This window comes from Hippopotamus amphibius, chromosome 2, assembly GCF_030028045.1.
Source record: "Hippopotamus amphibius kiboko isolate mHipAmp2 chromosome 2, mHipAmp2.hap2, whole genome shotgun sequence".
Lineage (NCBI taxonomy): Eukaryota > Metazoa > Chordata > Mammalia > Artiodactyla > Hippopotamidae > Hippopotamus > Hippopotamus amphibius.
The window spans coordinates 40,193,965-40,338,143 of record NC_080187.1 but is presented as its reverse complement, the minus strand read 5'-3'; the positions used below and the strand labels follow the sequence as shown (position 1 = coordinate 40,338,143).

Here is a 144,179-nt window from a genome sequence, read left to right as displayed (position 1 = left end):
TCTGAAAATCCACAATAGAGGCATGTGAAAGGTCCCAGAAATAAGGGAGATATTTTATTTTTTGTATGGTGCTGCCAGCTAATCTACCAAAAATAAAATTTATTTTTGTGCAAGTATCAAAATGGCAGCGACTGGTAAGATGGTTATTTTGGCTAAGATGAAGAGAGAACTAAACTATGGATTGGTTTGGCGATGCAAAGAGGACACTCTTACACAGTTTTGCACACTCATACACCTATATACATACGGTTGTGTGTGAGTCACAGCAACCTCTATATTAGTACAAAAGTTTTCCAGATGATGCATCCCTATTACCTGAATTTTTAGAATCTCAACTTAGTCCCTGTGCATGGATAGCAATAAATCTACTATAATCTACTGCCCCAAGAGGAGAGGAAAACAAATATTAAAAAAAAGTGCTAAAAAGTGGTTACCTTCTGGGACTTCCCTGGTGGTCCAGTGGCTAAGACTCCATGCTCCCAGTGCAAGGGGACCTGGGTTCAACCCCTGGTCAGGGAACTAGATCCCACATGCCGCAACTAAAGATCCTGCATGCTGCACCTAAAAAAAAGATCCCACATGCCACAATGAATATCCTGCATGCCCACACCCAGCAACGAAGATCCCGTGTGCCACAACTAAGACCCAGTGCTGCCAAATAAATAAATAAATATATTTTTTTTTAAATGTGGTTATTTTCTGAAAAGCAGTTACGGTACAGATATTTTGTCCTCTGGCATCTTAAATGGTTCTCAATTTATTTGGTAAGTGTATTCTTTGTAACAGGAATCCTCTGCCCTCCAGTCATCTTCCTTTCCCCTCTATTTCTGAGACCCACTGGGTCCATAATAGTAAGGCACCAAAATGTAGAGTTTATCTAATGGGCTTAACTTTCTGAAAGATTGGGATCACGAAAACTATTAAAGATATTTAGCTAAGTCACAATTTGAGATGGGTGTATTTTGTAGGATTCTTTTGGGTTCAATGTAATGTAGATCCACATAAAAAGGCTTAACCAAATACCGTGTATTTCTCTTGTAATAAGTCTAGGAGAAGGGCATCCTTTTCCATCTTTTTGTTCTGCCATCTTTAGCATATTGCTTTCATTCTCCTTGCCTCAATATGGCAACTATACCTCCAGGTATCACATCCACATTCTAGACAAGAAGACACAAGTGACAAAGAGGAAAAGGAAATGTCTACACAGGAAAGCAAAACTTTCCTAGATATCTCTAATAGAATTCAGCTTGGGTCTTGCTGGCCAGAATGAAAAGAAAAGCTGCAAGGAAGGTTACATAATTAGCTGTTTTTACTAGACATGTTACCTCAAACAAATCAGGGTTCTAATAGGAAGGATAAGAAAGAGTGGTATAAACATTTAATGCCAAAATTCTAGAATTTCAATTTCAATCCACGGAGAAAATAATTGAGTGTCTCAAAGGAAAGTATAATATCATATTCACTTTTTGCTCTCCAAGTGCTGACACACAGTACATGGCATCCAGCAACTATTTCTTGAGCTCCTATTGTATGCCAGGTGCTATTTTAGGTGTTTGGGATACACCCAGATAAAAATTCTTGTCCCATTAGATCTCACATTCTAGCAGGCAGAGACAGATAATAAACTATATTCACAATAAATAAATAAAGTCTGCAGTCTGTTCAAAGGTGATAAATTCTACAGGAAAAAGTATAGCTGAGTGAAGAGAATTAGAAGAGGAAGGTGGAATAGATGGGTTGCAACAAAAATAACACAAAAATTCTGTACTAATTTTTCCTTTCATTCCTCAGATCTTTAGAATTTCTGGAACACATAGTATGTTTTATCTTGGAAAAGAAAGTTCATTATTTTTTTCAACTCCCATTCTTGAGAGTGCTGAATCCAACTGCTGTTATTTACACAAGAAATGTCAATGACTATGTCACGTAGTATAGTGGGCTAGACATTGCCTCACACAGGGGGAACTGTTTGCAATTTACTTAAAGGGTCTAATTCCATAAGGAAGAAGGAAAATTCTGAGAAAAAAAAAGAGCAATCAACAAAGAGAAAACGCTCTTCTGACCTGGTGCCTTTTGAGTGTCAGAGCAGGGCCTTTCTGGGGAATGTGGCTCTTGAATAGGCATAGTGCAATTGGATCAACTCTCCTTGCTTTAAATTATAAAAATAAGAAACACACACACAGTTACATTCCAATGTAAAAAAAACAAAAACAAAAAAACACCAAAGTCAACATCTCCCAAGGGATTGGGGTTTGATTGATTTTATTTAAAGTCTGGGTGGGTTTCTGACCACTAAATACTTGCTTAATTATCCCAGCAATGAAGAGTGATGCTCTCATTAGCAGGGGTTAGAAGCCCATCTGTGTTCTCTGTCGGTTTTTTGTACAGGATTGTAAACCTGCAAATTGCATGTACAGTTGGGGAGTTGGAAAATTATAATTGCAGCTCTGATACTCATTATCCCATGAACCTGGGTAGAGCAATTTTTTTCCCTGGGCCTTGGCCTATCTGTGCACAATCTGTAGTTAACGGTACTCTACGACAACACACAGTTTCAACACTATCTTATGCTAAGCCAAAAAATCCTGCTTTGTGTACTGCTTATTGGCAAAAAGCAATACTCTCCCAGATCCTGAAGCTGAGGTTATTACAGAGCCCAAAACAACGGCTGCACAATTAGAAAGCAAGAGGAACCTTATCGTTTTAGGATTTGCAAACACAGGAATCACAAAGATGCCACATCCTCTGTCCCTGAAGAAAACTGAAAGTGAACGCTTCTCCCGAAGGCCATGAAACACTGTGAGATGAACGTCACGAACGTCGAGAGAAATGACTGACCCAAAATCATTTGATAGTTACTCTCAGGAGAAGAAAATTCAGATTTTTATGAGTCCTGGAGCTTTTAAAAACATTTTTGTCAGGGAGAAGGAGGTGTTCTTCAGTAAAAGGAATACTTAGTATTTCTTTGGAATGAACAAAAGTCACAACACATTATTAATTTTTTAATGGAAAATATTACAAAAGTCACAAAACATATACCATACTGACGTTTTACCGATACGTCACACCTCCATAATATTTTTTCCCACATTTTTTGTCTGCACCTGTGACCATCTCTTCATACAACAATTTTGAAAAGCATTTTCCAAGGCAGATTTACCATGAAACAGATAAAGTTTCAGCTTCAGGCCCCTCACTCCCATGGGTCCCTTGTAAGGCCCTATACCAATTTTGTATTTTCCTCAATTCTGTTCATGAAAGGAGAAAAATTATGGTGTCTTTATAACAGTGCATGTTGCATTATCGGGTTATATTCCTGAGAGGAAAGAACTTTCATTTACTAGGCTTTAATGAGAACCAAATTTTCTACTAAGAGCTGATGATGAGACATTTTCCATACCAGTTTCTGACTCTATCTGCTTCAACTTTTGTTTTTTCTCCACTACTCATATCCCCATAGTGCTGGGCTATGAAGTGCGTTCATGGTGTGAGATAACTCCTTCCCCACACCTTCATGGCACAACACTAGGTCAAGCAGCCAGCGGGCAGTAGGAGCGTTTCTGGAAGCCATTCCCATAGCAGAACACCCAGGCTAATTGTCCTTCTAATTCTTCTTTTAAACATCCACTATGTACTTCTGGAAGTGACTGTGAAACAAACGTATCTCACTAAACTCTAATTACATGTATGCCCAACTCAACTTCCTCTTAACTGGATCCCCAACACATATGGCCTTTCCAGTGTCACCTTACGCAAGAGAAAGAACAGTGGAAGGGACGTTTGAATGGAAAGGGACAGTGATCTTAAACAATATATTTAAAACGTTTTATTTTGCAAATTTTATACCTATGACCTTGCAGGTAAGTGGCCCTAAAGTTTAATCATCATGCATTTAATGGTAAATCTTCACTGATTCTGAGTCCTAATGGCTCTACACATAGTCTTGTTGTAGGGATGATGACTCAGAGGAAATAGATGGCTATAGAGGTGTACAACATTCTGAGCTTCAGAAACAGCAGTATGGCTCTTCCAGCTCCTTTGAATCTGGAGATGTGAATTCTGGTTTGGATTTCAGAGGACACAAATTATTCCCTCGGTTGTGGTTCACTTATCTATCTACCAAGACACCAAAAAAATACTTATTGAATTCTATCATCATTAAGAGACTCTGCTAAGATGTGTGGCTGACTGAAAAATTAGCCACAGTCCCTACCCTTATAGGACCCACAGTCTAGTGGAGAAGACAAAAAATACTTAATGCAAAGCAGACTGCATTGGAAGAACAAAGGAAATAGAAGTCCAAATTGGAGTCCAAATGGTCAAACTATGGACTTCTTCAACTGAATATTTTGATCACCTCTGATCCTGTTTTACCATCTATAAAATACAGGTGGTAATATTCATCTCACAAGATTAATATAAGGATTAAGGGAGATAAAATTATATAAAATTGCTTAAATATAAGAGTTTCTTTAAATATCACTCCCTAGAAGCAAAAACAACCTTATTCTTTTATGTATCTGCTTCTGTTCTAATGCTCAATAAATCTCTGTTCAAAGTAGAATAATAAATAACAGGGTGAATAAATAAAAAATATAAGAGACGTGAGGACTGCCCAGAGAACATCTGATCTTATCCAAGCCTTGAAGGGTATTTTTGAACACAGTGAAGAGATACCAAGAATGTATCAGACAGCAGTCTTTCAATGACAAGTGGCAGAAACCCAACTCTAATGGTTTCAGCAAAAATGGGGGAAAAGTTGGCTTATGAAACTGAGAAGTCCAGGGGCAAAACTGACTCCCTGTTTCCAGAACCCTGGTATCCAAACAATATTCCTGGAACCAGTCTCTCTCCACTATTCGGCCTGCTTTTCTTCATGTTGGCTTTATTCCCAGGCAGGCTCTGCCCATGTCATGGCAAATGGTCACCTTCAGCTTCAGGTTTACATGAGCCCAAATCTGCAATCTCTGTGGAAGGATTCTCAGATTTGGAATATGCAGATGAGATCACCCATGAAGATGGGTGGAAGGGTGGTATACATACCAGGAGGCATTTCGCCCACCCTGAATCTTAGGAACTCAGAATGGGGAATGGGTGGATCCCTAAAAAAAATCCAGCAGCTAAGCAGGACGGAAGAGACTGCTGTGGAATTCTCCTACAAAGCACATTCAAGGTAGAGAAGAAAATAAGAGCAAAAGCTCAAATGTTTACTGAGTACATACTGCCCTGGTGTCTGGGAGGATACAAAGATGAGGGAAATGTGATTCTGGCCTCAAGTAAGGGAGGTAAGGCAGCTGGAAAAATAAACAACCATAATCCAAGATAGGAAATCTGTAAGGCCCTAAAAAGGTCAGTAGATGCCATTTGTCAGAGAAGGCAGAGATCTCTTTCAGCTCAAATTGGAGACTTTTTAAAAAAGACATGGTGGGATTTCCCTGACAATCCAGTGGCTAAGAATCTGCCTTCCAATGCAGCGGACACGGGTTTGATCCCTGGTCGGGGACCTAAGATCCCACATGCCACAGGGCAAACAGCCTGAGCATCTCAACTAAAGAGAAGCCCATGCACCGCAACAAAAGATCCCGAGTGCCGCAACTAAGACCCGATGCAGCCCAATCAATAAATACACAAATATTTTTTTAAAAAATCCTAGTGTTAAAAAAAAAAGAAAGAAAAAAGACCATGGCACCTGAATTGGACTTCAAAGGAGTTTGTAGGAAAGATGGTGTTCGCAAATCATCCGAAAAATGGAAATATCACAAAATCAGCTCTAGCATCAGCGTTTGGAGCTAAGGAGGCATTTAGAGTTCTGGTACACTCAAACTCCCAGTTATTTCTCAAATCATCTTCATGGTCAAAGATCAGAGTGGAAAAAAGGCTGACAAGAAAGGTTACAGGGTGGTTTGTGTTATGGCAAGAGTTATATTGTCTAGGTTAAAATCCCCATTTTACATTTTAAGTAATTATATATTCTTGTATTTGTTCCGTTATTCATCAGTTTAAGTAGACCTCTTTCTTTGATTGGGGCAAAATTCACATAACATAAAATCAACCACTGTAAAGTATACAATTCAGTGTCACTCAGTACTTTCACAAGGTTGTTCAATCATCACCTCTATCTAGTTCCAAAACATTCTCATTTCCCCAAAATGAAAACCCATCCCCATTACCCCATCCTCCGTATCATCGAGTCCCTGGCAACCACTAATCTACTTTCTATCTCTATGGATCTAACTATTCTGGATATTTCATACAAATGGAATCATATAATATGTAACTTTTTGTGTGTTTTTTTTCACTTAACATAATATTTTCAAAGTTAACTGGACCTAATTTGATATACCTTCCCATATCCTATAATGTGGGACTACATATATATATGGACTCTGTACCTAAGAGCCTAGCAGCTCTCCTGTGATGGGCCTTCTACCACCTAATATCCACTCACCCTGGTAGTCAGTAGACCCCCAGGGGTCATGTCTTAAGAACATTTTTAAGCTCTTCTGTAGTCATAAGCCAGTATTCACCTGATGTATAATGTTTGATAAGTTAGCTGGTTGCATGTTGGGTGCTTGCAGACTCCAGAATATATTCTTTGGCCAGACAGAACCCCTTCTCCAAGGACAAATAGTCAAGGGAAGTTCAAGAAATAGGCAGGAAGCAGGACAGTCGTTCCATTTTCAAACCCCAGATCCTTACCCTTCATCACAGAATTTAAATCTTAAAGAACATCCTTTTTTTTTTTTTTTTTTTTAGATCCTGAAACTGAGGCCCAAGAAGCTTTAAAAAATCACCCAAGATCACACAGGTAGAGCACCGGAGCCCATTTAAAAGCTTAGAAATTCTCAGTCTAAATTCAGTGTGCTCTGATAGAACATAGTGTCCGATATTTTTCTCTCTAGAAGCAAGAACCAAGTGTAAGAAGGCAGCAGATCTTTAAAAACACAAACAAACAACAAAAAAAACAAAACAAAAACCCTCACAATCCTGCAAGGAGCTGAGAGGAATCTCATTTTTTTAATCTGTGCAAATCATGAAAGGAGTAACACTGCAGTTCACAAGGGAAGAGAAGCTGGGTATCAAAATTGAGGTAAGTTTGATCTTAAATTAAAAGCATATGAATGGATGGGCAATGCTTTCTATCATGTATAAATTTGGAGCTACCACTGGAGTTCTCTTTCCCTGTGTGGGGTTTCTCTTTGTAAACATGGCTTATATCTTAAGTGTTTTATAGCAATGACGATCTGTGTCCCACCATCTCATTTTGTTCAAATTTGCTCCCAAGGGCACTGAACATGAATGACCCAGTAATGAGGGAGAGGGTGGGTTTAGGGGACAATGTTTAGGATTCGGAGGCAGTGAAGGCATCTGACTCATTCCAAGCAGCTAAACTGCTGTTCTCCTTCTCCAAAAATATCACTTGTAAATGGGAGCTCAGATCCTTCTAGGTAGAAATGGAAGCCTGTAAATACCATGTCAGGATCTTGATTTTTTTTTTTTGTAACATAAAGTTAATGATGCTTAAAATATGCACAATATGTACCCCTGTGGAACACTGAATTATCTTGATGTCTGAACTTCTGGGGATGGTCTATAAAGAAAATAATTCAGAAGTGAGTGGAAATAGAATTGTAAAACGCAATTAGGAAGGGGGGCGGAGAAGCCCCAGATGTATGCGCAGCAGAACCAAGGGGAAAACAAACCAGGGCCCTGATGCGCTCATCTTTGTTTTTTAATATCATCTTTGAAAGATTCACTTCCTGGATTTTTGCCTGAGAGATTCGTGAGCATTTCCTTGAGACAATTTACATCTTTTTAACTCAGGGAAAAGGTGCTTTCAAAAACAAGCCAACTGGACCGTTTTATCCCTGCAGAGCCACAGCACTCAAACCCTCTGCACCTAAAACAAACAGATAAACCAAAAAACAAAACAAAACAAAACAAAAATTTCTAACTAATATTTAGGCTTTCAAAAGCAAGTTGGCTGCGAGCCTCTCTAGGATAATCATTTGCACCTTCCTTCAGCCACACATAATACAGACTTTATTCAGCAAATAGCAAAGTCGTTTCCTGGCGAGTCAAAGGTCACTTTTTGCTGTATTAATAGCTGCTCTGGGAGGGTCAGTGTTGTGCTATCCTACATTTTTTCCAGGGCCTGGAGATGCAATTTCCTACAATCTGCAGGCAATTTCCCACCAATTTTCTTGGGGAGCTAATAGGCTGTGACAGGAGATGGAGCTAGCAAACAGCAGGCGGCTTCAGAAAAGACAAATTGCATCTCTGCCACCTAACTGGGCAATCTAGATCGACAGAGTTTATAGCTTTGTAGTGTTATTGGGCCCCATGCTAACAGCAAATCATTCACGCTGCTCGCTGAATTTCATATTCCCTGCCTTCTGAATTTGTTATTGCCACATATCACTTTGTAGCACTTTCCCTGGAAATTGCAGTAAAAAAGGGGATCACATATATATTAGTGACTTAAATGTCTCCTAAACTGCTTACCAGAAACTATTAGCATTCAATAATTTCTGTTTACAGAGTTAGGGTTATGCTGGCCATTTTTAAGTGATAGGATAGGAAGGTTGGAAAGAAAAGCCAAAAAAGAATGGGTAACAGGTTGAAACCCTTTGGCAGGCACAGAGAGACTCTTCTTTAGAAAAGGCCCATGCACTCGTGCACAAATGCATTTCAACAAATAATATAAACATTTGTAAAACATGCCCACAGGACTGATTTATGCTTTGCCTAGGTTGTTTTTTTAAAAAGTTAATGGTTTAATATAACAGTGGAAATGCTTTTATAGAATTAAACAGAAACACCCATATTTTAATTTATTTTTTCTTATTACATAAGTCATACAGGTGAAAGAGTTAGAAGAGATAAGTAAGAGAAGGAAATAAGAAATCTGATTAAAGAAACACCTAATCATTGTATCAACTCAAGCATTTTTGTTTTCACTAATTTAATTTACAAAAGACCTACTCTGTTCCAGGCATGGCACAAAAATGAATTAGACACACTCCTGCGGCTGGGGATTTCACAGTCTAGAGGAGGACACAGGCACGCACACAGATAAACTGGAAGACATTGTGCCCCAGCTGTCTGAATGCCACTTTTGAAGAAAGGAGGAACAGACTGCCTGCAAAAGGAAACTGAGGTGAGACGCAGAACAACTCAGCTGCAGTTAAATAGTGCATGTGAATAAACAGCAGAGATTCAAGTCAGCTCTGCTTTCTTCAAGGGGTTCTATTTGAGAGGATCAATATGGAAATAGTAACCAATGTACTCTGTTACTTGCATCTAGAGACCATCACTTGAAAAGGACACAGGGAATCCTTTGGTGGTCCGGCGGTTAGGACCCCACACTCTCACTGCCAAAGGCCCAGGTTCAATTTCTGGTCAGGCAACTAAAACCCCGCAAGCTGTGCGGCACAGCCAAACAAACAAACAAAAAAAGGACACAAACATTAATGTTTTGGACAAAATGGTCTATACTGTAATGATTAAACGGACAGCACCGTCATATGAGGGTAATTATACCCTCATCCTGACATAAGAAGGCTGGAGCGAGCCGTAGAGTTACAGGGGCCCACAGAGCAAAGTGTGTTACGCAGAGTATGTACCAGAGACAAAAGCAGAATTCCTAGCTAATCTTATGAATCTCATTCCTAAATGATAGCTATTGCCAAGAACTTAGACAAGCCAGAAATAGTCTGGGAAAAAGAAAAAAAAAACGACTCCAGGAAGGCTACTCACTAATCACTTCCTAAAGATTAGGAAGCACCTGCTCTTTACAGATTAGTAAAAACCAAAGCAGAGACACCTCCCACTTCTCTGGGCTGGATTAGGCAGCCACTGAAAGGATTGTGTAGTCTCTGCTGTATTTGCCGATGCCTCCAGAAGAAGTAGTGTTACGGTGCTTTCTTCTCCAGGTCATTATCAAACATGTATGCGTGAAGGTAAGCACAAAGATCACTTCCAGTGGAAAAAAGGAATACGTTGTGGTGTGGGATTTCTCGATTCTGGGATTTTCAGAGTTGATTTAAGCAGAACACGGTCTGTGGTTTTTAAGGACAGGCAGGGGAGGTTCACCAATAGAAACTGAAAGGGTTCAAGCATGATCTCTATTCTCGATGATCTCTTCCACTTGCTGGCTGTGAGATCTGAAACTTCATCATCCATATTTGTTCCTATCCCAAAGGCTTGACCATGACCCTTAAAAACTGAGTGTGTTTTTAATCTCAAGGATCCAGAGTAGGCCCATAAAAATCCTCCATATACACTGACTGAGTTGAATAGAATGAAGGATCCCTTAAATAAAATGCAAATAACCTCTTGTATAAACCAGTCATCATCCATGTGTTCCCACCTGAGAAGGTTCCAATTGAATAGGTCTGGGCAAAGGCCCCAACATCTGCATATTAGATTCTCCTGCAGAGCTAGTTTTGAAAGCCCCTGGGATAGTTACGGGGTGAGAAGAGTGGAATGGACCCCAAATGCATATCCACAGCAAATCTCTAAGGACAGCAATGACACACTAGCGAAAAAGCAAGAGAACGGGTCTTCCATTCAAAGCCACACTTTACATCTTATGAGCAATAGGAACCGAACCAAGTGACCTAGTCAGAACTTTCTATTTCCTTATCTGTTGTAGTGCAAGTAGTTGTAAGGGTCACAGGAGGTAATGCTTGTGACACCCACCCCATAATGGCCAGCACTGGCAGAGTACCTCGAAGACGGGAGGCTTAGAAGAAAAGGCAGCTTTTCCTCCTCTTCCTAGGCTGGCAATGGATGTTCTATTCCCTGCTGCCCAAGCCATCCCCAGCACATGAAGTTCAAAGCTTCTCCAAGGTCTCAAGTTTCCACATGGATTCAGCCCTAGCACTGAGTATAGTGTTTTCTCTCCATCCTCCCTCTTCCCTATCTCTGTCATTGCATTGCTCTTGGGCATAAATTTCAAATGGATAAGCCATTACAGAATATTATTGCTCCATGAGTGCATGCCTTCAGTTCCTTCCCAGACATAATGGCTTTTCATCAGATTCTGTACCACTTCTTGTATGCTACATTCACTTCTCTGTTTCCATAAGTATCAGAAAAGTGAACCCTAAAGTTAATACCACTAGAACCAAAAGATACAAAATGGCACCCTGTGGCTTGAAAGAGTCAAAGGGCTTCACTGAACATTTAACTTGCTGCTTTAAGAATTAGGTAAGGAAGAGACTATAGCTCATTAAATTTCTTAGGTAAGTAAGGACTTGTCCAAGGTCACACAGCATTTCGTATATTCCTCAAAGTAAAAAGAAAAATTTATAGAAACATTTTCATGACTTTCAGGGACTTAGATACAAAGTGTTCAGACCCTATGACTTTTCTGGGAATACCCAAGAATTAGAAATGAACTAGGAAAGGTCACTGGTGAGACAAAAAATTCCATCTTTCATTTCTGCTTAACCTTTAATACTAAATGCATAACAGTTACTGAATCTAAGAATATTTAGAAAGAAATGATGTTGAATAAAATTAGTAAGGCTTGCAATTTTTCATAATATGAATAAATGAGATAGGATTAAAAATATTTCCTACTTAAATTAACGCTGTCCAGTGGGAAAGAAAATTAGTTTATGCTTAGTAGAAAGATACATAAAATTTTACTATAATTCAGCCCTAAGGAATTTTTTAATTACCTCAGTAATGAAAAATGTAAAATTACTGTGAGTGCCTGTGCTGGGATCTTTCAACACCCATTCCTCAGCTTTAAACCACTTGTCATTTTAATATCCAGTTTCATAAATATTATATTTCCAAAATGTTTGGACCTTCAGAAGACAGGAGTGAATGCAAGATAACATCTAGCAACAGCTTACACTCAGCGAGAAGGGGATATCCATGGACTGTGCAGACCCAACTAAATTTAAATGCCAGCCAGTCATTTCTTAATCAAGAGCAGTGACAAAAATCACAAATTCCATTGCTGCTCTGTCTTCAGAATTAGGTCCAACAAATCAAAAATAACAACCTTCACTAGTTCGTGTGGTCTGGCAAAGGATTAAGCCAAAAAAAATAAAATATTTTCCCAATCAGCAAATGTTCCTATGAATGGATTGGCCAACAACCCCCAAGTTCATTTCTTTGAATTATATCTTGCATGCAATCCCATTTTTCCAATGATCCATTAGTTAACCAGAAATACTGTACATATTTTAATGGGTTAGGAGACCTTAAGAGAATTGATGCATCTCAAATGCACGCCTCAGGGGACTGTGGTTTATTGCACAGAAGATAATTCTTTCCTGCAAAGGAGCAAGCTTCATTTGAAATTAAGATTTGGAGATCATAAACGGAATCAATTGAGCCAGGAAGTCTTTTGTAATGTATGGCACATGGGAGGCAAGAGTGTTTGCAGGTTACACAGGGAGAGGAAGGCCTAGTGGAGTGACAGAAAACTTTTCCCCTACCTGCATCACTTCAGAGTCTGTAAATAGTATGTTTTGTGAAGGAGACTTAAAAATTTTTCTTGGTCAATGTGCCACACTAAGAAGTTCATGTGAGAGAGAGAGAGAGAGAGACACGGAGGGAGAGAGAAAATAAAATAAGCGTTGGTCGTGTTCCAGAATATCTTGACGCAGTTGACCACAAAATAAGTTATTAGCTTATTGTAAGGGCAGCCAGTTTTTAAGTAATGGAGTAATCCACTGTGGATTGCAGCAAGGAAGTGGGACAAAGGGTGTGAAAGGAACAGATGGATTTGATTTTAAACAAATTAGACCCATGACAAGGGATGTAACAAGTCATTTTTCAGTTTTCCATGCTATGGGGCAACTTCTCTTGTGACCTTTCCAACCTGCTAGCTCATTTTTCCCCTACCAGGAACTCAGGCCTTTCTGGGAGAGCAGCCTTGTGCTTTGCGATTGGAAACTAGTCTCTTGCTTCTACTAAATTAATCGAATGATTAAACCATAGGGGACTGCCACCACAGAATGCTTGATTACTTCATCTCCAAACTATTTGTTCTCTCAGTCTCAGACTCATTCCTGGACACGCTGATAAGAATAAGAACAAATGTTCAGGAGCTGTCACACCTTTGTAACTCTGGATTCTGAGAACAGGAATCTCACTGTGGCATTACCCATCAACATGGCTGCCACCAACCCCAGGCTGATTCATGACCTGGGCCATCTTTGTCCTTTCCACCCTTTCTTTCATCCCATCCCTGCCTCCCTGCCCCAATTTCATGTGTTTAGTGGCTGAAAGCTGCCAAAGGTGACCCCTCTCCGGTGAGACACACCCCTTCCACTGAACTCCCTGGCAGTACCCACCGCCTCCAAATGTCCTGCTGTCTCCTCACCACCTCGGTAAAACTCCCATCTCCCCACTGCCAACGCCAACTAGAGCTTTGAAGGGAAGTCATGAGTGTATATAAATGAATACTTAGAGGTGAATGGCTGACCCCTTTGACCTAAATTATGTCTCCTAACTGACCCTTCCCTCTAGTCCACCTCCATAGAGCTGCGGTCTAAAACAAAAACCTGACCAGGTTCTGCTGGTTCCCTGCCACCCACAGAAAATGTGGAAACCCCCACCCTCACTCCATCTGCAACCCCATCCTACCCAAATACCCACCATTCTGGTCCAGGACAACCCTGCTCCACCCTCTTCCCATCACAAAATCATACTACAATATTTACCTTTCCTCTAAACTTGCTTAATTCAACTTAGAACACCCTTCTTCAGTCACAACCATTTAGCAGAATCTCAGTTCAAAACCCGAGTTCAAGCATCACCTTCTCTGGAAACGTCCCTGATTCACATCCACCCAGCAAAGGTCATGGCTCACTTTTTAGTGTCAAAATCTTACCTCATACCACCTCAAACCAGCCAGAATGGCCATCATTAAAAAATCTACAAATAACAAATCTGGGAGAATGTGTGGAGAAAGGGAACCCTCCTACATGGTTGATGGGAGTGTAAATTGGTGCAACCACTATGGAAAACAGTATGGAAGTTCCTCAAAAAACTGAAAACAGAGCTGCCATACGATCTACCAATCCCACTCCTGGGCATATATCCAGACAAAACTATAATTCAAGAACATGCACACCTATTTTCACAGCAGCTCTATTTACAATAGCCAAAACATGGAAACAACCTAAATGTCCATCGACAAATGAAAGGATAAAGATGTGGTATATATATACAACGGAATACTATTCAGCCATAAAAAAAGAGTGAAATAATGCCATTTGCAGCAACATGGGTGGACCTAGAGATTATTATATAAGCAAAGTCAAAAAGACAAATACCATATGATATCGCTTGTATGTGAAAGCTCAAATATGACACAAATGAACTTATCCATGAAACACAAACACTCATAAAGAATAGACTTGTGATTGCCAAGGGGAAGGGGGGTGGGGGAGGGACGGATTGCAAGTTTCAGATTAGCAGATGCAAACTATTATATATAAAATGGATAAACAACAAGGTCCTACTGTATAACACAGGGAACTACGTTCAAAATTCTGTGATAAACCATAATGAAAAAGAATATGAAAAAGACTATATATGTATAACTAAATCACTGTGCCCTATAGCAGAAATTAACAGAACATTGTACATCAACTACACTTCAATTTAAAAAAAATCTTACTTCATGACAGCAACTCCCAGCAACATTCACTTAATTTCCGCAAATTCAACCCTACGGAACCTGTTCCATTAATCAGCTGTAAAATGTGACTGACATGACACATGTGTAAGTACAGAAAAACAAAATAATCCAGCGGGCGAACATCAGAAAATAGCACGGTAGAAAGAAGCCAACCCAAGGAGGAGGCTCGCAGCTTGTTCCCATTCCCAGAACGCGGGACACAAGGGCTTGTGCCTCGGTCTCCTCCCTCAGTTAGGTGCAAGCAGAAAGGCCCAACGAGACTGAGGTAGAGGAAGCCAACAGGGACCCAGAGGCCATGTCAGCCCCGACAGCCACTGGGTGAAGCGGCGAGAATCACCTGTCTTCCTCTTCTCCTAACACGGCCTCCAGACCCCTCCGCCCTCCACAGAAGTCTGTCTTTGTCAGCCTGGTGCTCGCTTTGGTGGCGATGCAGCATCCAGAAAACGTGTCGCAGGAAGAGGGTGAGAGAAGCGACGGGAACGTAGACGCCATCCGCTTGCTGCTCAGCTCTCGGTGCCTTGTTTCCGCGCGGCGCAGGGGACGGGGGACCGTGCAGGGCAGAAGGGAAGCTACGCGAGGAGCGGGCGGGTCACGGAGGGGGAGGCAAACTGAAAAGGTACAAGAGTTAGGTACAAGGGTTGGATCCAGGAGGTTCTTCAAGATGCGCAGGTGAGAGGCTTTGAGGCTGTTCCGCGGAGAGAAAAATTGGGCAACAGCGGAAGGCGGTTAAGTGTGGCTGCAGATCTCGCGAGAAAGTTAGGGTTGACTTCCTGCAACGTGGTGCTTGCCTCGGGGTGTGGGTGTTGACTGGGAAGGGGCACGAAGGGGCCTTCTGGGGTTCTGGAAATGCTCCGTACCTTAATCTGGGGGCAATATTAGGCTTGCCAGATAAAATATAGGAAACTCAGTTAAATATTTGAGACAGTGAATACCAAAAAAGGTTATTTATCTGAAATTCCTATTTAACTGGCTGTCTTACATTTGTATTTGCTACACCTGGCCACTAAGGTGGTTGTTACATGAGTATAGACCAGTGCTCCTCAATTGGGGGATGATTTTGCCCCAGCAGGCAAATCTGGTGATACTTTTAGCTGGCATGACTTGGATGGATATGCTACTGGTACCTAGACAATAGAGGCCAGGGATGCTACTGAGCATCCTACAGGGCACAGGGCAGCCCCCACAACAAAGAGCCATGCAGCCCAAATCGTGTTCACCTTTGTAACAAGTCAGCAAGCTGACCTTTGCTAATGTATTCTTTTTACTGTATGTATGTCACGATAAATAAATTTATGACAAAATTAAAAAATTATTTACTCTGCAATATTAGAGACCTTAAAATGAGTGAAAATTTGAATTAAATGGGATAGTGCATCTCAACATCAGAAAAAAACCTTCTTTTTTTAACTACATTTTTTCATTGCAATGTGCTTCCCTAAATTTGAGTCCATGAGGAGATTGGGCAATGTGGTGCTCCAGGGTTATTTGAGTTGCATATTTCTGCAACATTTACCTACGATTTCATGGCCATGGCTCCTGGGGCACCCCAGCAAACTCACAGAGATGCCATGAGATATTTTACCTTTTTAAAGGAAACACACAGGTACTCAACAACTGCCAGACATTGTACAAATTACTAGCTTGAGCTCATTTACAATTTTTAACATTAGATCAGAAAAATCACTATGGAACAGGAAATGAAGGGTGACGGTGTTCAATCAGCTTCCAAAATGTGAGAAGTTGTGAAGTTCCCAATTGGGCCACACATCCCATTAGTAAGTGTGGTCATCTAAAAATATTTTTTTCTTTTGACTTATGTGTATTTCTTTAAATAGCTACCAAGTTTATAGGACACAAGTATTATTAAGTTGTTTGAACCTAACTACTTAATAAGTGGAGCTGTTAGATATTTCTTTTGGCCTGTGGTGCTGTGAACAGAGGAAATTTGGGAAGCTCTGCCTGAGAGAACTGAATGGTTATGTAAGTTCAGAGTGTTTATATATTATGTCACACTATTTTAGTTTTTGAAAATGTGTGTCTCTCCTCCTTAAGGAGATCATTTTTGTCTCCCTAAAGACAAGGAATGTTTGCTAAATGACTATTATATGAAGGGGAGAGAATGCCTTTTATTTATTTTTTGAACCACTTTTATTGAGATATGATTGACATTCAAAGAGCCATACATATTTAATGTACACAACTTGATGAGTTTGGAAACCAACAAGACCAGCTATTTTTAAAGAGAGCTTGTTAATCCCAGAATGAAGCTAACATGTTATTTCAGTCAATGGGATAAAATGTGAAAACCCACAAAAAAAGAGAAGAAAAAAGGAAAATTTGGGATCAAAAGATTTGAGGAGCAGGATTTTCTTTCCTCATCTTGACCTGACAATGCAGACGCGGCAGCCTCCTCTGTTCGTGGGAGCAGCTTGGCCTTAGTGTGAGCACAAAGACACAAGATAAAATTCTTGGGCTGAACATTAGAGCAGCTGATGTCACCACATCTCTCATAATCACCAGCGGAAAACAGCCCATTCCTCCACGAGTTAGCATAGAATTCTTCAGTTGGGTTCAAAGCTTTGCCACAGATGTACTTATTTTGTCACCAGCTTCTCACTTAGCAAACAGCAGGAACATCACTGGGCCCCCAAGCCTGGCTAGGTTCAAACTCCCTGGTTTTCCAGGAGGCATCCAGGCCTCTCTGCTTCTGCACAGGGCAATATCCCTATGACCTCTTGCAGTTTTCCACAGTTGTATCATACCCAGTCACTCTCAGGCAAGCACAATTAGTTGCACTGCCTTGTGCCAAGGGAGAAATGCCAAGCTGGTGAGGAAATGAATCAAAATGAATTGAAATTGCCTGCAGAGAACTGATGAGGAAGACTCCAGCTGCAGCAAAAATCAATGAGTGAAAAAAATGGTCTGCCTGAGAAAATCAATGAAACCAAAATGGGCTGACCATAGAGAAGAATTCTCTCATATGCAGGCCATGCCTGACCTCAGATGTGCTCAGCAAATATAGCCCTTGCCCAGCTTGTTGAAGAGAACATGACCTCTCCTCTGCAGCAGTGCTTCTTACACTTCAGTGTACAGATGAGTTACCTGGGGAGCTTGTTAACATGCAGATTCTGATTTAGTAAGTATGCGGTGGGGCCTAAGAATCTATATTTCTAACAAGCTTTCAGGAGATACTGATGCTGCTGGACTACACTTTGCGTAGCAGGCGTCTAGAGGAATGGGGCTTCTCAATGTGCGTGGTCCCTGGACCAGCAGCATCAGCATCATCTGGCAACTTGTTAGAAATGCAGGTTCTTGGACCCCACCCCAGACTGACTGAATCAGAGGCTCTGGGGATAGAAATCTGAGTTTTAACAAGCTCTTCAGGTGATCCTGAGTCACTCTCACGTTTGAGGACCACAAGTATCCTAGATCTAGGCCATGTTTTCATGTAGGTCCCTGACCATCTCAACCATTAAAAACTTCTGGTGGTCAGCAGACCCTAAGATCCATTGCCTTCCTCTGAAATATCTATTTTATGTTGTTAACTTTTCACATGCTCTTATTTGTCTCCTAACTTATATCAAGAGCTATTGTCTTCTGGACTATATCAAGAGCTATGAGGGCAGGGTCATAACTTGCTCAGCTCTGCACCTCCAGCTGCTTTAGCATTGTTTACTATATAGCATGTGATCAATAAGCACTTATTGATAGGCTGATGATCTTATGTGGGTTCATAGTGAAGTCGATTATGGTTAAGTGAGGAGCAGGAATTTAGTTGCTAGGTTGAGCATCCTCTTCAAGTAACTAAAATACAGGTATTTGCATTAATTATCTAATGCTGCATAACAAACCACCCCAGAATTTAGCGGCTTAAACAACAATACTTATTTGTTATCTCTCATTGTTTCTTTGGATCAGGAATCTAGAGCTGGTTTGGCTGGGCAGTTCTGGCTTGGCTTATGGGTCTGTGATGAGGTTGTAGTCAGATATTGGCAGACTGAAGTCAACCAACAGCTGGACTGGGCCGTGAGGATCTGCTTCTAAGATGACTCACTCACATGGCTGGCAAATTAGTGCTGGTCGGTAGAAGAGGCCTCAGTGCTTCTCCACAGGGCTACTTGAGTGACCTCACAACACGGCAGCTGCTTTCCCCCAAAGGAAACCACCCAAGAGGCCAAGGCAGGAAGTCCCATACTGTCACTTTCTTAGTATTCTATTGGCAACACAAGGGCCTGAATACCAGGAGGCAAGGTTAACTGGAGGCCATCTTGGAGGCTGGTTATCACACGTGTATCTTCAGGTTGGCACAGATACTGAGTTTGCTCTCAAGGAGTTCACAGTCTTGGGGGGGACGAAAAGTAGTAAACAAGTTCACAAGAAAAGGACTTAAGACAGAAACACGTGCGTGAAAAAAATAAAACAATAACAGAAGTAGACAAGGTTGGGGGTAACTTTAGGTAATGAGGCCAGGGACTCTCTGAGGTAGTGATATTTGAGCTGAATAATGAGAAGGAACGTCCACGTGGCAACCAGGCAGGGGGAATGGTTTGTGCAAAGGCACGACAGGCATGGCATGTTTCAGAAACAGAAAGAAGGCAAGTGTGTCCGGAAGGTAGTAAAGAAACAGAGAGTGCCAGTGAGGAGAAGGCAGCATCCAGCGAGGCAGGAGGCAATATGTTTGTTGTCTCCAAAGCCAAGAAAAAAGAGTGTTTCTAGGACAGAGTAATCAACTGTTCTAAAAGCTGCTGAGAGCTTGAACAAGAAAAACATAAAGAATTGGCCAATGGATCTGGCAAGGAGAGCACTGGAGACCTTGTCATAAGCAGTTTCCGTGGTGTGTCTGGGATTAAACACCTGATGAGTCTGTTGAACTGAGGCTGGAGATGAAGAAACAGAGGCAACTGGCTTGGAATTATTCTGAAAAGAACTGATTGATAAGAAGACAAATGGGGCAGCACCCCTGAGGGCATGGAGTTAAGGAAACTTTTTTGTTTTGATTTTGGGCTTCCAGTTTGGGGTTTTAGTTTTAAAATGGGAGATAGGACAGCCTACATGAAGTATGCTAAAGGGAATGAGGTGAGCTATAGAAGTCTCTGGAACATAGCAGTCACTCAGTGTATGCATCCTTACTCTTGTGACTGAATTTTCTTTAGACCCAACTAAATCAAGACAGCTAATTTGGCAACTTGGGACATTTTTGTTCCTGGGTTCATTGAGAATTGTAGTACTCTTGTTAGCTCTTATTTAACCCATGAGTAGCTTTTTTAAAAAATTGAACTATAGTTGATTTACAATTTTGTGTTAGATTCAGGTGTACAGCAAAGTGATTCAATTATATGTATATTTTTTCATATTCTTTTCCATTATAGGTTATTACAAGGTATTGAATATAATTCCCTGTGCTATACAGTAAATTCTTATTGTTTATTTTATATATAGTGCTATCTGTTAATCCTATACCATGAGTATCTCTTTAGACTTTAGCGTCTAATTTATAGAGTTTATGAAAGAAATAAAGCCATCTTTTTTCTACATGCAATTTTAAATTCCCACTGATTGAGACTAGTCTCCCTTCTTATAATCTTCTGTTTATTCCTCCTGAGTGTTTGTGACTAAATGGGGCTGTGTGCAGAGACTCAGCCCCAGCTGTGCCCAGCCTAGGGTGTCTCCAGTGATCTCAAAGGGTAGTGAAAATTTTCCTACAGATTATTGAAATAGTCATTTTTTATTTACTTTAATTACATATATATGCCATAAAGGGGGGCTCTTTTTTTTTTCTTGTAACAAATAGCCAGAACTTCCCATTGCTGCCCTGAGGCTCACAGGGAAACGACAAGCCCCCTCCAAGGCTGCGATACTCAGCAGAAGTAGACTCTCTGTTCCCTCATTGTATCTAATGAATATTTTCCTATTCTGTATGTGCCACAGCCTGAAGAAGATTGGTTGGGAAATACAGATTTAAAAACACTGAGTGGGGACTTCCTGGTGGTGCAGTGGTTAAGAACACATCTACCAATGCAGGGGACACGGGTTCGAGCTCTGCCCCAGGAAGATCCTACATGCCATGGAGCAACTAAGCCTGTGCGCCACAACTACTGAGTCTGTGCTCTAGAGCCCACGAGCCACAACTACTGAGCCTATGTGCCACAACTACTGAAGCCCGTGCACCTAGAGCCTATGCTCTGCAACAAGAGAAGCCACCGCAATAAGCCCGTGCACCACAACAAAGAGTAGACCCCACTCGCTGCAACTAGAGAAAGCCCGTGTGCAGCAATGAAGACCCAACACAGCCAAATAAATAAATAAATTTATTTATTTGTTTAAAAAAATAAAAATAAATAAATAAATAAGAAAAATACTGAGTTGGAGTCAAAAGTCAGTCCAGACCTTCTTGCGTTTTTCCTGACTCCTCCTGGATGGGCCCCTGGGTGTCCTCCCAACCTGCATGGTCAGCCCTGCCCTTCTCCCTTGGAGAGTCCTACCCTCTTTCAGCTCAGCACCTTCTATAGGACAGGGTTCTACTTAGGTTTATGGTTACTACCTGGGGAAAGAGGTGAAGGAGGAGACGTCAATAACATCTGCGCTCCACATGTGCACGTAGTTAGTGTCTGTCTCCCCGGTTGCTGCGAGTTAGCATGAACCCTGCTGCAGAGGCAGTTAATTAGAAAGTGAAGCACTCCTAATCAGGAATACATACTCCAGATTCTGTAAATCCTTCAAATAGTATCTGAATCAGAACCAAGTATTCTGTAATTAGCATAGAAATGTTAGGTTTCAGTTTTTCATTGGGAATATAGGTGTTTTCAAGCTATCTTTTTGGCTAGAATGATGACACATGTACCACTGCCCTGTAGGAACAAAGCAATAAGCACAGGAGGGCCTGCAGCCCAGCAGCTTCAGAGCAGCCCCAGTTCCAGAAGACCATGCGGACCTGGGTGGAAGTTGCTTGATCCAACTAGAAGGCTTGCTGACCCCTCCAGGCAGAGTGCTGTTCACAGCGCCTGCAAGGACGCACAACAGGGGCTGCACCAAGCCGAGGGCAGAGGTTGTATGCTTCTGAACATGTCTTCTTACAGAAGCCAGAATATTCAGAGACTAGCTTCCATTTTTAACAGACCACCTGTTTCAGTTACCTGCTGCTGTGCGACAAACCACCCCAAAGGTAGTGAAGCAATGATTCATTAATTTTCAGAATTCTGTTGGTTGGCCATCTGAGCCACTGTTGTGCTCGTCTCATGCAGCTAGGTCGTCTGATGGTTTGCCTGGGACTGGATGTAGGCTTTTCAGATTGGTTTCTTTCACTTAGGAATATGCATTTAAGTTTCATCCATGACTTTTCATGGCTTGATACTTTATTTCTCAGTAGGGCTGAGTAATAGTCCTTTATTTAGATCATTACAGTTTATCTACTGTAGTGTTCTGGGTTTTCCAGGAAAACAGAACTAGTATATACATGCGGAGAGAGAGACAGAGAGACAGAGACAGAGAGATTATATGGAACTGGAGCATGTACTTTTGGAGACTGACAAGTCCCAAGATCTGCAGTCAGCAAGCTGCAAACCCACGAGAGCCGATGGTGTCGTTCCAGCCCAAATCAGAGTTTGAAGGTAGAAGAAGACTGTTCCAGCTTCAAGATAGTCAGAGAAAACATGAAATCTTACTTAGTCTTCTTTTTGTGTTGTTGTTCTATTTGGGTCTTTATGTATTGAATTGGGCTCACCCACATTGGGGAGGGTGATCTACTTTACTTGGTCTACTGATTCACATGGTCATCTCATTTAGAAACACACTCACAGACACAACAGAATAATGTTTAACCAAACATCTGGGCACCCCGGAGCCTAGTTGACATGTAAAATTAACCATCCTAGACAGTCACCTACTGAAAGACATCTTGGTTGCTTCCAAGTTTTGACAAGTGTGAATGAAGCTCCTCTAAACATCTGCATGCAGGCCTTTGTGTGTAGATACGTTCTCAGCTCCTTTGAATAATTACCAAGGAGCGTGATTGCTGGATGGAATGGTAAGTATATATTCAGTTTTGCAAGAAGCTGCCAAACTACCTTCCAAAGTAGCTGTACCGTGTTACATTCCTACCAGAAACAAATGAGAGTTCCTCCATGTCATCACAAATGTTTACACCAATTCTGGTATTTTAAATATTGCAGTACAACATGATTTCTCTTGATCAATGAGATTTTTGGCATCATCTTTAACTTTGAGCCTCAGTCCTCATCTCACCCTAATCCTGGCCCTGGGTGCAGTTTCTTCAGGACAGAAACCATGTCTTATTATTATTTTTAAATAAAATATGGCAAGTAGAGTACTTAGTAAAGTACCTGACATACAGTAAGTACTCAATAAATGTTAACCATAGTGTGATTATGTCCCTCAAGTAGCACCTACCAGAGCTACCTGCACATAGGTAGGTATGTGTTTGTTGAATGAAGTAATGGCTTTTTACACAAGTGAACTATTCTCTTTTCACATATTTTAAAGGCACATTATTATCTGTTTTGTCAGGCTGAGCAAATTTGGTGTTTGGGACCTGTCCATACCTTTATATTCACCTCTAACATTACAAATGGTGCATTTTAAAAAGTCAAATCTAGTGCTTTTAGGTAGCAAATGCTTCCACTGAATCCTGGTTGGAGAAAAGATTTTCTATTCAATCTGGGAAAAAAAAAAAAGCTGGTTTCCTTTGCCTCTCTCGCCATGGAGTGTGATGCAGATACACATGTGCTCTGGGATTCTACTGGTGATTAAAATAACATTAGGATTTAATAAAAAGTGCACCAGGCAGTGTCGCTTACACATGACTACCTGTCTCTGTGGTTTTTTTTTTTTAATTTAAAGTTCAAAAAATAAAGTATAATTCAGTACTGACTTTAGGGTTTGCTCTAATGTTTTTATCAACCCTAGTTTTAGTTGATTGGCATTCATTTCTTCTATGATTTTTCTCACATGCTAGAATTATTGAAATGTGGATCTGAATGACTTGGAGGATTTCAATCACTGGCAAATTATAGAACTGTGATTCCTAAAACTGAAGTAGCTGTAAACCAGAGTCATTCAGAATATAGACAGTGATGACAAGAGAATCTTGTGAAACAGCCTATGGAAACGCCAGGAGAAAAATTTCCCATTCTAACAGGATAGTCACTGATATTTTTGTGACTGTGCCAAGAAGCTATTCCAAAAGTTCTTGCACTTACGCAAGGCAAGATATTTAATAACCTGCTTCTGAACAGCTGTCAATTGCCGACATAAGGAACCGCACACTACACACAATGAAATTTCTGTTTAAATCAAATCAAAGGCTTATTTGTACACATTTCTGTATCTCTGAGCTTGCCTCAAAGAAATCATATGTGCATCAAGGGCTTTAGACAAGCCAGGTGGGATGTCAGCCTCGCCCACTGCACAGTCAGTTTGAGGAAAGAAGAAAAGGAGGAGCAGAGAAAATGCTAAGTTTAATGTTTTTCAGCTTGTGAAAATATTAGCTAACTGGTGATTTATATTCATGTTTCTCTGCCCCCAGGAGGGGGAGAAAGGCCAGCACCAAAATCCATTTCAGCACTTTTCTCTTGTGAGTCATTCAACCAACCAACCAACCAACCAACCAACTCTTCAACACCTCGCCCTCAGAAAATGTGTTGAGTTGTGGCTAACGGGAAGGAAGGCTTCCCTCAGCTGTGGATGCTGAGAGGAACGTGGCTGACAAGGGCAGCGTGGTCTCCGGCGGAGCTTGTTGTAGAGGGATATTGCTATGCAGATGTGTTTTATCAGCCAGGCAGTTTTGTGCTAAAGAATTTAAGTTTATATATTTCGTACTGCCATTAAGAGGTAGCAACTGATATTTACTAAGTGCAAATAATCTATTGAGATTTAAAACTTAAACAGTGAATATCTAATCAATTTAATCTAAATAATGTAAGTCTAATGTTAGTAGAGGATCCCAGAGTAGATGGGATACTGAAGTGTATTTTTATTTTAACAAAAGCCAATTAGAAAGGCAAAAATTCCTACTGTGAGTGATCTAGCATCTCTACACGGCAACAGTGAGGGCTGAAATCACTTTGAAGCACTCTGTTCCTTTTAAAGAGTCCCTTCTGCTACTAATTTTTCCACATTACTAAAAAATAACCATCCCCTGTTGAAATGTTCAGCTGAACTGTGGCCGTGATGAAGCATTTTTAAACAGTATTTCCCTTACCTGTGAGGGATTCAGCTCCACAGATGCTAGGGACAACTCAGAACTTTTCAGTTATTTAGATATGCATATTAAGGTTCCCAACTACTTCATCCTGAGAGTCCACATCTTCTAGAAGGGAAAACCTCTAAAATGGATATGAATTAGTAGACAATATGACCAAATGTTTAGGCAGAGATTAAAAACAACACTAAGATTTACACTCCATGTACTGAAGGTATGAAAAGCCCACATATCCCGAGTGTCAAAATATCTGATAAAATAAATTACAGCCACTCGAAGATAGTCATAATGCTGCTAAGCATCAGTCCAGAAATTAGAAAGACAAACATGGTAGACAAGGTTTGCACATTGACAAAGTGGTGAAGATGGAAAGCAATAGTAATCACCTGGACCATATTCGTGAATTATTATTTGTTTGATAAAAGGTTAGAAGAACAGACATCTTGGCTGGGTGAATTCTATTTTATTCACTCTTCAAATAAAAGTCTTTCCAGCCCAACGATATGTCATGGGATTGTACAAACTGGCATTTGAGAATATCAAAAGGATGCCTGACACCTAGAGAGACACGTGAGTCTTACTGTCAGTTGCTGGCTTTTCTGTTCCTGTTTCCATGGAAATTGACATTAGATAGGCAGGGGGGAAGGGGGAGTTACGGCTTGCGTTATTTCATTATTTCAAATAAGATGTTTGAAACTTTTACCTTCTTTGCACCCATCTGATACTGGTTTCCCTGGTAACGGAATCAGAGATGCCGCCCCCCTCACCCTCACCCCAAAAGCTGAGAGCAGGAACTCTTACTTTACTGATCTCAGAAGATAGCAATGAAGGGGAGAGTCAGGAAGGCTTTAGTTCCTGGGATCAGCCGCAGGAGCAAAAGAAGAAAAGGAATTAGAAGTGACCTGAAACTTCCCAAGGCTTAAAAAAAAACAAAAAAACCAAGGGTTTCTTTAATTCAAAATCTAGTTAGTCAAGTAAAACAAATATACAGGTGATGGTCTGGCAGGGACCTTAAAAACTGCCATCCCACAGGTCTCAACAGCTCCTCTCCCCACGGCTCAGATCGCTTACGCATGCATTTTCTTATACATCATGCTCACTTTTCTTAGAGGGGAAGAAAAGAAAAAGGAAAATTCCAGACTAGGGCTCATTGGGTCATTTTATTCCCATAGATCAATGTTTTCTTATACTGAGTGATTTGCTTTCCAAGGGACTATAGTTGTTTTTAAAAGGATTTTCACTGCAGAGAGTATGTTAAATGGAGAATGTGGTGGCATTAAAATGGCTGTCTGCTTAAAAAAAATAACATACAAGAAACCATAGGGGAAAGAAAAGAGTGGCCATTAAACTACGCTATTAAGAATGGTTGCACTTTACATTCCAAATGTGAAGTTATGTATCGGGGCTATTACAATTGCAGAGTGCTGTGCAGTGGATTCAGTAGAATGGCCATGTAAATTGAAAAGCAAACTAATGTCTCTTCAAGCTCTGGAAACCACAGAAGGAATTTGCTCCCAAGTGGAAAACTCTAGGCAATCAACCAATGAATCACTCACCCAGAGAACAAGAGCTTTGTCTTTCTCATCAACCGTCTCTTACGCAGAAGTGAGATATGGGTCACTTCATACAATATCAGAAAGAAAACCAGAAGGGCATAGGTTTTGGCACGTAGACCTCACTTGAGTGCTGATGGTTTGTATTATAGAAAGGGAAACTGTGTTCCTTTCTTTCATTTTGCCATATAAAACATTCTCATGAAATATTATAACTGAAATGCTTGACAAAAATAAAACTTGATTTGAGATGCTTGTGTTGGGTGGAGGGAACACATTTTACTTTTATGCAAACAAAAAAGCCAACTACAGACATGAAAAATAGGCTTATAATAAATTCACACCCTATGATCTAATAATCCCATACTTGAGGTTATACCAAGGAAATAGTTCAAAAGAAGAAAAAAAGTTGTATATATGGAGCTACTTAATGCAGTAGTGGTTATTAGAGTTAAAATGTGGTAAAAAAACAAAACAAAACAAAACAAAAAACAAAAAAACATGCAACATTGCAGAAGTAGCCTAATAAATGGTGGTGTATCGTTTGATGGAACCAACAAAAAAAACCTGAAGACCACATAGATATAATGGGGGGAAAAGAACTTGTGATAGTTTAATGTGAAGAGCAGAATACTACGGAAGGAAATGAGTGCTGTGCCTACATGTGAATGCACGCAGAAAGAGACTTAAGGGAAACACATCAAAAACAGAAATATTAGGATGGAGAGGTTTGCAGTTTTCTTAAGTTTTACAGCTCTTTCCTTAATGATACAGATCTATATAGATATCTACATATGTAAAATAAGACAGTAATTTGATTTTTGGACCCCCCCGCCTCACTTCTGTAAGTGGCTTTGCATGTTGCCTGTTGCTTACTGCATCTGTTTCAGAGCATACAATAAAGCTGGGTTGTTACACCGGTTACTTCTCTAACTAGACACAGAGTGAGGAAAATAAACAGTATCGTACAGCAAGGGCAACGGCCACATGCATCCAAAAAATGCTGACACCAACAATTAACAGAACAGGTAGAAATGGTGCAAGCCTTATAGCACACTCCTTTCGGGTGAAACGTATAGGATAGCCTTTAAAATTGCAAGAGATATAAGTCACCCAAACTTTAAGGGATATTGAAACGTACATTTTCTTCCTAGAGAGAACTGTCTGAACGATCAGTGTTGCAGGAGATGAACGGTACCCACCCAACCTAACCTATTAAGTTAAAATCCATTCACTGACACTGTCAGCATCTTTTTCAGAGCTGAGAGATGCTATGCAGAGTAGACCTACACCGGTTGCCCGCAGATGGTGTCAGGACCGAAACAAGCCTGTAGCACCCCTATAAGTGCTGCAAAGTAATTCCAATTTCTTTAGAAACTGCCTTTGCAAAAGTTGATACCTGAGTTTGGTTATTCCTAGGGAAAGATGCCAATTCAGAGGGCCCTGGACACAGAGGCCTGACTTTATAAGACCCACGGTTGTGCTTAAACAGACTAACTGGAGCCGCTGACAGTGCCACTTACTGATGTGTGAGCTTTGGCTCACTCTGAGACCACCTCCTCATTGCCCAAGGCATTCACAAATAACAACAAGCAGGTACATGCAGTGGTCAGCCAAACTGAGACTCAAGTGGCAGGCAGCTTCTCAAAGAAAAGCGTGACCAACACCAATTCTCAACATTGTTAAAGTCTCAAAAATTGATAAAAAATTCTTAAAATTTGTTTTAAAAATCTCAAATTTCTTAAAATTGTTCAACTGTTGAATTCTCAAAAAAAAAGGCATCTCATTTAATCCCTTCAACAACCCTGTGAGGTAGGTGTTTTTATTACAATTTGACAGTTGAAGAAAGATGCTGAGGGCCTGAGGAACTTGCCCAAAGCCATGTACATATGAATGTATGTATATGTGTACATATGAATCACTCCTGGGATCCTTACCTGATGCGAGTTGATTCCAAATGCAGCATTCTCCTAACACTGCCCAGTTTGCATCCTCATTACAAGTAGGATATTACTCATGCAACTACAGAAGAACTTTTTATTTTAAACAACACAAATGGTATAGAAGTAGGTTATAGTTCCCTGTTTTTACCTCATTACTAAGGTTTACCATCATTGTGGTTTCTAAATTATCTCACGGCCGGCAAAGAGTAACAATGGAAAATACCTAACAATTATTAAAAACTATTGATTCTTAATATTGAAATTAAAACCCACAAGTTTATACAACAAATCTATCTTGAAGAAATTGGATATCCACTTTAAATGGCTAAAAGAAACTCTCAAGAGTCTATGAAAAGTTTTCTAGGAACTGTTAACAGGACAGATATCTTAAGTATGGGGATAGGATGATCAAAGAGTTGAGCTCTTTAGGATCCTTTCAAAGAATGAATCTAAGAACAAAACTAAATGGGAAAATGAGATATCATTTATGGCCTATCATTAGCAAATATTCTTTAGAGTAAGTACAAGGTGGTCAGCCTGAAACAAGCTAGCATTGCCATGCTTTGCTGGGGGTGGTATAAATGGGCCCAATATTTCTGGAAGGCAATTTGGCAGTGAATAATATCAATGATCTGAAACATCACTCCATCTTTTGATGCAGTAATTCCATTTCTTGGGATTAACTTTAAGGAAAGAAACAGGAATAAGTCGAGAATATATGATATAGGAACAGTTTCTTTCTAAGAATTATATCTCGGGACTTCCCTGATGGCGAAGTGGTTAAGAATCCGCCTGCCAATGCAGGGGACATGGGTTGAATCCCTGGTCCGAGAGGATCCCACATGCCGTGGAGCAACTAAGCCCGTGCGCCACAGCTGCTGAGCCTGCACTCTGGAGCCCACCAGCTACAACTGCTGAAGTCTGCACACCTGGAGCCTTTCGTGTTCTGCAGCAAGAGAGGCCATGGAAGTGAGAAGCCCGTGTACCACAACGAGGAGTGGCCCTGCTTGCAGCAACTAGAAAAAGCCTGCGTGCAACCATGAAGACCCTACACAGCCAATAAATAAATAAATAAAAATAATAGTTTTAAAAAAAATTTACTAAAAAAAAAAAAATTTTATCTGTGTTTGAAATAGCCTATATGCCTAACAAATGAGAAAGGGTGAGTTAGAGTAAACCCAGTGTCATAAGTTGTTTGTGAATAAATTTTAATAATAAAGTCAACTGAATAGCAAAAAAACCCCTCAAATAATCTAATTTTTTTTAAATGAGCAAAGGACCTGAATAGCCATTTTCCCAAAGAAGACGTACAAATGGCCAAGAAATACATGAAAAGGTTTTCAACATCACTGATCATCAGAAAATGCAAATCAAAACCACAAGGAGATATCACCTCACATCTATCAAGATATCTATAACCAAAAAGACAAGAGCTGACAAACACTGGCAAGAACGTGGAGAAAAGGGAACTCTTAGTGGGAATGTAAATTGGTTCAGCCACTAAGGAAAACACTGCAGAGGTTTCTCAAGAAGTTAAAAATAAAACTGCCGTATGGGACTTCCTAGGTGGTACAGTGGTTAAGAATCTGCCTGCCAATGCAGGAAACACGGGTTCGATCCCTGCTCCAAGAAGATCCCACATGCCGCGGAGCGCCTAAGCCCATGTGCCACAACTATTGAGCCTGTGCTCTAGAGCCTGTGAGCCACAACTATTGAGCCCACGTGCTGCAACTACTGAAGCCCATGCGCCTAGAGCCCATACTCTGCAACAAGCGACGCCACCTCAGTGAGGAGCCTGTGCACTACAATGAAGAGTGGCCCCTACTAGCCACAACTAGAGAAAGCCCATGTGCAGCAATGAAGTTGTAAAATAAATAAATCACAGAGACTGAATGTGCATGATAAGGGATATTATCAATAATATTGTGATAACTTTGTATAGTGACAGATGGACACTAGACTTACTGTGGTAATCATTTTGTAATGTATAAAGAATCGAATCACTACATTGTACATCTGCAACTAATATAATATTGTAAATCAATTATACTTCAATAAACAAGATTAATTTGCATTATCAAAAAAAAAGGAGGTGTAGGTGGGAGAGAGGTGGGTTTGGAAAAAAAAAACAAAACCCAACACAGCCAATAAAAATAAATAAATAAATAAATAAACAAATTTATACAAAAAAAAAAACTGCCGTATGATCTAGCAATCCCACTTCTTTATAGACATCCAAAGGAAATGGCATCATCTTGAAGACATATGTGTGCCCCCATTTTCAATTCACAATAGGCAAGGTACAAAAACAACATCATACCTCATGTTCATCAACAGATGAACGGAAAAAGGAAATGTGATGTATGTATGTATATGTGCATGTGTGTATATATATATATATATAGATATATATATATATATAAAAAATGGAATTATTATTCAGCCTTTAACAAGGAAACCCTGCCATTTGTGACAACGTAGAATAACCTAGAGGGCATTAAGCTAAGTGAAATAAGCCAGACAGAGAAAGACAAATACTGCATTTATATGTGGAATCTAAAAAAAAAAAGTCAAACTCATAGAAACAGAGTAGAAGGATGGTTGACAGGGGTTGAAGGGGTAAGAGAAATAGGGAGAGGTTGGTAAAAGGTACAAAATTACATCTTATAAGACGAATAAGGTAGAGGATGATAAGAATAATGTATCGTATAACTGAAATTTGCCAGGAAAGTAGAACTTGTATTCTCACCAAAAAAACCCACAAAAAACAAAAAACTGGATGTGGGGAATCCTTTCACAATGTATATGTATATCAAATCATCATGTTGGACACTTTAAATATCTTACTATTTTATTTGTCAATTATACCTCAAGCTGAAAACAAAAAAAGAAAAAGTGAGAAGCACTTTTGTCCAAAACCACATGGACAAGTAGGTAGAACAGCAGAATTAAGACAATGCACCTGGGTTAAATCTCACTCCACCAACAATCAGGTGTGTGATCTCAAGCTGGTAGTGAATCTCAGTTTCTTCATCGGTTAAGTGAGTAGGAACCCACGAACTACCTCACTGGGCTTTTGTGAAAATTCAGTGAGATAACACAAAGTGTTCAACTGTCCTTGGCATATAGTAAACACTCAACAAATCGCCCTCTGTTATTAATCATCTGTATTATGGCTGACATAATTGGCATAAAAATGATAATATATTATTTCTAGGTGGTACAATTATAGGTTTTTATTTTCTTCTTTATACTTTGCCATATTTTCCAAATTGAAAATCAGAGGTATGTGATATTTTTATGAATAAAAAAATTATTATGAGAAAACATCTGGAAGCCCTTGGCCAAGTACCTGGCACACAACAGTTCTTTCAAACACTTGCTGGAGTGGCACCCAACATCAGCCGCAGCCAGCTAATGTCAAGTGAGTAATTCACATCCAAGACTGCTGAGAGCTGCCTGCCCATCTCTTACTGTTGGTCTCCTTAGGGCAGTGTCTCACCCCCATCCCCCTCCATTACCGCCAGCAGATTCTGCCCCAGCGCCCCCGCTGGAATAATTTCATCTTAGTCTGCCCAGGGACCACCTTGCCCCATGCTGAGGTCACCCACTCAATAAATATTGGCTGATTGACTGAATCTAATATAATAATTTGAAGAATAAAGACATTCTATAAAGTCAGCAGCTTATTGTTTTACAGTAAGTAGTCCAGCTTTTGAAGAACAATTTCTAACTTTTAATTATACATCACCACTCCAATTCAACATTGTGTACATTCTCGAAGCTTCCACTACATGAGGTCATTATGGTAGGTTTTCCAAACCTAATTCACATTGAGTAACGGCTAAGTTAAAAAAACTTTTTGAAGAGCTCAATTTTGGTTTCGACAAACCAAACCTATTATAATATTATTTATTTATTAAATAAATAAATAAATTTATTTATTTATTTATTTATTTATTGGCTGCATTGTGTCTTCATTGCTGTACATGGGCTTTCTCTAGTTGCAGCAAGCAGGGGCTACTCTTCATTGTGGTGCACAGGCTCCCCATTGCAGTGGCTTCTCTTGTTGTGGAGCATGGGCTCTAGGGGCATGGGCTTCAGTAGTTACGGTACATGGGCTCAATAGCTGTGGCTCACAGGCTCTAGAGCACAGGCTCAATAGCTGTGGCACACGGGCTTAGGTGCTCTGCGGCATGTGGGATCTTCCTGGGGCAGGGATTGAACCAATGTTTCCTGCATTGGCAGGCAGATTCTTAACCACTGCACCACCTAGGATGTCCCCTACTATATTTAGCTGCAAAAGTTAGTTCTGGGAACAGAGACTAACGTAAAAACAGCAACTTTAAAACAGTACGCCTTGAGTTTTATTGTCATTTTACTTTTAATCCTCAGCCCAAAGCCAAAAGTATATGATTAATCCAGTCTTAAGAGAATATGAATATACGCTAATAGTTGATAACTCTAAAGATAAACATTGATAGCTCTACTGTAAAGATTATTGGTCTAGATTAGCAGTTCTCAAAGTGTAGTCTCCAGATCAGCAGCCTCAGGAACAACTAGGAACTCGTCTGAGAAATGCAAATTCTCAGGTCCCACCCTGACATACTGAATCAAACACTCGGAGTCTGGGACCCAGAAAGAGTTTTGACTAGTTCTCCTGGTGATTCTGATACAGACTAAAATTTGAGAACAAATTCTCTAAAAATAGAAACCCAGTGAACACCAAACCATTTAACTGCATAAGTGCTAGGACAAAATATGTAGCCAGAGAAGTTTTGGCTGTCTGGAGATTAAGTTCGCTGGGGCAGAAAATGCACCTTATGCAAGCTTCATCTTGCTCAGGGAAGCCTGAAACTGTGGTGATCTGATGATTTCACTGCCGAGGTAAGAGTAAAGAGAAGATATCCTTGAGAAATAAATAATCCACCATCTACAGGAGAATGGAGGGTTTGAAATGTCCTCCCTCACGCTCAAGCTGATGGCAGAGGAAGCAATCTCTTGATGGAATTAAACAGCATATTGAAATTAAGAATTTGATCCCTCTCTCTGATTTGTTGGAAAACTTTTGGGAAAGTCACCACCTTGTTGTGCCATTAGCAAAAGTGCAGTTTTTAAAAATCCCTGTATGGGACTTCCCTGGCAGTGGTTAAGAATCCATCTGCCAATGCAGGGGACACGAGTTTGAGCCCTGATTCAGGAAGATCCCACATGCCACAGAGCAACTAAGCCCGTGTGCCACAACTACTGAGCCCCTGCGCCTAGAGCCTGTGCTCTGCAACAAGAGAAGCCACTGCAATGAGAAGCCTGCGCACTGCAATTAAGAGTAGCCCCCACTCACTGCAACTAGAGAAAGCCCGTGCACAGCAACAAAGACCCAATGCAGCCAAAAAAAAAAAGTTCTTTTGAAAAAAAAATTAAAAAAAAAAAAAAAATCCCTGTATGAATGCTTTGGAGCTAGCTGCTACTTACCAGTCATGAATCTTCAAAGAATTAACCCACTGAAAATCCCATCTCTCAGCCACCATGAGGGTTATTATAATTTTTGTCAAACACTTTCCTATCATCTGCCAAATAAAATTCTTAAAAAATGTTAATTATCATACTGATGAAATATTTTGTTCTTATTATGAAGTAAGTACTAGAAACATCTAGGTATGAAAAAAGGCATTACAAAACCAATCTCGGGACTTCCCTGGTCGCACAGTGGTTAAGAATCCACCTGCCAATGCAGGAGACACTGGTTTGATCCCTAGGCCAGGAGGATCCCACGTGACATGGAGCAACTAAGCATGGGCACCACACCTACTGAGCCTGCGCTCTAGAGCCCATGAGCCACAACTACTGAGCCCATGTGCTACAACTACTGAAGCCCATGTGCCTAGAGCCCATGCTCCTCAACAAGAGAAGCCATTGCAATGACAAGCCTGCACACCACAACAAAGAGTAGCCCCCACTTAGTGCAACTAGGGAAAGCCCATGCACAGCAATGAAAACCCAACGCAGCCAATAAATAAATAAATAAATAAGTGTATTTAAAAAAACAAAAACAAAACCAGTCTCACTAGGCCTTCAATTTTTACCCAACAAACTTCAATCCCATGGAAGAGCTACATGGCAGAAACCTACATTCAAGGTTAAGACTGTGAGGGATTAAAAAAAAAAGATTAAATATATATAAAATAAAACCTATTAAAAAGAATGAGGAAAACAATCATTTGCATAAATTAAGTCCAAAATTAGTAAACACAAACCTATCTAAATACCTATATACACCAGGGAAATGTGCAAGTTGTAAATATTTCAAATGAAATGAAGAGGAAATCTGGAGAGCTGGAAAAAATCACAGGGCACTCTATGAGACTCAAAAGAACAAATCCTGAATTTGGTTCTCTCTCCCATGGGGCTGTAAGGATGCAGCTTCCCTGAGCCTTGGTTACTTAAATACAGATAATCATCATCTCCTGATATTTTTATATGTGAACCTGCCTTGCACGGCTCTCTAGGTGGATCTGAATTAGTTGAACCCTAATCTGTAATCCATACTCAAGGCTAGAAGTACATAAACATTTGGCTTACCCAGGTGTCAACAATCACATCATTCCAATCTCCCAAGGGAGAGAAGTGGGGCCTCCTAACTTCACGGTGGAGGAAGAAATCTCCCACTCGTGTCCTCCGTCTGTGAGATAGTCCGTGCTCCCAGCTGTGCTTCACATACCTGAGTCTGACCTTCAAGACCCTAGGAGGTGGGCATGACTTTTATCCTTCCCGTTTTATAAGCGGGGAAACAACTGTCTCGGTAATTCTCCAAGATTCCAAACCCCGAGCAGAGGGACTAGTTCTATAGAACAGCTCTTCCAGGACCAGACTAGAGTTTCACCCAAAAGCAAATGGAACTGGTTTCATCAGATTCAAGATAAACAATGACTTGATAAGATCTAGACCCTCAGAAAATCCCATGACAGAAAGAATATCAGGAGCTTGGAAAACCATAAAGCATGACGGGAGAAGATGCACCGACAGAAAACAGGTCTGTTTCTTTAATCCAGAATCCCTTCAGATACATTCCCCCTTCTCCATGGGCACCCGCTGCACAGCAGGAGACCACATCTCCCAGTCTCCCACGTGACTAAGTCCCCACCAAGGGACCGGTAATGGAAGTGATGGACAAATTCCTAGTCACCTGCTTGGGAGCACACCCTTTCCCTTGGGCTCCCACTCTTTCCCCTCTGCTGACTAGGAATGGAGGCCACGGGAGTAACTGTGGACGTGCATAACTGCACCACTGCCCTGGGTCTCTGGGTCATAGGTGGGTGAGACACAAACCCTTTGTGGTCTCAAAGCCACCGTGTTGTTGGGTGCTGTTATAGCAACTTAACCTCTACTCTACTTAACCTCTAACTTCTACTCTACAGAAAATAGGGATGCTGAGGCAGGAAAGGAGAGAGAACAGAAAAGGTAAACAGTTCATTGACAAGCCATCAATCTGTAGTATAGAAACTTACTTCATTATAGGAGGAAGGGATGAGAGAGAAATCAGCTTTAGTAATTAGGCCTTTGCCATCCGCTTAATGAAAAGAGAAAATATTTAACAAACTATGTACATAAACACTATTTTGGCAAAAAGCAAACAAAATAATGTTGTTAAGCATATAAAAACAAGAAGGTCTGGATAACAAACGAAAAATATTAAGACAAACTGCCAACAACTTGCTGGATCATAAGAAAACAAGAACATTAAAAAATTCCTTAGGTGCTATTTTTAAACAGCCAGACAACCTGGCTTAAAATTATTAACCATTATTCTTGAAAATACAGCAGTAAATATAGGTATATAAAGAATGAGTCATGCAGCCTTTTCAGGAGGAACCACGCACGGCAACTTATTAAAAGCCCAGGGTTACAGGCTTCATCTAAGCAAATTAGTAAAAGCTTGTCCACAAAGATAAAGACCAGACTAATGACAGGGAGTGAGGGCTGTAGCTGCAGGGAAAGCCTTAATGAGAAGGATGGAGACAAGTGCTGGGTGTGGTTGGCTTAAGTCAATTAATACAATAGATCAAGTACGTATTAATGAGATAAAACCAGCGGGCATCCCACCTTTCTTTTACAGGTTAATGAACTCCACAGCTTTGTGGATATCATCAGTCTTAACACTAAACCCAAGTCACCTCCATTTCTTGAAATGTGCAGTTTGTAAAGGGAGAGACTATTGATTTGAAAATGCTAGGCTTCCCTAGAGAAAAGAATATTCTGTCTCCCAATGAATCACTAAGAAAAAGCAAAGCTTTAATTTGTGACCTCGAATCACAAGATTATTGAAACAAAAGACTGAATCTTGGCAAAGTTATTTTTGCTTCTCAAATAATCGTCATTAATAAACCTTCAATTACTCACTATTCCTAGTCTTGACTTCCTGGTTAACTCAGAAGTGTTAATTCGGTTCTAGTGCAGTGGGAGTCTGTGACCAAATATATTTATAAAATAAGAAGTGCATTTTAAAACTTCCTCTACAAATGTGTGAACTTTGCTTACAGAACCCACACCAATGATCCCAAAGCGTTGATAAAAACAATGAAGAAGGAGAAGGAAAACCATTTATTGGTACTAAAGCCTTTACTGTAATAAACCAAATATATTTACAATTTATACAAATGTTTAACCTTCAACAAAAATACAAAAAAACATTTCACAAGATGCAAAACCAGGAAACAAGTTCATTGGAGACACCACTGCTCTACCAAGGACAGACAGGAGAGGGACCGCAAGGAACAGAAAGGTAATCTCGGCAGATCTCACAGAAAGAAAAGGATGGACTCTGCCCGCAACCCTCACCCCTCTGTCCACTCTGCCTCGGTGCTCCATTTGGTCTAGGTAGATAAGTGACCTTCTGTTGATGTGCTCGTCGCCTCCTCTTTGTAGACGGAAAGTAGTTTTGTGTCAAGATTTAGAAACAGGTTTTTGTTTTTAAAGTTACAACTTTTCTATTTCTACAAATTCAAAACATTTTGGCCCAATTCAACTATAAACGTTAAACCACATAATGTTTTCAGTAGATGACCTCATAGACTGTAGCCTTCTTGTCCCCTGAGCCAGTGACTATGTACTTGTCATCCACAGAGATGTCACAGCTGAGCACGGACGAGGACTCTTTGGACTGGAAGAGAAAACAATGGACGTGTGTTTAATGTGGAACAGAGCTGCTCGGAGCCCTGCTCCCTCCAAGGCACCTTCACTTCTGGCATCATCGGCAATGCCGCGGTGCAACTGTCTGCCTTTTAAGTAAGGAGCACTGACTTACCTGGAATATACTAGCTCCATAGGGGGTCCGCCAAGCATTGAGGAGGTTGTCTTTTCCAGTACTCACAAACCATTTACCTAGAATTAGCAAAGGAACATGTGGTTGTGGTTTAACAAGATTAAAATTCCTGCTATATATGAGCTACTTGGACTTAAACTCAGAGCATTTTTAACGATGAACTACCATGTCCAAGGGTTTGAGCTATGATACGAGTAGAGAGAGCAGGTTTTAAATCTGGGCTCCACTGTGAACCATCTGTGATCTTGGGTTTAATCAAAGCAGTGGCAGGGACCATGTCAGTCCTATTAGCCACCGGCTACATGACAGGTAGCTTCACACCCAGCATGCAGTGGGTTCTCAAAGAGTCAATCAATGCAGTTGTTTTCGGTTAGTTTCCTTATGATAAAATGGGACTAGGAAGGATTAAATGACAAATCTAAGTAAAATGGCAGAGAGACTATATGGCCCGTAGAAAGTGGTCAATATGTAAAAGCTATTCCTCCATCCATCCATCCGTCTCGTGAACAAATATCTGACCCCCACCATGAACTTCTTCCCTCATTATCCTCACTGCAGAATGTAACAGTCTGGGTGCAGCTAAATGCTGCCTTCTCTGAGCGTCGGTTCCTCATTCTGGCCAGTCCACAGCGACCTCCTCTACTCCTTCCCCATTCTTCTATAAACTCCCACCTTCCCCTCTCCGAGTGGTAACGAACTGGCCCCCACCCACACCCCTGACTCTCCCCACTAAAAACAAACATGTGTCAAAACCTTGTATTAGGCAATTTTATCGCCTGCTGACTTTTCTCAAATTAGGGAAACAGACCGAAATAGACATCACTATGCTCTGAGGGACATTTTAAGACAATAGAATTATTGCATCCAGCTGCTCAGAGAACAACATTTTTTCCAGATATGATCTCCACTATGTTTTTTTAGAAGTATTTTCCATTTAGGCCATCCACATCCCCGGTTTTCTTTCAGCTGAACTCACCACAATAAGCAAATTTTAGGGACAGCACGCAGCTCTCGTGGAGATGCAGCTGGTACTTGTCGGGTTTGTTCACGTGCAGGACCTCCACGTTGCTGCTCTCCATGCCTACGGCCAGCCACTCCCCAGCTGGGCAATAACCGAGGGAGAATATCTACAAGAAGCAGAAGAGCCCCACTGAGTATTCTGCTCAATAGACTTAGGAAGGGAACAGACAACAAGAAAAGGGGGAAAACTAGCAAGAACAGGAGGATGTAATAAACTTAGGCAAAGTCTACAGAACAAGCATCCCAACCCAGATAAGTCAAGTGTTAAAGACTTTTAAAAACAAATGGAAAAAAATAAAAAGAACTGCAACACATAGCATGGGTGATAAAATCAAGAAATCATTCTTAATAATAATGGTATTTGTGTGTGTTGTTTGAAAGGGTTCCTTGTCTTCTACAGATGCTAACTGAAATACTTATGGATGAAATGCTATAACGTCTGGGATTTACTTTAAAATAATCCAGTGTTTGGGGGCAGGGATGACAGATGAGACAAGGCTGGTCATGCGTTGGTAACTGTTGAAGCTGGGTGATGGACATATGGGGTTTATCATATAATTCTCTGTACTTTCATATATGCTTGAACATTCTCTGTTCTCATATATTGAATATATTTGAAATTTTCCATAAGAAGTTTAAAAAAAAAAAAGGCAGACCAAAAATAGGATCCTACCCGTAATGGGAACAGGGCTGGAAGGGAACAGGGAAGACTATAAGAAACTCAACAAAATTTCAACAGACACATGAAATTTAGTTGCATGTACAGTTGTTTTCCATTTCTGTCCTGTTTTTCCTGAGCAGAGTTATTTTTATTATAAAGAAAAAAAGTAAGTAAATAAGTCTTGATAAAAAGAACAATCCCACCATCAGAAAGCACTTAAAATGGCATGCACTGTCTTTCCCCAAACAGGCCTAGATTTTAGACACTTGCTATCTAAATAATCTCCACAATCCACAATCAAAGTTGCCATTTTTATATCATTTCAAAACTCCATAAATCTAGACAGCCATGAGTCCAATTTCTAAGGAATGAGTAATAAAACAGGCATCCGCTGAGATACTGCTGTATTTTTTAAGCTCCCTGATGTAAGCGAAGTGAATTAACTTGTAGAGCTGTTATGATTTTTCTCTACTCTTTGTGATATCCCTGCATATTTTTTCAAGGTCTATTTACATGTGAATCAAATCATCTCTCACCCCCACGTCAGATGGTGAGAAGATGAACAACAGATCAGACCCTGTTATTCATGGACAACAGATCAGACCCTGTATGTTCTACACGGCACAAATTCCTGAAACGAACTCACATACAAATAAAACAACTAACATGTCTTAACCTTAGCATTTTAAAAACCAGTCTAAGTGTTTCAGGGTGATTTTCTGTGTGTGTGTGTGTGTGTGTGTGTGTGTGTGTCTCAAATTAAAGCCTGGTCTGTTTGTCTAGCTACTCCTCTGCAGCAGCAGATGGGGGAGCGGAACACCACACACGGAGCACCGCGTGGGTTCTGGGGAGGGACAAGCCCACACCTGGGAGGTGAAGTCGTGCTGTTGCAGCTGCCGCCCCTCGCGCAGGTCCCAGGACCGGACAGTGTTGTCCAAGCCGCCCGTCCAGAGCTTGGTGCCATCGTTAGAAATGTCAATACAGCTGGCCCCGTCCGTGTGGCCCTGGAATTGCCTGATAAAACAAACCAGATTGAATAATGATTTCCTGCCAGAGCTCAAGGTAAACACCATTGTGTTGTTAGTTTTGGACTCGCCGTGCGTGTGTCACCTCCTTGGCGTCTGCTGATGTGCAAGATCAAACCAGCCTTCCCCAGAGGAGGAGAGGAAACGGCACCTGCAGACTTTCTTTTCCTTTTTTCATGATCCAAAAGCTGAAGAAATGGAATGCCGTTTTAGGTCACCACACAGGAAAAGTTAAATATGCTCCTATAGCTATTCTTACAAATCTGTCTGGAAGGTAAAATTCCTCCCAGGTCTGGAAAAGTTTTTAAGTGTGAAAAGAGAGGAAAAAAAGACAAACACACAAAATCCCAAGTGTATTCCTTAAAGAAAGAGGCAGGCTTGGCCTTTAACCGCACAGGCCTGAATCACCACATCGCCAGCTTGAGGCCCAGGAGCACTTCCATTTCCATGAGTGAATAACACAGCGTGCCCTTCGTGCCAACAAAACATGAGCTCATGTATTTACTCAACCTCGCTTTTTCTATTGGAAAGAGCCCCACGTTAGGAAATCTGGACTCCCAGAGACAAAGGGGCATGCCGGCCTCCTGACTCAGAGGCTCGGGGCAGAGACAGAACTGACTGCTGACTGACCCCTGGGCACGATCCTGCCTTGAATCCCAGCACAAGGCTGTCGTTCTCTTAAAGGAGAACCTTGTGCCTCAGTCAAAAACCACCACCAGGGACGTCCCTGGTGGTCCAGTGGTGGAAGAATCCACCTTCCAATGCAGGGGACAGGGGTTCGATGCCTGGTTGGGGAACTGAGTTCCCACGTGCTGTGGGGCAACTAAGCCCGTGCGCAGCAACTACCAAGCCTACTCACTCTAGAGCCAAGAGAAGCTCTCGACCGCAACTAGAGAGAGGCCTGCACGCCGCAACGAAGACCCAATGTGGCCCAAAACAAACAAACAAACAACCACCCACCCACCACCAAAGAACAGACTTGTGGTTGCCAAAAGTGGGGTGGGGGGTGGAAGAGGGAAGGACTGGGAGTTTGGGGTTAGTAGATGCAAACTATTACATATAGAATGGATAAACAACAAGGTCCTACTGTAAGCACAGGGAACTCTATCCAACCTCCTGGGATAAACCATAATGGAAAAGAATATAAAAATAAGAATGCATATATGTTTATAACTGAGTCACTGTGCTATACAGCAGAAACTAGCATATGGTAAATCAACTATACCTTAAAAAACGAACAAACAAAGTAACCCACAAGGGACCACCACCAAGAACAACCAACCAGGATCTGCTGAGTGCAGTGCTCTGCCTGGCCCCAGGCGGGGCCTGCCTCGGGGAGGCTGATGTACGCCACCACAGGGCTGGTGGTCTGGGGGTCATGGACCTGGTTTTGCAGGTCAAGAGGGAGCAGGCAGGGGAGTGATCGGGACAGGTGAGAGGTGTTCCTAGGCCCAGTGAGGACGGCGAAACAGGCAGAATCCATGAGAGAACTGCTTGGAATTTCAACACCCAGAGAGAAGTTTCCATCGCCTTCCTTCCTGCTACCTTATGATTCCTGCAGAGCTCCAAACTTTAATAACACTGAGCTTGGAATTTAAAGGGCCTGGAGGTGAAGACTAGAACACCACTGTGGCCCTGAATTCTGAGACAAGATGTGAACCATCACTTCAAAAATCTCTTCCCTAAAAACTACTGAGAACTTCCATCCTGGTCCTCTCCCCCATGCACCCTGACTCTCTCCCTCAAATGCCCCAGCCTGCATCCAAGGCTTCCCCACTGGTCCCCCAGGCCTGCAGCAGTCCTGCCCCATCTTTCCAAAGTGTTGCTTTTATGTCTTCAAACAGCTTGTGAAACCCACAGACCTCCTCTTCATTTCATCCTCTGAATTCTCTTTACCTCTGGAATTCATGAAAGACTTGGACTCCTTGAGAACAACTGTGTTTCTCTGCTGACCTAAGTACCTGGTGGCTGTTCCTCCATCCCTCCGTCCACCTATCTCAGCGCCACCCTCAGGCTCCTAGAAGGCAGACCCTAAGGCTGTTCAGAACATGCTGGGTCACAGCAGGTACAAAGATATTCAACAGACTCTACTGCCCGGTAACACAGAGTGGCCACGAGCTATGTGCGGCCAGTCCAAACTGAGAGAGAGACATGTGAGAAGCACGACCATCACACCCAACAGGTACTTCCTCCCTGGGGGCTGGCACAGAGCAGGGGCTCAGAGCACACGAGAGGGCAGAGTGCCTGGGCCCCATCACAGCTCCTCCACCATAACAGCAGGATAACAGCAGTGCAGAAGTGACAGGGTTGAAGAGATGAGGATTTGAAAAGCACTTTGAATAAATATTTTGAGAGGGCTATTTATTAAGCTAAAAAAAAAAAAAAGGCAGAAAGAAAAGAAAAAACAGCCAACACTTGTGAGGCTCAAAGTTTGAAGGTGTGTCAGCTCTGGCTCCATTTGTTCCCTTTGCTCATTCTGAACTGCCCAGAGAGTGACAAGAAAAATAACTGCCACACTGTCACCCACATGCAGGGACAGAGTCTGGTTCGGTGACACTTAGTGGATTTCTACAAATAAGGCTGAAGAAAGAGTGAGCTGCTATGATGAATTTCACAGCCCATCCCTTTCCTCCAGCTCTGGGCCCGGAAGTATGAGAGGAGCCCTGCTAAGTAACCTACGAGTCTAAAAATGCACCATGAACAGTGTTTCTGAATGAAGATGAACTGTGACACGAAAGGGCAAAACACAGGCCCGTTCTGCCTTAGATGTTTAATTAGTGCTTCCTCTTCTGAAGACTTTTTTTCTAACATCGCTGATGTGAGCACCGACTTAGCCAGAGGGAGGGAGCTGGTCAGAGCTGAGGAGGGACATGAAGGTGGCAGATTCCAGGCAGCTGGGCTCGTTCCTGGGTAAAATGACCCCTGGACAGGATTTATTCAGTTATTGAGCAACACAGCTGCTTTAAAACCATTTTGTGGGTGAAATTCATGGACTCTCCTCTTCTAATGTCCTTTTGTTGATTTTCTGTCATCCCTTATCAATTGCCGCCTGTTTGCAAATACGAGGTTCTAGGCAAAGCCAAAAACATCCAGTATTGAGGACCTTTTGTACCTCTACCTAATCCATGGTATGCTGTCCCTTGGCAAAAGCCACGAATGTTTTTTCAACAAATCTGGCATGTGTACGTGGCTGAAGAATGGGAACATTAAGGAGGAAAATATAAAGTCTGGGTGACATCCAAGCACAGCAGCAAGACCGTAAACCCCCTGAGGGTGGCAACATGGTCCAGACACCCAGATCCAAGCCTGGCATGTGTGGGCTAAGCCTGGGGACAGGCAGGGAAGCAGGGATAATAGGGGGTCTTCTGACTCAGGTACTCAAGGAGGGAATCTCCACTTAGGAAACCACCCCTGCTCACCTCACCAGCGTCTGGTTGTGCAGGTCCCACACGGCGATGTTGCCGTCGCTGCAGCATGAGAAACAGACCTTGGAGTCGGGGCTGATGGCCAGGGCGTAGCAGGCGGGGGCCGAGGACGTCAGCTCTGCCTTGATGCGCGGAGTGGGAGCCGCCAGGTCCCAAATGGACAGAGTACTGGCTTCCCCTCCCACAATGAGAGTGCAGCCATCAGGGAGCAATTTGCAGGAACGGATGTAGTTATCCCTGTTCTGTGAAATAAACATAATTGAATTGTTATAATGCATGACCAAGCAGTAACAATGCCATGCTCTCTAACTGCTGTCTCAGTTGTTGACTTAAAAAGTGGTATTCCATGGACACTACCAAAGGGAGTGTCCTGTAGTAAAGATCAGCATCTGTTGGCCACAGGCTCCTTCGAAGCAGTAAACAAAGCAAACTCACAGGATTGCTCGGCACATGTGAAGGCTTAGATGTAACTGCCACTGGTGCCCCATTTCCTGCTGAGTAGATGGACTTGAGATGATCAGTGGATGTAAGGTAGTGGTACACGTACTCCTCTATGAAGTCACCACTTTTCAAAGCCAGTTTGTAAATCTCTGACCTCATCACCCTCCGTGATTGACTATTTGGAAAATGCAGATCCGCTGCCTGTGTTTTGGTTTTCACTACTCTTAAGTCTCTGCCTAAGGCTTGTACTGTGTCTTCCTTAGCCAGATGGATCCCTGTCTAAGACTCTAACACAGCTGCTTTCTCAAGTCGTGACATGGCTGCTGTCATACTTAAGCCTCTCAATCTGAAGGCCAAAAAAATTAATAAAAGAAGGCATCTCTCCATCAAAACCAACACATTAGAAAGGGAGGTGGGACTTAAAAGGACCCCCCCATTCCAAAACAAAGAAATAACTGCTCTCCTTCAACCCAAACAGATACAAAGTCTTTACTATGCTTTAACCATGGTCTAGTGTTCAAAGAGGAGAGAAATTTAAAGCAATGTAATTTCAAAAGAGATGAGTGTTACAAAACTCTCCTACTATTAGGGTGGCCAAAAAATTCATTCAGGTTTTACCACAAGATGCTTAAGTATGTTTCCCCGTGTTTAAGTTTCATTAATGGATATATGTTGAAGTTCTCTACAAAAATAAACCAAGAACTAGCCCAAAGAGCCTTTCCATCTCGAAAATGCAGTTGGTCTTCTTTTTGGAGACACCTTCTCAGGAATCCTTGCCATCTGCCAGGCAGGCCGTGTGTAACGTGTACCACCTGCCCCGGCAGAGTGCAGGGAGACACCCTACAGGGGCAGGGTGGCCTGCAGTCCACTTAAGGCCAGTGGTACGTGGTCTGTAACTCCTGTGGTTACCGTGTAGAGAACTTGTCCAGATGTGTTCTATGATCCTGAAAAATGCAACATGGTATTCTCATACTGCACAGGGAGGTGGAGTAGGTGCCTTGGGGAAGCATTCCCACCACCCCTGTTCTGCTGACAGCGGCCTGACTTCTTGCAGTGTGATCTAGTAACTCTTTCCTGAAGTTAAGGTCATAAAACTCAGCCAGGTCTCCCTGAAAACACAGACCCTGTTCAAATGGTTTTATGCCACGTTATCAAATGTTTACTCTTCAATATTTATCCAAAGGCTGTAGGGAAATTAAAAGTCAAGGGGATTGCAGGGCTCAAGAGCGCAGGCCTAGCCGTGCTCCATCCATTAAACGGGAAACCCCCTTCGGAATACACATTCAAACAAGGACAGCTTCTGTCAACTACCGTTAAAACATTTTTTAAGAGAAATCCATCAACTCTGGGATTTAACCACTGAAACAGCAACAAAGGAAACTTTCACACCGAGGGGAGAGGGTGGGGAGAGCTAAACAGCTAACACAGGAAACAGAATGGGCTTCCATTTCCTCATAATGGGAGGAAAACCCAGGCCCCGACAGCGATTTCCTCGTTGAGTCTCCAGGGGGAAATTACCCTTGTGCACCGGTTCCTTCTCACTCACCAGACAGTCGAGCTGAGAGACAGGGCTCTTGTTGCCGGGGTGGCTGATGTCCCAGACCTTGACGCAGCCCTTGCCCCCCGTGTACACGTGCCGCGTGGGGTTGCTGATGGTCACCGCGCACACCACCTCCCCGTGGTTCAGCGTGTTGATCTGGCGGGCGTGGCGGGGGATGCCGGGGCCGATGAGGGCGTCCGGGGGGAAGGGGACAGGCTGCATCTGACCGTCCGCAGTGACGTGGAAGGAGTATGCGCTTTTGGGGAGGGGGTGATTAGGCAGAAGAGAGAAGAACGGGAGAGGAGACAGAAAAAAACATTTATCATAAAGCAATCAGTCGTTACTGCAGCACGCTTCTGTGAGAAAGACAAAGGAAAGATTCTTGCTACGATTTCCTTTTGAAATCAATATAAGTTGAAGTGTTTACTGATGGAACAAGTGAAATAAATAATAGCCAAAGTCTAGGGTGTAAAAAAAGATATATATTAAATGATAGTTTAAAAATTTTTTAAGATTTTTAAATTGCGCTCCTTCATTCCGTAAAGCATTCCTTCAAAGCCAATTAAAAAACACTAAATGTGCTTCCAAATGAACATAAAATACCTTCTTCTTGTACCTTGTATAACTGTATGATTTCTTAGTATAATTTAATATGGTTATTTTTGATGCTTAAGATGAAGCCCTTAAGAGCTCATAGTAATTACACATGGTAAAAGTATATTTCAACGTCAACAAACAAAAACAGCTTTCTAGCCGGGAGGGCTTGGGGGGACTGAATTGGGAGATTGGGATACTAAATTGTACACTCTAAATATATGCAGTTTATTGTATGTTAAAAAATAAATAAATAAACACTATTTTATAGAAAAAACAAAAACAGCTTTCTAAATGTACCACTTTAAGCCTTGGACTTAAAACTCTCTTTTGCATAATTATTTTACCTCAAATGGCTTTGTGACCAGACTTCAAGTTTCCTCCTCAACAACCTCCCTGTCTACTTTGGCCACAAAGCCCAGTTTTATCAAAGGCAGCAAAGCTCTCAGCTAAAAGACTATTCTTCCCAGCTTTACTCTAGCCAGGTGTGCCTGTGTGCTGACCGATGAGATGTAGGCAGAAGCTGTTGGGTGGCACTTAGTTCATAACTTAAAAGAAAGGGGACTCTGAGGAACATGGAAACTATCTGTACTATCCATTCAATTTTGCTGTGAACCTAAAATTGCTCTAAAAAATAAGTTTATTAATTAAAAAAAAAAAAGAATTTAAAAAGAGGGAGGGGAGTATGCCGTCCTTCTTCTCTTCCTCCTTCCTGCTACCTGAACTATGAATAAGACAACTGGAGCTCCAGCAGCCTCTTTGGGCCACAAGGTGACTCTGAAGATGGAAATCAATTGCTGAGGGGGACGGAACAGAAAGACAGGGTGCAGAGGCCCTGGTGACACTAGGATACCTAGAGCTGTATCACTGGGCTGTGATACCTGCCCTGGGCTGCTGACTGCCAGTATTTTTTACGGGAAAGAGAAATAAACTTCTGTGTTACTTAAGCTACTATTTTCTTCCCTGTTAAATACAAACAAACAATCCTAGTGCACACCTTTCGTTTCCACACCAAACTCTTCAAGTACATTTTTTCTCTAACAATCGAATTATTTAAACTCCAAGCACTAATCTATTATAGATACTACAAAATATGCACAAAGAAAAGACCCTGTAGAGGATGGAAGAAATGAGTGCTAATACGCTAATATTTTCCACCCACATCTGAACTAGGGACTTTGAAGACCACTGCTTTCACTTTCTTCTTTTTCAAAGCATCACTTGGTGATCTAGAAGTTCAACATTACATCTTTTCTATAGGTCTGCATATGTAAACAATAAACCATGTATGTAGGGTTTCTTCCTCCCCATAACCCTCTGTGATAAGTCTGGACACGTTCTGGAACTTATCATTGGCACCTTAAAGTCCCTTGACAGATTCATGGGTATTAATACAGGACTTAAATTTTCATTTTAATGCTAACTCAAATTCTGAAAAATAACTAAGCATGCACAAAACTGAAAACTGATACAAGATAAAACCCTGAAAATAAAATACGTGTTATTATCTTCCTTCAATAAAAACAAAACATCAAATATATGAAAAGACTTTTAAAAGAATTTCCCCTTCCCCCCACCAAAGGACACAACCTCAGATATGTTATCCCCTGGCAAACTGGTTCCAATAACTACTATTCAGTGGTTATTTGGCCCAAATCCTTAACATTACTCTGAATGTGAATGACTGAGTACACGTAATGAGAACCACACAGAATGTCCTGGGAAATAAATATGCACATAGAACAACTACAGCTCAAAGCCCTTCAGTCACCAAACCACTAAATCTCCTATTTTTTTTATTGACGTTTATTTGATGTACAACATTATATACGTTACAGGCATATAATATACAGGGATTCACAACTTTTAAAAAAGTTATGCTCCATGTATAGTTACTACAAAATACTGGCTATATTCCTTACATTGTACAATATATCCTTGTAGCTTACTTTATACATAATAGTTTGGACCTCTTAATCCCCTACCCCTATTTGTCCCCCACCTTCCCTCTCCCCATTGGTAACCACTAGTTTGTTCTCTATATGTGAGTCTGTTTCTTTTTTGTTACTAAATCCCCTGTTTTTTAGCCCACAGTATCCTTTAGTGTCCTCAGTACTATATCAAGCCCACACGACATTTCAATACTTGCACACTACAGTTAATGGAACCTATGCCATTTATTATAGGATATTTGGAGTTGGAATCAAATAGTATCATATTACTGCCCTTGAGGATGAGACCTCAAGAATTGGAGTTTAAGTTCTTTTCACATTCTAAGTTATGTGACCCAGATACCAGGTACCACAACCTGGGTCTGAAAGTAACAAATGAACAGTGGTAAATGCGGGGAGAGAACTTGCCTCTTAAAGCTTTCCATGCTGCAAGAATAATGGCAGATGTGAAGGTTAGTTTTTCTGTGTGCTATAAATCAAGGTGGGCACCTCCAGGTAGGCAGTTTCCAGCAGATGCCCTTTTAGCAATTCCGAATTTTTAGGGGAAGGATATTGTATCTTGCTTCAACTAGAACCCTGCTTATTATAGAGTTAAATGTTCCAGATTAAAACAGATGCACAAAGCACAGACGGAGCGCTGTGTGCTTGTCTTTGGAAGATACCCACCTCTCTCCCAGGTGTCCTCTTCTTTAAACCACGCAGGAGGTCTGTGATCATCATACTCAGGCAGTTTAAAATTGATTCAGAGTGCAGTGAGCTGCTGCCAGAAGCTGTGAACACGCGTCTGTCCCAGGGGAAACCCATGTGGATGTTAATACATCAGTCACAGGGGGCCTCCGAGGAAGCTGGCGCTGCCCGCTGTGCTGGAGAGCCTAATCAAGTGAACAAACCCCGACGAGGCACAGGCCAGGCGGAGCCCACAGAGAGACCGAGGGGAAGGGAAAACCAGGGGAGCAAACGAGACAGCCTGGAATCTGCTATTCACCACCAGGAAGAACACAAATGCCTCTGAGAAAGGTCACATTGATGGCATGCTGTGCCAATGTTAAAGAGATCCCAGAAGGAAACTTACCCTCTTTACTGAGTGAGGAAACAGGAACAGTAAGATCAACCAGGAGGGGGAGTTTATCAACGGACAGTGTGCGTTTAGAAACATCTCTCAAGCCTGAATGTAGACAGAGATCAGCCCTAAGGGAAGGCACGTGGTACTACTGCATTTACGGAAGTTCAAACGCAGTCAGGATTCACCTTTGGTATTAGAAGTCAGGTGGTTCCCCTTGAGACTGGAAGGGACATGGGAGGGGTTTCTCGGGCGCTCTTGGTACAAAGTCACTGGGCGATACACACATGATTTGGCGCACTTTCCTAAATATATACCTCAGTTTTAAAAGTTTGGGTTTATTTGTTCATTCAAGAAAAAGGTGAGAGGAGGGCTCCTGACGGATGAACACAGTAGGCCAGGTCCACAGCCAGGTTGGGAGCCCAGACTCTGCATTTAAAGGGACCTGAGATGCGGGGCCCCTGGCTCGCGGCAAGGACTGTGGTCTTCCTAATGCACCTAATTACCTGTGGCCTATAAGGTTTCCATTTCCTGATCAACAAGATAGCAATAATAACAAAATATAAGGGTTGCAGGGGTTGTTATAAGGAAAAAGAGAGATAGCTGCAAAAGTGCAAAACACTTAACACCGTGCTCGACACCTGCAGGGGCCTTAGGGAAATGACAGCATTGATATTAAACACCCGTGACTTAAAAAGGGGAAAGTGAGGATATGTTGAATCCAGGGCTCTTATCTCGACCAGTGGACAAGTGTGAGGGCCAGGAATGCGGAAAGGGAGGAAGGCGCGGGGTGGGAGCCAGGAAAGCACAGGGTGGTGGCGAGGCCAGGAAAATCAGGAAATTCATAAATCCTACAAGGCGAGGCGGGGAGACAGTGCTGGGCAAAGAGGAGTGGAGGAGGTTTGGAAAGAGGATTGTGACAAACTGTGGGGCAGAAAGAAGGAGCCCCTGGAGCCCTGGTTAGGGGCCACCCACATACAACCCAGAGCCTCAGAGAGCGGAGTGCCCCCAACCCGGCTGTTTGAATCAAGCACCTGCAGATCTAATTCTGAAATCTGGTGGCAGAACTGAACAGAATAAAGCCCACTGGATGTCACAGATTTAAAAACTGAATGAAATCAAACCCATTTGGGGACTCTTCATTTACTGGGCACACGGCAGAGGTGAAGACACTCCGAGTCCCCACTGGCGCTGTGAACTAGGAAACAGGACTGCATTCTGGGGAAGCAGGTTGTCTTCCCCTAGCAGACTGGCTCCTGTTCCTAAAACTACCCTGTGTCCCGTGGCCAGAGGAAAACAGGTGTTAGAGTTGTTGGTTTGCCGGAAGCAGACACAGCAGTGGCAGAATCCAGCCAACAGTAATGAAGAACCACGGACCCCAGAGATAAAGGCTGCGGCCAAGACCCCGCTCCCTGTGGACTAGGCCCTCTCGAGGGTGAATTTATTGCTGTATTAACAGGTATCTAAAAAAATCTGATCATGTCAAAACCTGCACTCGCTCTTCAAGCTCTTTATGGCTCACCAAGCCCTTCATAACTGAGTGTCAACGAGCCTCAGCTCATGTGACCGCCTTGTATCCTAAATTCCCAGCCGCATGGAGCAATGGGCCAGTCCCCTAAAATATCGCACGCTGTCACATCTCCACGTCACGCACAAACTGTTCCCTCCTGCCTAGAATAGCACCGCCTCCCCCTAAGCGCACGGCACGTCCCCCCCTCCCGCAGCCTGCCTCAACTCTCCAGGTGCCGCGAGTCTTTTCCTGGGCCCTGGCTCATCCTATACATCGGTATCACACTGAGGACTCCAGCCCACGTTTACATTTGTCTGTCTTATTCCCAAGTCCTCCGGGGACAGGTGGGATGACTTCGCCAACGAGCATACAGCTGGCACTCAGTAAATGAATTCGAATGCCCAGAGTCATTTATTGCTACCTAATCAGTTATAAGTCAAGGCAGGAAAGGTTGCTCTGGCGAGGAAAGTAAGCTACGAGCAGGTGGGGAGGCCTCTAACCACCCGGGCCCTGCCAGCCAACTCTCCCTAGTCGTCCTGCCAAATGTGGCAGAGAGGTGGTGCCAACTTTGCCAAGGGGGAAATGCCACCCCCAGAGACGCAGAGCTAATGAAGAGCAAAACAAAAGGCAGCGAGAGCAACAGTGACAGTGACATCCTCCACCCACCCCACCAGCAGAGCCCCGTGGACATGGGACCCCTCAGACACCAGATGCAGCAGAAGCAGCCGTGGGTCACATGTGACCAGCTGGCTTCTGAGTCTGGGAGCTGCAGAGCGTACAGTAAAGTTCAGGAAGTGAGGAGACCCAGGTCAGAGGTTCGGTTTAGTCACTAATAAGACGTGTGGACCACGTGGGACTTATTTGGACCTCATTCCCCTGTTTTTACAACGTGCCCTGACAAAATGTACCCTATAAACGTGACAGCTGAGGTGTGGGGGAAATGAAATCACGTGGGAAAGCACTTGCAGCAAAGTACGAAGCACAATATAGATTCAACCTTTGGTTCCCATGTCACAGGAGGCAGCTGACTACCCCTTATTATTTAGAGAGGAGGGGACGCTACAGCACAGCGCAAGAGGCCCAACTCAGCTCAGGAGTGGAAGAGGTCAGCCAGCCACAGAAGTGGGGCTCTAACCCTCACCTCAGCTTCCACATCAGCACTACCTTTGACACCCTCACCTCTAGAGGGATCATGGGGCCCATCAGGAGGGAGACACCTACCCCACACAAGAAGAGAACACCAGGCATGTCAGCACCATCTGTGTGCTTCATTATAGAGCCCTGGGCACGGGAGGCTCTGAGGACTGGGGCATCTAGATTATTCTACGATAGATGAGAATAATGTGAAATTATGATTTTGGAAGATACTCTCAGCCTCAACAACTAGTATAGTGAAGGTGGTGACTGGGGGTATCGTGGTATGGGGTCAAAAGAAAAGCAGAGCCTTGGGACTTCTCTGGTGGTGCAGTGGTTGAGACATGAGTTTGATCCCTGGTCCGGGAAGATCCCATACGCCACAGAGCAACTAAGCCCGTGTGCCACAACTACTGAGCCTGAGTGCTGCAACTACGGAAGGCCATGCCCGTGCTCTGCAACAAGAGAAGCCACCACACTGAGAGCCTGTGCTCTGCAACAAGAGAAGCCACTACACTGAGAAGCCTGCACACCAACAGGAAGGGTATCCCCTGCTTGCCACAACTAGAGAAAGCCCACACACAGCAACGAAGACCCAACGCAGCCATACACACACACACACACACACTCACACACACAAAGAAAGGAAAGAAAAGCAGAGCCACATTATTCTAAGATTTCAGGGGGAAAATAAAGGTCCTCAGGTATATAATTCATCTACTTACAGTAAAATCTCTTTCTTTGTCAATGTAACAAGCTCTACCTTTAACATTTTTTAGGGTCTACATACCTAACTCATAACATCTGTAAAATCCTTTACTTCTTTCACAGGATCTTTCCATTTTGGCATCGGGCATCCTCCTAAACAGCAAACACCCAGATGAAGGTGCAGTCCCTACCTTATTTGAAGACAGCATCTCTACGTCAATGGAGGGCCTTAGTAACAACTGAATTGCAAGTTGAGGACTTCGAAGCATTAAGATAGGAGACTTTTTGTTTGTTTCCTTATTTAGTTGAATACACGGCTATCTTCATGTTTTAAAAAGGCAAATGCAAAACTTCTTAAAATGGATATGAAAAAGAAATTTACTAGACAAAGTAAAGAAGAAGAGATGGCCTAGCCAATATACCCGGAGGTTCTCCAAAGTCAGCATTTATGATTCCGAGCTCCAGGTCCTACTTCCTCCATCAATTAAATGTTTCCAAGTTGTAAATGTGCTGGGGCAGCAACAGGGCTTCTATGCAGGACAAAGACACAAACCAAGAGATGCGTGGACGAAAAGTAAGACAAAGATAAGTTTAAAACACAGCCACTTAAAAGCTCAATTCAAAAATCCTAGCAAAGGAACCAACCACTTCAGGCAAACATCAGTATTCGATCAAGAAATAGACAAACCACGCCTGGTAAGCTGAAAGCCATTTCTGAAGAGGTGAGGAAGGAGAGAGAGGGAAGGGATAATTGTCCAGCAGCTACACAAAACTCACATCAAAAGGAAAGGCTTCACACGCAAATATAATCCCAAGAAATTAGCTACATATTCCCAGACCATCACAAGGTAAAAAAAAAGAAACCATGTGGTGATCGTACGGCACAAAATAAACACGTTATTTTTAGCATTTAATAGAAAACAAACAAAAACCCCACAACACCCAAATATCATAATGAGTAAAAACGGGGCTGAATAAATTTCCAAATCCACTAAATAAACCAAGTACGGACTCTAGACACGGTCAACAGAGGGGTCAGAAGCAAGATCAGGAATGGATGGGAGAGGGAGGGGCACTGGCCACTGAAACGTCGTCTCAGCTGGAAGCCAGGATGGCCTCTATTCACTGCTGCAAAACATGTTTTCCTAGGAGGCAATTTTACCCCAAATGTAGTTTAGATTTTCTCTTCCCTTTAGGCTCCAACTCCAAAAAGGTAGTTGAAAGATTTATTTAAACACCAAACAAGTGGGTGGAAGATTTCTCAATTACATGTCTAGCATTAAAACACAGGGTGAGGGAACCTGGAACTTAGCTGGAATCTTAAGCCAAACTGTTATTAGTGTGAGTTATGACTGACCTCTAGGTGCTACTGTACGAAGCAGGTAGAGCTCGGCCCCTGAGTATTTATGGGAAGGAAAGCGGTGCCACAGGGCCAGAAAAACGTCTTGAGGGGAGGGAGCGCACAGTACAACAAAGATGTCAGTCTGTCTAAACTTCAGGTTTCTTTTTGATCAGCGATCTCCATAGAGTTCAGGGAGTAAATTTTCTAAAACTAAAAATGAGTTCAAGGTAAACTGACCAAACAATAGCCATTAAATTTTGCCTTGAGGGTTTGGAAACACAGCCAGAGTAACTGCTTATAAATCACCATTACACACCTCTAAAATGCAAACTGCACTCTCCCTTGGAAAAGGATGAATCACAGGGCCTTACACAATCCTGGGCTCACCCCCCACCTAGTCAACTAGGCAAACGTTGTTTACTGGGTATCTATGCTCAAGGGGACAAGGGGACTTCAGAAACTTCAATTCTAGTCAGGAAGAAACAGAGAGAAATACGACCTGTACACGTGATTATAACTCAAGGCCAAAGTGTGGAAAGTGTCACAAGATGTTACAAGGTGCTAGTGGAGAGAGATCACATACGGGAAGGCACCAGCAAAGGCTTCATGAAGGAGGCAGCAGCTGAAGTGGTCTCTGAAGGACAGAAAATATTTCTGCAGGAAGAGGTAGAGACTAGTGAGAAGGGAAGCTGCTCCAGGTTAGAAGGAGGAGGGCTCTTCATGGAATAGAGGGTTACCCCATTTGCCCAGAGCATAAGATGCAAAGAACTCAGGACATGAGGCTGGAAAGAAAGGCTGGGGTGATACTACCAGAGGGGCTACATCAGGAGCTTCTGTGCACCTTATGAAGATCTCTGAGCAAGAAACAGGCAAGATCAGATAAACCGCACCTACGATCTTAGGGAGGACTTTAGCAAATTAAGAGGACTGGGTAAAAATGGGAATTAAACAAGGACGTTTGGCGAAAGTTTGGGTCCAGATGTTGGATAGAATAGGGATAATACATTTAACAAAAAGAAGTTATTAGCAGAAGTTAGGGGTGGGAGAGACAAAAAATGTCCAGGTTGGTTGGGAAACCCTACTGAGATCTTAGATCACTCTGACACAAAAACAAGTACCAAACAGTGGCAATGTCATCTTGCTCTAGGCCACTTTGATAAAAATAATGGAAGGTCACAGGGCCTTTGCATACGCTGATTCCACCACCTGCAGGCTTATGCCCTTCCCCTGCACAATTACTGCAGCTCAGAAAACACCGTGAGAATCCTCCCTTGACCCTCCAGATGGGATCAGCCCTTCATGGGATTTCACAAACCAGTACTCCTCTGTCACAGCTCTTATCTCAATTATACTTGTACATTTATTTTTCTGATTACTTGATTCATGCCATCTCTCCACCACTAGGTTGTGAGCTCCCAATAGGGTCCTCTATGCCTATTTAGCAGATTTCAATGAAATCTGTAGAAGAGAGGACAGGAGGGAGATGACTGATCAGATTGTAGTGGGCAGATGGCATCTGAACCTATAAGGCAGGGCTGAAGCAATGGACATATTCAGCCAGAAGAGATGCTTCGTGGAGAAATGGTGGTCTCTAAATATCTGAAGAGCTGTCTGACCTGAGGAGGATGGATTAGCAGCACACTGTGTGGTCTCAGGCAGTGGGAAAGAACAGGACTGATGGGTAAAAGTTCCAGGGAGACAGATCTCAACTCAACGGCTGGAAGAGTTTTCACACAGCCAGGGAAAACGACTTGCCATCACTAGAGGTGCTGGGTGAGAGGAACACAGCCACTTGGCGAGGTCACTGTAGAAGACTAGAACCACACATGAGCACTCACTCTAGACGCACTTTTAAGGTCCCTCCAGCCCCACCTGCACTCTCCCAGCTGCAGCACTCATCCAGCTGCCTGTGAATCCTCAAGCTCCCTCTTTGTGCTGGGAGCCCACTATCCCTCTACCTGCAACAGCCCACCCTCCTGGCCCCCTCCGCCCAGTGGCTTTATTCTTCCTGCACGAGCCTCAGCCTTCCGAGTATCTGCCCTACCCCAAGGAAGCCCTTCCCTTCTTAACTCTGGTCACTCTTCACCTGTCTGCCTATTACCCCCTGCTCTGTCTTCACAGAACTCAGCACTTATCACAAAGGTAATTCAAGTATTTACTGTTCCTTTCATGTTCCCCCCACATTGGTAGCCCCCCCCCAAAGCTGAGAAGATGAACATTCTCTTTCCTACAGCCCGTCAGGCACCTAACAGTTCCACATCAAACATCCACAAAGAGCCTCCCTCTGCCCTTCCCAAATATTATTTCGATTGGTATTTCCCAGAGAACATCACTTGCAAAACCTTTACCAGCTTGTTCACTCTACCCTGGACGTGATGGTTTGTCACCATTTCTCTTATGAGCCTCGGACAGTCGCTGCCCAGTGTGGTCCGCAAACATTCACTGCTTCCCCTGGCGAGATGCTCATTCTTCAAGACTGAGTGTCGAGAAATTTTAACACAACTACTTAGAGTCGATTCACAATGGCTGATTCTTGTAATAAAAAACTGGGACTTGTATTTTGTGTCTTTTTCTCCCTATTCATCTGTGTTTGCCTGTTATAAGAGTCTCAATCTTTGTCCTATTGGGGAAAAACTGGTCTGTCATCATAGCCGGTTTGAGAGAAACTGCCTCAGGCAGTATTACTTTCCTAAATGGTGAGAACAGTATGCCCTCTCAATACTAATTAATGGATTAATATGACTGCATAGCCCAGATCCCAGACAATGTTCATTTTTCCCTCTGATACCAATTTATTTGATCTTCCTCCCATTAATATGTATGGCTCACCTTAAACTTGAGAGAGAATCAAAATAAAAATATTTTAACCGTTTTAGAAAACAGTGACCCCTCTGGGCCACAGACCAGTGCCCATTTTGACCAAGGAGAGAAAAGCACTGTCATACGTGAGTCTCACAACTGCTCACTGTCATGGCCCTTGCTTACACAGCTGTAAACACAAAGAAATCCAAGGTTCTCACAAGTCAAGGACATGATTATTTTGGCTCTAACAGGCATGACACCAGTACTGCCATTCATCGAAGGTGTAAACTTTGTGTCTAATTGCACACACAATTGCTAGGAACTGGGTGTAAGTTAACCCTCCTCACACACCAGCCTTTAAGACCAGCACTGCAGCTCTCAGCTCTGCCCACCCCATCCCACCAGCCTCACATTTCACATTCAGGGTGGGGTCTTGGCAGCTGGACACTCCCCCACAGCTCTGACTCCTGAAACTGGCTTTCCCTAATGGTTCATTGAACTTGGCCTTAGTTGCCTATTATTTCCCAATAATCAGTAACTATTAATTATTGCATCTTAGTGCAACAGTAACTACCTCTTTTTTTTTCTTTTTAATTTATTTTTGGCCACGGTGTGGCATGTGGGATCTTAGTTCCCCAACCAGGGATTGAACCCATGCCCCCTGCATTAGAAGCACAGAATCTTAAACACTGGGCTGCTAGAGAAGTTCCTGTTTGCCCTTTATCCACTCACCAGACAGTAGGACAACAACACCCAGCTATAATGCTAGCAACCACAGGTAAGAAATACCCATCAGCGCCCTGGGGCATTCCCAAGAAAACACAACATAGTGTTTCACAAGTATTCAATCAGAAGAGATCTACCAGCTGAGAAAGTATATGCAACGCTGCCCCACTTCTCAATCCTGCTCTTCCCTGGGCCTAGACGTCACCATAAATTCTTAACATCTCTACTAGTTCCTAGTATAAACCAAAGCTTCATTTCATCATGAGTCAAATTACCGTGAAATAGATACTATAATGCAGGAAAAGAGGAGCAATGGGAATCTGCTTCCTAAAAGCAAGTGAAAGGGTAAGGAATTCCATCTTTCCTCATGCTATTGGTTTGTTCGATGCAAGGCTACAATAAAAACCACACAAGGATGACCAGGTAGGTGAATGGACCACTCAAAATAATGCAATATGCAACAGATGCATGAGTAATAGCTGAAAGCAACCACTTGAAGGTAGAAGGTATAACCAAAAAACAAAAAAAAAACCAGAAACAAACAAAAAAAGACTTGAAGGCCTGTGACATGTACCTCTATTTGGGAAAAATCAATGAATTGGAATTGGCTTTCTGCCATCTTTTATCCTATGGGAACAGAGTATTTGCTGAGAAGTAAGACAGACTCTCACATTTCAGGTTTGCGTTGTACAAAAATTGACAACTTTAGGAATTCTTTGAAATCACGTTTCAAATTACTAACATTATGGAAAGCAGGTGATTTTAAGTGACTCTGGAAGAATAACTAAAAATGCTTTTCAAATCCTGAATGCTCTTTTGCCCTTTAACCTCTCTCTCCTGCTTCCCCACCAAAGCCACATTGCACTTTATAATCCTGGATCTCTCAGAGGAAGGTACCCAGCAAAACTTTACTGGGGGTTACTTGGGGGGAGTATCAACCTCCGATGTTGGCATCTAACAGAACCTACCTTTCACACAGCTCCCATTTCCACCAAAATAAGGAAAAGGTGGCACTGAGCCGGGAAAAGAAACGACATGTTTTACACTTCTGAGATTTCAAGTTTGTGACAGCTTATTGCCCACAACACAGTCCTATGGAAAATCTCCAGCAGCTATCCTCTAACCAAATGGCAAAGCAGAAGAGCTTTCTGAGGAAGGGTCAAGTGAGGAGGACCAACCACCCCTGGTTCTCTCCTCCCTCCTCGTCCCTGTCTCCAGCAGCTTCTCTACAGAAATAACTAAATGCATGAGATCACCCACAGTGAGAAGACAGAGGCATGACACCTACCAGGTGCCTATTTATAGAAAGTGTTAACACTCCTCGGGAAAAGACACTAAAAATCTCCTTGGAAACGCCCAAGCCTGTGTTCCCTTTGGAATTCGAGTCTGCTGATACCCATGACTAAGTAGCCGCCTTTAAAACAAAACTGAAGAGTTAGAGGTACTTACGGCTTCCCCCCGGGGATTCCTGCCAGGTTTGGAGGGATCGTAGGTACACGCATGTGAGGGGGAGGATCAAACCCAACCTGCAAACAGAATAAGGCATTGCAGACTCAGTTTATGTAGGGCAGGCACTCTATGACACCTCTAAAGACTTGTCACTAGAAACTCAGAAATCCCCAAAGCAACAGAAACAGGGGCATGTGCTAGCATTTCTCAAAGGAACGATTATAACGCGCAAAAATAATACAGCCACCTCTAAATACCACAAGACACACTTCTTTTTTGGGAGGTAGGAAGGTGTGTGATCGATCTGTGCACTGCGAACCAGCTTCCCATGGTAAATACGCCCTGTGGACTCAGGATGTTCTGCCTGTCCAAACAAGTACAAAGAGCAATACACTGTCTGAGTCAGGACAACCTGACTACCAGCTTGGGCACAATTAACGTATTAGGCCAGATAGTTCTTGGTTGGGGGCTGGCAGGATAATTAGCGGCATCCTTGGCCTCTATTCAAGAGCATCCCCCAGTTCCAATAAACAAAGTGTCTCCAGATATGACTGAATGTCCCTAGGGGGCAAAATCACCCCCAGTTTCATACCACTGGTCTAAGTCACTGCTTAGAAATTCACACATGGACTCTATTTTGTGCACCTTAATGAAGGTATCTAAGTCCCTCAGCTGCCCTCTTTGCTTTAAATGATTTTGCCTTCCACAGTCTTTCCTAGCAGTGCAACATAAAGGAAAAAACGATGAGCTTTAATATCACTCCAAGTTATTGGAGGTAATGAAGAAAGGAGAGGAGAAAAATGTACATGACATATTTCAAACAGTCAACAGAAATGATTTAGGGACTTTCATTTGCTATGAGTTATAATCTAGTCCCTTTTCCTGATGCAATCAAGGACTACACAGTCAATTTTCCCCCTCACATGCAGTTCTGTCTCTTCCTGGTCAAACATGAGGCCGTTTACACAGTGGGAGAAGGCAGGACAAGAAGGAGAACCTGCCCCATGGTTTCAGTCCCTTTGTGTTTCTCCCTGTTGGGATGCGATCACTTCTTACACCTAAGGTCACGCTTTTGGGCTTAAAGAATAATATAAGCACAGAAAGAGAAAATTACGGCTTCTCAAATATTTTTTCCTAAGAATTAAAGAGGGGAAGAAAAAAACCCTCAAAAAACGAATGAAAAGGCTTCTGTGAGCTACTTGAGTCATTTCATCGCCTTCCAGAAAAAAAAAAATCTACTTTGGTGGGAGAAAACCAGATGTCCCCTGAACCACTGAAGTAGCTCCTAAACACTGCCTTTTTTCATCCACAAAAACAGTAAAACAAAAAGCGTTTGGCCTTAACTTAATGAAGCAGCATGTTGATGAAAGCGGACAAGAGGGAGGCGAGCACAGTGAGGACACTGGGTCTTTGTCTGCAAGAGCGAGGGCTGCCCGCTGCCGGCCGCTCCTCAGGTCCCGCCCGCCCACCCATGCCCACCCACGGCTGCCCGCCATCCCCGCCATCCCTACCATCGGGGAGCGCCCGTAGGCCACCACGGCGGCCGCGGCTGCGGCCGCACTCATCTGCGGTGACATGTTGTGGAGGCTGGCGTAGGCAGCGCTGGGGCTGGTCAGCTCGCCGTTCATGCCCGCGTGGGGCACCATCCCGAACGGTGCAGGGTACGGGCCGGGCACCGCCAGGGGCGTCCTCAGGCCGGCGGCTGCAAGGAAGCACAAGCCACATGTGACTCACCTGGCTGCTCCAGGCCAGCCTGACTACCCATTCCAGGGTCCTGTTCACTGTCCTTCACCATAGGGAAGGAGGAGGGAAGGCTGGGGGAGCAGAGGGGGCGGCACCACCACCTCCCCCACAGGGCCCCTTCCTCCCTAGAGCTGAATTCGTCTGCAGGAAAGAATGGGCCCCAGGGGAAGCAATGCCCACACGTGTCCTCCTTGGTAGGAACACTGGGCAACGCTGGGAAAGCAGGGAGATTAAGCAGCATTCTCGTACCCAATTCACAGCAGGCAAACCAAGGCACAGATACCACCTGTTGACTTAAACTCAAAAGAAGGTTTTCTTGATAAAATCCGAGATTTCTCCTTCAGCTCGAACTAAACCTGATCCTGGATGTATGTAAATCAGAGCACAAATTCAGGAGGAATATTCTGGGGTCTCTCTTCCTCTGGGCCCAGGGTGTTACGTTTTTCCTTTCCCAGGGAGGAAGATAAAGTTAAAAGTTATGAGTTTATTCAGGGGCTGGAGTCCCAGTGAAACCCTCCCAATCTCTCCTGAAGGAGAGACCGTGATTCCTGAGGGATGTGCCGGCAGAACACAGGCCAACTAAAGCAAGCAAGAATCACACTCGGGCCGGACAGACCGGCTGTTTCAGTCAATATTAGCAAACTCAGACACACAATGATAGTTTGGTAAGGAGCTTACGTGCGGAATAATTATCAGAAACTTTATTGAAGTCCCTGGGATTTGGATTATTTGGAAATAAAAGAAAAGCCAAATGTAAACAGTCAGAGACTGAACAGGGTGCAGCTGCTGAAACCCAAGGACAAACATCTGTTTCTTATCGTGGCTTTTCAGAGATAGGAAGGAGGGAGGCTGGCAGAAAGTGCATCTCGTATTCACAGAGAAACTGCATGACAAGATGAACAGACAAATCAAGCTGGAAAAGGGAAAAACGAAACACAAGAGGCGATGCCCTACCCGCTTGGTTAACGAGGGGGTCCATGGCTGGAGGCTTGCCGAGGCCTGGACGGAGTCCTGGAGTGGCACTGGTGCCCGGCGTTGGCATGTCACTCCGAGGCGTCGGTGTGCTGGATTTCAGAACAGGCGTGCTGGCTTTCTCATGCTGGTATCGTTAAACAAATTAAATGAGTATTATTTTTAATCCAAGCCATATTACACAATTTATCACAACAGCAGCTGGGACACTGGGCACCTTCTAGCTACTTCCTCAGCCAATTTTCATAAATCCACACAATGTTGACAGCATTAACTTGTGAGTGAGAAATGTTGACCTTTCCTCTTCCTGCCAGAATTAAAACTCTAGCTAGAGACCCAGAATATGATCACACTCCTTCCTCTGCAGATTTTATTTTAAAAAGTATTTTTCCATCAGGCTTGTGGACTTTGGATCTAGGCCAAGTTAGAATGATGACCACCCCGAGGAAAGTTCCCGGTCACTCAGAAACGAATGCCCTGGTCACCAATAATATCGGAGGGAGGACCCCGTTTCTATCCTTGCCTCTCAGCAGCAGTGGGATCGAGACTAACAGTGAGAGACAGCAGAGCCATCAATCTGATGAGAAGCAAACTAGCACCTCAGGGGCAAAAGCCCTAGAGCTAGTCCTATCATTTTGAGATGTGCCTAAAAAAATAACTCCTTGGCGTTCAGCAGCACCACCCACTTGCCTACACAACCAGTGTGGACCCACTAGTGCAGAGGCCTTCAGAAGTCAAGATAGTAACAGGGTCACAGGGCATCTTCTTCTGCATCTTAACCCTTCATGTCCTTTTAGTCAGTCTGAGAAGCACTCTGGCGTAGCAAAGAGCATGGGCTAGAGAGACCCCAGGCTCCCCTCCCTCTGGCCTCGGGTCTGACGAGCTGTGTAAACCTGGCTAATTCCTTCGGCTTCCCTCCCCATCAGTGAAATGGGATAATGCCTCGAGGGACTATGTAGGGACTAACTGCAGGGCTGTTATGGCGCAGTTATGGTGAGTGAAGAGATGAGATACTCCACGATGTTTGCTGCATGACTGAAAGCACGAATGGGCCTGATATACCCCCATCCCTCCCTCAGTTCCAGGCTTACCCTGTGCTGCCTTGAGTACACCACCATCTGCCCAGCAACCCAATCACAACATGGCCCGACAGGATGCGTCAGTGTAAAACCACGGGAAATGTACCACTTAAGAAAATGAGGAGTTCTTAGGACCTACGGCGTTTGAACCATTTGCCAAGTAGGAACTTTCAGAGAGCTGTGCCACGAACACATCTCCCAAGTAAGAAGGCAATGGGCATGAAAGCTGGTTCTCTCTCTCTAATCACGGCCCAAAACAGACGACCCAGAGGGAAAAGTAATCACCATGGGGACAGAAAGCAGAACGATGAGTTTCACTTTTAAACCCTTAAAAAATAGCTCAATTAGTAAAAACCCCACATTTCAAATACTTTAGGGAACCTCTGGTTCCCCAAGAAAACTAAACTGCTAAATAGGCAAGTGACAGTTCTTATAACCTACCAAGCTCATTTCTTTGGATTTCAAAGAAGTGGAACTTCCCGAAGAGGCGGTGGACGCTGGGCTGCTGGAGGCATCTTTCTTTAGCAGACGGTTCTTGTCGATCCCGTTTTCTCTGGGTGAGTGGGCAGGGCTTGCTCGTGGAGACGAGGGGTCCTCAACAAGCACAAGCAAAGGTCTCGTGATTTCACTTACAGTGGACGGATCTTTCCCTTTACACACTCTATTTCCACACCAATTCTCCAAATTAAAGGAGAGCCCTGAAAGTCCTTTAGATTTGGGGGATTTGAGGGTGTGCGCCTAACACCGCTATTACAATGAAAAGGATGGTATTTGCAAGCCACCCATGAAGACACCACAAAGAAAAATAATCTACAAACAATCATATCTCCCCTCAGGCTCAGATACTTTGCTCAGAGGGCACAAGACAGAAAGGAGCACCAGACACCAACTTAGGAATCCAAAATGGTTAGGGAAACTTTTTTTTTTTTTAAGGCAACAAAAGTTTGTGTCGGTTTTAGACCATTTCTGTTCTATCCATGAACAACCATTAAATTCTTAATGTGTAAAATTGCAAAAGATCAAAATACAGTGGCTCCATTTCCTTTCTCTAAGTGGCTCTAAAAATAAAGTTTGATAAAGAGAATGGTTACCTCATTGGACACATCCACAACTAAGTTGTCATCACTTTTGTCTCCATCACTGTCCTGAAAAAAAAAGAAATTTTAATATCATTTACTAAAGGGTTTCAGGCTCAATTAAATTTCTATAGTTCTTGGTAGCACACAGACTAGAAAATGACCTGGGACATGCCCACGGGCTCTCTTCCAGAATGCCAGTACTGGTAATTAATACCACCTTCTCCCCTTCTTATCTGACCTGGAGAGGTGCAAAGCCCCAGGCAGGAACTCTGCTGCAGCAGCACACCAGCTATACAATCACAATGTGTATACAGGTGACGGCAAGCTGTAAAACTTGGTGCACAGTAAGGGCTCAATAAATGTTTGCAACAGCTGAATCTCACTTATAATCTGAAATCCACATGTCCTTCCTTATCTCAGCGATCTTTCCCCTCTGGATTTCAAATTAAGAACACAATGTCATATCATTGCTTTTATGTATATCACCTTGAAGGCTGCCAACAATTCTAGCGTTCACAGACAATCTGTGATTATAAAGACAAACCTTGTTCCCATGTGGTTACTAATTACTGCAAAAAAATACAGCAAACAAAAAACTACAAACAACCAAGCTCAGTACAGGCTGGAAAAGCGTACCAAGATCTAACCTCATGATAAGAATAAAGCTCTTTAGCAATCAGCTTGGAATACTCTTGAGATGGAAGAAAGACAGGATGGCAGTATCTGGAGGGCCCTGGCATCCTATGGTAGGGCTTTTATTGTCTTGACACAAAGCCATAAAATTGGCTAATCAGAGGCAACTCCAAGGTTGCACTGAGTTTGAAAAAGCTTCAGAAAAGCTGTTCAGTTTAATAATGTCATCACTCCTACATCAAGTTCAGGGCAGGCTGAAGAAGTCTACTTTCTTAGCCAAAAGGCCTTATATGTCCTTCAGTGCAGAGTAATACAATGAACATACAGAAAAACGGGTTATCGAAATGGGTCCTAATTCTCAAAAAGGAGCAGGCCCCTGGCTTACAATCTACACAATCCTATTACTGATGTTACTGTCAAATAAGAACACACAAATGATGTTTGAGAAATACTAGTACAAGTGCAAATATCACCCATTAGCTTTTTGTGGCCTCCAAGTCTGGCCAGAAAGGTACCCTCAACTCTGAATTCATGTCTTAAATGTTTTATCTAGCCGTACCTAAAGTGTTACATGTGGGAGACCCAATTTACTTTCTTCAATGAAGTGTTACTAGGTATACTTTAGTCACAGGTATAAAGGCACAATGCGATTCACTAGCAATAACAAAAAACTACAAGCAATGAGGAAGCCTGGGTAGTTTAAAGTAACACTCTATTAAAAGAAATAGTTTCATGCAATAAAAGAAAAAATTAATACTAAAGAAAATTTGCTTTCTCTTAGTAAAGCCCACAGAAAAGCACAAATGATTTCAGGCATTAAGAAATCCAGGGTGCGGGACTTCCCTGGCGGTCCAGTGGTTAGGACTCCACACTTCCACTGCAGGAGGCACGGATTTGATCCCTGGTTGGGGAACTAAGATCCCGCATGCTGTGTGGCGTGGCCAAAAACAAAATAAAAACAAACAAAAAAAAACACTGATGGAAAAAAAAAAAAGAAAGACAGAAACCCAGGGTGGTGGTGACAAAATACAAGCCAAAGGGGTTTCCCTTTAGGAAAAACAAAGTATAAAAATGGTGAATGTAATAATGTATGAACCAAATTAGCAAAAAGTAGCAAACAACGCATTCATTATAATGGAACTGTGAAGTGAGTCCTTAAGTAGTCTGAAATTTAAATCTTAGCTTTGTATTGGAGCCTTCTGCAAATATAAACCTTCATGGTACAGTGTACGCCTGTCATCAAACATCTGAGGTCTGAGTCCTTTGCCCCAGGTTCTCCAACATCATCTCAATACGTCACCCTCAACTACCAACACAACTAGACATACCTAGTACAAGCAGGTTACAAAGAAGTCATGCAGAGCTGTGGATTCTAGATCACTCACTACTAAATAATTTATCTACAGAGCAACTCGGAATTCTATCTTTGGCAAATTTGCAAATTTCCATATGTTATGGACTTTCTTCACTAGCTTATTAATAGCTGATGCCGTATATAAAAGTACTTGGGCGGGATACTGGCTCTGGACAAAACATAAGGGACAAATACGTGCTAAAAAGCCTCGGGCTGTGGGGGGGAGATCAACAACTTGGACCAATGGTACAAAGTATGGACCAATCTGGCAAAACATCCAATCCTAGGCTCTAGCTTTAGGAATCCTAACATGGTGATTAAGAGCATGGAGTTAGACTGTCTCCAAGCTCTGCCACTAATTCTGACCTTGGGCAAATCACTTAAAATCTCAGTGCTTCAGTTTCCTTATCTAAGAAATAGAGGGATGGTACCAAACATACAGGGTTGTTTTGAGAGTTAAATGAAACAAGCCACGTGGAAGCACACAGTACCTGGCACTAACTTGAGATGTTACTCAAGAAATGTTAACCACTGTTAGCCATCAGCTTGCGCCAGCCAGCAGGAAGCAGAGGTGGAGCGTGGAAACCTCTGCACAGCCTGCAGAGCAGCCAGCCAGAGGCAGACACCTCTTCCTCCAGAGGCAACAGTGAGTGGTCTAATTCGAATTCTACTCTCACACGGTTCCTGAGAATGTGTCCGTCCTGAAACAGACACTTCGGGACACACAAGAAAACTACAAGGCATCTGTGAGCTGCGATGTTTATGACCCCAAGACCAGAGCCAATGGCCATTTGGCTTGGTTTGCCCTCCTCGTGAATGTGGTTTTAGCTAGATCTGAGTCAAGAGTCCTCACATCCAGTCGTATGATCTCATCTGCAGGATTTAAACGAGATGCCCCCAATGTTTCTTCCATTTTTTTTTACCACGGACTTTTATCACTACACTGCTCGCCATGGAAGAGGATGAACTCTGTCTTAAGACCTAATACAAGACTGAATATATTACCAGAATGGCATCCAAAAAGGTAGTTGATAACACCAAATTCTTGCCCTCATAATTTTAGCAGGACAGGCTGCCAAATTTGCAAGGTCCAGGACAAAAAGAAAATGCAGGCCCTGGCCCCAAAATTGAGAATTTGAAGATGGTGGAGAGCAGAGCATAAAACCAAGGGTGAGGCAGGGCCCTTGTAAGAGTAGGGCCAGTGCAGCTGCACAGGCTGCACACCATAAAGCCAGCCCTACATTTTTGTATCCCCTCTTACGAGTAACTATGGCAGAAAGCCTAAAATTTAATACTGAGCCTGGCAAATACATAATTTACAGCTCAAGAGGGAAATAATATCCTACATGTAAGAATCTATCTCTCGATACTATTATGTTAAAGGATGTGAAGTTATCAGTAAGATTTTACAGAGTCCTTTGTATACTCAGTTAGAAGGTGAGCAAGGAAGCAAACAAATATTATTTCAAGTCCTTTATTTACTTACATAGTGGCTGGAGTCCTTATCGTCCACCTTTCTTTTTTTGATGTCATTGGAAAACTCAGGTCCATTTCTGCGTTTATCTGTGCCTCTCAGACTGTCTGGGACCAAGAGGGAATTACTCTGCAAGACAAAAAAATTAATCAAAGATTTCTTCCCAGGTCTCTCTGTACACATGAAAACCCAACCTGGATGTGACAGCCAGTTTAGAAAGGTGATACCTACATAGCCTTTCATTCCATTTAATTCGTCTCATCTAAAGACTTTGATGGCAAACATTTATAGAGATTTAAGCACTTAAAAGGGAGACCCTGACTATGCAATCAAGCCATCCAAAGCCTGATGGATCCTTCAGGCCCGACTCACTTAAAATGTTCTTCTGTTCTGTTTGCTGTTAGAGAAATGGGAGCCTGCTGTTTATATGTGGATGTGTTTTTATTCTTTCCCACTGAGACTCCCTGGTCAGGAATATGAATGGCCTGTGAGCAAAACCTGAGATCACTCTATTAGACATATTCTGTGACTGTAAGAGTCAATGTGTGCCTCTCTAAAAAGACACAAAGAGAGCGGGTGGGATTAACAGCATGGTTTCCTAAAAGGCAAATCACATTTTCCACAGTAACAACGAAGGAACTCTTTTGAATTCTTTTAATTTATTGTTGAAAATAAGATTTGGTGTTCCTTGCCAAGAGCGCTGAAATTTAAGACCCAAAGCAGGAATTCCAGCCAGTGAATCTTCAACAGCAAGGCCAGCTCCCACACACAAAAGCAGGAACAAGGACTAATCTTTTCCACAAACCACACAGGATACTTTCATTCACATGGGCTGAGTATAAACTGTTGACCCAAAGAAAACAGGCATTTTAGATATTTGAGGGTCACACGACACCATCTGACATCCCCCTTCAATTCCCATCTCCCCTAGGGCTAAAGCATCAGACCATGTTACAATGAGTTCTTTTAAGTGCCGGATTAGCATATGCAAGGGGCAATTTGTTCAGTGATGTGTTACTGCCTTGAACAATGCTGAACGGGCTGTGCAAAAACTTCCTTTTTTAAAGCCCAGATAACCCCAATTTCTGAAAGATGTTGGAGAACTAAGTTGGGCGTCCAGGGCCAACAAACAATGATGTTACCTTTCTCTGCCACAGCTGAAAATAGAAGGGGCTTGGGGAAACCATTCAGTTAGGCCACCTCTAATGCAATACTAGGAGCAAATCTTCAATGGTCCATTTTTAGAGGCCATGGATGGGTCTTCTTTCCTATCCAGCCCAAGGAAATTAGCCAGGTGTCTGGATCTCAAACCTCCCCCGTGAAAACCGTGGACCCCACCATGGGAACGTTCTCAGCTCAACCACACGCAGGAGGAAATCATAAGTGGGAACCAGAAGGCATTCTGAAGCCTCTCTGCCCACTTCAGAGGCTGCCTCTGAAGCAGCTGAGCTTTCATTCATGACCATTCAAGCTCCACAAATGCGAGGAGGCTTACATAAAAGCAGGGGGGAGGGACCAATGCAATTCAATACAGAGAAGCTCAGAATCATGTCTCCAGCACAGTGTGGGGCTGAAAGGTGAGCTGGCTGGACCCCTGAACTAATTACGTTGGTAAATGTCTGCTAAAAACTAACCCCTCTGACCCAGACCCACTGCCTGACAGGACACAGGAGACTTAATAAAACTCCTGCAAAGTGCGAACATGCTGGGGAAGGGAGCAGCAGCTTGCTATCACGTTGGAAAAGTGGACAAACACACCTGACTGTGTTCTAGATTATATCAGCCCCTTAGTCTCCTCCTCCAGACTCAGACCAGATGCATTAAGGGCAGGGCTGTATCATACCCAACTTGATATCTACCCACTTGCCCAGCAGAAGGTAGCAAAGGGTTGGTGTCCACTGGCAATTATAAAAGTTCAAGCCTCTTTCCCTAGGATGCCCCTCTGTAGCCCTCCTGCTGTAACTAGCACTGGGCATCTAAACCACTCAACTATTCAGACAGCTTTTTAACGATCTGATTTTTTTTAATGTAAAGTGGTATCGTGAACACAGAAGTCAACGCCTGTTAGGAACAATGCAATTTCTGCTACAAACAATAACATTTCTCTGGCTGGACCTGTAAGCCTGTCAAGCTTTGAGGCTTCTGCGTCTCCCTGTTAGAAGTTCAATTCCCGTTTGAGCAGCTTAAGTGAGGCCTATAATCTGAATGGGTTTTGCAAAGCTCTGAAAGTTCTTCTAAATTTAGATGGCGCTGGTAATTAGCACCCCTGCTTATCTGAAAACTGGCTCCATTCAGATGGAATATTGAGACAAGTTACGAAACAAAATGTATCATCATACCTTTGATGCTGTAAAACTGATTCAAAACAAGGCAGCAAAGAGCGTGGGCTGGAGAGGCCTGGGAGAGGCACTGGCCAGGGCCGGGTGGGGGGGGCACCTGGCTCACGCTGCAGCCCCACCAAAGCAAACCACTCTCTTTTACCCTTGTTCCCACGAACCCTGCTTGCTGTGTGTAACTGTCCCCGACATCTTCCAGCCCTGACACTGCTTGCATTGTTGTTCTTGACTTAGTTCCAGCCTAACTAACTTCGTTCCGGCCTAACGAACTTCGTTCACTGTTGGCAACAACGGTCTTGCTTAACCACTGCCCAAGTGACCCTAGTCTTCACGGTTCCCTCATTTGCTCCCCAGGAACCCGAAAGTGACGGGTTCCTGGGAAGCAAATGCTACACAGGCAGCACCGGACGTCTCTTGGTAGCGCAGTCTCTTCCCCTCGTGCGACGTTTTGTTCTCCCAGACCTTCTTATGTTCCTCAGGGCTCAGGAGTGGGATATAGTCACTGTGATGGTCGCCCTGAGCCATTTTACACACATTTTAAGAATGTAAAGATTATACCTGGGTACTGACTGAATATCCTTTGGATCTTTCAAAATTTAGGGCTCTGTTGATTTGTTAAGATTTGAACAGGGAGAAGACAGAATCACATGTAACATTACAATTTAATATTTAATCAGCATTCAAGAAGAGCCTGTTTGTAAAAGAATAAAACTGAGGTTGAAAAAGTCATGCGTTCTAAACACAGAAGATAATTAGGACCAAACCTCTCAAAAGGCCAGAGCAACCTTAACACATATTCATCCTCTTATCCCCCTCACTTCACCTGGAGGATTTCCAGCGGGGTGAGGCAATTTGCCTAAAGTCAAGAAGCACTGTCCAAGTCAAAGTGCCTGTGCTCCCCAAGGAGTGATTTTTAAACTTGGTTTATATACATCAAATACGTGTACCCCAAATACTCCACTCCTAGATACTTGTCACTTAAAAGTCACATTGGCTCTTTAACCTATTGAGGTTAATATTCTGTGACATAATAATGCCTACTGTGTGCTATCTCTGATGCCCCCACCTCCTAATCACAGACACACCTTGATTTACTTGGTGACATGCCCCCCATAACAAAACTGTGAACATATTATTTAAAAAAAAAAAAAAAAAAAAGAACATTTTACAGCCTACTTTTAAATGACCTGAAAACAGTCCCAAATTCCTGGCTTTCCACTCATGAAGCCTATCATTTATAACCCAAGATTCACACTAAAGAAGGCCCCAGCAGAGAGCAACAAAGCAGCCTAGGTCCTCACAGCACCAGTTTCATGCCACGTTGACTACTGAGAATAGTGGTTCCACAGACCTATCTGCTGCTTCAGGCTTCTCTTCCCAGAGTCCTTATCTTGAAAGATAATTCATCTACCAAAGAGCATTCATCAAGTAAAATTCACTTTTCAAATATTTATTTGCCAGAGTTTTTTAATCAAAATGAGAACTAGTGTTACCACACTGATATACTCTCATTCTGGCCAAGAAACTCGATGTTTTATTTCACCTTGCAGCTGGTAAAATTTCACTTATCTGCCAGAATTTTTCCAACACTGTAATTATTGGGCAGACTTCTACTACAAATGTTCCGAGAACTGGGATTTCAAGACTGTATATGTTTTCCTTTGTTTAAAAATTTTCTTAAGAACCAAACAAAATTATCTTATTTACCTTATGTCTTCTACAAGAACTCAAAATAGAGGTTTTATACAGCCCATGGGGGATATTACAAATTTGAGCATATCAAGATCTAAAAATAATTATGTTTTCAAAACAAGCTAAAATTTGAAAACCGTGATGATTTTCTGCACCTAACAAGTTGCACACATTAACGGGTATAGTGCCAAGTAAAACGATAAAGCGAGAAGCAGACCAGACAAGTCTGTAAAGAAAACAAGATCCCTCTGGAATGTTCAGTACCAGAGACAGAGTGTCAAAAAGACCCGCTGGCCCAACTGGCATGCTATTCTCTCCATCTATATAGAGAGACGACACATGAAATGACTTGATGAGGTGTAAGAACAGAGAAAACGTATGAACCACAAGAAGAGACCCATCCCTCCTAAAATCTGGAATATTTGAGAACCTAAAACCTCAGTGGGCACCTGCACTGACAAAAGGCAAATTTCTTTTCTCAGAAGAGAAAAGAAAAAGTAGGAGGTCTTCCAATATTACAACCGGTGTGCACTCTTTGAGTGGTAAGACCCAGAGCACAATTTCCCAAATAGGGTGAACCATGTTTTATAAAAACACACACCAGAACCATTCCCTGCTGAGTGGGTGCAAGTTAACTAGAGAGTTGGTGGTGTTTGAACCTAGCGGGTAGAAGTGGACAAAGCATTTTCTTCAAGTGAAATTAAACATCCAGACACGCAAGTATTGAACCATAACTTCATATAAGAACTTACAATGTAAGCAGAAGTCTTTTGAACTTCAAAGAGCATTCAGTAAAAACAGAAGAAAATGTCAAGATTTGGACTTCGTATCACCTTTATTCTGACCATTCTAGACAATAACTTTTCTATTTCATGCTCTGAATACCCACCCAGTGAAGACCAAGGTAGAGAGACTCAGCTGCTTTAATATGAACAAAAAATAGCCTTTAAAGTCTTGTTCCAAGAATTTTACTTTTCTTTGGCAATTTAACAGGAATGGTTGTTCACGTATATGGAGGTATTTTGGAAGGTAAACTCCAGAATACATAAAAGAAAGCATATTTACACTGTCAGTGTTGCCAGAACACCTTATAAGAGCATTCATGTATCTTTCATCTATTCTGAGACCTCAAAGCAATTCTTCTGCCAACCAAGTCTAAACCTTGAAGCCACCAGCAGCAAATGTGAAAGGATAACACGCTCATGGAGACAGCAAAAGCTAGACAGGTTTCCCTAATGCAAAAATAATGCACATTATTCAAATGAATTTCTTTAGCTGAAAAGCTGATTCCCTTTGGCAACGGTCTCCTCCTCACAGGAAAACTGTCTGTGTCAGAGGTACAGATTGGAAACTCATGACACCTCATTTATCCTCAGTTACACTAAGGCAGTGGGAACCTAATTTGCTAGCACACTCTACACTGACAATTAACTTCTCGGTGAACATTAAAACAATTAGGTAACGACGCACCCCATCACATCTGTGCGCCTTCTCATCCACACCTGGTACCAATTAAGCCATCACCCTGTGCGGTACTTTGTGCTACAGTCCAGTTGGTCATTCACGTATTCTGCATGACGAATGCATTTTTAACTTACAAAATTAATGGGATCCCCACTTGTCAACAGTGAAAAGTGGAAGCAAGTGGAGATGTGTAGAGATGTGGAAATCACATCTTGGAAGACTGGCTGTGAAGTGCGCCTGAAGGGCATGGTTTAAAAGCAAAATATGGGAAAACACAAAAACAAAAAAACAGCATGCTCTGGTACCACAATCTAGGAACTTAGCACTGTTGGACGCAGATGGGTGACTCAGTGGGACTCCCAGAATAAAACGGAGCCATAGACATACACACCCAGTGAGTGTCTGGGCTGGAAGAAATACTAATCACAAAATGCCTTCAGCATCACTCTACGTCCACAGCTTGCCCTGCCACCCACCCTCCTTCTCCAGGTAAAACAAAACAAAACCAATAAAAACTTCGGAGCTGACAATAAATATAACTATTTAAAAATAACCTTTAAATGACCTCGTAATACCTTCATTCCCCTAATCAGGACCTTGGTCACAGCAAAAATCAAATCTGTATTTCAAACCTTTTCTAGAAGGTTGTTTTCGAAGTGCTCTTAGCTGTTACTGTCCGTCTTCATTCTCCAGCCCCTGATGGATGCTTCTACTGCAAGAAAAGCTCCTGCAACTAGAAAGCACTGAATCAGGACTTGACTGTGGTATCTGGATATCTGACGGCACTGACACCCATCTCTCCTCATCGGAAAGACCAAGACGCAAAGTTTATTATTAACTGCGTTAAGGAGGGAATACTGAAAATGATGATCGGGCCAAAAGGAAAATAAAAGTTTAAAAAAATCTGCTCTGAAGGGTGGGCAATTAAGTTTTCTAATTACAGAACACAAAATGAAGCCTAAAAAGGGTTTGGAGGGAAGAAACAGCCTCTACCTGCTTTTTCTGTTTGTTTAAAGATGCCCTATTTTCACTGAGATCTCAGTGAGGTAAGACCTGAACATTTTTCCAGTCACACACAAGCCCTGACATCTGCCTGGCAAGCTCTGGCCCCACAGTAAGCAGACACCTCACCTAGCACAGGAGCACACCCCTCCCAACAAGCGGGAAACTGCCAGGGCTTTCCTTCCTTCGGGGGTTCACCCTTCTCACAGCAATGATGCTGGTTTTCCCAGAGGATCTATTTTTTTAAGCACAGAGTTTTAAACTCTGCCAAAAGAAAAATCTACTCAGGCAACTGCTTAAGAAAATCTAGTGTTTCCCACTGTGCCTTAATATTGAGATTTCAGGTAGTTCATCTCAGTTTTATCCTTTATCTCCAGGCAATCCCTTGACATAAGTCAGGTCAAGATAAAGTCATCAACATTTAGGTGAAAACACCTCCTCCTTGTTCCTGTTTACGTTTGATGAATTCAAGCATCATGAAACAGGTCAAGTTCCTAAGAGGCTGGGATGAGTTTCAGGATGCTGACAACACTGAGAAACATCAGGAACAGCCACCTGGTCACATGGGCCCTCATCTCCACAAAAGCCTCACACATTGTTTAAAAAGGAAAGGAAACCACAAGTAACTAAGTCGAGGGTGACTCACAGCGCATTTACTGCTGTCTGGCTACCCTGTAGGTAGAGGCAGGGAGGACATTCCTAAAGGCTTGCCATGGTATGTCTGATGACTTCCCATTTGTGGTCCCTAAACCTTCACCCTGCAGGCAGCCACCATCACCACTTTATAGATGAGATGAGGAGAAGGTTCAAAACGATGAGAAATCTTACCTGTGCAGCCAGAATTCCACTGGGGTCTGCCTTTGTCCAAAACCCATGTTCTTTCTATCACTGTCCCCTTCTCCCCACACCCAAGCTGCCACGGTCCTAAAGAGCCACTGGAAGACAATGTGACACCCAAAAAAATAAAATTTCAGAAATAGGCCAAGAGTGAAGTACTCCCCAAAGCAAGCCTCACACCTTATTTACTCCTTGCCCTCTATACCGCTGAGTGTTTGTCTTAGAAAAAAATGAAGTGATGGGCGGTCCACAGCTAGGATCTGGTCCTACCTCTGCCAATCAACTACTGAAGTACAACAGCTAGAGAAGAAAAAAATAAAGACATCCCCTTACATCAAAGTGACGGTTGTCATAACTACTCTTAACTAAGTTCCAAATGTGAACATGATACTTTTAGAAATTAGTTATAGGAGTGGCAACAGGGTCTCTCGGAAAGACATGATTTAAATCTCCACCTCCGTTAACTAACCATATGACCAGATACCCAACCTCCTTACTCTTGCTGTCTTACTGAGAAAATGGTGACACACCATTTTGACACCTACAGTAGATGAAAAGTGCTTAAACTGTTCTGGGCCAGGAACCCCTTAGGAGAATTTAATGAATGTTATGATCCCTCCTCAGTCTACATAAGAGCACTGACCCACTCTGCACACAATTTTATAGAGGTCCCAAGACGAACTGAAGTCTAAGTCTACAGATCATCCCTGTTCTGCAGTCTCTCCCAAACAGCCTCCTCCCCTCTCCAAATGTTCCAAATCGCGATCACATGAGTTAGGTATTTCAGTGCTTTTCATTCAACACATAATTTGACAATAAAAGCTATCACTGCAAGATGGCAGCAAGTACACGCAGTGCCTCAGCCAGTGCACAGAGTAAATGGTCAATAAATACTTGTTAAATAAATGAGTATTTAAACATTCTATCCTATTTTCTTAAAAGCCATACAACTCCTTGTCAATTCTCTAACTCCAGGTCTTTAAAGCAGATGTATTTAAAGGACATTCCCTTCATCTTTAAATTAATTGGAACATCTAAAGTTTTTATTACTCCTGAAGAAATAAAGGCTTTTGTTAGGTCATTTCTTTGCTCAGTAGCAGCACTCTGATAAACAGGTTTATGTTAAAAAAAAAAAGTTTGCGAATTAGAAAAACAGTGGTCAAAAAAAACCCCCCCAAAACAACAAAAAACGAAAAACAGTGGTCAGATCTTAATTTAAAATCAACAGCCAAACAGCAAAACATACAGCTCAAAAGTTACTAGCTTTATCAGTCATCCCTTTCAGAAACAAGAAACTTAAAAAGTGTCCTTATTTTCTCTCTGGTCTTAGCACCTTCTTCTCCTGGGTTTTACATTAAACAGGTTACATTAAGGTTCATTTGTTTTCCTATCATGAAAGCTTAAACTGGCAAAGGGAATAATCTGTCACTAAAAATAAACAAACTATCTATGAACCAGTTTCAGACTCAAAGAAAACAATCCACATATACTCACATTCCCTCTGGATCTACATAAGTCCCTGATTTTTGCACTTGATATAAAAAATATGTTTGCTCAACATAGAAAGAAGAGCAGGAAAAAAATAAGACTATATGCCAGCCTAGAATTTTTCAGGATTCCTTCGTCTTAGTTATGGCAGAGGTTCTCAGAGTTTGATCCAAGGACCCCGAGGATGTCTCTCTGTGGACAGATTTTCTTCCAATACTTAAACCAAAACAATGTTAAGGCAACAAACAGAATGCAGAAGCTGACAAGAATTCAGCTACCCTCTTTTAAGCCAGGCGTTAAAGACATCTGCAAATGTGCAAAAAACAAAACCACTCTTTCCACTCCAACTTTTTATTTTGGAAAATAGTTATTTTTCATTAAAGATGGTATTTATGTTAACACAATTAAGTAGCTCTTTATCTGTTTCAGTCATTTTAAAATCTGTTTTATTTCTAACCCAGAAAATTTTCAAAATATATGACACACATAAACAAAAGTTCTCTGGAGTTATCAATTACTTTAAGGGTATAAAGATTCTGAGATCATGAAGTCTGAAAATTACTGCCCTATAGTCACTGCTCTTAACCCCTCACTGAGTGAAAACAAAACAAAGCAAAACAGCAGTACAGAGCAATCAGTTGATTTTATCTGCCAAGTAAAATTCAACTTCATAATTCAAACCACTTTATTACATAGAGAAGTACTATAATATTTCAGGCGCTAACAGTACACACCATCTCATTACCCACTGAGTCTCGTATTTAATTTTACACAAAGTTTGAAGAAGCTAGTTAATTTTACATATCTGCAGCAAAATCCCACTTACATGGACGGTGAACAGTTTAATTCCTCTCTACAGACTGAATTAAATGTTTAGGTTACAAATGAGTGTAGTTTCTCCATTTTATATCATCATTGCCATCAGTTTTCTGTAATAATTACGCAGGAAACTTGGTATATATACTTATTCTGAAAATACTCATTGAGATTATCACGACGACAAAAATTTGGTGTGAAAAAGGAGACATGCAAATAACACATTAAGTAACCATGTATTTTATGTTATTTTATAGATTGGTTTATGCAATGTATCTACCACATTTGGACTTGAAAGCTCACTGACTGCTCACTCAACATGGACTTAGCAACTAAACGAACTGGATTGAAAAACAATCCACAGCTGCCTGAAATTCAAGAATGATTCTGTACTTCTTTAAGGGTACAACTCATCACCTTTCATCCACCCCACCCTCACCTCTCCAATCAACTAAGTTCTTCGTTATATTTTCCAGCCAAAAATACAGATTATTAGACATACTCAGAAATAGAGACACACAGTTATGGAAAAACGCCTCTACGAGCTTAAGTGGGCAAACTCTACTCTTTCCTGCCACTGGCATTTCAGAGCGGCATACACCATGGTATCCCTTCCACAACTGTCTAGAACTCTTGCTGAAATGTCCTGCAATCTTGTATCTTCTAATATTTTTGTTGCTTTTTTTCCCTTTGGTTCTCTGAGAAAGTACTTGTGATACACCTGCCTACGTATCCCTACTCATCCCTCACCACAGATACATTTCCTATATTACCTTACATACAGTAAGCATTCAATAAATATACAGTGTCTTCAGGTGAAACAGCAGTCCTCAGAACAGAAACTTGAATTAAAAATAAAGTCTCAAACCTAGAATAAATTCAATAAATTATAACATTGCAGCAGACTAAAGCACATGGGCATTCCCAACATCATCTTCTGCCATCTCTGTTCTCTGGTCCAGGCTTAGGGTTTTTAATTTGATATTCTATTGAATGAACACGGCAGAAAAGATGACAATCTACAGGGACACTGAAATTGCAAAGCAGAAAGGTCACCTCCACCAGTTTACTTAGGTCCATACTTTGGGAGTAGGTAATTTTATTCCCTAGCTCTAATTTTTTCTCCCCTCTTTTCTCCTCCCAACATTTTCCAAAGAAAACTTACAGGACAAGAATTTCAAAACTAGCTTCTTCATCCTTTCACCATTATCCATTCCCCCAATACATCCTGATACATGAAGTATACCAAGCTCTGTCCCAAAGAGAATTTTAAAAATAGCTACTATTCTACATAGACAAGGGGGAGAGGCCCTAAATTTTTCAAACTGAAAAAATTTACATATCTCCCCCCCAAACTCATAAGAAAGTATCAGTCATTTAAAAGTTCAGTATTCCATTTTTTAACCATATTTAGATTGAAAATGGTCAAGGTACTGCCATGTTCAGAAAGAAGGAAGGAAGGAAGGGGGCAAAAACTGGAGGTTATCTTAGCTGAAAAGGGGCCAATTTCTCATTCTATTTGCTCCACAACATGTGAGAGATGCATTTTAGAGACAGGCCTCCCCCCACAAGTAACTGGCAGATACGTGTACAAATCAAACGTGCATCATGTGAAATGGGTAAGATTTAGGCTGGTGAAAAAAATGAACTTGATAAGCACAGAGCCCTGTGCACTGAATTTCCTTGGTTTTGAGAGCTTACTACTCAGACACATAGTTATTTGGACTAAAATAAAGTTAAGCTCAAGTTCACACTCCAAGGACAATTATGAAAAGGAAACGAGATAAGGAAACCTAGCAACTAAGACGCATTTACAGAGGATAATGAACGGTTTAGACAGAAATAACACAATACTAACCAATTTCACCTATGGATTGTGAACTCTTGCCTGCAGAACTGACTTAAGGTAAAAATGAACACTCTCTTGAACTGCAGGTAAACGCAGACTCGAACTGCCGTGATAAACATTTTTTAAATGGCTCTGGGGTATGTAGGGACTGAAGTGTATTCTCAAGTGAGTAATCATAGTAAACAGCTCTGCCTCCCTCTCATCCGATGGACGTTTTATATAAAAGACAAGGGCGGGGGAAGGAAACAGTCATATTTTTTTAAAAGAAAGAAAAACAACAGGTCGCTGAGAGAGACAGAGTAGTGTCTGTGCCTGTGTTTAAAGAAAGGGGGATGGGGATGCACTGTGGGGGTGGAAGACGCGTTTATGTGCGGCAGGCGTCAGGGTACTTACTGTGCCTGGTTCTCTGTCTGCTCCCGAGGTTACCAAGAAACGCACAGACATGCCCGTTCAGACACAGAGGCAAGAACAGAAATAAAAAAAAGGGGGGAATAATTAGAACACAAGCCCCAAACAGTTTTAAAAATGGCTTTTATTTATATAAGTCATTGCACATTCCTAATACAGTGATTTCCTGAAAATTACAGTATTTTGTAAACATAAGATTTACAGGTTAACCATACACAAAAGCCTATTTTTTTAAATTTCTTGACAGAATAAATTACTTTTTTTCTCAAAAAATTAGTCAAGTGCAATTTTGCCCAATATTTAATGCATACTAGAATTAAAGCCTATGAAACTAAGAAGTAACAGATGCAATTATCAAACCTTTCATTTGAACACATTCACTTTCAAATTTAACTTCTTATTTCGCCCCATTTAACAACATTACTTTCTTTGAAAATTACCCAATTAAGCAGTTAACAGTTTTCCATAATATGGTACAGGCCACTGGCATTAACAAGGCAGTTGCCAAGATGTCAAGATGTCTGCCATCTAAAGAGATGGAGAAATCTACAGATGCCCACGGTAAACCCTGAAAAGCTCCAGGGTGAACTGTGTTTCAGTGGCCAAGCTTTGCGACAGACAGTTCCTCTTAGCTCATTGTTTGCTCTCTGTATGGGTTGGGGCTTTCCTTAGCGGTGCACAAACTTTGCAGCATGTAAGAGTGTTAGGACAAGGTCCTAATCTGGCTTGCCCGGCCTCTCACCTCTGTGGTGCTCTGCATCGTGGTGCTTCTTGTCATCTTTAATTGCCAAGTGAGACTGGCCACTCAGAGCACTCGACAGCGCCAGGAGGCCGGCACTGCCGCCGAGGGGCGGGATTCCAGGAGGCTGAAGTCCTGAAGGGTGAGGGGTGAGGGGCACTGGAGGTCCATGGCCGTGAGAAAGATGCTGAGCTTGCAACTGCTGCTGCTGTTGGTGGTGGTGGTGAGAGAGGAAAAGGAGGAGGGAGGGAGGGAGAGAGAGGAGGTGGTAGTGGCGGTGGTGGCGGCATCCGGGGAGAAAGCAGACATGACATGAGAGGATGGAGGAGACAGAACAGGAGGTTACACACACACACACACACACATACACACACACACACACACACACACACACGGAACAAAGAGAGAGACAGAGGGGGGAAAGAGAAAAAAATGTGGTTAGCACTTTCAGTCCATCAAAAGCTTTCATCTGCTCAGTTACCTGATATCATATAATCTTCCCAAAACATAATCCTCGAATCGACATTGTCACCTTCTGGCCTAACTCACCCCCTGAGAGTGTATCTGTTGATTTTGAGCAAGCCTGGATAAGTTGGTAAGCCCTCACATGTTGGTTAGTTCCATCTCTAAGCGTCTGCAAGGATGAAATCCAGTGCATCATTGAATCCAAGATGCCACAGATTTCAGGCTCATTCTGATTTCAGAAAGGTTAAAATAGAGGAGGCGCAGATATGCATCCTACAATACAGTAACTATATTCTCAACTAGTTACCTGTTACTAGGCAGGATGAGACAAAACCAAATGGTGCCTTTAGTTAACAGAACGTAGAAAGCAGGAAGAACGAGCATCTCTCATGCACCTGTGTGTCCTTAGCTCACCAAGCCCTCAAGAATGGAGGAAGTATTGATATTCCCATTTCACAGAAGGCCAGGGCTCAAGGCACTGAGTTTCTCCCACCAGGTGGGAAGGGAGTGAAGTCAACATAGGAAGGACCCTCGTGGCTGTGCTCTGGTCATGATACCACCACACACACAGGGAGGCCTCAGGGAGCCACGCATGTGACAACTGGAAGAAATCTTAGAGACAAAACTTTGTTTATCCTTTCCTTTCTCTTGAGCCCCATGTCCCAAACCCACCCTCCTTCTGTGTCACAAAGAGAAACACCAGGACCAGAGAGGCCAAGACCCTTGCCAAGGAAAACACTCTCACCAGCTGTGTGGGACTCCAACCACGACGACCAAGTCCCCACTCCCAAATGCCTTCACCTCCAACACTTAACCCATTCCAGAAGTCAGAAATCTGTTCACATTACAGAGTATCGTTGCTCTCACATATTATATTTAAGACACGTTGCAGGAAATGAAAAAGCATCCAAGAAATGGCCCCTGCACCATAAATCCGGCCACATTTCAGCTGTCCAACATAAAACTCGTTTTTGATGAGACAGTAAAAACGATTAAAGCTCAATTTCTAAGGTGTAATGTTAGGAAATTCTTAAGATTCTGATTTGTGCTCACTTCCCTGGGACTCAATTACTCGTTTTATTTATTACCCCCTTGCGTGTACTGAATATATTAGATCTTCACGCCAGATCTTCAGTAATTTCCAACCCGACCACTGATCTTTAATTGAATCCTAAACGTGCTTCTGGCCCACAAGAGCAAGAGAAAGCAGCATCTAAGAGGCACAAATCCATGTCTATAGTTATTTTACAGTAGATTTTCAACCCCTTCTAGTATCTTTTAAAAAATCTTTAGGAGCCAGCCTTCTCTTCACACCTCCACTCCTTCCAAAGAGAGCACAGTTCTAATGCGAGGGAAACTGGAAGAGGCGCGAGGTCAGAGCAGGCAGCAGTGATAGTATTCTTGGGAAGTATTATAAACTGCTCATTCACCATTTGAGATCATAATAACAATTTCTTTATGCACAAAATCACCTTCCTGTCATCCCAAAGACACTAATTCTTGCTCTGTCACCTTTTAAGAGCTCGGCAATAGCAGGACATAAAACTGAAGGAGCTGGCAGCGGCCTCACGGTCCACTAGGTGTGCTCATTAGCACTTAATTAGGAACTAGACACCTGCCATAAGAGATGTGCTCGGAGAAGGATGAGGAACAGGTCTGCCCTACCAGCGATTACTATCATTACTCGGAGAGTAAGAGCTATGTCCGGCTTTCGGGGGGAAAAGCAGTGATGCACACACAATTGGGTGCAGCGGGGTAATTAAGCGCGGCACTGATTAAAAGAAGATGAGAGGCTTAGCAGAGGGGAAGGCATTTAACTATAGGGTGGAGGATACCACTCTATCACCCTTCCCTGCGCTCCGCCCCCAGTCCCCCTCAAAATCCGCCCCGCCCCCCCCAAATGGAGTCACCAAAAGACGACGCCACACGTGGGATTTTATGTCAGGGCAAAGGCAGTCTCAGGTGATATTTGGATATACTAGAAGGAACTTGATTTTCTGCCAAGCCCAAGTTAGTTTTTGGAAAGATGAACTGGAAAGTATTCTCTGATGTAGTACTGAAAAGAAAGACTGAGCTTAAAAAATAAAACGGCTTTGCCACAGCTGCGACGCTGACCTGCAAAGTTAAACTCAACATTTAGGCAAATAGCTCTCAACAGGGCTATCCAACAGCTGAAATGGCCATGGGTACCTCCCACCTCTACCCTGCTCCAACTTTCCAGGACCCTTGAAGAGACAGCTCACCGTCCATTATTAGAGGCAACTGGGTTCTCCCATCCTTAGCTTTGCCATCTTGAAAGCTCCTTCTTCTTCCTTTTTTGAAAAACGCTTAATCGTATCACAAAATGAAAGGCGTTCTAAGTAGGTAGTGACATGATGAATCACAGCAACTGAAGATGCTGCAGACCCAGGAAACGTGAATACTGCTGTCTCACGTTCTACTTCTTTATCCTGCCGTGCAGTGCTCCTGGGTAGTATTTCCAGCTTCCTTATCTGGCCTCACCTCAGGACACACCGGAGGGACGGCGGGTGGGCATCACGACTCCCATTTCATAGACGAAAGAGTGGCTTGCCGTGCGGCTCACAGCCAGAACGATGACTGCAAACCTTTAATTCCCTAGAACAGCATTTCTCCTGTGACCCCAGGAGTCCAGTCATGTTCACGGGGAGTCAGTTACAGACCTAGTGTTCCCAAGCAAGGGGAAGGAAGAGGGCAGTCTCTTTCTCCACCGAGGACCTCACGTTTCTCCCTTTCCAGGCAAGGAGATACTCTTGAGGGCATGCAATACTACACACCCAGAGACAATCCACCTTTACTATCGGATGTTCACTGGGAAATAAAACCATCTTCACCATGCAGCCTCATCAGCAGTGACAGATGGGAATTTGTTCTTAGATTTACGATCACGAGTGCCATCTCTCCAGTGCCCACTTCCCAATACCCCACATCTGAAAAAGGAAAATATCTTTTGCTCTAGCTCACTTCCAAGGAAGCAGATAAAGAGTAATCAAGCTGAAACAAAGAAGTGCTGGCTTCTCTCAGAAGAAGATGCTTAATAAGTAAGAAGTGTTGTTTCTAAGATAAAACACTTATTGAAATGAACAGAGGGACCACATCCAGGAGACTGAAACAACTGACTCCAAAGGGGCAGCCCACGTGCCCCATGCGTCCTAAAGAACATTTTTTCCCTCGATACAGCTCACCTGGGACAGTCTAGTACCCATCACCTTCACCAAAAGGAAAAAACATGAATGCTACTTAAAAATATATGTTAGAACCAAAGAGACATTGCTATATAGCCAGCAATGCCACAAAAAACCCAATGGCTTTGCCAATTAAGGGAATTTACATGCATCAGTCCTCCATAGACCCAAACCTGTCCAAATCATGGGGGAAACTATAAAATGTTTCTCAACATGACAGCAAGGCTGGCTGGGAAAATTCAACGTTCTACCCATTCATTAGCTTGCACTAATTAGTAAACATTTTTTTTTAAGTTAATGCTTGTAGATTTATGCACCACAGAACACATAAGCAGAACAATCTATAAAGCTATCAGAAAAGCATTTCTGATGAACAATGGTGGTTTGGGGCAATATGTATCCATCTAGACTGGTAGCTCTTAAAGTAATTTCAACACCCCTTTCCCCACCTCAGGGACATTTGACAACATCTAGAGACATTTATGGTTGTCAAAACTGGGAGGGAAAAAGGAACAGAAGTGTTACTGGCATCAAGTAGGTAGAGGCTGAGGATGCTGTTAAACATCTTACAATGCACAGGACAGCCCCAAGCACAGAGAATTCACAAGCCCAAAATGTCGATAGTGCTGAGGTTGAGAAATTTCAGTCTAAATCTAAGCTGGAATTCTGTCCCCTTCCACTAGAATCCCTGTTCTTACACGCCAAAGGACTTGCCAACGTGCTATTTAAAAGCCAGAAGTACTTTTAAATATTTAGCTCTTCACTGTGCCTTCCCCATTGAGTACCTTGTCACAACCCCCCAAAAATGAGCATCTGCTCCCTAATGCTGACTCCACTAACAATTCAAAACAAACCAACCAAAGAGCAACTTCACATATTACAGAACAATTTGGGAAAAAAGCTACACTGGGAACTTTTACATACTGTTCTGGTGCCTCAAAGGTGATTAGGGAAAGGTTTAGTTTGGGGCATAAGGAGATAAATGCACTTGTTCTTACCCAAACAATTTGAATAGGCTGGGAATGAGACAAGTAAAACAAACACCAAACCCTGAGTTAATGATACTGAAAACCCACAAGGAATAAAATAACCTCATCCATGTTAAACAACAGCCACGCATTTAGAATTTTAATTCACATTTTACCTAGTGCAGCCTGGGTCAATTATGTTGCCATAATGAAATTGACTTTGCTGTTTACATTCAGAGCTTTAATATGATAGTGCAGTGGTTTTTACATTTTTGTTTCTAAAACAGGTGTAGCACAGGGTTTATCACCACACAGCTGCCTACACAAGTCGATCAAGGACATCAGAGTAAAAATGAAGGCCAGCATCCCCCTCATCCCCAACAGATGCTAATAAGGTCCTTATCACCAACCACTGAATCAACTTGAATTCCTGAAATTTAACCCACTTTATAAACTTTGGGAAAACTATGTCACACAGATCACAAACTGAACCCAACCAGAACTAAAACCACACCCCAAAATAGCACCCCTAATGCTAAAAGCGTGACTAAGTGGCATTTATAGCACTTGGTATTTAAACGCTTTTAAAGGGGGAAAAAAAGTGAAAAGTAGCATTTGCTGACAGTTCTCTCCAAATCACTCTTCCTTGATTTTCTGCTATTTCTCTGCTCTTTAAAACACTTAGTTCTTATCTTGGGAGAGTGCGGAAAAAGAAAACTGGTACGCTACGATAAACAAGTGGGAAAAGTGGGGAAGAGCTGTGTGGCAGCAGAAACATCAAGGACACTACTATAGGAGTTACCTGAAAACCTCCCATTATGTGGATGGCCTCTCGCGTGAAGAAGGGCAAGGGTGATAAACAGGCGGAAACTGCTAGCTGGGGCCAAGAACTGCAAGCCACTTGAAGACAATAAAATAAGTAAACAAATAAATCCATTGAAAGGCCCCATCTCGATGCAGGAGCGCACAGAAAAGGACACACGGAAGCAACATCAACAGCCTGTATGTAGGCAGGCACCAGGTTGAAGGCGTAAAATTCTGAAAAGGATCTAAACTCATCTTTCCTGTTTCTGCATTTCAACTAATCCACAACAGGCCAACTCATTCTGCATCATCACCCTGACTTATTCTTCCTACCTGCCCTGGGTGCCTGTTTGTCATGACTTAAAGACCTATAGTAAGTTTTTAAAAGCCACGTTTACTCAGGTAGATCCACTTCTAAAACCAAGTATGGTTTCGATGAAAAGATGCTCAGCATCATCAACCGTGAGAGAAATGCAAATCAAAACCGCAAATGAGACAGCACATCACACCCACTAGGAGGGCTAGAATCAAAACACAGACAATAACACATGCTGGAGAAGAAGCAGAGAAACTGGAATTCTCAACCACTGCTGGGGGAATGTAAGATGGTACAGCCACTCGGTTGTTTAAAAAGTTAAATGGAGTTACAACACGACCCAGAGTTCCATTCCTAGATATAAACACCAGATAAAAGAAAACATGTCCACACAAAAACCTGTACACAAATGTTCACAGCAGCATTATTCATAACAGTCAAAAGGTGGAAACAACCTAAACGACCAGCACCTGACTGAATGGATAAACAAATGCAGTACATTGATGCAATGGAATATCAGTCATCAATAAAAAGGACTGAAGTACTTGCTACAACATGTATAAACCTTGAAAACATTATGCCATGTGAAATAAGTCAGACACAAAAGGCCACATGTCATATGATTCCATTTACATGAAATGTTCAGAACCGGCAAATCCACAGAGGCAGAAGGTTTAGCGGCTGCCACGGGGCTGAAGGGAGGGGGCAAGAGGCCTGACCGCTAATGAATACGGGTTTATTTTTGGAGTGTTGAAAATGTTCAAGAATTAGACAGTAGTGATGGCTGTTCAAGCTTGTGAATATACTAAAAACCACTGAGCTGCGTGCTTTTAAGAGGGGGAATGATATGGTACGTAAATCATCTATCAATTAAAAAAAATGCAGAGATCTAATTTCTAAAATGAGATGCTCTACTTTCTATTCTGAAGATTTTTCTTTTTCCTCTGAAAAGAGGGAAAATGTTATAATGCCTTCTAAGAAATCCAAACAAAAATCAAATGAAAATATATGGGGAAATGAACAAGTAAACAATGCTTCAGCAAGTTTCCTAATAAATAAAAAGCACACCGCCTAGTCACCAGAACCCAGACACTGAAGCCAAGCTCTGCATTTGTCAGAGATTCCTAGTTACACTCTCAGTAAAAAAAAAAAAGAACAAAACAAAAAAACCTAGCTTGAACTAAAGAAGAAGTAGGAGGCATAAAAGAATTCTCTGCAGTATTGCTCCATCCCTTTGGAAAATTAATAAAAGGGCTGGACTGTTGGAATTTAAGTGGCAGGTATGTCACTAAATAGAAGCTGGTAGAGCTGGAAGATCCATGTTTGTTGTCATTTTATTTACCCTTTTGGTAGCAGGCTATGCATTATTCTCCTAGGGCAAATTTGTTTTATAAAGAAACTTACAGCTGGGTTATTGATGGGCTTTTCAGGGATTAACCACATACTCATAAGAATAAGAGGCTAACCTCATCCTCTTAAACTTCACACACTACAATCCTATAGATGGCTGATGGCTATAGCTGGAGGAGAAAAATAATCCAACATTTTTGCTAATCCTTAAACCAATCATCTCATGCAACAATGGGGAGTCCTTTAGGTCTACAACTCAATCTCTTAAGGACAGAAAGGCTCCTTCTACAGACACATCAGGAGTTTGTATTCACAACCATCACCCACACAAACACACAGTGAGACATCACAAACCACCCTACACTTCTTTTATTTCATACTAAGTTGTTTTAAAGTACAGAAAATTATAAATTTGTCTATGAAAAAGGAATATACACATACAGCCAGTAACTGGAGCCCCAAACCTGAGCGCCACAGGCCTTGACTGAGTCATATTCATGGAAAGTAAGTCAGATCACATTCAAATAAATGAGAAAGGAGAAACAAGGTTGCTTACATTAACCCCAAATTTCCCTGAGCTCCTGACGTTCATAGCATTGCTATGGGAAATTGTTTAAATTTTCTTATATCCAACAGTCAGCATTAAGGCAGCTATCAGAAATCTGGCATTCTGTGGTAGGGGAACTGGTCGTCTGGCCATCTCTTCTAACTCGTCTCTCCTTCCAGTTCTATCACAAGGATCCCTGCCACCTCTCAGCGCCAGCAAAAGGCCTGGTTCCCTTTTCTCTTTACACTGAGTAAGGAAGCCAGTGATGCCTTGTTCTCACATTTTTGCTTCTCAAACCTCTCTCCATCTGTTCCCTTAACTTAACTCTCCCCCCTGGTTTGGAACTTTAAGTTTGTTCATCAAAAGTTAAATGGCAGTGCTTTTGCACTGCCATGTCTTTATCAAAAGTCATTCAGGCATGACAACTTAATGGCAGGAGCAGAGCATCTGGCTGGGTCTAGTCTCAAACACCGACATCCATGTAACCACCAGAAAAGACAAAGGAGGAGGTAATCTGCTGCTCGGAGCAATCACCCCTTCTCAGGAGCTTGACCAACTGGACCCAGAGATCTGCCACAGGTGCTGAGAGAACCAGGCAGACAAAACCTCAGTTCAGGGGAGTCAGCTGGAAGAAGGCTGCCAGCCAAAGTCTTATCCACACAAAAGCCATGCAAGGGAAACAGTATTATCCATCTGTAGAAAGACACGGATAGAGGTTAACTGGCTGCACGAGGTCACAAAGCTAAAAAGTGGCAGTGCCAAGTGTCCCAACCAAGTCCATCTTATCCTAGGCCCAGGCTTTGTCCAAGGTAAAACAGTCTAGGAAGATGACCATAGAAGCACCAAGAAGTTAGGCCACAGGTACTTGACTGGAAACGGATACACGACTATGCAACTGTTTTCAACAAAGAAAGTCACACTCCGCTAATTATTTTCACTCTTTTACTCTTTAATCAAAAAGCAACCATGTTGGTACAAGAGTGTAAAGCAATTATATTCCACTAAAGAGATTAAAAAATAGAATAAAATAAAATAAAATAAAAAAAAAAGCAACCATGTTTTTTTTAGGGGGTGGGAAACCTTGGCTGCGAAGAAGCACAAGGGGACTTCCTGGGGTGGTGGGAACCATCTGCCCCCTAAGAGGGGGTGGGGCACAGGGTGTGTGCACGAGCCAGTGATCAACCTGTACACTCAAGATCTGTCTTTTACGACATGTGAATTACATATCACTTTTCAAAAACCTGTGTGTACAGATATGTATATATACCTATATGATATACATTAATTATATGTGATATAAACCCAATTAAAACATAATACTAATTATTTGGAATCCCAACTTCAACTTAAAATCAATTACTTCGTATCAGAGCAGATAGAAGAGAGCTCTTAGTTCCCAACTCCCCAAATACTACAATGGGGAGTGATCCTGAAGAACCTTTGGGTCAATTTTCCTTTCCTTCAGGTAGCCATTAGCTATCCCACAAAGAAAATGTTACATCAGTCAATTATCTATTTCATTTTGAGCATTTTTAACAGCATTCCAAATTAAAAAAAAAAAAGCTTTGAGGAATGCTGATTAAATTGTGGAGACTATCCTGATGTTTGCGGGAAAAAAAATTATGTTTCAAATAAATAAGTTTCCTTCCCACAATGAACTTGTTTTTCTAAAGTGCAAGTGAGTTTGTGCCAAACCAAATAAACCCTGTGCCTATTAAAATCTCTGCATTATTAAATATTTTTTATTGTTACAAGAACATAACACGTTTAATAGCAAAAGAGCCTATAAAAAGCAAAATTCAAAAAGTAGGGTTGCAGTTATTATTCTGCCAATTATCAAATTTGCCATCAAAGGGGTTTTAAAAAAGTATAACTTAAAATATCTCAAATACCAAATATCTAAGAAGCTTATCTTTCTTAAATACCAGTAATCTATGTAAGTTGAAGGCAGGTGCTGTGGTGGAAAAGATTTAAAATTCAGTATTTTCCGTCAGATATGAGAACTAAGTTTTCTATACCGGTGAGAAATGGGCACCAATTAACTCACTCTCCAAAAAAATGGAAAAATATAACCTCTCTCTTCCTACTAAAAGAGCATCCACAGTCTCAGGACACAGCTGAGCTTACCTAGAAGCCTGGTGTCCTTGAGAAGATTTAACTTTTTCCAGGTTTACGGCAGAGAAATATCTTTAGCCCTGTCAAGCAAGCAGTAAGCTCCTTGATTGTACCTTAAAGGGAATGAGAATGTTTCGGCTCATTTGCATTTTAAAGGGTACTCTTTCATGATCTTTCACACTTGTAATAGATGTCTAAACCGTTAAATTACTATTTCTTTTCTTAGCCTGGAAGTCAATGCAGACGAAGAGCGTGGCCTCTCCCATTGTTTTTTATCCTAAGTCGGTCCCTGAACAATACTGACAGCTGCTATCAAACCGGGCTGCATTTACTCTGTGCGCAGCTGCAGCCTCCCGGAGCCTCCTCCCCTCTGGGGAGACAGGTTGACACACTGCATGTTCAATGAAGGGGTGCAAAAGGTCCACTGAATTGTCAACCCAATTTTATGCTACTTCGATTTTCCAGGACGCACACAATTCCTTTCAAGCAAAAATCAAGCATATGCCAGAGCATGAAACTTATGGTGCGGGATAATTATTGATCACTACAAACTTTAAAAGAGCCTGCTGACATAAATTAATATACTGATCCAAAAATTACAATTATAAAAGCCGCACAAGCCAGTATGCTGAAGACTCGCAATTGGCGTTAAGTCTTGTGCTGGGCCCAATTCACTGATTTGGGTTATTGTTTCTAGCTATCAGAGCTAATCTGCCTTTATAATCTCAACAACATGTTTCCTGGATGAAAGCCATTCACAAAATTAGCGATTCATTTGTCCTTCCAAAACAACCTGCTACTTTTACTTTCTGATTCAACTCAAAATGAGTATTACCTACAAACAGCTGGTGAACACAATTTCCTCCTTTCTAATGGGTACGATTGGGCAGTGCCTTTGAGAACGTCAGAGTACAAAGTTTTACCATGGAGAAATGATACGTAAAAATTTAGAGCCTATCAGAAAACAAACATGTTCCACAAAGTTTAACTGAGTACTTGAGAACTACTTTGCATATGTTTTCCTTTAATCAAAACAGGCTTTTCCATCCTCATTCTTTTGGGTTAAAAAATTCTGCGCTCGAGCTACAAGTACAATTTGCTATTAGTCTTTGCTAATCAAACACGGTACATGCAAAAGTACCAGTGAATATTTGATTTGATCTCTGAAATAAAGCAATTCATTACACAAGAAAAGGGTACAGAAGGCAGCAGACAAATGCAGATGTAATTGTGTTTTTTGTTGAATGTGATTAGAGAGCCCACTAAGTAACAGTCAAAAACGTGATACTAAGGAGGAGAGATGCAGAGCCCGGATCTGGGGGGAAGAGGAGGAGGGGAGAGTTGTTTATGCAGAGCTAAGCTGTCAAGTGTAATAAAGCAGCTTGAATAAAATTTAAGCTGAAAATCCACTGAAGCTCCCCATTTCAGGGAGGAAAAAGCTATTAAAAGGAAATGAAGGTCACCCTCCCAGTTTATTTCACCTAATTGACTGCCAATAGCTTACCACAGGCAACCCGACTGCAGATCTGCAATTGAGAAACTGATGAAAGGAGAGTTTTCAAGCTGAGGGCTCATTCTTTAATCCTCCTTGGCTCTTATGTTTTTTCTCCATCTCCAGTTGGGATGTAATTTTAAACCCTGATGGATTAACTGGCTCCATTGTCTGTGGCCGTCACTGCACTATGGCACTCTTAATCCGTACAGCAGCATGTCTAATTATCATTACAAAGTGTCTGAGGGAACTATAAAGACCAGCAGGGCATCTTCTCACAAGCAATTAACATAAATTGATAAATGAGTGATTTGAATCCGCTCAAGGCACTCACATATGAATAAAATCAGAAAGGACGGTCCCTTGTTCCAGCTACTTCTTTCGCTTAAGTCTGGAAGGGCAGAAAACAGGAGAACCATCCTGGATCCTGCAGTGGGGGGCGGGGGTGGGGGGTAGTGAACTCATGCAGGGGATGGACCTGACGGGTTTGCCAGGCTCATTAATGCAGAGCAAATGACTTGTGATTGACAACCAGTCGCCAGCAAGGAGCACTAACTGAACTCAACCCAGGAGAGCAGAAACCTGGTGAAAGGCTAGAGGGCACTAGGGCAGACAATTATCACTTCTTCAACGGCAAGAGGGCTTTCCTTTCATTGGGGTGCCACTTAAAAAATTCATGAAAGAGGCCCAAGGAAAGCAAAACAGTTATACATAGGTTTTAATACCCCGGGAAAGCAAAAGGCAAAAAAGCAAAAGATAACGAAATGAAATAATTCCAAGCTAGGTCTTGACCTCCCTGGGATCTAAAGTTATATGACAGAAGTAAGGAAAAGTACATATTTATATTTAAAACCCTCACCTAAAGCTTTAACCAAAGGGAGCAGGATAAACTACATTTATTTTCCCATTGAAAAGAAGATTTATTTTTCTTTCTTTTCTTCTTTCCTCCTAAAAATGTTTCCATCATCTCCCTCATGCCAATCTCTCTTCCCCTACGTGCCTTGGCATACCTGAAACTGCCCCCTCCCCCATCAAATGGGTCAAGGTTAAGTTACACAACATCATATATAGATAGATATTAAGCCAACAAATGAAGAAGAAATGAAAGCTGGTTATACACACTGTAGGAGGTAGACCTGGTAGGCCACGTACCCCGATGATGGCATTCAGCTCTGCCATGGTCACCTGTTTGGCACGTTCGACAGCCTGGGCCACCTGCTGTTGATGCTTTGAAAACAAGAAGAAAAGGTATTAGCAAGGCAGCCAAGAACTTCACTGTACCTTCCAACAACATGACAAATGCCACATACGGTGCAGACTGAAGTGTAATATGGATTTAAATGCACACTTGCTCGAGCACACATTATTTCACAGAACACACAGGTGACCAGGAAAGGAAAACAGAGAGTGGTGCGGCCCTTATTTCTAACCACACCAGTTACCACTTAACTTCTGATGGGAATCTGGGGCTCGCAATGGTAGAAAGTCAAAGGAGGACATCAAAAATGGTAAAGTGAGGCCTTAGAAAATAAATAGTATGGGATTTGGAAGGTCACCCTGGCTCTCTAAGGGGGTTTGCTATGATAAATTTGAGCAGGAAAAGTCTACAGCCATTTAAAAACACCCCTTTTGATACTTAAAATTTAAACATTAAGCCTGCAATCACCTCTCTAGTCAACAAATCTCAACCCACCAGCTGGTTTTGGAAACTCTGGGAATTCCTCTCCTCCTTTAGCCCTTAGATGTTTCATCCTCCACAGGCGAAAGGAAAGACATCCCCCCACCCCCCACATACCCTCTTGAGATCACAGGCTGGAAACAAAGCCACATGTCTCTTTGGGAGAAAGGAGACTGTAGCAGAGGCCAGGATTACTAAAGTCTAACAAACAACAGGTTTCAAAATGCCAACAAATCTAAACTGTTAACATCAAGTAAATGCTGTGCTGGAAAAGGCTGCCATAATAATAGCAGAGAAGGTGCTACCCTGCATGGAGCAGTAGATGCCAACAAGAACAGACACTCAGTATTTCAGCTCCAAGGCCCATAAGCTTTTCACTGTCTCAAGATACATGCATCCTGTACACACTTAAAACAGTTCTGCATTTATCAGCTTGTATCCAAAAGTAAGGTAAGGCAAAACTAAAACATACTGGTTTTGAGTCAATTTTATAGATTACTCACATAAAGAGCTTTTCCCTCTCAAAATATTACGGTTAAACTTCTATGACTTTGTAACTTAATAAAACGGCTTATACATGTATATAACTCTGTAAGCTAAAGTAACATGAACACATAACACAAATCTTCTTATCCTTAAGAGTATTGGCATCCACTCCCTCCATGGGCAGCATTAAGTCAACCTGCCTTGATGTACAAGGACAAATGAAATACCTGCTCCCATGGTCAAGTCAACCCTGATGGAACCATTTTAAAAATGCAGTAAAAGAAAAGCTCTTTAGAGAAAGGACACATGAATCATCAGTAGCTATCAAGCTTATACGACTTCTCTAAGAAAAGCTTTATGCTTGATAGTCATTTTGCAGTTTTCCACAGAAAAAGATTAATTTAAGGTTGAGCTACTGTCACCACTTCTACAGTGTGTCCTCAGATCTGTTAGATGGAATAGCAGAGGGTTTACACACTTCAGCTGTAACAGATGTTCTTCACACTTGTTCCTCCTGATAAAATTAACATCTTAAAACTAGCTAATTTGCAAACAGAGAAGCAACATAATTGCACTTTAACAGATGAACAGTTTTACTTACTTCCTGAGACAGAAATGGGATGACTTGTGCACAAATCGTATTCAATCTCTTGGCGATTTCAGTCTATAAAGACAAAGCCATATAAATGTTTAGTATATTTCATAATCAGTTCAGAAAGATAAAACTTCATACCCAACATTTGAGTCCTCCACTGCCTCACTCTTAGGGCATAAAATTGCTTTCCCAGGCTATGTTAGCAATATTTATCTTGAGATAAACAGTAGATATTAATCCCATTTGCAAAGTAAGACATAATCGCATGCTTTATTGGTCACTTAAATAAGAGATAATGGGTAGTTTAATTGAGTTGGAAAATCTACATGGTTTAAGGCTATATAATCATTTAACCTGGTGATTGCAAACCCCTCCGCACACTTATTTATGCAATTACTGCATACCAGGGCACATTTATGTAGCAAGTTCATTCAAACTAGAGTCAGAACCCTGGGGAACAGGAGCACCGCCAAAGCAGTCTAGCTCTCAAGATGAGGTCTAGAGCAAGAGAGTGGAAGCAGACCTCCTTCCCACTTGTCTCGATTCCCGCACAACTCAAACAGGACTTTAATTTTAGTAAGTCTTCACGAAGTCTCAACATTTCAAACAAGCCTAGAAAACACTGCTGAAACAGAACTCAAGTCCAGAGCGACAGTCAAGTCGAGGTATTCTGGATATCTGTAAAATTCTACCACAATTCAGTATCAAATGCCAGGACCTCACTGACAGGGCCCACAGTTCCCCTGAGTTTAAGAAAATGTGTCCTGAGTGTCTGCAGCACAGGCTGTTCTAGAGAAAGTAGGAAAAGTCCCTGCTCAGCTCCAAATGCACAGCAGTCCCTCTGCAAGAGGGACAAACTAGCAAAGGAGGGAATAGGTGCACTCTGCTCCCAGCCTAGGGTAGGATCCACCTGTCTACCCCACCTCCAACACCCTCCAGTAACGCACAGGAGCCCTGCTTTCCGCTAACTCTTAGGAACCAGTTCTGCTTTCTAAAAAAAAGTCATCTGAAGAGTTCCATGTTGACTTCATTTCATCATTTTCTGCCAATGCTTGCTAATGCTGCCTCTATTACTGAATTAGGCAACGAAAAGGATTACGAGGAGAAGAAAAATGATGAAGTGCCCAGCCCATGCCCTTGAGAAAGAGAGAATGGAATGAGTGAGATAAAGTAGAAACCTCAGGAACTGTATAATCAAGTACATAAAAAAGAGCTGCCTTTTGTCCTCTGAGATGATTCCAGTTAACTGAGCAACAAGCCTTTGGTTTTATGGGGTTGGATTTAGGCCAACCCAACTCAATTCTTCCTGACCACCACTGAGACAGGGTTACAGACCGTGCCTTGGAAGAAACATACTGGAAGGGGAAATGACTGGTATAGAGAGCAAACCCATGACCTTGCTTGAACAAGCGGGGCAAACGGATATGTATATGCAAAAAGGGCGCAGCTGTACCAGGTGCAAACACAGAACTGGGTCAGCCCCACCCAGCTGACCACAGCCACCCACACAAGCTAACTCAAGGTCATGGCTCTCCTGGAAAGCATGGGCAGGCTACCCTTGACTTTGCAACAGGGTTCTACATTGTGTATCTGGGTAGATGTAAAGGAGTAGGGATGCCCTTTGTGGACTCTGAGGTCCTTGCTCCCCACTTCCTACCTGCCATACATTCCAACAACATTCTGTACTTTTCCGGTCTCCAAAATTTACTTCATGTTTTCCAATTTTAAAAATGACACCTGCTCACTTTGAGCACATACACACAGATGAATACTATACAGAAATATACAAGGAAGTTAAAATAACCGTAAGTCCACCATCCAGAGAAAACCACAACAACATTTTGGTGATCCTGGGAAGCAGCACCCCAGGCTCTCACTATCTGTGAGTGCACAAGCCCAGAGTTGTGACAGACACTTTGATACCAGGGGGTCCCCTTACATACACGGCTTTTCTGTAATTTGTTGTTTCCACTCGAACAAGTCATGGACACCCTCCCACTCAAGAAAAACAGATATGAATAAGGACATCATTAATATATCCCACTATACAAGGAATATCAGGGAATATTTGTTTCACCTAATTTTCCACACTCTTGTCGAATAACCCTCTCCCTAGATCTCGAAAAGGAATCTCTAGAAGTGAAATTGCTAAGTCAAAGTGTATGCATATTTTAAACTGTAATGCACCTTGACAGACTTCTCAGCAGAGAAGCTTACCAATTTACATTATCACCAGTCTATGAGGGCACTTGCTCCCCCACCCAGTGTCAATACTGGGTTTTCTTGACATTTTAAAAGTCTTTATCCATCTAACGGATTAAAAAAATGACCTTGTTTTTATCTGCATTACTTGGATTCTTCCTGAAGTTAAACATCTTTTCATATACTGATTGGCCCACTTTATTTTTCCTTTCTCTTTTTTCCTTTGGTATTTATTCCTCCCTGCCTTTCTATAATTCTTTCCATATGACAAATACTGATTTTTCCACAATTTTTCCACCTTGCCACCTGTCTTTCAACCTTGTTTACTAAGGATTTTTTGCTGTGTGTAACTTTGTTTTCACATGGTCAAACTAAAAATGGTCTTCCTATGTTCCTGGTCTTTGGGTCAGGATTAGAACACCCCCAGGTTATAGAAGCCATTATTAATTTTCTTCTAGTGCTGCTATGGCTGTACTTTCTAAACTTAATTACGTGACCTACATGGAATTTATTTTAGTTTAAGAAGGAAAGATGATCTCCTCTTTAATTAATATTTATATATGTTATTACATAGTGTGACTTCAAGGTAGAAGTGAACCTGACTGTCAGGGGACAGTTAAGATCTGGTCTGAATGAAATAAACTCATGAACCTTTAATATTAAACCTTTAATATTAAGAACAAAATAAAAGAAGTACAGATTAAAACACGGACCATATAAATTGGGTTAGAGTAGCTAAGACTGAAACAGGAGGATGAGGGTTAAAGAGCAAAGCTCAAACTGATGAAGAAACAACAAAAGCCATACATTTGTCCAGGGAATTCTAAATAAACGGTCTGGAGAAGAAACAGAAATAAGAACAACAGAGAAGGATCTTATCCCAGCTGTCTCCTCCCTCTGCCAGGTCTCTAAACCCTAATCTTAAAACTATCCTGTGACAAGTGAGTTTGACTTTGATCCAGGAAGCCTAGATTCAAATCTCACCTCTGATTTACCCTGAAATTCTCCGAGCCAGCTGCATAGTACCTACTCCTGGCAGCCTGAGGATGCAACCTGTTTCCCTGGCAGTGCTTTGGAAGGTCCTAAACATCACCACCAAGCCAGCCCTTACAACAGTCTGGATGGCAGCATAAAAACTGACATTGATTCCTCAGTATTATCTCTTGCTTCAACACAAGGGTATTCTGATAAGAACGTTAATTCAGCACAAATTAATGAGCAGTCGTGTTTTTCCCACCTGTGCTTCTATTTCTGACCACAGAGTTTACAGGCAGGTTAGACTGGATAGTTGCCCCTACCTAAGCAGGTGTTAAGAAAGTTCTGTAACCTTTCCAGACTGCCTTCTTTCTACCTCTCCTGAAGACTAGATGTCCCCAGCGGGGGGGGGGGGGATCCAACTCCAGGCTAACTGTATTTCCCACTTAGAAATCATTTTCCTGCCCAAAGCTGAAGATGTATTTGGTACCTGCTAACAGTCATAATGTTTATAAGTAAACTTACCCTGTGCCTGTATTTCTGATACCAGGCAGGGCAACAAAACTAAGTCAGCATTCAAGAGCTAGCCCCAAACCAGATTTGTGTGAAGAGTCTGTCCCCAGTAACTTAACCAGCTTGGTAAAGGCCTCAGTATCAGGCCTTACCTCAGGGACAGCCATCACCGAGGGAGCAGGAAGCAGGGGTCCAAATTATCTGTCCAGAACCAGCTTTCGTTTTCCCTGTCGATGCCAACTCCCTTCTCACTGACTTGCTTATGGTAATAGGGTTGGCCTTCATAATCCAAAAACTTGGGTTTCCATCTCAGCACACTAGCATTAGGTGCCCCAAGTTAAGTCACTTCAACCACTGAGCTCCAGGTCTCTTAGCAGCAATCCACTTCAGTGTTTCAGCAGAATCCAGTAAGCTGATATGTAAACTACAGCTGCACTGTTACAAAGTGCTCTGCTCTTATCCCAATCCTTCAAGGCCTACCTCAAATCCATGTAGAAGCTGCCTTCCCCCGTAACACCAATAAACAAACTCTAGGCCCTTCAAGATACTCCAAAGCATTTACTGTCATGTGGCAAACTAAGACTATATGTTTAAAATCACATCTTACATGACGCTTCTGGACAGTTTCCTAACAGCTTCCAGCATCAAGTCTTCTCAACGTAAGAGGGAAGCAGGAGAAGACTTGTGCTGAACACTCTGATAAGCTCCTCGCTGAACCCTCCCCACCAAAACTGACCACGTTTCAGTGGTACACATTCCACACACGGGACTTTCAAAGGAACGCCTCACTGAACCAAAATGGAATCTCCATACACTCTAGAATCAATGACCGAGATGTAATCACATAAACTGTTCCTAACCAGTATTAGAATAAGGCTCTGTTTACGGTAAGAAATTATATCTTAGTAGGTACAAGGTTCAGGCACACGTATATTATAACTGAGTTAAATAGGTCAAATACCTCAAAGGCCAGCAATGAACCAAACCCTGGTACATTCTGCAGAGCTCTTAAACTGAAGACATGTTATTCTGAGCAACTGAACTTAAGTTTTCGGACTTTATGATTCCTAAAAGCTCGGCTCTCCATCTTTTCATACTCCTTCCACCTCATCTAATTACCAGACTGAAGAGCCAGCCCGCTCCCCAACGGCTGCCCACTTCTCCACTACACATAGAGTAATATATAATGAGGGTTTGGAGGCTCAAAGCAGGGCGAGGACTGCTTAAGAGTAATTGCCCATGGGTCTCAAAGCAATCCAATGGCACCTTGCCCAAAGTCAGCTTAGGGAGGGGAACCTCCACCACCATTAAATTGCAAATTGATGGATCATAAAAAATGCCGCTTATGCTGAGGGCTGGCAAACTGATCTTTTGGTTTCCTCAAACCAAGCAGGAGGCCGAGAGAAAAATACAGTGGAGAGCTGGTAAGAAGTGTCTGGCAACAGATAAACAGGCAGGAACATGAAAACAAAGCACACAAAAGGAAATAAATAGATAATCTCTAAATCCCTTCTGACTAGAAGGTTCAGAGTCTGTGAAATAACAGCCTTCAATACAGATAAAATGCTCAACCTCACCAGCAACCAAATAAAATGCAAATGTTGCTGTAAGTAAGGTGGGTCATTCTGCACCAGTTAAGTTAGTTTATTAAAAAAAAAAATTTAATGAAATCCAATGATGATGAATCTTCTGGGAAACCGGAGCAATCATACATTACTGATGACACAGTAAATTGGTACAGTCGTCTTGGAAAGCAATTGGGCAATGTGTTTCAAGAGCATGAAATTATTCAAACCTTTTGGTAAGGCTTCCCACAGCTAAGAATTTATCCTAAGGAAATAGTTCAAATGAAAAGCATTCCATGCATGGAGCTGCTCACTGCAGCACGAGTTTCAAAGCAAAAGAGAAAAAGTCAGGTAAAGATATAACAGTAGTGCAACGCATTACAACCATCTGCAGAGTTTTTCAAAAACTTAACATTTGCCCTCCTGATAAATCAGTTGTCTAGTAATAGGAGAACGGTTAAATACACGACATCAACCCCAAGGCAAGGCAAGTAACCATTTTAAAGTCATATTTACGATGATGATGCTTAAGTGGCCAACTCATCTACCAGATGAAGCAGGAGAGGGAGAACAAAGCTGTGGTGTTAGTGAGCCTATTTTGTTTTTTTACAACACATGCATGTGGCCAAGCACTGTAATTTGATACCCCGAATAAAACCAGTGATTATCCTGTGGTGGCAGGGTTATCAGTACCTTTTTCCCCCCTCTAGTGACCTTGCAGATGCTGCCCTTGATTTATCGTTTGAATGTCTTATTAAACGGGGAAGGCAGCAAAGGGTGATCAGGCCCACCATTCTTGTGATTGACCCTGGCACTGAGTCACAAGGATGCCGGCAAACCCTGAAATCCTCTGGGTGCCCAGCCCTCCAAACAATCCTCATATCGCATATGGGAGAAGCCAATACCTAAAGGAAACGATTTGCCCAGGATTATAAAGATTAAAAGCCACGTCTGCTGCCTAGTCCTCTCTCCAGGAAGCAGAAGTGGGTAACTGCAACATACTCTAGACTAGGAGCAAAGCTGATGCACTCAGCCTTGTCTGCAAAGCAATGCAGCCCTAACAGGACCACAGAAGCACACGGCCAAGGCCATGTCATCACTCAGCCAACAACGGTCCCACAACAAGTGGCCCCAGCCTGTCAATGACAGGGTCACGGTACTCCTGCTGCCTCTGGCAGGAGTACAGTGCAAGGCAAAGAAGGCATTTCACAAGGAGCCTCAGTTATAAATTGCAAACCTTAAATAAACAAGGAGCAGCCAAACTGCACTTTTGTCCTCCCCTTTGCAGGCAAAGAGAATTAGTGCCTCAGCCCTAACATCAGACAACCTGGCCCACCAGTAAAGCATAATCCACAAAAACACATCCACAAATACATCTCTATTTCCGGAAGATGACATCTGATGTGCCTAAAGAAAATTCAAGATGTTTGACAAAAACTGTATACCCAAAATGATATATGCAAAACTCTGCAAATAATCTTCCAATATGCCCCCCACCCCTTTGCATGTGGGAGAAAGGCTTCTTGGCCTAGAGACCTCCTTCAGAACATTGGTTAGTCACCAGACTATTTCCCATCCTAGTACCTTGCTTCACCAGCACACTCATGTAAAGAGAATTTTATCTGAAATTCTAATGCATCAGAGTAGCTTTCTGTTTAAAATATAATGATGTCAATAAATGACTAACCGCAATTTGGGGGAAATCCAAATGCAAATGACTTGGGGTCTCTAAGTTGACGATATAATGGTTTTGAGGTTATCAGCGGTTTTCAAACATGAGAGTGCATCAGGATCACCTGAAAGGCTTGGTAAAACATAGACAGCTGGGCCCACCCCCACTTTCTGAGCCAGAAGGTCTGTCTGTCTGGGGCCCCAGCATCTGAATTTCTAACAAGGTCCCAGGTGCTCTGTGGCTTGCCGGACCAGGGACCACACTTTGAGAATTGTGGCCATTGAATAAGCAAGACAGCGGCAGCGTCTACTGCTTAGCACACACCAGCTCCAATTACATCTAGGCTCTAAGCGTCAATCAGGGCAGGTGCCCTTGGAGACTGGACCGGAAGGTTAAAATAACTCCCCTAGGGTCAGAAACAAGCAGGAGGGGAGGCCAGGCCTGCCTCTCTCCAAAGCCTTGCCACAGAGAGAGATGACCACCTTTCTCCACACATTTTTACAAAACAAGACCAAGGCAAGAACACAAGTCGGGGCTAGAGGAACCCATCTGCCTACTGTGGGAAACCTCCAACAATATTCATATTCACATGAGTCCACCCATGGCAATGTAATCTCGCCCCTTCTTCAACTGGATGATTAAAGCAAAACAAAGAGTACCAGATGACAGAGCCCTGTCAGTGGCTGTTAATCCGAACACAAGTCACCAATTATGGGCAGATCGTAACTTTTATGTTCCGTTTTCCCCTCATCTGGCAGCTCCGGCAAGCATTCTAAACCCTAGCCCTTTCCAAAGGGGCCCAGACTCTCTCCTTCCACTAAAACAAGGAAGGGTTAAAATAAAGGGAAAGAAAAACCTGCTGAAGGCTGCTGGGGCGGACACAGCAACGCTAATTGCTCCCATTCTCCCGCTCCTCGCGAGGCAGATTGCCGGGGCCTGCATCTCCGGAGAAAGCTCTCTGGATCTTCCGCAGCAGCTCTCAGCAGAGCAACTCAAGTGCCCTTAATTGTTTATGTTCTTAATGCAGAGCCTCTTGAATGCATTCATTTTTAATAGCAGGCTTGAGTGTGGGGCCCATCAAAGAATGACAAAGCAACTCTATTCAATGGTCCTCCTTCCTGCAATGACGGTCTTTTGATTTATTTGCAAATGACAAGCTTGGCAGGCCCCACTTGAGGGCTGCCCTCTTTTTTTTTTTTTTTTAAGAATTCAGTTGCATTTTCCAAGATGAAGTCGAGTCTGCAACACTGTGTATTTATGTAAATTCTTCCCCCTTCAGTTCCTTCTAATTAATGACTTAAATGTTTTGACCCAACTGTTGCCAAGCAGAGCATTTGGGCTTTAATTTGTCATTTTGGTAAAGATGCATCCTTGACAAAAGCATCGCAGCTGTTTCAGGGCCTAAACAGCGCATTTCCATTATTCAGAAACCCCTGTTATGGAGTTCAGAAAGTGCTGTTCACAGGAAATCGTACTGACTTGTCCCATGATGGAAAAAGACAGCGTTCGGTGGTGTCATAGGAAAATGCACTCTGCTGTGCCACGAGAAGGGTTTCAAGACAAACTCCACAGGGTGAATCACAGGACGCTACCATGAAGTCATCACCTATTGTTCTGAGAATGGAAAGAGAGCAAGCCTACATCTTTCATCCTCTTCACAGATCTTAGTCATTAGGGAGCTCATAAGAAATTAGATAATATCATACAATAGCAGGAAGATCAGTGGGAGGAAGAGCCAGCTACATCATCACGGCATGAAGGCTAAAATTACAATTATGAAAATAAAATATGCCTATGCTTTACATAGACTACACTGCAAAAACCAAGTCGCCTCTGAAAACCGGGTTTATAAGAATGGTCTTTATTCAAAACTCAAAATGTTATTTTCCTTGCAGTAACACTTAAACCCTTTCCTTTTCACGACAGCAACCTTTTGGGCCTGTGTAACCGGTCTTTGGTTGGTATAGACTTCCAATGGTTTGCATCACTATATCCCTACCTTCCATCATGACAAAACAAACATCCACTGCACACAACCATAAAGCACAATTTATCATTAGCTTTACCATTTCTCATCATCCCCCCTCTCCACATCTTGTTTGGAGATCACTGGATAAGCAGTTTGCATGAATGTTTCCCTAACAGGTTGGAATCTTTAGCCAATCTAGATAATGGGAAAGGAATTTCCTGCCTGAGGTGAACATGGGACAGTGGTTCCCTAATTCTAAAAGCATGCTCCAGCTGAATCACCCACACACATGAAGGATGGTTGCAACTCTTCTTCCAGAGCAGCTTCTTAGGGAAAGAGGCCTATGCCATCAAAGCCACGTGGCAAGACAGGAGAACGGCACTGCTAAGGCCATCTGAGTCCCAAACTCAGTCTCAGTTGGGAAGCCCCATCCCTGGGCCGTCCTCCTCACAGGCTGAGCTGCTGGAGAGCTGGTCCTTGCAGAAGGAAGACAAGGTTCCTGGCATTCCCAGTTGAAACCTTAGATTCTCTTTTCAATAAATATCATGTGCCAAGAAAGCTGCGAAGCTCCAGAATGCAATTTACCCCCTAGAGTGGCCAGAAGATGAATCTGAAGGGAGGGGGCTCTACTGGGAGTTGGCCTCTGCCTCAGGAATAGTGCTCTGCTGAATCCAGCAAGTGCCAGAGGGGCATCAAAGGCTGGGAGCCACTCAGGTAGAAAACGAACTTGTACACAGTGAAGTCAACGGTGGAGAAAAAAATTAGTTTCTCAAAAGTACCTTAGATCATAATTAAAATGAAATCTGGAAGGCTGGAGAAAATTTTCAAAGCATACCCTTTTGGAAAAGCTTTTAAGTATTTACTAGATGGTAAATACAAACATCCTAGATAACAGACTTGACTAATACATTCAAGAGTCACAGGATATTAACTCAGCTATGCAGGTGGAGGCAAAGAGAAATACTTAAAATACAAATTAATTCTTTTTCTTTTTCCTTTGGCCACACCACATGGCGTGCGGGATCTTAGTTCCCTGACAGGGACTGAACCAGCGCCCCTGCACTGGAAGCGCAGAGTCTTAACCACTGGACCACCAGGGAAGTCCCCATAAATTCATTCTTAAAAAGAAAAAAAACAAAAAACCCCCCACTGATCATCACGTCACAATAATCCACAGAGAAATCTAAGCAAGAGAAAAATAAGTATCGTTGCTCCAAGATAACGATCAAGCTACGTTCGGCAGAAAACAGTGCCCTGTATGAGGATAATTTAACTCAGGGTTACATGATTGACCACGAGTATATATAAACAAAAGTATGGGGACTTCCTAGGTGGTGCAGTGGGTAAGAATCCACCTGCCAATGCAGGGGACACGGGTTCGAGCCCTGTCCCAGGAAGATACCACATGCCACAGAGCAACTAAGCCCATGTGCCACAACTATTGAGCCTGTGCTCTAGAGCCTGTGAGCCACAACTATTGAGCCCAGGCACTGCAACTACTGAAGCCCATGCACCTAGAGCCCGTGCTCTGCAACAAGAAAGGCCACCGCAATGAGAAGTCTTCACACCATAACGAAGAGTAGCCCCTCCTCGCCACAACTAGAGAAAGCCCGTGTGCAGCAACGAAGACCCAACACAGTCAATTAAATAAATAAATAAATGTATGTATGTATATATTTATTTATTTATTTTACGCTCTTTATTGGAATATAATTGCTTAACACTCTTGTACCAGTTTTTGAGGTACACCAATGTGAATCAGCTGTATTTATACATATATATCCCCATATCCCATGAATCCCTCCCACCCTCCCTGTCCTGGCCCTCTAAAGCAACACCCATCATCAAGTTGATCTCTCTCTGTTATACAGCAACGTCCTACTAGCTATCTATTTTATTTTTGGTAGTGTATATATGTCTATGCTACTCTCTCATTTCATCCCAGCTTCCCCTTCACCCCCCTGCTCCCCAGCCCTGTGTCCTCTAGTCCATTCTCTACATCTGTATCTTTACTCTTGCCCTGTCACTGGGTTCATCAGTACCTTTTTTTTAGATTCCATATATATGAGTTAGCATATGGTATTTGTTTTTCTCTTTCTGGCTTACTTCACTCTGTATGACAGTCTCTAGGTCTATCTACCTCATTACATATAGCTCCATTTAATTCCTTTTTATGGCTGAGTAATATTCCATTGTATACATGCGCCACATCTTCTTTATCCATTCATTTGTTGATGGGCATTTAGGTTGCTTCCATGTCCTGGCTATTGTAAATAGTGCTGCAATAAACATTATGGTACATGTTTCTTTTTGGTTTATGGTTTTCTCTGGGTATATGCCCAGTAGTGGGATTACTGGGTCATATGGTAGTTCCATTTTTAGTTTTTTAAGGAACCTCCAAACTGTTTTCCATAGTGGCTGTACCAGCTTACATTCCCACCACCAACAACAAAAAAAGTATTTAAAGAAAAGCCCCCCTATGCCCAGTCATATCAACTTGTAATTTTTAAGTGATATAGTGTTGTAACATATTGTCTAAGATTTGCTGGGGAAGCATTAAACCAGAAGGGATAAAAGAACACTGGGTCATGGAAGTGAGAACAATTTATAAACAAGCGGCCACCATAAGTTACCACTCCTACCATTTGCCAGTTCTGTTACAAGTGGACAAATCAATTTATGTGCCCGTGTGTGTTTTTCGAAAGCATCCTAGATATTCTTCCATTAATTATGTGGGTTCGGGACATGTCAATTCTTGTTTCCCAGAGCACAAGAAACCAAATTTAACCCAGGTATTGTGTTACACTGGTCTGCACTCGCATGGTTCCCACAGGGCTGGGCTGGCTCAATAACGTTGAGCTCCTTCTGGAAGAACAGAATAGACTTCCTGCCATTTGGACTGTGAAACACAGTAATCCACCAGGGAATAAAGGTCAATGTTGCACTTTTGGTCATTACTGAATCATTTGAGATGATCTGCGGTGAGGATGAGAGGAAAATCGAAGGTTGTGAGAACGCTGCAAATGGCTTGACCTCAGACCAATTTCCATCTCCATCTGTCTAATAGACATGTGGATAAAAAGCCTCCCTCCTTCTGGGCTACTCGGCTGTTTTCAAATCCACAGCACAAGCCAGGAACCAGTTAAACAATACATTAATAAGGGGAAATAACCTTCTAAGCCCCAGCCTGACACTTACTCGGGTTTTAGGTCATCAGCTCAAGTTCGGAAAGCAATTTTCCAGTCTGCAAGCAGTACCGCAAAGTAGAAATTTTAACGAATACAGAGAATCATCTGCAGTGCAGGGGCATGTGCCAAAAACCTCCGCATTTGTACATGCAAATATACGCATGCTGACACCTCCACCCCCCCACCAACAGACACCCGCACGCTCTCTATCACGTCTGCGAACACACACACAAAGGGGAACAGCAGTTCCCAAAACTGTGTGCGGCTGCAAAATAAGGCTTTTTTTTTCCCACGTGTCCAATTAATGCTGGTTAATCATTATCAAGGCATTTCAATCCTTAAATACAAAATATTCCTGGGAACTCAGAGCCCAATGATCATTTAAGCCATGGAATAAATGTTAATATCCTGACTTTATACTAATACTCCCCTTTACTGGGTAGGCCAAGCTCCTCTTTCGAAGGTAATGCTGTGCCACGTATAAGTTTAGGCCCCCGCAGTATATCAATGTCAAACAACATCGTGTCAAGCTAAGATTCAATTCAGGTAAGTGCCACTGCCAAATTTTCTTGTTCCCAGACGAGCTTTAAGATTATTTTATTGCTTAAAATTTAATTTGTTCCAACTCGTGTCTCCATGACAACGTTGGCTAACCCTGCAAATCATTTGGGTAATTGGATATCTTATCTTTCTATTGCTCTCAAATCGAATGATTCTGCTAGAATTGTAACAGCCAATCAAATTTACAGTCCTCCTGAGTAATAGACTTGGAAAAGTAGCCACATTCATCTCTTCTTTACAGCCATATTAACCAGTATGCGTCACACAGTAGAATCTGGTCTTCAAACTATAGTCCAAAGTATAAGTGGTGTCAATACCAATATTCTCACTGTGCAAAGTCTACTCAAAAGCCCCTTCCCTTTTATACTATTTTAATTTGAGAAGCAACAATTAGTACTCATTCCACATAAACCTTGAGCAATTTCGGTACTTTGAGGGAAACTGAAAAGAGTAATTCAGCATGCTAACCAGAAAAAATAATAAAAGAAACATCGCAACATTGAGGGGGGTGTGGTGACCTTGTGACAAAATCATGACCAAAACCATGGCTGGAAAAGATGACAGCAGCATACCAACACTGATTTATCTGGGGCTCTTTCAGGTGGGTAAGCTACATCTGATACATTATAAGAAATAAGAATGAATACAGATTTAGAAGGCAGTTCAAGAATCTCTGTACCCTTAGAGAAATCCACAGTCGGAATGTGATGCCTCCTTATACTTCATTTAATTCATGAGGATCACAGCATCCAGGATAGTCAATTATGAAATACAGATTTCTTATAAGATGTAAAAGTCAGCAGTTCCGCTCCTGAGTTAGCGGTATGATTTTGGCCTTTGGTCAGCTAAAAAGTACAGAAGTTGGATACATTTCAGTGGTCCAATTCCAGTCTTCTCAGTAGCTGTGCAAGGGGATTGGCTCTGCAGGAGCTCAGGGCCCAGGCACTGTAAGAGAGCCAGCTGGTTTACAAGAGGAAAAGGCTCCAGAACCCATGCCAACTGGCAGGCCAAAGGGGTTGTCAAGAACCTTGTGCTTCCCCTACAGACACTCAGAGGACTGCAAGACTCAAGCAAAACACCAAGAGGTGCAACATGGAGCTTCTCAGCACACCGATGTCAGCAGGCAGCCAAGCTTTTAAGCAAGTGTGAGCAGGTATTGGCACCATTTATCTAGCTGTGCCCTCCTCTATCCCATATACTTACAAAAAGTTGCTATTGCATCATGCTTGCCAGTAAAAATCAACAGCCTAAACTTCCAGTCTATCCAATTCCAATGGCCCTTTTATCTCCCTATTTTTCCCCCTGCTTCCTTCAAATATTAGCATGTAAGCAGCAGCTGTGAATTGACAGTCCACAAAAATATCTATCCCATGGAGTAAATGGAGAATATTGCAACACAATTATCTACTCAAACTTCTGTACGTACTTCACAAGTTTTCACAGCCCAAAGAAAGCAGTATGTATGTACACATCACCAAGGTGCACGGTTTTTTCTTTCTCCAACAAAGCAACAACTCAGTATTGTAATACACACACACACCTCTTTTTTTTTCAGGATGACAAAACTCTCTTGAAACTCAAAGTTGGATTTTTCATATTACATTAAAAACAAAAACTTGGAAACGCACCTCCCATCCTTTATTCTGTTAAGACTCACGTCAATAAAATGAACCAAATCCTCTTTGTTGCTCATCCATCCCCTTAAATGAAAAAAACTCAACACAAAGCTATTCTCACTGGTAGTTGCATTAACTACTTAAGGCTGTAGCCTTCCAAGGGCACGTTTTGCTATTTGGCTTAAATAAGGCATCTTCTCAGACAACAGAGGCTGCCAATAGGGACTTAAAAAAGAAAAAAAAGAAAAAAAAAGTTTCCTTTTGAGCCTAAAGATAAATGCTTCTGATCTTAGAAGGAAACAAATAAAAAAATTTTGTGATTGAGGGGAAATAATGAAAAGTAAACAGTTCAGATGCAGGAAGGAAGGAAACTGGGCTTGGAAAAATAAGATGGGAGTATGGCCTAGAATTCCAAGGGCAGGATACAGTTTTAAAGGGATCAATAATAGATTTGGATAACAGATTTCAAGAACAGCTGTCCTAAGAGTGCCCAAGTGCCAGGCTCCTGAAAACAGAAACTCACTGAATCCTGATAACTACCCTATCCAGTAGGTGCCACTGTCATCCCCTAACCTTCTAGGCAGTTCTTTCTTTGGAAGAAGGAATGATTACTATCCATGGGAGGCTGGAAGGATTTACAGAGAGCTCCTACGGTACAATTCCTAGGGCACATGGAGCTCAATGGATGGAGCTATAACTACTTACTCTAATGTCCCAAATAAGCTTACTCTACAATAATAAACCCAAGAAGCTGACTTTGAAAGCCAAAGTGCTGAAACAGACAACTGAGAACCAAGCGGGCACCTGTAGCTGCATGGGGACTGGACACCCTTCCCCCATCCCAGTGGCCCATCCATTATTCTCTCCATACCAGACCAAGATGCAGATCAATGTTAAGACCCCCTTTCCTAAACCAGAAGCGACCTTTTTATTTTCACTCACTAATCCACAGAAGCCTTCCAAATGGCACAAATAAAGGCGACTGCATTTTGTTCTCTAAATCAATTTTCTCCCCAGCCATCAACTAGATGTTCCTGCACAGAGAAAGAACAGCCCTTCCCTTCTAATTCAAAAATCCATACTGCCATTGCCCTTGCAAACTGCTAAACAAGCAGTATTGGCAAGTCACTTGTGTTCTGTAATATATTTACTGCAAATCCCAATGGCTCGCCTCCTAATGCAGTTTTCTATTGTGTCTGTGCGTGTCAATACACTGGCCGGTCACCTTACTTGTAAGAGGCTCTGCCCAGCTGTTTGCTCAACGCATCAAGAGGGCTCCGAGGACAGACAAAGGCTGCACTCCTGGAGGCCCCAGTCTTGGAGAGCCTCCTCCACATGCTGGGGTGATCAAAGAGGTTTTGTTTTCTGGTACTTCACACCCCATACCACCCACGGCCTCTGAAGTCAACTTAAATTCTCCACCAGGACAGCTTGCATCCACACAAAGTTCAAAATCAGAGTCCTTCTGCACAATTACTTCCTGGTTACCTACACATAAACACTAAAGCTGTTCCCCCAGCAAATATCCTGATCATACCTTAAAGGTGCATTATCAAGGGCCCAAAAGGTAGGAGGACTTGGGAAGGGGAATCTGGCTTTTCTGTTTAAGTATAAACCTCTGCATTCAGGTGACAGCTGAAAAGCAAGCACCCTAACACCACATAATGGTGGATCATCTAACACAACCATGCCAAAACCAAAAAGGGCATGGAGGAAAATGTTATAAAATGCTATAAATACCTGTTCAGATGGAATTCCTAAAGTGTACCTGGAGAAACTCCCCCTTCCACGTGCATCACTCCCAAATAGGGCTGGTTGCTAAAGAAAGGCCTGAATTATCTATGTATCTTTCGGGGTGAAGGGAGGGCAAAAAGCTCTACGCAAGATATGTGATGGGCAGATATTGCAAAAACATTACCTTATAGACTCTTGGTATCAAACAGGTGGGTATAATACAGGGTGTTGACTGTACATTTCTTTCTCCTTTTCTGTATATTTGAAATTTTTCATAACAAAATATTTAGGGCAGGGGGAGGGACTATGCATTTTAAGTAGATAATCAATGGATATAATCATTATTATTAAGAAACCTGGTGGCTAAGTCAAGTCTAATGTCTTGGAAGAAGCTTGCAATGCAACTTATCCACAGCTCTATTAGTGGCTGTGGTCATCCTTAGAAGATAAGCAGTGGACCCCAGGGTGGCAGTGCAGGCACACACTCAATTCACACCAAAACCCAGGCCTCAGCAACACGCTCCCTCTGTTTTCATCTCTCTCTCTTTTTTAACTACAAACCCAAATATACTACGATAATTAAACTCCCCATTAAGAAGCCTCAGTGGATATCTGACTATAAATCACGTTTCCAAAAGAAAAACTACTCAGCAAAAATGGTTGGATGAGATTAGAACTGTAATCCTATAAAACACCTAGTGAAACCGAATAGATTTCATTCTTAATTTTAGCATAAGGACCCATACGGGTACTCTAGATTCAAGTTTTTAATCTGGATTCCAAGGACTTGCTGAAGGATCTTAAGATGTCCACAAACAGCCAAAATTGTTGGGCAAAGCTATCTTGCGCATTAAAATGTGTACTTTTTTGTCAAGCAGCTTTCACCTGATTTTCATACGGGTTCAGGGGAACGGTAACAACTACAACTCTACCTATTGGGCACGTTACATGCTGCTTAAATGCCCATGTGAACTCACTGGGAAGAGGAGAGGCGAGTCTCAAACTCAAGCCTTGAGCAGACTACAACAGAGGTGGAGTAACAGAAAGGCACATGCAAAAGCATGACTACAAAAATCAGAGCAAAAATAAGCGATGTGACAGCCTCCTGTTGGTGGAGCTATGGAAGGCCTTAAGGTAAACAGGCAGTGTTGGTTACCTGAACTAGACCTTGGAGGATACTGAAGAAGGCCAAGTGAAGTTTGATTTAAAACAAACAAACAAACAAAAAACCTGGACTTTTAAGAAAACAGAAAAACACAGAACATATTTCAGGTATGAAGAAGAGACCTACTTGGCTGGATTAAAGGACCTGGAGGCAGAGGATGGACGTGACCAGGTAAGGCTGACAGGGACAGTAACCAGAGACAGACACATAAGGCTGTGAGTGAGGGGCAAAGAGGTGATTACCAGAGTGGGAAGTCAAAGTCAGAAAAAATGGGCATACCTAGGATGCCAGAAGACCCAAGTGCTTAAAGGAATTCTGCACTCACTATCTAAAGGGTGCTCCCTTTCAGGGCGAGCATTCCAAGACTTCGGGCTAGTGGTCTTGACTGTGGAGTAGGGGTATTCCAGGGCCCACACCGAAGCACTGACAACATGAGCACTTTAATTTTAACCCCTTCATTTAAAATTTCCATTTATTGTACATGTATACAACATACCATTATAGTAACATATTTATAGAACTTATAAATTCATAAGTAAACAAGTCTGGGCACATGTTTTTAAACTTTTTACTGACAGGCTGCATAAAATACTGCAGACTAAGAAGTTAGTTAGATCAGTAACGACACTAATATCAAACCCAGTCTAGGGAACTCCCTGACAGTCTAGGGAATTCCCTGACAGTCCAGTGGTTAGGACTCCACGCTTTCACTGCTGAGGGCATGGGTTCAGTCCCTGGTCCGGGAACTAAGATTCCACAAGCCACGCAGTATGGCCAAGACAAAACAAAACAATGAAAACAAACAAAAAAACACTCTAGTACCGCATGTATTTCAGCAGTTTAACAAACTGCGTGACCTGGACACACAAGTTCAAATGTACCTAACATTCTCAAAGACAAGTGATCCCGCTTTATCAAGTGAATAATGAATATCTAATGAGTATCTACTGGAAATACATACACTACCCCTTCCGGTGTGCACAGCAATGTACACCTACCACAGTTAATAGCAGTTTTTCTCTATCTGGCAGATGCAAAAATTGATTCAACGAACAGCATTCTTCTGGTTTATTTCTTCCCTATACCCCAAATAACCTTCACCCTACCCTTTACTGGTGAATATAGTTTGTGGTCAAAGAATGACTAAGTAGCAAATAATACTACTAGAAAAACTAAAAAAATGTTTCTTATACCTAGTATGAAAACTTGCAGAGGAAGGGGTAAACTATGTTCTCACAGTTACCACTGCATGTTGCTACAAAGCAGGCAAATAGAATTAAAAACTTAGTAGTTACTGAAAACTGAAAGGCAAAATGATGAAATACAGACTTGTGTGAAATCACAGGTTAGTTGAAAACACTTTCTGTCAACATTTCTTGGAGTTTCACAAAGTTGTTATGGTGACTGGGTGATCTAGAAACTGAGTAGTTCTGTAATCATCGTGGTTTTGCAAATAATTTTAGAAACCATTTTTTCTTTAGTCAAGTGAATGGTAATACGTGAATCTCTGAATTTATGTTAAAATTTCAGTATAATCCTTTTTCATTTTTCTGATCAAACCATGCCTCAGAAAAAAAACAGAACATCTCTCCCACACCTGAGGGCCCATGCCTACACACACACACACACACACACACACACACACACACACACACACACACACACTCACAGAGAGAGGCTCTACTTCAAACACCAAGCCATATTCATGGAACAATCCTATGGCACGTTTCTTAGTACAGAACTCACCAGTCCCATTAGCAAACACTATTTTGAAGCTATAAATGCCTAATCTTGTCAATAAGCCAACCTCCCAAAACAGCTGTCTAAAGTTTAATTAAAAACCATTACACCAAATATTCCGCATTAAATGCACTAGTCCTTTAGAGAATTTCAATTTTTAAATATCTGAAGCAATAGTAAGCATCAGGGATGGGAAGGGTGGCAGGGGACACGGGCCAGGACTGAGTCAATCAAGCTTTAATGAGAGTCCAGTCAGTTTCTTAGTTTAATCCACTCCTGGAGACCATAAAAGTTTAATAATAGAAAAGCTGAAGACTCAGATCTAGGGAAACTCAAAATGGTTCCAGGAGCCAGTAACTGAATATATTTTTAATGTAACTACCGCGCAAGCAAGATGATTTATTTAAATATTTGCTAAAGGAACAGATTTTCCTTTCTGTGTTTCTTAATAAAGACTATTTGGAGGAACACCTGAAGCCCTCTGGACAGACCCTCCTCAACCGACACATACTAGGTGCTGGGTCCCGAAGTCTGGCAGGGATGCCTCTGGAGGGATGCGTCCCCTCTGGTGAGGAGGCCTACATCACAGCCTGCCTCGTCTAACCCACCTTACAGAGCAGAAAACCAGGGCCAGGCAACTAACTGAAGTCACTAAACAAGTGACCTCAATCAACACGATCTCAAACCAACACAGATCCCACAGATCAGCAGGACATTCCGCCTCCGCCCTGCCCTCTGGAGATGGCAGAACAAAAGGGAGAAGAGGGGAGCTCTCTGACCCCACACATGCCTCTCTGGCCTCACCTCACCCTATTCTCAACTCTGTCAGATCCTGTCCTTAAATAAAATGCTAATATTTTGTTCCTTGTGGGCTTTTTGGTTTTAATTTTGAACTTTAAAAATATTGTTTACCTTGAGTATTAAGCTTTTTGACACCTCCCTTAAACTCTGTGCCCAAGGCAAAGGCCTCAACTCACCTCACCCTAGTCCAGGCCCTGGACAGAAATCCGCAACTAGCCCAGCTATGGAAGGGGTCAGGAGGGTGCTGCTTAAGGAGTGAACAATCCGCCCTGCTTGTCGATGAAAAAACAAAGGCTAATCTTGCACCTCGGGAATCTAGGTTCTAAACACAGGGAACTTTATCTCTTAACTCCTACTTGTAAAGGACAGGCCTGGTTAATGAAATGAAGTGGGGGACTGCTCTAACCTTGATGACAGCTACCTTCTTTGTATTACAAGGTGGAGCTTAACTCTAAGTGCCTATACTCCAGCTGGTCAGTTCCATTCTAAGATCCTCACTTAAAAAAAACAAAAAACAAAAAACAAAACCCTCAAAATGAGAAACCATAGACTGAAAACCCACATGGTTTAAAAAAGGAAGAAAGGTAAAATGTACAAATAGTAAGAGTCACATCTAAGGAATTAACCCACAGGTGAATCTCTAACAAGTTCCACCTTAACACTTTTAAAACACTACTAAAGAACAATTTCTTTCTAAAGAGAAACTTTAAAGCACACATCAAAACTGTGACAGCATTTTCACTCCAAAATTTATATGGTCTGAGACACTGTGCTTGCTGAACTATCACACAGAGTTTGGAAATGTTCAGCTCTCATCTGGTTTTCTTCTTTCTCCTCTCCTTCCCCACCCCACAATCAGGATTGCAGAACACTTTCCTTCCAGAGCTAGTCCTTTCATTTATTTTTAAATTCTTCCACCACCCTGGAGAGCCCTAAGTACTCACAGCCTGCTCTTCAGAAGAACACAGGCACAGAGAGGAAAAGCAACTCATCAGACTCACTGCATCACTGGGTCTCAACCAGGGCTTCCGATTACACGTTTCAAAGTTTCTTTGGTTCTTAGACCTATTTTAACCTGCGGACAGTACTGCTCACTTGGTTACAACATTTTACGTACCCATACCTGCAGCCCCCACAGACCAGTCAGTACTGCTGATTTTCCTAACTTTTACAACATGAGGCTCACCCCAAGGTGTCTTGCAAATGGTGAAGTTGGTCAAAACACACAAAGATCAAGAAAAGGCGCACACTGTGGTAGACCTGGGTCACTAAGTACAGGCCCAAGGGTGATTCCACCACTGGGCTCCTCCTTCAGTGGCAGCGGGGGTCGGGGGAGACAGGGACGAAGCACTGAACTGGTGAGCCAAACTCAAGCTTCAGCAGATTTTTGGCCCTGACAAGTCCCAGACTCTGAGCACGTGCCCAAAGTTGCAGGCAGAGCAAAACACCTACCCAATCTAACACCTACTCAATTTACTTCATAGGACGAGGCAAACCGCTTTTGAAAACTAAGTGTTGTACAAATTCACGCCATCAATGACAGTTTGTGGCATGGCTTCATCAGTGTGCTGAAAAGGTACACAAGTGGGATAAATAAGGCTTACGTAAGTATTTACACTGCATCTTATTCCCCAAAATATCAAATGAGGTAACACCATGCCACATGACAGAAAAGAAAAACTTTAAATATCACGCTGCCAAACACACTAGGCACAGCCCTCAAAAACAACTAGGTTCACATTAACTTGCTATTTTTTCATGTACCCTAACACTGGTGGTATCAGGATTACTCCATCTTTCATGAGAAGTCTCCACCTCTCTGTATAGACATATCTAGAGTTTACATGACCTACCTGAAAAGAGAAGGACAGGCAAGAATCTAGAAAAGGCTCAAAGGAAAAAAATTTTGTCTTCATGCTACAATTAAAGATTTAAATATCCATGACCATTCTGATTTCGTTGACTTTTTGGTAACCAGCCACAAATGGCAGCAGAGAAAGTGAGGGGAAGGCTTATCAGGAAGTGTTGACACAACATAAACACGGACTACGGGCACCAAACCAAGTAAGGAAACCACAATTATACCATTCTTGATTTGGACGCACTTCCACTTTAAAACTTCCAGCCGGAAAAGTTGGTGGTGAGATTTGACACAAATCTCTCAGACTCACTCCTTCGACAAAGCCACTGAAAGGTGGGGAGGAGAGCGGTTGTCACACTGGAGACAAATTTTAACAACATTAAAGCTCTCTCCGCAGAAAGTTTCCCCATCACTGCATTTTTTTTCAGTAACAAAGATGTTGTCAGAAATGACAATTTTTTTCTGTCCCCTGATGATGCCTTGCTAGCATTTGGTTATAAGCCATAAAGCAGGACTAATTTCAGCCTGTCAGGAGTCTCGCTAATGCCCAGTTTCCCCCTAGAGAGAATTCCTGTCAAATCTAATGAGAGCTCCAAAGGCCCTCTCTACAATATAATGAGCACTTAGGCCATGCTGGTGATCAGGCGGCAAAAAGCATCAATTTGAGCCTGGCTACACCCTGGGGGCCAGACGTCACCAGTTTTAATAAGAATTATGATTACTAGCTGCACCAAATGCCTCCTCAGAACTTATTATTAATGTGTGACATTCAGAAGGATTTTTTCAAATGTAAGGCCACTTTAAACTGAATTACAGGACTGCTCTGCACACCACTCTAGTTAAGGATCTGTCAGCATTTACAATATAAACTAAGTTTCAGGGAGCTTAACATCCTACTATGAAGAACACGACGTCTCTCAGCTTTTCACATTTTTCAAATTACTGAGCCAATTACACAGCACATTATTAATGCACACTGGCTCATGGACAGACAATATATACCCACAAATGCCTGATGGAGTACAGAAACTCATTAGAAAACTATTTTCACACCATGGAGTTCCTGACCCTCCTCGTCCCTTCTTCCTTATTCCTATGCGATAAAGAATGTCACTCCACCAAGTAACCTACAGGAACCCAGAAGAATTTCACACCTCCTGTTGCTCCCCCAATAAATCCAGCACCAGCATACATCACACAGAGGTGGTGTTCCCTTGTATGGAGTCGGTCAGGTTATTAAATCCTTTGAGTTTATGAGTTTAAGAGAAAGCTCAACCTCCTCTTACCCTTCGAGAATATTTGCTGGGAAAAAAAATGTGCCTTTAGGGTAACTTAAAAGAAAAAGTGGCAGGTTAGAACTCCTTGACCAAGTCTATTTGCATAATTCATTTAAATGACCATATATCTCCTAGCTTAATTACTATCAACAAGTTACAATTGCCTCAATCAGGCACTAGCCATTTAAGCACACAAAGGCACAAACCCGACATAAGCTAGGCTACCAACTTTACAAATCAGAATAAAATCAGCACTTTTAAAGGCCCAATTACATTGTTATTAAAAGGCCCTGGACTTAACTACCTACTTCCAAACCCATATCTGAGAACAGATCTAAGGTACACGATGATAACTTAACATTATGAAATCTATGATGAATTAAAAATCAAAGAGCGCAGAGTTACAAAAGCAGAATTCAACTCTGAAACACACTTGCTTAATGAAAGTCTTTGAATATAAGGAAGATCTGAAGGCTGAACTAATCAATTTCTCCACTGTGCCCCAGCCGGTCAGCCATGCTCTTTAATTTAATGAAACAAGGGTTTGAGATGAAATAGCACATATACATCAAGTAAGAATTGTATTGTTGCACTTTGAAATGTGTCCAACTGTGCAACTTCATCTCATGATAATTTTTTAAGAGGCAATCGATTCCTAAAAGACTTATTGTACCAGAGTCTTGATGAAAAAGTGAATGTCAGCATATCTCCAGAATACTTACACCCTGCCATTAATGCTTTCTTTGGCAGACAATGACTACTCAATCGAGGGTCCTTTGGGCTGAGCAATCATTTAGCTTTTCTTCTCTTATGAGGTCCTTAGTGCCTTGTTCCAGCTCAATACTCTTTTTATACACCATTATAGTAGCCATAAGTGTGAATTTTATGGGAACTTGCAAACTCATAGTCATAGCTCGAGCTTTCCAGTCACTAATCTTTTCATGCTTTTAAAACCACTAGGACTGAAGCAACTCCCAACATATGCTGTGGTCGTCATAAAAGGATGCTTTTTTTCACCTCCAAACCTGCATCAACTGAGACATTTTTCAAAAAGATGTTTGCTAATAAGCCACTAATCCTAAGTGTCGCTTTACGTAGCCCCAAAGCATAGGGAGAAACTCCACAGTCACATACCTTGTTTAACCTGAATAAAAAACTCCTGAATATGCTTCTTTCCCAGAAAGGTTCACACTTATTTCCAAATCAGCATAAAAACATTAGCTATTCTGAACTTCAGAACTCTACAGGATACACAGATCTTTCAAGAGGAGAATAAATGTATCCAGGCAGAAAAGTCAAGTCAAAGCCTCAATTCCTATCTGCCAATAAACAGGCTAGTTTACACTTCCAAAGCACCTCTCACCTAGTAACTTAAACATTCTATAATCGACAAGAAGCAGCCCTTGCTGCAGAATACTACCACCAATTCTCAGGAAGGGAAACCAAGGTTGAAAATGGCATACAAATCCCCCCCACTACTGAGGACAAAGCCAATATTATAAAATCATGACATTTCTCATTTCAGCTTGAGGTTTCACTAAAGCTTACCTGTTTATGCATTTCTATGTTTAATCCATATGACATTTCATAATACTGTAAAAAGAAAAAAGAACCAAGCATTTCATTAACTCACGTTTTATAATGCTGAGAACACATATTTGTTAATATTACATGAAAAGGGAAAAAGCCTAATCTTTGATACCTACCATCACATAGTGCCTCTGCATTTCTGTCTTTTCACTTGCCAGTTTCTCACATTCCAATTTAAGGCTACAAAAACAAAACAGGCAACTTAATGTAAACATTATGTCACTTGTTTTAACATCTGCCTCACATATTTGCACTTCAAGTAAAAACACAGACCAATTTGGAAAAGCCATAAACTATCTAGGTAAACACCCAAAAGCTTTGTCCTTGCATTTAATAGGGGAAAAGAATAAGGTGAACAGTACAAAGTATCCACTCAGCAACTATCCTTTTTCTTCTTGGTGCAAACCTTATTTGATGCCAAGAATGAAAAAAAAATTTGTCAAAACTTCTAATCTACCCAGAAGACTGATTTCTCTTCATGGTCATCTGTTCACTCCTACTTCCTTCCCTGCATCAAAGTTTGGTTCCCTGGACTTCACCAAAATCTGGCCTTTGCACAACCTTCAGTCTCAGGCATAGGCTGTATCATCTCTGCCAACTCAAATAGTCTCTAGGTTTGAAAACTGTACCTGTAAAGTTACTTCTACCAATTGTTGGCCCCTTTTAAAATCTCTGTTTTTTAATTCCCTGCCAAAATATGTCACATAGCTTCTGCAATTAAGTGGGCTGAAGTCCTCCCTGCTTGGTAAACATGGTGTGGGCAGGTATGCTTCAAGCTCTAGAGATTATTATCTTCAAGTAGACAAAAGGTCAATGATCAGAAAGCCTCTGACAAGAAAATTCACGCCCAAGCATCTGTGTGCTTTTTCTCGTGTGACAAAAATAAAAACTGACATTACACAGTTATTTCTTAGCTCTAATCAGCTAAAACTTAATAAAAACAGAGGAAGAAACTAACATTTCTATAAAGTCCACCATGGACAGGGTGCTTCACAAATGGTTTTCATTTATAAATTTTCTGAAGCAGGTCTCATTAGATGAAAATACTAAAGCTGAGATGGCTATAAGTGTGACTCCAATCTCCTGTCCTACCTAAACAAATCCAGAATGAAGCTAAATCAGGTGAGCTTTCTCTATACACATCCACCTCCCCTCACCACCACTAATGATGGTCTACCCTCCCATAATGGACTTTGCCTCAAAGAACCCAATTCTAGTATGGCAAACAGCGATTTCAACACTGGCTTTGCCTCCCTGAACCTGCACTCCTGAGCTGGGACATCGATTGAACCAAGGTTTCAGCTCAGTCTGTTGCAAAATAAATAAATGAAGTGCAAATATTGACAGTTCTCATGCAACTCCTAAATACACGAAAAAAGACTCCCTGGAACAGCAGCAAACGGGCAAAAGGGAAACAATGGGAGGAGGAGGAGACAAGAGAAGAGGCGGCCCGGGAAGAGCCTGGAAAGGGGGTAACATGAATGACAGGTCTTAACTGCGACTCCACACGCCACCGCCTGGACGCAAGTACTAAGTACAGCCGCCGCCGCCACCGGGATGGGCGACAGGGGCACGGCGCCGCCGGGGTGACCACTCACCCGGCGCGGCCCGGCACGCACCTGTGATACTGCGCCTGCAGGAACTGAAATTCCTCCTTTATCCGGTCCAGGGACTCCGGGATAGTGAACTTGAAGGGCTGGCCTGCAGCCTGGTGCGGCGTCTAGGGGCGACCGGCGAGGGGGACCGAGGGACGGGGATGCCGGCGGGTGGAGAAAGAAGTCAGAGAGCGAAAGAGTGGGTGGGACATAAGCAAAAAATAAAGTTAGAAGTGGCGGAAAACGGAGCCCCGAACTCGACTGTGAGCTTCACTTTGGGGGAGAGGAAAGGTAGACCCTCCCAGATCCGAAGCTTCTGAAGACGCCCGGAGGGAGCCTCTTCCAGCCTCCAGGGCGGGTCGCGGTAAGTGCGCCCGGGTCACCTGGCTGAGGGGACAGGGCCTCCCCAGCGGCGACCGGAGAGGAGGACCTGGCCAGACTGTCGTCGACGCCGCCGCCCCCTCCCTCACCGGGGACCTGAGGAGAAAACTCCCTTACGCGCCCCGTTCCCAGAGTCGCCGGGGCCACCTCCAGGCGTGCCGGAACGGGGGCCTCATTGACATGTAAATAGGCGAGACGACAAACAAAGGGGGGGCGCCCTACCCGCCTCGGGGAAGGGAGAGGATGTGGCTGCGGGAGAAACCCCAGTCTCCCCGAGCGCCCCGCCCTCCTAGTCTAGACGTCAAGTAGGAGGGAGCCCAGAGCAAAGGGTGGAAATTGAGAGTTCCAGCCCACTCCCCACCACAGGAGGAGAGGGCCTGGGACTTCCCAAGCCCAGCACCCCTGGAGGCCAGGGGCTCGGCCAGAACGTAGCAGCCACCCATCTCCTTGCTGCACAGCAAGAGCACCTACCCCCCCCCACTCCCCCACCCCCCACTAGGCCACCCGACCGCGCCTCACCGGGTGCCGGCTCTGCGGGAACATCGCTCTGGCGGCGGCCGCGGCTCTGTTCCCGGGCAACTCAATTCTCCGCTCAATTTCCAACTTTAATCCCGCCAAGGAAAATAAAGCCGGGAAGCCAGGCAGAAACGGGTAGCGCGCTGGCCACGCACGCAGACGCGCTCGGCGGGGCGCACAGGCCACTTGGCGCCCGGCCGCTCCTGCTCCCGCCGGTGCGGGCTCCCGCGTTCAGGGCCACATCACGGGGCACCCCGGGCCCGGCTGCACCAAGAACCCGCGGGGCGCCGCCGGCACTCGGGAAGAGGGCGCAGGGGCTGCGCTCCAACCCGCGGGCCCCGGCCGCCCGGGCTAGGAGGTGGGGGCGCGGGGACTCCCGCCGCGCTCCCCTCGGCGATCCGCGTGCGCCGCACCCGTCCCGGGCAAACAAATCCAGGCGGGCTGCTCTCCTGTGCTCTTCTCCGGGTCCGCCTCTTCTCCGGGTTCTCCCCGCGGCGCCGACCGCCGGCGAGGTGCAGGTGGCGCGGCGCCCCCGGCCAACCCCACACAAACAAACCTGACGGTGTTCAGGGCTGACCCCCGCAGGTCCGGGCAGCGCCCACCACCGGGCGCTCGCGGGCGCCCAGGAGGCGGCGGGGTACGAGGTCCCGGCCGCAGTGGAGGCTCCGCGCCCGGCGCTCCGCAGCCTTAACCCGAGCCGAGGAGCGCGGGATGACGACGAGGCGGAGAAAGTGCGGAGGGCGCGCCGGGAGGCGGCTTGGCACGCCCAGTGCGGCTGGCTCTCGGTGTTTTCCGCGGTTGCACAAACCCTCCAGGCCCGACGGGGCTACTCCGCGGAGGGCAGCCCCGCAGCCGCGCGCTGCTCCTCGAGCCCTGGGCGCATCCGGGCGCCGCGGCCCGCGTGCGCTCGTCCTGCACCGCCGGGCCGACCGCTCCGGACCCTTCCTCCAAGCCTCTCCGTCGCCCCCCTTTCTTCCCTTCTCTTCGTCTGCCTCTCCGCAAAGGGCGCTCCAGCCCGCTGCAAAGTTCTCTCACGACCCGGGGAACGACATCCAAGAGATGGTGGGGAAAAGCCCAAGAGTGTGCTCCACCGCTCGGCCTCCCTCCCCAGCGGGCAAACTCCGCGGGCGAGTCCGGAGCAGTCGCGGCGGGGGTTAAGTGGCCGAGAGCCGGCGGAGGTCCGGACTAGTGGCGCGGGTCCCGCCCGGCCCTGCGAGGGTGGGGGTGGCGCAGTCGGCTGCCTCGGGGACGCGGGGCGCAGGGTACCCGCCGCCGCCGCCGCTCCCGCCGCCGCCGCCCGCGCCTCTCGCGCCGGTTACATTAACACGCGGTTTCACACTCCGGAGCTAACCAGCGCCGGCCCCGCCCAGCCCCGCGCGGGCGGGGGGCGCGAGCGCGGAGCTGGCGGGGGACGCGGGCCCGCTCGGGTGGAGAGGGGGAGCGGGAAGGCCCGCATCAGCCAATCGCGTGCGCCGCGCCCAACGTGGGGCGCTGACGCGACACCTCCCCAGAGCCTATGGCAGCGCAGCACCGCGGGCCGTCTACCCCTCTCCCCCCCGTCTCTCCCACCCCGCTGGCTTCCATCTCCGCCGTCTCCCCCGTCTCCTCTCCCGTCCAACCCCACCCCTCCTCCGCCAGCCGCGTCCTCCCGGGCTCGGTGAGGAACTGTTCCTGGAGGAGCGGCGGGACGCCGAAACCAGCCAATGGGAAGCGGCGAGACGCGGAGATTGGCACCGTGGATGGGAAGGTCGGTGGGAAGGAGAGCGGCGGGGCCGGGCTGTCAATCAAAGTAACGTGGGGCCGGCGACGGAGCGCGAGGGAGCGCGCGGGAGCGCGCGGGCGGGAGGGACCTTGTGGGCATGCAGCCGCGAAAGCTGGGGGCTCGAGTTTGCAAAAATCCTGCCACTTGTTCACTTTCCCTTTAATGAAAATCCTCAGATCTATCTCAGTGAAAGTAACTCAGAGACCGCGTAGTTTCTTATGAGGGAGAGTGGGTGCTTTTTGGTAGTTCGAGCCAAATATGTATTTCGGAGCTGGCCCCTTGTTTGATGCTGCACTTGAAAGTGAGGTCACATTCAAAAATTTCTCAGGATTGTTTTTCCTTGAGCTGCCTTTTCGCGAGTGCGCGAGGAGTGGACTGTGCGCTTCGGGGAAAATGCGTAAATGGGCAAAACTCACTGGCTGGCGTACGTACACCAGCGGCTTAAGACTAGGCTTTTAATGCCCGCTCCCCCTTTTGCACCCAAGGTGGTAGGAATTGGTTTTTATTGGAGTATTTCAAACCACTTTACGAAAAGATCAGAGTGACTTGGTTTGGCGGGAAGGATACCCGAGGTGCCTTGCCCAGGGTAAGGCACGTGCGTCCCAGTCACAGATGCGATGTTTTGCCCTCGGCGCGAAATCTCGGGTCCTTCTCTTGAAAGTCCCGATTTCGCTGTGTGGGGAAGCAGAGGGCTGCTGAGAGTTTTAGGGGCCTCTCAGCAACATGACCACGAGCCTGTTTCCAATTACTGGAAACAAAGGGAGACAATGGGATAAACAGCTTTGAGACCTGAAAAACCTGTCCTGCCCACCCCACCCCCATAGTTCGGGTGGTACCCCCCGGCTGAGCTGTGTAAGTAGTTAAATGGGAAGCGTTGGGTAAAAGACGTGGCAAAAATTCTTATGAGGTGGAACTTGACTTTTAAAGGATTTTGAGATTTTAAATAAACAGGGCATACTGCGTAAATCTCCAGGTTTTGTCTGGTTTTGTAAATACATCACACAGAAACCTTCAAATTTGCCGCATTTATACTTTAAAGAGCAATTCAGTTGAGCTATTTCCTCATGATTGGTAAGTGAATTAATGCTGTTTTAGCCAAAGGGTGGTGAATTCTTCCATGAGAAAGACACATCTTTGACAAGCATTCATCTTTTGTTGGAACCTACTTAAGTTTTTGGTGTTAATGGCCCCCATGTTCCCATTATTTTACTTTCAAGAGAATTATGGAAAGACATTTATTTAAACAAATACAATGTATTCTAAGATTTGCTTTTACAGAGATCTTTTCCTTGAAATAGTAAAAGAATCATTTTAGATAATACATTTCCCTGGCCGAGTTCTTAGATATGTATGATATTGATTTGTCTATAATTGGATCAATCCCAAATATCAATTATAAATGAAAAATTAAAGGAGCGATTTTAGCCAGTCTGTACAGGTGCCATAGTAATTCTCAAACAAGTTCAGCATTGTGGCTCATTAGGTTAGGGAGGGGGTTCTATTATTCATTTTGCTGACATGGGAAATGAATAGGAAAGAAGCACTGCCCCTTTCCTTGGTTAAACTTGGTGATGACGAGAGCAAGTTTGCTACACTTACAGGACTTTTTGAATCATATGATCATGGGCAACTAATCTTTGTCTGTTGGCAACCTCTGTGCTTTGAAATCACGTAGTGATTGGGCCACCTATACCAGTCTGTGGTTGGTTCATCCCATAATCAGCTCCAGGATTGTGTAGAAAGTACTTAGATGCCACAAATATGCCTGTGCATGCTGGGACAACTAGGGCAACTGAGACTTCTCCCTGGCTTACCCAAGCTTTACTTTGATTTACTGGCACACGCTGGTAGTTAAGTTTAAGTAGAGAAGTTAAAACAGGAACAAAAGCGTTGCTACTTTTTTTTCTCTCCCCTCATTATCCCCTTCAAAATCAGTTCTAACACATTGTTTTTAAATGTTCTTTAATATAACTGTTCACAGCAAACATGACTACTCACCGTATTTCCTAGTTGGCCAAGGGTAAAAATTAGAAATTCTCTTTTAACTAATGCTTCTTTACCAGTAGAGTTTGAAAACACCAGGCCTTCTGATTTCCTTATGATGTAGTATCTGGAGAAAAGAAAGAGTACTGATTTCAAAATCAGAAGGCCTTTAACTGTGTGCATGAAGATGGTCGGTTTTCGGTGCCTTCTTTCTCTCACAGCTCATCCTCCTTGAGAGAGGAGGCTGGGCCCCTTTTCAAGGTCATGTTTTCTGTGTGATTGTCATGCTGTAATAATTATACTACAAAACTCTCATCAAACTGCATTACAAATGATGGTGTTTAAACAATCAAGTAGCTTTAATCTTACGTTTTAAATAAATAATATATGTGCAGATTGCCTACAGCCTGTATAAAGGAAAATAGTCCTACTCACGAAATCTATAATTTTGGTCTTCTGTTTAAAGTCTGTTAACCATAATCTTCTTTACCTTTAAGATATTCATAGGTTGATGATATTTTTACATGAAATAATATTAAGTACTCCTCTTCCATAGGAAATTGTCTCTGAAAAAAAGTCCCTTTTTATCCTCTGCAAAAGAAACAAAAAAATTGCCAGATTGCTTATTTTATCATTGATGCGTATGAGTATATTTCCATTCATTTGTTGCTCAGTTATCAGATTTTCAACTCACCAATAATATAAGTAATTACAAAAACTAGGTGCTATCTACAGTATAGGTACTAGACACAATAGGAAAAATTATGAATGGTGGTCATAGAAATTATGCATCTTTTAAATTTATTACTTTTTTATTTGAAATAATTATGCACATTTTTAAAGGATCATTTTTGTCATTTTCTCTTCCTTTCAGCTGTTATACATTTCCTCATTTGACTTTTTTTTTTAAACTGGAAGTTTTCTTAAACCTAAGAATGTAGGGTCCAGAAGAAATCTTCCCCGCATTGCTTTATAACCTTGTTTCCCTCACCACTTTACCAAAGAAAAGGGCAGAATGGGCATGGGGGGCAGGGTGGGGAGGAGAGAAAGCAGAGAAGGAAAACCGAAAAAAAGTCAGTAGCAGATCCATGCAGCAGTAAAACCTCAAATAAAATCACATCCAAAGAATCTCTTGCGGTTTCACACAATATGGTAAAATTAGAGATTGCAGGAAACCAACTAAATTAAACTGGGAGCATTTGAAGAGAAATGAGCAGACTTTATGAAAATGACACATTGACTGACCAGTATGCTTTTTTATCAACAATTTCTTTGTTAAGACGCAGATCAAAGGAACCTGCATATGTTTTCATTTTGTTCTAACTAAGAAATTACATCCAGATGTTTAATAGGCATTTGGTTGGTTTTTCAGCATTGATTAGATATGTTGGTTCTGTTTGCTTACAAGTGTAGCCGGATCATTAGCTAATGCAAAGAAATGTTTGCTGTGAGTTGCTAATTAGGGCTTTTGGAAACCCTCCATGCTCAAGAACAATTTGTACAGTGGCCAGAGAACTTGTGGGACTTGGGGAAGTTGTTTTCCCTTCTCTGTCAGGGTGGGGAGAAGCAGAGAGCCCAGTTCCCTAATCTCTTTTTGCCTAGGGGGATTGCGATGCTATCCCTGAGGACTGGAGTGCAAATAAATTAGGAAGAGACCACACAGGCACTCCCAAACACAGAGATAAATGTGCTCTTTCTGGAACCACCACCATGCTGTCTTTGGGGGTGGGGGGAGGGAACATCTAAAACGCTGAACATTAACATGTGGAAGATGCTTGGTGCTAATGTTATCAAATACACAGCCTTTTTAAGTATACTTTAGAGACAGATGGGAAAGCCCTTTATGATAAACGAGTGTACTTGAATTCATTACTGTAGTACTTATAATTAAAAATGTCTCCTTTGCAATTTCAGTACTTTTACAGGGTAGAAGAGACCAAGCTTTGGAAGGGGGAGGCTGGGGCTTGTGAAGAGAGTGAGGGAGCAGCATTTTGGAGACTAGGATGAGACTAGGAGGAAATGCAGTGTTTACTTTCACAGCCCATCCATTTATTTACCTTGTTAAAGCCCCCAAACTTGTGGGAGATTAGCCATTCACACGGTATTCAAATAAACTGAGAATTTGAGGCAGCAGGCGGATAAACTTCTTAGCTGGCCAATCGCTTTTAAAAACACTTGGCCTACGGAAGAACACCACCTCAGCCGGGGCGAAGTTTCGTTTATTTAAGTCTGAACTTCTAGAGCGATGGAGGTCCAAAATAGCCTGTGTTTATAAGTCATCCTAGAAGTGCAAATACAAATGTTCCTCTACATCTCACTGCCCCTTCTAGGCTTGTTTACATCTCTTGCCCATGTATAGCACACATGTTAATTTGTTAATGTGGACTGGTAAAAGCTGGGGTAATACACTTTTTTTTTTTTTTTTTAATCCTTTCGGCTTAGCATTTGGCTCAACAGAAGTTGAAGGGCTTTTGGTAGACAAAAGAAAAAGTACAGGAAGCACCTTTGACTCTCCTTCCTACATATTCACCTAAAGAAACAAACCTTAGCGACTTAATACTCTCTGCAATGACCCACCTTGCTGCAGGCCTTGGACTTGCTAGAAAATCAACCTTTAACGGGGGCACCTTTCCTCTGGCCTTAAAAGTCTTGACTTTGGCAGTATCATTTAAATAACTTTTCTTCCTGAAGCTAGCAATTTCTTTGAAGGGTTAAAGTTGAGTTCAGCTAATCTCTGATCTCTTGGTGTTCCTCACAGTTGAAGGCAGGTGAGCTCTGGAGGTGAAAAGGGGCTAGAAAGCAAGTGAATATTCCAAATACGTCCATGGCTTCTAGAATGCTAAGTCTAGACCTGGATGAACAAGTCAAGTGACATAATTACAGAATGTTGGAACGTTTCACAAGACAATTGGCTGGGCTGTTTTAAAAGTCAGTGTCTTACTGATTGAGAACTATGTTGTTATTACTTGGAAGCTATTAAAATTATGCTTTGTTGATTTTAAGCTTTCTGTACCTTTATGATATAAAGCCATGGTAAAGAATGTTTGCCACTCTTTATAGAAAAAATTGGGATAGAAGGTGACTTTGAGGTGAATGCAAATTTAATCTAATTGCAAAAGGTTTTATACTCAAGGCTTTTTTTAAAGACTTATTTTATTATTTATTTATTTATTTTGGCTGCGTTGGGTCTTCGTTGCTGCACACGGGCTTTCTCTAGTTGCGGAGAGCTGGGGCTACTCTTCGTTGTGGTGTGTGGGCTTCTTATTGCAGTGTCTTCTCTTGTTGTGCAGCACTGGCTCTAGGTGCACGGGCTTCAGCAGTTACTCCACGTGGGCCCAGTAGTTGTGGCTCATGGGCTCTAGAGCGCAGGCTCAGTAGTTGTGGCACACAGGCTTAGTTGCTGTGGGATCTTCCCAGTCCAGGGATCGAACTCGTGTCCCCTGCATTGGCAGGCGGATTCTTAACCACTGTACCACCAGGGAAGCCCCAAGACTAAGATTTTGGAGACTTCTTTGAACAGGAAATTTTAAATTTGGAAAGACATATGCAGTGCAGTAATATTATTCAGTCTCATTAATAAAGGTAATTAAAAAAAAAAAAAAGTCGGTGTCATGAGAGGGAGAAAAAAAAATTGGGAAGGATTATTCCCTAAAAACAAAGACATGACAAAAATGCAAGATGTGAATCTTTATTGGTTCCCGGTTCAAAAAGCAAAAACCTAGCAACTATGAAAGACATTCTTGGGCAGTTTTAATGTGGACTGGATATTAGATAATACGGAGTTATAGTTAATTTTTTTTTAATGTGAGAATTGTGGTTGTGGCAGAGGATGTTATTCTGAGAAGATGTGTGGTGATGCATGCACGGTCAAGTGATGTCTGCAACTGCAGAGAAAGAGTGTGTGGGGAAAGAGAAAGCATATCTGACAAAAAGTCTACAGTTACAGAATTTAGGTGTAGAGTCTGCAGCTATTCATCTTCCTGTCCTTTCAAGTTTTCCGTATGTTTGAAATTTTTCATGATAAAAAGTGGGAAAGCCATTTTAGGTTTGTTGTGTACATCTTTTTCTTCATATGTTAGTGAAAATCCCCTTTGTAGTTAAGAGATTGGCTTATGATGTTCCTGGTTTTAAAAAGTATGAAAAAAGTACTGATCTGTTTGTTTTCCCTGATCATGTTAAAGCTATTGTACTAATATCCAAAGTATTACCCAGTGTTTTTCTCTGGATCTTTTAGTTTTTTATTATTTATGGTATTTTATTTTTTTTGGTTTTTTTTTTGCAGTCTCAAATGTCCCTTAGTTATCAATTAGCATAAAATGGAAGTCTTTAAATAAATTAGGGCATTACATTAGCAATCCTCTAATGCATCATTTTGTGGGCCATCAAGCTCAGAATCACCAGAAAATCTACTATAAAATAAAGAAGAAAACTGCTTACATATTAAGAATAAGGTAGTAGCAAATAAATTTTATTTAAATTTCTTAATTCCCATTATAAATAGTTCTGCTGGCCTTTTCATCATTTGAACCCAGCAATGAAATTTATAAATTGTTCGTCTGATTTGGAAATTTCCTTAATATTTTGAAATATAATGCTGAAACAGATTATTGCTCTGTGTACTAAGCTTTAAATATTAATCTTGAAAAGAAATAAAAATAGCACTAAATCTTGGATGCTGATATTATAATCATCTAGAATCACAGAGGCACATATTTATGATGTGCAAATAAATAGTTTTCCAAAAAGTTGTGAAAAGTGACAAGGCATAATCTGAGAGTTGACAGTTGGGATGCCCCATTTATCAATTTTTTGCCTTTAATTGTGGCTATTTAGCATGATTTTGTTTTTCCTATCACCATTATGTTGATTGAAAGGAAACATTTCTGTGACAGTGGTATGCAGATTCCAGTTGGTGTGTGAACAGATTAAGTCCACAACTTCCAATGAAAAACTTGGGTGCCTTAAAGGGAGGCAAATATGAAAATACAGGAAAACCAGGACTTTTTACACAGTGTCCAATATTTCTAGCTACCATCCACATAAGCAATGCTCATGTGAAATGAAAATGATAAAAATAACTCCTTCACCATGACAGGAAAAGCCCCGTGGGGACAGAGTTACCATTCTGGTTTCCCCCATTGGCAGTCTCCACACTTCAGAAGAACTGGCAAGCTACAATTGGCACTTGAAAAAGTGTTACAAAACACTGACAAGTATTAGAGAAATGTTGATTAATGTAAACAGCCTGCCTCAAGGAATAATACCTTTCTTAAGAAAACTGGTTTTCTAATTAGCATTTCTATGGAGATGGGTATCTCCAGGTAATTCGGTAATTCCAGGAAGTGTTTCAAGAAGTTTTTGCCTTTGCTGGTGAGAGGAGGCTTCATCATATTTATATCTTTAATTTCTGAAAACTTAAAAAAAATTGATAGGTTAAAAAGTCAATTTGCCATTTGCAGCAACATGGATGGACTTGGAGGGCATTATGCTAAGTGAAATAAGTCACAGAGAAAGACAAATACTGTATGCTATCACTTGTATGTGGAATCTAAAAAGTACAACAAACTAGTGTGTATAACAAAAAAGAAGCAAACAATTTAGGGGTGGAGGAGTGGGAGGTACAAACTGTTGGGTGTAAGATAGGCTCAAGGACATATTATACAACACAGGGAATGGCCAATACTTTGTAATAATTGTAAATGGAGTGTAACCTTTAAAAGTTGTATAAAAAATTAAATAGTCAATCAGTGGACCTTAAAAAGGAAGGAAATTTTGACATATGCGACATGGAGGACTTTATGCTAGTGAAATAAGCCAGACACAAAAAGACAAATACTTTATGATTCTGTATACTTATATGAGGTGCCTAGAGTAGACAAATTCATAGACAGAAAAGAAAACTGAGGTTGCCAGGGGCTGGGGAGAGGAAAGGACGGGGAGTTATTGCTTAACAGGTAGGGAGTTTTAGTTTTGCAAGATGGATAGAGTTCTGTGGATGGATGGTGGTGATGGCACCACAACAATGTGAATGTACTTAATGACACTGAACTGTGCATTTAAAAATGGTTAAGATGATAATTCTATGTTATGTGTATGTTACCAATTATTTTTTTTGTCAGTAGGATTCCTTTTTTTGGTTATGCACCAGTTTTACAGTGGATTCTCATCCTATTCATTTCCTAAAGGTGTGCATACCATTGTTTGTTTATTGAACACTTACTATGTGTCAGGCACTGTTCTAAGTGCTTTATTGTTTGTATTACCTCATTCCATCCTGAGGGCATTTCTATTACCATCCCTTTTTTACTGACCAGAAACCTGAGGCCCATTACTTTTCCTGGAGTCACTTGTAGGAGAGCTGGATTCTGAACCCTGATGTTCCAGAGAACTCACTAGCAGCCACTGGCCACAGTGAGTACTAGTTACCCTTCAGAGTGCCAATTTTTTACTCTCTCCTCAAATCCCTCATTGATCTACTTATAGAAAAACGCTGATATGTATTTTGCTCACAAGCTTAGTAGCCTTTCTTAGTACTTTGGAGGTGAAGTTGATACTTTAAGAATTTATATTCCTGCAAACGAAGCTCCTTTGGGAATCTAGAACTGTGTCTGCCAGCAGAGAAATGCAGCCACCTTGAGTTGTGTGCTTTCTGGCAGCACCCAATCCATATCCCAGATTGCGGTTCAGCAAGAAAAGATGGGCTCAGTAGCCAGCTGAAGCAGAGGAATACCAGAGATGGCAGGTCTCAATTTCAACTAGGACAGCAAAGCAACTGTCTTGATTTACAACATCACAAATGACAAAATTTTAAAATATTTTTAAAAGCAGGGGGATATATAGAGTTCTGTGATTAAGAATGGTTTGGGATATCCTGGTGATAGTAGACACATAGTCTGTAGTCTGGGTCCTGATAATATGTTTGGAAACATTTGACCTGTTGAATGTGAATGGATTGTTTCTATCCTCCAAAACCCTCTTAAAATCAATGGATTTCGAATATATTTGACCATGAGCCATATTAAGAAATACATTTTTAAAATCTCAGTCCAGTTCTCTCTCTTTCACATACACAGGGGTCATATACACAGATTGCAACACAATTTTAAAACACTGCTTTAAATTATGTTATTGTACTAGTCAGGGTTCTCCAGAGGAACAGAACCAATAGGAGAGAAAGAGGGAGAAGAGATTTATTAAAGGAATTGGCCCATGTGGTTATGGAGGCCATGAATCTGCCAACTGTAAGGGCCAGGAAAGCCAGTGGTACAATTCAGTTTGAGTCCAAAGGCCTAAGAACCTAGAGGTTACTTATGTAAGTACCAGAGGCCGAAGGCTATGTTACTTATGTGCCAGAGAACCAGGAGCTTAAGAAGAGAGGAGAACTTGCCCTTCCTCCTTTTTGTTCTATTTGGGGGCCCCCCAATGGATTGGATGATGCCCACAGGCATTGGTGAGGGTGATCTTAACTTAGTCCACTGAATCAAATGCTTATCTCCAGAAACGCCTTCACAGACACACCCAGAAATGCTTTATCAGCTATCTGAGCATCCCTTAGCCCAGTCAAGTCAACACCTAAAGTGAACTATCACAGCTAGAGAATTTTTCAATTTGATTATTAACAACTTCAGCTTCTGGAAAGTCATTAACCCCAAAACCATATTCATGAAAAATGGCAACACAAGTCTACTCAATAACATTAGGACAGATTGTTTCTTCCTTTATATTTTTGGCAATGATAACTCACAATCCCTGCCTTAAATGCAGTTACAAAGTTCCAAATCAGTAGGATTCAAAGCTCTTTAGAGAATTTCCTGCATAATTCTTTTGTCACTCCCTTCTCTGCCTGCCCTTTTCTGCCTCAAGTTTCCATCTCCCCTCTCAGAATCCCCATCCTGTCACCCACATCCCATAGCATCCGTCATCCTCCTCCCTGCCCTGCCCCACCCCCAAGCCTAGAGCAGTTTAACAAAAAGAGTACCAGACTCAGAGACAGAGGGTCCTGAGATGGAATCCCTATCTGTCTCTTACTGTATGACTCTGGGCAAACTACTCCCCTCTCTGAGCATCAGTTTCCTCACCTCTAAAACCAGGTTAACAGCACAGGTCTCTCAAGGTAGTTGCCTGGGCTGAAAGGGATAAGTTGAGATAACACAGTATCCTACTTCACTCAGTGCTTGGCTCTGAGAACCTTGTTCCTTTCCCTTTTTTGCCTGGGGCTTGATGAAGACCCTACCCTAGGTCACTAGCAGCTGAGAGATTACTACAGCTGCTATTTTGCATCTTTGAAAATCAGATAGCAGACAGATTCTAAAAGTGTGTTCTGTGGAACTCTGGTCCAGCCATGGGCCAGTACTCTGGAGCCCAAGAAATACATCACCATGGTGTTTCTTGGAGGCAGGATAAATGGATCTCAGGAAAGGCAGGAGCCATGGATCTTGAATACCCTCCCATTCACAGCCTGTTTCATACTCAATGAAAAACGCCACTGGTGCACATATCTTTTTGGAAGCGAAAATGCTATTTGGGGTGGGAGTGCTATGAAAACAAATAATAACAATATACAATGGTTATTTTGGGTGGCTAAATGCCCTGAGTTCCCCATTTAGATAATAAGAAAAATGTGGCTAACCAGTGAGAGGTTAATGGAATTATGTCTCAAATACGCTCCTCTTGAGTGTCACACCATCTCACCCAATGAATGTGAAGTTGTACATTGGAAAGACTTGAGAAACACGTATAGAAATTAGGAAATCAATCAGATAATAACTGAACTCTTTTGAGGAATGTGACCTGGTCTAGGATTCTTTTTGAACTGGGAAATTCCACTTTCCTTTCACATCATCTGTTTTATTAGCGATGGCCAAGGCCTCTCAATCTATGAATAAGGTTTAGTGAGAATTGATGAGCCCTGGCTAAGTAAGAATCCTAATGGCTGTGGGTTGCTGTTCTGTAGTAGAAGTCAGACTCAATTATCTTTAAATTCAGCATATCTCTGTCGACCAAGGGACTCTTTAGGACCTCTTCTATGTGTCTTTCTTGATTTGAAATCTTTTGCTTGAAATCAGGCCCACTTTAGAAAGACAAAAAATCGAAATACAAAACCTTCATTTATGAGGAGAGTGAAAGAAAAAGAGAAGGGATTTTTCTTTCTAGATTTGGCTTTTTCCAGTAAAGAATGATTAAACCATCGGGTAAACAATCTTGGCTACTCAGATCAGGCTTTGTAAAAAAAAAAAAAAAACCCAAAACCCTCATGATTTATAAAGCGTAGCATGCTTAGCATTGCTGTGCACAGAGACCAATTCTACCAGCTTTTACATCTCTGTTGCTCCCTTCCCCCGCTGCAGCCATTTAGGGAGGAGTTCTATTTGGGAAGATAGAACAAAGCCTATCTTTATGCTGTGAACAGTGCAGAGCTCCCAGTGGTGGAGGAGGGAAGAGGAGAAAGGAATAATGAGCAAGAAAGAGAAGGTGGTACTTGGTTCTCCTTAAATTTTACTTAGTAAGGATTCCTTCGGTGTTAAATGGGAGGCATATCTAGAATTTGCAGTCTGTCAACTCGTATCCAGTGTCCTCAAGCAAACCCCTAGAAACACAGCCCTCTTTTTCGATAAGCATATTCACGTAATAATACATTAGGACCAGCATGCACTGGAAGGTCCACAGTTACACTGGGCTAGACTTAGGGAATTCTTTCTAGGACTGAAGTATCCTCATTTCCACCATTCTTTTGGGTTAGTATGGAAGGCAACATGATTTGGGGGAAAGGCCCAGGGCGTGGGTGTTTGTTGCAGATGGGAGCTGTTAATGATGGGAAATTTTTGTTTCCAGTGTAAAAAGAGCCTAAAGTATTCCTTCTGTGAACCCTATCATTCACATTCTCGAAAAGTGTTTTGAAAGGATTCTGCATAGTTCTACCATCGCATCAGATACCCGGTAGGGATCTCAAGCTGGATTTAGTTTTAATGAGTTAAGCTCAGTGGTCTGTACAGTTCTTCAAAATGTAAAGGGAATCAGTAGGGAAACAGCCTCTTCAAATATTGGCTTTAGGCCCCAGAAGAGTACAAATCCTTTGCAGTCCAGCAAGCCTTTAAAGTGAATGGAATTTCTTTGGTGAAGTGGGTTTTTTTCCAGCCACAACAACTCTCTTAGGGGCTAATGCCCTCCTCATGAAGCTCCAGTTGTAGACTTTTTCACGATCCATCTGGATGGTATGCATTCGCCTGGCTCTTGGTCCTCAGTAGGTGGACATTTTCTACTTTCTTAATTCATGAAGACTTAGCTGCCCCATGTTTCATTTTGGGAGATTAAATGGAAATTTAAAGTTATGAAGCGTAATTCATTCCCGGTAACAAGTTATGAACCAATATGTTTATTTGGATATAGGAAAAACACAGTTCTGTCCTAGGCTTTGAGGACATCAGGAACTATATAAAAGTTAATTCCTCTTCCAGAGAGCATACAGTATAGCTGGGAAATCAAACTTATACTTTATTTTTTTTAATTTTATTGAAGTATAGTTGATTTACAATATTGTGTTTAGTTTCTACTTTATAGCAAAGTGACTCAGTTATACATATATATACATTCTTTTTCATATTCCTTTCCATTATGGTTTATCACAGGATATTGAATTTCATTCTCTGTGCTATGTAGTAGGACCTTGTTGTTTATCCATCCTATGTATAATAGTTTGCATCTGTTAATCCCAACATCCCAGTTCTTCCCTCCTCCTCTCCCTCTCCCCTTTGGCAACCACAAGTCTGTTCTCTATATCTGTGAGTCTGTTTTTGTTTTGTAGACATGTTCATTTGTGTCGTTTTAGATTCCACATATAAGTGATATCATATGGTATTTGTCTTTCTCTTTCTGACCTACTTTATCCTGGTTATCCATTTTAAATATGGCAGCATGTACATGTCAATCCCAGACTCCCTATTTATCCCTCCCCTCTGTCCTTCCCTCCTGGCAACCATAAATTTGTTATCTAAGTCTGTGAGTCTGTTTCTGTTTTGTAAATAAGTTCCTTTGTATCTTTTTTTTTTTTTTAAGATTCTGCATGTAAGCTATATCATACGACATTTCTCTTTCTCTGTCTTACTTCACTCAGTATGACAATCTCTAGGTCCATCCATGTTGCTGCAAATGGCATTATTTCATTCTTTTTAATGACTGAGTAATATTCCATTATACACACACACATACACCACATCTTCTTTACCCATTCATCTGTCAGTGGACATTTAAGTTGTTTCCCATGCCTTGGTTATTATAAATAAGTGCTGCCATGAACATAGGGGTGCATGTATCTTTTTGAATTATAGTTTTATCTGGGTATATGCCCAGGAGTGGGATTGCTGGATCTTATGGAAACTCTATTTTTACAGACTTATACTTTAAATGATGAGTACTAATAAAAAAATTTTTTTAAGACAATGCATGCTAAAGGTCAAATGAGTATTATGTTCAGTGAGCCCTGTAGGAGTTAGTGGTGCCATGAGCCTGAAGATGGTATCACGAAGGCCTTCACTAGCTCGTCGAGGGACTCAGATTCTTTCAGGTGGCACTGAGCCTTGATAGTAGGGCACAACCAAATACTGATATACTTCATTCTCTCATATAAATAAAGACTAATTTTACTAGCAGAAAATGGCTCTGAATGGCTTTAGGTATGCAGCCTAAAGTTAGAAAACCATGAGTACAGCTTCATGCAAAATTATCTGGCTGTCAAGCTAGGTCCGGGCAGCTGTCTTTGAGCTTTGCCAGTGGTATTTGTTTTCTGCTCCTTAATTCTTTCCAAACACTCATAGGACCAAAGGTATAAAAACTTACAGGGTGAAGAGTTAAGTTTAAAAGTTCTATCCATTAACTTAATTTGGTCTGTAGTTAGTGAAGAATGGGCCCAGGGAAGGCTGTCATTGTTTGATGTTAGCAATGAATTACTTTGGCCCAGCCCCTGAAACACTCCCATCCCCTGAAGCATACTTCTGGGACCATTTGAGAACTGTAGGAGTGATCAGAGGGGGATCTTCAGGTACCATGGCAGGTTGCAGGAAGATGCCTTTTGGCACCTTTACGGTCCTGCTTCTCGTTACCATCATTTTCTAGCCATCGTTCCTTATTTCGCTGGTTTAAGTACTTTATGTATGAATTCATTTATTCTTCACAACAATTCTAAAGTCAGTACTATTGATAAGATCACCTCCTGTGCTGGCTTGACTGGGGATATCCAGATAGCTGGTAAAACATTATTTCTGGGTATATCTGTGGGGGTGTTTCTGGAAGAGATTAGCATTTGAGTTAGACCGAGTAAAGAAGAAAGTCTTCACCAGGATGGGTGGGCATCATGCAATGGGTAGAACAAAGAGGAAGGGCAAATTTGCTCTTTGCTTGAGCTGAAACAGACATCTTCTGCCCACCAACATCAGCACTCCTGGTTCTCGAGCCTTAGGACCTGGACTGAATTACACACTGGCTTTCCTGGTTCTCCAGCTTGCAGACTGCAGGTTATGGGGCTTCTCAGCCTCCATAGTCATGTGAGCCAGTGCCTATAATAAATCTCCTCTCATCTCTCTCTCTCTCTCTCTCTCTGTATATATATACATCCTATTGGTTCTGTTTCTCTAGAGATCTCTATTACACCTCCATTTCACATGTGGGAATACTGAGGTACAGAGAGTTAGTGGCTTTCCCCAAATCTCACAGCTAGTGGGTGGCAGAGCCACTCTGCAGTCAGCATCCCTTAACCAGGGTGCCTACCACCCCTCAGGTAGGTTGCTGACTACCCCTTTGAGCTAAGGCCTAACCTCTGGGTTTGACTAAAGGAGCTGGACCAAGAGAAGTCTGATTTGGAGATGGTTGGAGTTCCTGTCACTCAGGAGCATCAAAAAACCCTGGAAGAAGAGAGCTCTCTTGAGCTCATGGAAAAAGTGGCATGTTTTTTAACAGGTGCAAGATGTGTCAAGACAAACCACATCTGCTCTGATTCTTCCCTGGCATCTTTTTTCTTCATTTCTAGTGCTTAAGGAAATTGAAGCAGCTTGTAGTAAGAGTTGTTCTTTCCCAGGGCCTCTCAGTCTCCTGTGGAGTTAGTTTGAGTGGGCATACGTGGGCTTTACCGCAGGGAAGGGAGAATAGACATGGTTGGATAATGTACCTGGTAGCACTTCTAGGAGAGGGGATTTCCCCTCCCTCTCATCACAAATGGTAACTCTCAGACTCCCTTTTGCCCTTGTACTTCCACCCTCTTCTTGGCTACCTCCCTCACCATCCTCCATTCCCCCCAGTATGATAATCTTGGACACATTTATTGAAGGGCATCGTCACTTTTCATTAAAGTTGAGAAACTATGCTCCATCTTTCTCTATTTTGCTTCTTGCCATCCAGGAGATCCAGGCTAGCATTCCCAGTGCGTTCTGAGGATGCTTAGACTAACAAGGTAAACAGAAGTAGGGAACCTTGCTTAGGAGTCCTGGCCTTGGCCCCACCTTTCTCTACAGATGAACCGGAGACACACTGACTTGGAAATGGATAAGTGTGGGAGCTGGTTATGGCGCTTGCCCAGTTAGTTCTTTCTCCCCACTTGGCTGTTGTTCAGGGTGTGTCTGTTCTCCCCTTCAGCAAAGATCCCTGGAGGAATGGAGAGGGCAGTGACTGGAGCTGTACCTCAGAACCCTTTCCTGAACTTCTAATATCAGGACGACAGTGTTAGGTTGTTCTAAGGCTTTAATATTAGAGACTTGCATTGGCTGGGGGAAGAGAGGCAAAGGTATGTAGTCCCAACAGAGCCCACAAATGGACTGGTTGCACCTTTGTCAATATTGAATCAAGAGTCATAAAATATTTCATATTTCATCTTCCAATAATCCCACTGCTGGAATTGTGTCCGAATAAAGAGTTCAAAGTAAGACAAGATAATTATAAGTATACCTGTAACCCAGATCTTAGTTTCTAAATACTGTTATCCATAGATAGGTACCAGAGCTCCGTGGAGAAATCACTCGTTCAGATCTGGGGCAGGAAGACCTCTCACTGTCAGTAAATAAAATGGTGCTCAGAGGACTACAAGTTTTGAATGGAAAGGTAGTGAATTCTGCTTTGGCTTGAGTTTGAGGTACCTGGTAGAGACACAGTGGGAGATGTTCACTGGGGGTTGCACAGATGTGAATGTGGAGGTAGATCTGTGTAGACATATAGGTATAAATATAGACATGGTGCAAGTGGATAATAGGGCCGAATAGTTCCCTACGTCACTTTGCAGAAAAATTCTCTCAGATGCTTGGTGAGCATGCATATTTCTGGGACCCACCTCTGGCAGCAGGACAAACTGCATTTTAAGGTATTCCCCAAATCACTTTTTGTGCACATATCAGTGTAAGAAATACTTATTTAAAAGATTTAAAAGATTTTGAAAATGCAAGAGCCATTATGAGACTGAGAAGTTAGAGAAGTAAGAAGTAGTCCTGGATAATGCAGTGCACAGAGCCAAGAAACAGAGTGTTTTACTGTAGAGCCCTGTGCCACGTTGCTGAGAGGGCAAGAGAGTTACTACAAACATAAACGTAAAAGCAGAAGCCATAAAAGAATGGAAGAAAATATAGGTAAAATTTTAGCTGATCACAAGATAGAGAATTTTGTAAGCGTAAAAGCAAAGGAAGAAAACAAAGTATTGCCACGTTTGACAACATGAGTGTTAAGTACTTCATCAGGTGAAAAAAATCATGAAAAACATTAATATAAGAAATGGGGAAATATTATGGCATAGATGATCAAGTAATATCATTAATATATGAAACTTCTATAATCCACTCAGAAAACTATGACTATCCTAGTAGAAAAATGAGCAAACACATAAATAGGCAATTCCCAAAGGAAATAGTTGTCAATACATATGAAAAAATGAATAAGAAATACATATAAACGCAAAAATGAAATGCCTTTTTTCCCCAGATTTCCCACATAAGTGAGATCATGCAGTATTTGTCTTTGTCTGACTTATTTCACTTAGTATAATGCCCAAATGCCATTTTTAACCCCTCAAATTGGCAAATACTGGTACCAAAAAGTGTAGTAAACCTCTGGCACAGAGAGTCAGGAAAATAAGCAAAGTCCTCCACTGTTAGTAGAATGTATTTGGCATGATTTTTCTGAAAGGCATTTGGAGGTACATATCAAAAGTTTGAAAATATTTCTACCCTTCAAAAGGAATTCTGCTTCTAGGAACTTATCTTTCTCACTTATGTAAAAAGATGTTCCTTCCAGTATTATTGGTAATATCAACAAACTGGAAACAGCTTGAATGTTCAACAACAGTGATATGGGTCAATAAATTATGGATGCTGTATAGTGCTATATTTTTGAAAGCCTTTAAAAAGCATGCTTTAGTAAAAGGATTCCAAACTTGGGTGCCAGGCAGTATCAAAAGTGAGTGCAGTAGTCTGGATGTAAAATGGAGACATGGAGAAGACAAGAACTATTTCACTTTCCTCTTAGTTCTATCATTGTTTTTTTTTTTTTTTTTTTTTTTTTTTTGGCACACGGGCTTAGTTGCTCTGTGGCATGTGGGATCTTCCTGGAGCTGGGATCGAACCCGTGACCTCTGCATTGGCAGGCGGACTCTCAACCACTGCGCCACCTAGGAAGCCCCCTCATTGTTATTTTTTTAGAGAGTATAAGTGAAATTATAAACAGCAATTGACAACCTCAGTTGGAGAACAATAGGGAGCAGTGGGGACTGCAGTAAAGTGAAAAGTAGTCCTGTCTCACAGGATCCGCTGAGCTCCCGTGGTTGAACACCCTATGAGCCAATCAGATCTATTTATTGGCTACCAATTAACAACCTTTGCTTTCAAATTTTTGTTGACAAGAAAATGTTTATAGTCATTAAGTGAAAAAAAAAGTAGGTTCCACAGTAGTAAATGTATAATAATAAATGTGTAATCGTAAATGTAGCATATAATAGTATAATATTGAATTGGATAATACTTGTGTTTGTGTGTGTGTGTGTGTGTGTGCGCACCATAATATATGCACCCAAAAAAAGCCTAGAAGGAAATAAGCCAAAATGTGACTTTATGTAAGTCTTATGATCACAAGCTGTTTTAATTTTTTCTTTAATATCTTTGCATTTTTAACACTTTCCGTAACAAATGCATACATATTACTTTTAAAAACAATCAAACCCACCAACAAAAGTTTATTTTGAAAACATCTAGGCTCAGTTTTGACATTCAAAAAGGATGTTCCTGAAAAGCACAGGAGTCCTCTCTAGCAGTTGTATTGTCAGCTCTTAACCTGAAGCTGGTAGCCTGGTGGTTATTGTTATTATTATTCTATTGTTTTTAAAATGCTCACTGACTTTTGACAAACTTGTGCTCATCTCCATTGCGGAGTTTATAGAAGTGGGAGCCAGTGAGAGTTTACCTGTCCTAACTTTTGAAAAAGTTCTATTTCTTCAGAGTTAGAGATGTATACTTTAATAAAGATAACTATACAAATATATACTGTCGACTCCAGACATGGCAGCACTATTAATTTAAACAGCACAAATCTGTGTGCTATACTTCAGTTGTTCAAATGTCCTTATGAAAACAGTTATGAAAAGTTGCCATTCACACAGGTACGTGGGCAATCTTAAAGTTGGCTGTTTTCACCCCGGGCTGGGGAACAGCGGCCAGTTCACACTTTGGAAGTCAGGCCAGCAAATCTAGACAATGCAAATAGAGAGTTGCAAACCTATGAGCGCTTTTATTCCCTTCACAGACTTCCAGAGCAAAATGGATTGCTTTGCAATTGTGAAGGAGAAAGAATAATAGAAAAGAAGAAAAGAATATGTTGGCTTTGTCTGCCAGTGGTTTGAGTAGAGGGGGATTTTTTTTTTCTTTTTTGGATGAAAAGTGGGATCTTAGTGGGTGTTCCCAGTTGGCTGAGGCAGCCTCTGAAAGCTCCTCTTGTCAGAGGAACCCGAGATAGAAGGATCCATTGTTTTCCCAATCTGAAGTTATCACTCTTCCCTTTATCCTTTCTTTTGGACCTTTTAGTGTTTGCTTTATCAGAATATTTTAATCCCTGCTGTGGTGACTGGTGTAATTTATCTCATTAAGCCTCTCCTATTTTCTTCTGTTTACATGACTAATATTATGTTTTATGGGGCTTATACCAACAAGCCGCTCCTTTGTCCCATTGTTTCAGCTCTAGGCCAAAAATCAACAAATGAAGTTTTATCTTTCCAATCTTGGACCTCACCTACTTGTCATTCAGTTTGTACAGGTTGCATGAAGAGCATGTTCCTTTGAAAACAAAGCAAGGATTCATTTTTATAACCTAAAACCAAACAATTACCTTTCTTGAAAGGTCCTGGTCATCTCTTTTTATGAGTATAGACTGGCAGAGACTCACCTTATGAGGGAGGAAAAAGCAGAGACGTCCTTGTGGGTTGAAAGCCCAAAGTCTCCTGCCAATAACGCCCCGCTCCCTAACGAGTGTATCTTTCATAGTGCATAGCATATCCTAGAAGCAGAGAACTGGAGCACTGGAAGGCAGCTGGTGAGGTTATCTCATCCAAATCCCTGCCCTTCAGCAAGACCACACCCAGGCCAGACTGAGCCAGACCAGAGGAGAAGCAGCCCTGTTTTTAAAGGCATATGAAGGAGAGCCTTCGCTCAACTAGCCACATATTTGAAATATCATGTCAGGAAATCCTTCTCTAAAAAACCAGCCTAATAAAAGTTTTAACTGTCATTTCCTCAGTTACTCTTTTTCTTTTCCAGGCTGAAAGTGACCTGTACCATCCTCAGGGAATCAACAGCAGTTTAAAGAGCAATAACTTCCTACAGGGCAGTGGTTCTCAAATGTTAGTGCACATCAGAACCACCTGGAGGCTTATTAAAAACACCGATTGCTGGACCCCACCCCTCAGAGTTTCTGATTCCTGAGATGGAGCAAAGCTGGAGAATTTACATTTCTAGCAAGTTCCCAGGTGATGCTGATGCTGTCAGACCCGGGATCCCACTTTGAGAACTGCTAATTCTAGAACTTGAAAAGAGAAATATGAGGATAATTAAGAGGCGGAAACAAGTGGAGTAACAGCAAGTTAAACAAGTTAACCTCTACATGGAAAATTCTGAATTCTGAATTCTAAAGTTCTTTGCTGTCAGACAGAGTCCAGTGGGGAAGGCTGACCATGAGCAGTAGTTGAGGAGGTTAGCCATTAATACAGGGACCTGCGGGAGCACAGCTGAGGAGCGCAGTGTTCTGGCTAGGTGGGGAAGAGGCCAGGAAGGTTTCCTGCAGAACTGGAGGCCCAAGGAGTAACTGCTGGGTTAACTCTTAAAGAAGGGAAGGTATCCAGACAAAGGGCAGGGCTAGGCATGTGTTCTTCCAGCAGAAGGAACTATGGAATTAAAGAGGAGTTGTGGAGTTTTCATGGAAGAGCAAGTCCTCCAATTTTCTCAGAGGGGAGAGTGGCCAACGAGGTGGTGATGACAGAACTGCAGAGGTAGGCAGGGGCTCGATCAAGAAGGAACGTCAGAGCTGGTTTAAGGAGTCTGGTAATATTCTAAAGACCATTATCTGACATAGAGTATAAAGAAGAATTTAATAAGGCTCCATGAACATCAGAGATGAAAAGAGAATACAGAACACAGGTATCCCCAATCCTTGTACTTCCTTGTCTGTAACTAGGACTTCTCTACCGAGTTTACTCTGGTTTGCAGCTGATGTCAAGGCCCTGCTAACTTTCTAGCCTAAATGTGAACAAAATTCCCCTTCCTTTTAGTTTACTTGAGAGCTTTTGGAGTTTCATAAAGGGAAATTTGTAAAGACACTAGGCAAACATATATAAAACCAAAGTGAATGGAGAGAATACAGAAGTTGGGTCTAGAGATAGACACTTCTAGCTCCATCTTTCACTAGCTATACAGCCTTGAGCACATTACTTAACTTCTTGTGCCATAGTTTCTGTATTTAAATAGAGACCTAATTCCCTAACAAGATCTATAAGATCTTATGTGGTCTGGCCCCTTCCTGCCTTTTTCAGCCTCATCTTATATTCATTGATCTTACTCTTTCTGCTCCAACTGCATAAATCCTCTTCAATCTTGTGTTTGTCATGTTCCCTTCCACCATAGGGCCTTTGCACATACTGTGTCCTCTGTCTAGAATACTCTTGCCTCCCTCTTCAGTAATTACTGGATTTGGATATAAGGCCCACTTCCTCTAGGAAATCTTTGATCTCTCTGAGTAGGTAAAATCCCTCCTATTATAGGCTTTTTTACTATGAGGAACTTACATGATAGCATTTAATATTATTTGTGTAACTATTTGCTTAATGTTTCTCTTCTTCTAAAACAGGGGTCAGCAAAGTATCTCCAGCTTTGGCCTGCAGCCTATTTTTGTAAATAAAGTTTTATCGAAACACAGCCAAGCCCACTTATTT

At 42.4% G+C, this 144,179-nt stretch overlaps 1 protein-coding gene across 2 annotated transcripts; it reads right to left on the bottom strand.

Moving 5' to 3' along the window:
• Nucleotides 1-36,979: 36,979 nt before the first annotated feature.
• Nucleotides 36,980-121,137, bottom strand: TLE1 (TLE family member 1, transcriptional corepressor). 2 transcript variants are annotated; one of them, XM_057720211.1, is made up of 20 exons: nt 121,003-121,137; nt 120,127-120,227; nt 118,624-118,687; nt 118,466-118,510; nt 94,085-94,147; nt 92,442-92,546; nt 80,063-80,267; nt 79,306-79,322; nt 67,441-67,557; nt 63,980-64,033; nt 63,330-63,482; nt 61,792-61,936; nt 60,606-60,796; nt 59,095-59,171; nt 45,824-46,073; nt 43,831-44,078; nt 40,253-40,400; nt 38,682-38,832; nt 37,688-37,764; nt 36,980-37,543 (listed from the first exon to the last, which is right to left on the bottom strand). In XM_057720211.1, the coding sequence occupies exons 1-20, from the start codon at nt 121,024-121,026 to the stop codon at nt 37,436-37,438; spliced, it is 2,343 nt and encodes a 780-aa protein (XP_057576194.1). In that variant the 5' UTR covers nt 121,027-121,137; the 3' UTR covers nt 36,980-37,435. The 2 variants fall into 2 exon arrangements, with proteins under 2 accessions (XP_057576194.1, XP_057576195.1); XM_057720212.1 differs by having other exon boundaries at nt 92,472-92,546.
• Between the last annotated feature and the right edge of the window lie 23,042 nt (nt 121,138-144,179).

Coding starts and splice junctions, on each gene's coding strand:
- TLE1 (XM_057720211.1), bottom strand. CDS start 121,026: ATGTTCCCGCAGAGCCGGCACCCG. Junction 120,228..121,002: donor TCCCGCAGAGCCGGCACCCG/GTGAGGCGCGGT, acceptor GGTCGCCCCTAG/ACGCCGCACCAGGCTGCAGG. Junction 94,148..118,465: donor ACATAGAAATGCATAAACAG/GTAAGCTTTAGT, acceptor TTGTCTTTATAG/ACTGAAATCGCCAAGAGATT.